The 144,179-nt window shown below is 41.5% G+C and overlaps 7 protein-coding genes and 3 long non-coding RNA genes across 14 annotated transcripts in view; 5 read left to right on the top strand and 5 right to left on the bottom strand.

The window, feature by feature from the left end:
• The window catches only part of LOC134016220 (desmoglein-2-like protein), an 8,249-nt gene extending 3,739 nt beyond the window's left edge, over positions 1 to 4,510 (bottom strand). Inside the window, exons 1-10 of the mRNA XM_062455645.1 lie at positions 4,310 to 4,510; positions 3,166 to 3,288; positions 2,541 to 2,696; positions 2,205 to 2,346; positions 1,919 to 2,082; positions 1,559 to 1,693; positions 1,252 to 1,437; positions 745 to 1,019; positions 401 to 543; positions 84 to 305 (exon numbers count right to left, since the gene is read on the bottom strand). Coding sequence (XP_062311629.1) covers positions 84 to 305; positions 401 to 543; positions 745 to 1,019; positions 1,252 to 1,437; positions 1,559 to 1,693; positions 1,919 to 2,082; positions 2,205 to 2,346; positions 2,541 to 2,696; positions 3,166 to 3,288; positions 4,310 to 4,363 — 1,600 coding nt within the window. The 5' untranslated portion in view covers positions 4,364 to 4,510. The remainder of the gene's footprint in view (positions 1 to 83; positions 306 to 400; positions 544 to 744; positions 1,020 to 1,251; positions 1,438 to 1,558; positions 1,694 to 1,918; positions 2,083 to 2,204; positions 2,347 to 2,540; positions 2,697 to 3,165; positions 3,289 to 4,309) is intronic.
• A 21,057-nt stretch (positions 4,511 to 25,567) lies between these two features.
• bin2b (bridging integrator 2b) lies at positions 25,568 to 57,834 on the top strand. Of its 3 annotated transcripts, XM_062455447.1 has the most exons (12): positions 25,570 to 25,842; positions 26,897 to 26,977; positions 33,446 to 33,500; positions 37,562 to 37,656; positions 40,722 to 40,817; positions 41,184 to 41,291; positions 41,419 to 41,504; positions 41,722 to 41,797; positions 42,033 to 42,115; positions 49,024 to 49,735; positions 56,957 to 57,043; positions 57,448 to 57,834. In XM_062455447.1, exons 1-12 carry the CDS (start codon positions 25,750 to 25,752, stop codon positions 57,550 to 57,552), a joined length of 1,677 nt encoding a protein of 558 aa, XP_062311431.1. In that variant the 5' UTR covers positions 25,570 to 25,749; the 3' UTR covers positions 57,553 to 57,834. The 3 variants fall into 3 exon arrangements, with proteins under 3 accessions (XP_062311478.1, XP_062311431.1, XP_062311535.1); XM_062455494.1 differs by lacking the exon at positions 26,897 to 26,977 and having other exon boundaries at positions 25,568 to 25,842; XM_062455551.1 differs by lacking the exons at positions 25,570 to 25,842; positions 33,446 to 33,500.
• On the top strand, positions 44,543 to 47,607 carry LOC134022339 (E3 SUMO-protein ligase ZBED1-like). Its single transcript, XM_062463827.1, has 2 exons — positions 44,543 to 44,944; positions 45,813 to 47,607. The coding sequence occupies exon 2, from the start codon at positions 46,611 to 46,613 to the stop codon at positions 47,490 to 47,492; it is 882 nt and encodes a 293-aa protein (XP_062319811.1). The 5' UTR covers positions 44,543 to 44,944; positions 45,813 to 46,610; the 3' UTR covers positions 47,493 to 47,607.
• A 17,161-nt stretch (positions 57,835 to 74,995) lies between the features above and the next one.
• On the top strand, positions 74,996 to 76,820 carry LOC134017158 (uncharacterized). Its single transcript, XM_062456517.1, has 2 exons — positions 74,996 to 76,044; positions 76,153 to 76,820. The coding sequence occupies exons 1-2, from the start codon at positions 75,480 to 75,482 to the stop codon at positions 76,563 to 76,565; spliced, it is 978 nt and encodes a 325-aa protein (XP_062312501.1). The 5' UTR covers positions 74,996 to 75,479; the 3' UTR covers positions 76,566 to 76,820.
• LOC134017236 (uncharacterized) lies at positions 76,705 to 78,422 on the bottom strand. Its single transcript, XR_009929735.1, has 3 exons — positions 78,259 to 78,422; positions 78,075 to 78,123; positions 76,705 to 76,952 (listed from the first exon to the last, which is right to left on the bottom strand). It is a non-coding gene; the product is annotated as an uncharacterized LOC134017236 (long non-coding RNA).
• A 5,601-nt stretch (positions 78,423 to 84,023) lies between these two features.
• Positions 84,024 to 84,868, bottom strand: LOC134022289 (uncharacterized). The gene is made up of 3 exons (XR_009930634.1): positions 84,493 to 84,868; positions 84,297 to 84,399; positions 84,024 to 84,107 (listed from the first exon to the last, which is right to left on the bottom strand). It is a non-coding gene; the product is annotated as an uncharacterized LOC134022289 (long non-coding RNA).
• Positions 84,869 to 88,186: 3,318 nt separating this feature from the next.
• On the top strand, positions 88,187 to 90,833 carry LOC134015548 (uncharacterized). 2 transcript variants are annotated; one of them, XM_062455200.1, is made up of 8 exons: positions 88,192 to 88,496; positions 88,752 to 88,852; positions 88,937 to 89,028; positions 89,201 to 89,318; positions 89,420 to 89,524; positions 89,633 to 89,812; positions 89,906 to 90,039; positions 90,216 to 90,831. In XM_062455200.1, exons 1-8 carry the CDS (start codon positions 88,468 to 88,470, stop codon positions 90,231 to 90,233), a joined length of 777 nt encoding a protein of 258 aa, XP_062311184.1. In that variant the 5' UTR covers positions 88,192 to 88,467; the 3' UTR covers positions 90,234 to 90,831. The 2 variants fall into 2 exon arrangements, with proteins under 2 accessions (XP_062311113.1, XP_062311184.1); XM_062455129.1 differs by having other exon boundaries at positions 88,187 to 88,496; positions 89,906 to 90,833.
• Positions 90,834 to 93,237: 2,404 nt separating this feature from the next.
• LOC134015882 (uncharacterized) lies at positions 93,238 to 96,507 on the bottom strand. Its single transcript, XR_009929320.1, has 3 exons — positions 96,125 to 96,507; positions 95,984 to 96,023; positions 93,238 to 93,679 (listed from the first exon to the last, which is right to left on the bottom strand). It is a non-coding gene; the product is annotated as an uncharacterized LOC134015882 (long non-coding RNA).
• A 223-nt stretch (positions 96,508 to 96,730) lies between these two features.
• On the bottom strand, positions 96,731 to 98,478 carry LOC134015697 (uncharacterized). Of its 2 annotated transcripts, XM_062455337.1 has the most exons (5): positions 98,142 to 98,478; positions 97,976 to 98,047; positions 97,602 to 97,808; positions 97,207 to 97,292; positions 96,731 to 96,891 (listed from the first exon to the last, which is right to left on the bottom strand). In XM_062455337.1, the coding sequence occupies exons 1-5, from the start codon at positions 98,457 to 98,459 to the stop codon at positions 96,882 to 96,884; spliced, it is 693 nt and encodes a 230-aa protein (XP_062311321.1). In that variant the 5' UTR covers positions 98,460 to 98,478; the 3' UTR covers positions 96,731 to 96,881. The 2 variants fall into 2 exon arrangements, with proteins under 2 accessions (XP_062311321.1, XP_062311266.1); XM_062455282.1 differs by lacking the exon at positions 96,731 to 96,891 and having other exon boundaries at positions 97,120 to 97,292.
• Positions 98,479 to 105,368: 6,890 nt separating this feature from the next.
• si:ch211-236h17.3 (carbohydrate sulfotransferase 11) lies at positions 105,369 to 136,362 on the top strand. The gene is made up of 3 exons (XM_062463613.1): positions 105,369 to 105,794; positions 113,097 to 113,179; positions 134,895 to 136,362. The coding sequence occupies exons 1-3, from the start codon at positions 105,683 to 105,685 to the stop codon at positions 135,729 to 135,731; spliced, it is 1,032 nt and encodes a 343-aa protein (XP_062319597.1). The 5' UTR covers positions 105,369 to 105,682; the 3' UTR covers positions 135,732 to 136,362.
• The last annotated feature ends 7,817 nt before the right edge of the window (positions 136,363 to 144,179 follow it).

The raw sequence follows: 144,179 nt of genomic DNA, 5'->3' as shown, positions 1-144,179 counted from the left end.
TTTAATGTTTTTGTATTCTATATATTTTACATTTTCACAAAAACATTTAGTCAAATATATACTTGATGCAGACTACGACCAACCATTAAGACGCTCTATGGTCCACTTCTCCTTGTTGCCTGCCTGAATCACCCGGAAGTTAAAGGGTGCTCCGTTGGGGAAGGCGTCCCCATCCTCGGCTGTGACGTAAACCATGTTGGTCCCCTGGCACATGGTCTGAGATGTGCTGGTCAGGGTAGGACAGTGGTCGTTGAAGTCCTTCACCTGGATGGCAATTGTCCCTGTGGCCGTTTTGGCGTGTACTTCTGTAAACCGACAAGAATTCATTTGGTTTAGATGTGAAAGTGACAAAGCAGATGAATGATGACGATGAGGGCCTCCATGGGCCTGTCACACTTGCCGTTTGTGATGCAGACTATCTTGGCTGTGTAGGTTCCGTTAACCACAAACTTGGACTCTCGGTCGGGCCATTTGTTTAATCTGATATCTGCCGTCTTCTCATCGATGATCAGCCAGTTGTCTATGTCATATAGTTTGGCATATCTGACCGAAAGAAAAATCAGAAAATATATCAGTATCTTAGTGTCCTTTCACACACAGCACTACAGTATACAGTTCATATTTAATGTAATCAAACACAGTCTATAGTCACTTTCCGCCATTGTGACATACAGTATATTGACGCCTGCTTGAGATGTACCTGCTGTGCAGTAAATGACATAGGATGTGAGCTTGACGTCTTACCTCACGTTGGTGGCAGTGAGCAGGGTGTCACTGTCAATGGCAGCGTAGGTGGTGATGATCTTGTTGAGGGAGACCGTGGTCTTGTCCTCGGAGATGGTCACCACCTTGATGGCAGGCTGGAAGCGCGGTCCCTCCAGCTGGTTGACCACGTTGATCTTGATGGAGTAGATCTTAGGTCGGGGGTGGGTGCTGATGACAGAGCCAAAGTTGTACTCTGCCTTGTTGGAGACACTCACCCCCAGGTTCAACACCTTCAGCTCCTCATAGTCCAAAGCCTTCATTTTTAAAAGGCACAGAGCAAGATAACGGTCAATTGAAGGTATTTAGTTAAATACATTAAGAATATTAAGCTAAATCTTGCTCTAGATTTGATTGCACGTGTGATTGACGGGACTGATGTAACTTTATTCCATCCAACTTTAACTTTAATTTCTTGCAATTTCTTGTTTTAGACTACATTGTTGCACAGTGTATAATTTACTTAGACACGCTAAAGCCCAACCGTACCTTAACGATAGTGATAATGCCCTCATTAGTCTTGGAATCAGTGGTGATGTGGAAGTAGCCTGCTTCATTGCCAGACACAATGGTGAATACAGCCAGCCAGTTGTCAGAGTACATCAAGTCCAGATCCACAGCTTTGATCCTCAGCACCTCCATGCTGATGGTGTTTTCCATCACGCTCCCCTCGTACTGCAACACAAACCACGTCACACAAGGTCCAACCCACAGCACATACCGGTTCACTCAGGGTTCATATAAGTAGGTCTGGGCTGAAAGAAGACAGTATTTGTGTTTGTTAGCTGCTCCTTACTCTTTCTTTCTCCAGCGTGGGTATGTTATCATTGATGTCCAGCAACTTAATCACCACTTGTCCTGTTCCAGACAGCCCTCCTGCGGCTCCATTCATGTCAGTACCCTTCACCGTCAAGGTAAATGTGTCTTGTGTCTGGACAATGAAAAAAATATCAACTAAGCCTTCACCCACTGGATTCCATTCAAGTATCAACACTGCTCTAGGTAGAGCACTCAAGTGTCTGAGAGGGAATTTAAATTCAGCTTCATATGACTTAAGATCATCATTTAACCCATGTGGATTGATCTGCATAGCCTCGGTCTCATTGTAATCCCAGTTTGCGTACTGTGATGATTAGTGCTGATCATGACCTCTCACCTCTCTGTCCAGACTGGTCTGGAGGACCAGGATCTCTCCAGTCTTGTGGTTCATGGAGAACATCCTGTCTGAGGAGGACTGCTCCACGATGCTGAAGCTAATCTGAGTGTGCTCAGTGCCAGGTTCATCGCCATCCGTCACGTTCACTTTCATGACAACTTGGCCTGGAATAGACCGGGTAAAGACATAAGCACCACTACAGGGGTCGTAGTTCAAAAGCACATGGCAGGAAACGTTCACTAATGAGGAGTCTGGAGCACGGGGAAATAAAGTGTGAACCACACACCTACTGCGCTGTGTTCATACACTTCTCCAATCTGCTGCATTGAAAACACAGGTGGGCAGTCGTTCCTGTCCAGGACAACAATATGCAGGTCAATGTCCGTCTCAGCACGTTTTCCATTGTTGTACTTAGCCATTCCGATGAACTGCAAAAGTCAGAACACGCCCGTGTCAGTTTCATCACCACATACACAGAGACCTTGCGTCTTCACACAGGCCTATCTCGAATATTTAGAGTTTAGAGTGTTCTCTGTGAGAGAAAGAAAAGGGAACAAGAAAGCAGATTTGATCTTGTATGCGTTCGTTTTTAGAAGATACTGGTTGTGTGGGTGAGGATTACATGGTACGAGTCCTTCTTCTCTCTGTCCAGTTTGTCGTGGATTCGGACCATGCCATTGTTTTGGTCGATGGAGAACAAGCCCACCGGATCCTGATCTACCCCAGGACCCGTCAGGGAGTAGAACACCGGTAACTCATACTGCTTATCTGATTGAATCTAGAACAGAGACGCCTATCAGTAATCATATTCAAGTTTGTATACGTCATAGGAACAATAAATGAATAAACATATGGATACATATCAGGGTTTCCTGCAGCAGTTTGCAGCTAAGGCAGCCGCCTAAGCAACAAACGCTTGCCGCCTTAACTACGTCGTCAAAAAAAAAAAAAGAACGCATTAGTCTACATTTGTCTATTGCACTGGTCTGATAGATTTATGCAAGAAAACACTCATCTTCAAAACACTATCAATGAAAGGAGGAATTAGGAAGACAAGGAAGATCTACTATATGGATTTTACTGGATCGGGCTCAACCATCTACTGAAGCAACCAAAGGTTGGTACAAATGTATTCAAACTAAATATAAGCCTATTATTCAGTGTGTCAACATGGGTACAATATGAGCTGCAACAGTGACAATCCCACACCCACCCACAATGATGCTGTTTCATTGTTAAAATCATACCTTAGCAATGAACTTTAGGCCTCGGTAATCCTCATTTTCATATAGTTTACGAGGAGCAATAATCCACTCTCTCTTTTGTCTTCTCAGTTTCTGACTGTCACCATCTGCCACCACCTGTAAAAACTATCAAGAAACTAGTCATTCAGCAGGCTGGGATGCATCATCATCAAAGTGTTTTATTTAAAATGTATATACAAATCTATCTATTTTGAAAAAAGAATCAGTGAATGATGACTCATGCTGCATGTAAAAGACTCCATTAGACTCCTTAGGACGACATAGGTTACACAAAATCTTGATTTGGTGGATGTTTCTTGGATAGTTGGATAATGGTATATAAAAACGTTTGGGATATTTGTAGATACAAACATTATCACCACTATAGTGTACTTTCCATGCCGTATTGCAGTTGTTGTCATTGCATGATAACATTAATTACTCTAGCACTGCCTTAAATTAAGCTATATACATTTACATTTAGTCATTTAGCAGACGCTCTTATCCAGAGCGACTTACAGTAAGTACAGGGACATTCCCCCGAGGCAATTAAGGTGAAGTGCCTTGCCCTAGGACACAACGTCATTTTGCACGGCCGGGAATCGAAAAGGGCGAATCGAACCAGCAGATTCCCTCACCGCTTAACCATCTGACCCCATCTGTATACATTAATCTTTTAGGTCCGTCATTTGCTTTGCCATTACAAAGTTCCATATGATTTTAAGGAAATAGGCTTAGCCTTGAACCGTTTGTCAGAGGATTACTTTGTTGTTACAAAAGTTCCTACCAGTAGCCTACAGTTTTCAACCGCGTTTCTCAAACACTGAAAAAACGTTTTATTCAACAACTGTGTCATACAACTATCTTTGTATGACTAGTTTAGCTTTTTGGCCATATTGGTAAGGGGTACGCCTTTAGGCAACAAGACATTGGAATGCAGTCAATAAACCCAAACCCAAAGGTCTAATTAAAATCTGCAAACATAGTCTATGAGTCTTTCATACCGACTAATCCGTTATAATTAGATCCATCAGTGACACCACCCATATAGCGTTCATTAGAAAGGACATTACACCATTGTCCCGTTACACGATAATTAACACCTGCACTTTTCCCGATTCGGACAAAAACCCTTATTCGTACTTACAGTTAGCATGAATGGTAACCATAAAATAACGCTGGATTTTGAAAGTCGGACCATTGTAGCTGGACAAATGTGTAATGTTTCCCTTCCCGAGGTAAATTCCGTATCGTGAGCCTAACTGTTTCTATTCAACTCGGTTATTTCGGACTTTGGCCTCTTCTACCGTGTCGAAACTTTCTCAAATACTAATGAGCCAGAGAATAGGCGGTGCCTTCCTTATACTTCTCACAGCTAGGCTGATATCGGGAATGCGAAGCTCTTCATCTCAACATTGGTGCAAATTGAATAGTTTTGCATGTTCTTTTGACAAATTTGATAACTATTCTTGTGAATTTACAATAGTCTACAATACTCAATAGTCTACTCAACGTAAATGCTCGCAATTTACTTTATGGTAGTATTACCTAAGTTTGCCTGTTTGGTTCAATATGTTCTAGGACTTTTTCTTGAGTCCCTTCTCAATAACTGCATGCTATTGCCTAACTGTCATATAGGCCTACCTTAAAATGTTTACACACACACATGCACACACAATAAACAACTACAAGCTAAATTGTCAAAATTGAAAACTATATTTCGGTTGGCTTTCGTATTGAGACAAGCAGGTCTGTGATCTGGCACTTATCTGTAAAACTTCACTTAGGGCAGTGAAATTCTTACTGTGTCTCTCCCGAGATGGACATCATTAGCCTAAAATATCTAACTAATGGTGGGGATGCTTTCTTTTCTTTTTTTATTGGGTGCAGGAAAATTTGTTGTGGCTAAAACTGAAATAATTGTGTGTGTGTGTGTGTGTAAGCCCACTCGTGTGTGTGTGTGTGTGCGCGTGTGTCTGTTAGAAATACAAAGTAAGACAGACAGAAACATAAGAATTGAAGGGGGAGTGTGTGAGAGAGACGACTGTAAATGATTCACAACTGTTGCCAAGTTACCAGTAACTGTACATTCAAATAAATGGGAGAGTCGTGTGCTTTGATCTAGGCTGATAAGACCATGCTACTTCCACCCCCAATTTAATTATATATTTTTAAAATGTCTTCATCGGATGTGTCGTAAATGTAAGTAAGACAGGTGAGGCTTCATTGGAACTTGTCAGCTGGTGAGAACCAAGAGGAGATTGTCAGGATAAAATATATTCATTGGTAATACATTACAATGGGCTTAGCAGGACTGCCTTGTCAAAACCCCAAACAAAGTCCATGTTCAAATACATTTGAGTTTCAGTTATGCAGTGCTAAACTCTATGTGACAAAGGAGGGACCGTGTGATAGAAGAAACTTCCATTACAATATCCAGATGGTGTCTAATCATTAACTAGGGCTGTATCAAAAGATATGAGCTGTACTGGGTGTGGTCGAAAACACATTCAGCACCTTTAATATAGCCTTCTGTATATTTGTGAAGCTTAAACATATTAGTATGTATTTGAACACACTATTTGAGATCTCAGATGACTGAAATGCATTGGAAATCACCCAAGTTCACCTGGGGAGTTAGGTGTTAGTGTGGGTCCACTAATAGGTCTCTCTTTAGCCAATTGACTTCCTGACACGAACACACCTATAGAGGTCACTGCAAATATAGACAGACCTTCTTTAAGAAGGAATAATAAAAAACAGGTAATATCTGACACTGTATGGCAACGTAAATAAGTGGGAATTGATTTATGTCAGCCAATCCGATCAAAAACATCTTTTGACTTTTGACGTCTTTGCATCCTCAAAATTAAAAGCATGTTCTGTAGTCTGAGACACCTTCTCCTAGTATGCTCCTATGAGAGCATACTCGAAACAGTATGTTGTTTTATCAACTCTTACGAAGACATTGATTAAACACTGATGATGTGTGTCCCACTCTCTCGCTATCTGACAGGAAACCACAGCAGTGGGAGCAGGATGAGTGAGTTGTGTGTGTGGGGCGGGCGGGCGAGTTCAGAGAAGTAGGGTGGGGCATGAGCAGATTTCTTCAGAGTGCAGATTCTGTCCATGTTGCTCAACCTAAATCACTCACTGGAAGAAGTTTTTCATGTTTAAGAAACATGTTTAATCAGTAAGATTTCTTGTGAATGTTGGTGAATTAGCATAAACGAACACTGCCTCAAGGAAAGTGAAAAAGTGTTTTTTCTGTGAAGCCTGAGAGAGGCGGGGTTTATCTGACTGTGTCTCTGCAGGGGTGTTCGCAGACTGTTTTGAATGGCCGTGTTACATTCCTCTAGCTGGAGAAGGTATGTGGCCCATGGATAGGTGTGGTCATAGTAGAACGTGTTGCTCATCTCTCAGTCAAATTCTCAGTATTTTCTCCACTATAGAATTCAACTAATAAGACTTAATAGGGGCACTATTGTAGAATTACAAATTCCCCCTGGACCCAGTCTCACTTAGTAAAGCTTTTACTTCTAGCTCTCATTGTTTATAATGTGAGAATCATGATAATCAGACATGTTATCTGCTTGTAGCTGTATAACTCCCTCAGTGCTGTTGTGGTGTCTATGGAGGCTGTGTAACTCACCAGTCTTATCAGCAGTTTGTGATGATATTGTGAGCTCAGCCTCCCCCACGTCAGCCCTCATCCAACACACATTCCTGTGGGGTTAGTCAAGAGCCCTTTTCAGCTTCACTTACCACAAGCCTTCAACCTCATACCGCATAAGATGAGCCAGAGAGGTCAAACCATGACACACCATAACAACAGACCAAAAACTGTTCACATACAGACTGTAAGAAGACCTAAATTACATCAAATACTATTAGTAGGCTACTCTAGATTAAATCTCTCTTACGTCGTACGCAATCAAGATGTGGAAGTGAACTAAAAACAATATTGTTGGTGTAAATGCCTTTGAAAGAGAATATATCATTTATAACTAATAATTTCAATAAACGGGATCTCTCAGATAGGCTACAGAAAATGAATGGTGCACTAGGTAAACTGGAGGGACGAATATGACCGAATCCAGAGATACAATGTTTCCCCCTGGCGGTAAAAGAAGTCCATTTACACCACAGTCACACGCAAAATCAGTAGCGGTTTTTGGCACGGGTGAAGCAGGCAGCCGCCCGGGGCGGCATGAAGAGAGGGGCGGCAATTTCCCAACCGCGGCACGTCATATGTCCGTGCTGTGGTTGGCGCCCTCTGCTGGCATAAAAAAAGGTAGTGCGTTCGTGTCCATTGTCGCGCAGTTTACCTGGTGGTGGTGGGGGGGAGGGGGCGGGGGTAGCCAAATGTGCTAGGACCGTCACTGCACGCAAGCCGTCCACTTTCTCACCTGTTCTTCGAAACCCACGCCCAAGAAGGGTGGAGTTGATCCAGGGACCGGGTGGGGCATTTTAGAGGTGAGTCACCCAGCGCACGTCTGTAGGACTTCATAGCCAATTGAATGCTTAGGTTGTTGCGAGGTGAGGCAAAGCGTTAAAACGTAGAAAGATATTCAGTATCTTGTACTCAAGACTCATACTACAATAATTATTATCATAATAATTATTATTGTAATTATTATATATATATATTATAATATATTGTAATTATATATATTATAATTATAGAGTATGCCTAAGAAACATTGAGAGGACATTTTGACAAACATAAGACAGCCAACTTAGGATGGCAAAATTAGCATGTGTGAAGTATACAGTACAGACAATTACCAATTACAATTGAAATATTCTCTCCAGCATCTTTTCAGCTATGTTGAGTCCTGCTCCTTCCAACGATCCCTTCAAGTATCAGTACCCCATACTATAGCTGCTGGATATGTCCTTTCTAAAGGTACTACTGTTCCTATACATGTATCCTTCTGATTTACCACGTTTCTGTGCTCGCAACCCATCATCAGTGATAATTACAGAAATGCATCGTAGTTAACAGATTCAATGTCATAGTCTATGATCCACTTATGTCTGTCTTTATTTGACAGTCACCACAATTGTTGTTGTTTCCTTTTGGTTTATTAGTTGACATGGACCGCTGCAAATGATTTCGCGCTCCAAACTCACCCATTGACGTTGCACCAGAGTATAGGTTTAGGGAAAACATGACATGGATTTCAGGACAAGTAGGTTTCAGTATTGGACTGATTTGGAAAATGGACCGGCCGGGATTTGATATTTTCGGAGCTGCAGAAAGACGTAATAGCGGTCACATCGAAATTGCCCGCATAATCATACAGTATGAGATCAAATATTGGGGAGGACGTGTCCCATAATCATACAGTATGATCAAATATTGGGGAGGATGTGTCCCATAATCATACAGTATGATAAAATATTAAGGGGGACATGTCCCATAATCATACAGTATGATAAAATATTAGGGGGAACATGTCCCATAATCATACAGTAGGCCTATGATCAAATATTGGGGGGGGACGTGTTAATATTCATAAACTGGTTTTCACAAAGAACTCATTTGAGGCACAAGCTTCTGAAATGTTATGACCATAAGAGTAAAAAAAAACAATTGTTCACTTTTTAGACATTACTTTTGTGATTAGTAATTCATTGGTTATTCTTTCTTAATTGGTCATAGTTCACAAGTAGTTCTCAATGAGGATATATTTATTTAGTAATAATCAAATACCTACCAAGGAACTACCTTTGTAGTATATTAGCTATTACTTACTGCTTAGTTAATCTTGGTTCCATATTAGTTAATAGTATTAAATTCGGTGTTAATGTAGTACTACCTATTACTTCCTGCATAGCTACTCGTTAACAACGGACCATTATTTTAAAGTGTTACCATATACACTAAGGCCAAGTAAAAAAAAAAAGTGACTCACTACAATGAAATGGCTACTTTTGAGAAAAGGATTATAAGGAATGGTTACAATTTGGCTTAGCAGTCATATCCAGTTTATGCAATTCCAAGAGTGTTTAAGGACCTCAGTATAAAGAAATATAAAAAAAAACAATTTCTAGAACAGGTAAACATTTTTTACAAAATAACACACAACTTTTTATATACACAGAGGCTCAGTCCTTGTTGCAAACTTGTCTGACCGAAGGCCATTTGCTGCATGTCATTCCCTCTCTATCTCCCACTTTAATCCATCCTATCAATAAAGGCAATAAAAGCAAAAAAAAATGCTATTTAGAAGGAAAAAACCCACAAACTTCTTAGGGTTAATAACTACAATGAAAAGACAATAAAAAAAGATTACTTACATATAACCATGGAACGGGAGTGGTGGCCAATCGTCAAGTAAATTCAAAGGCAGATGAACGAATATTTAACCCGAAGACTCGGTTGGCAGAGGAACAAATCTTTAACCCGAAGACAAATGAGGTCGGTGAGAGTCCTGGCTTATAGATCTTAAGAACCTTGCTCATGTCAAGATTGATCGCTGATATCTTCCAGCAGATTTTCAAGAAGTTCAGAGATATGAACTCCACCATTTTTCTGACGCAAGTGTTGTAGGATATTGTGTCTGTACCTATCTTAGAGCGATCAGTAAATCAGGACAAATCCACTGCTCACTTGTCATTGCCAAGTAGCACCCACCAAGGTAACTACTGTGCCAAGACTGGAGTTGTCCGCAGCAGTAGTAGCAGTGCGCACAAGTGACATGCTCAAAGGAGAACTAGAGCTGGAAAATTTTCAAGAATTCTTCTGGACAGATTTGCAAGTCGTCTTAGGATACATAAGCAACGAAGCGAGGCGTTTTCATGTCTTCGTAGCAAACCGTATTCAGCGCATGAAGGACAGTACTAAACCAACAGAAGGGATTGCTTCAGAAGACAACCCCGCCAACCACACATCTTGAGGACTCAAAGCTAAAGAGCTCATTGCCTCCATCCTTGTATCATCGTTTATCTACAACTGTGTCAAATGCAGGAAATTCAGACGTCGAACAGAAGAACAAAAAATGGCAAACCTGCCTAGCGAAAGAATGGAGACAACTCCTCCCTTTACATACTGTGGGATGGATTGTTTCGGCCCGTTCTATATTAAGGAAGGAAGAAAAGAACTAAAACGGTATGGACTGCTGTTCACATGCTTGTGCTCTTGTGCAGTACATATAGAGTTACTTGATGATTTATCAACTGACGCATTCCTCAACTCACTTCGTGCTTTCATTGCTCTACGTGGAAACTTCAGTCAACTGCGATCAGACCAAGGCACCAATTTTGTTGGAGCAAGACGTCTTGGAAGCAGTAAACAAATGGACCAAGAATGCCTGAAACAACTAGGCTGCGAGTTTGTCATGAACCCTCCCTCTGCCAGCCATATGGGTGGAGCCTGGGAAAGGCAAATCCGAACAATCAGAAAAGTGTTAACATCCATCCTGGATCAGTCATCACGAACACTTGACGGTTCATCCTTAAGAACCTACCTATATGAAGTGATGGCAATCGTAAACAGCCGACCTATGACAGCACACCTAGTAAATGATCCTGCTGGACCTCAGCCACTTACGCCCAACCTTCTCTTGACAATGAAGTAAAGCAGGACCTTTACCTTCGTAGAAGATGACGTAGAGTGCAGTACCTAGCCAACAAATGTTGGCAAAGATGGAAGAAAGAATATTTGTTGAGCCTACAACAAAGACAAAAGTGGCACAAGACAAAAATAAATGCGAAGTCAATGACAGTGATCATACAAGACGATACAACACCCAGAAACGATTGGAAGCTGGCTAAAGTCACTGCCGTGTACCCAAGTCAAGATGGATGCGTACGAAAAGTGCAGCTGCTAATCAGAGACTCAACATTAGATGACCATGGGAAGAGACAGAGTAAACCAGTTCATCTTGTAAAACCAATCCACAAGACTGTCACATTGCTGGAAGCAGATTAGTACAGTTCATAAGTTCATATTGAAAATCACAAGTGATTTGGTGGGAGTTTAGCTGCCGTCAGAGGCAACTCTCATATTTAGATTTATTTATTAGAGAATATTTCAGTTCATAATATCCATTTGGGTTAAAAGGTCAATAAATAGTTAAATGTTCAGCATAATCTTTTGAATAAATAATATATTTTCTGTTAATACATGTCAATTCATTTCCTGTTATTTAGCTAAAACCATAGAAAAAGGGGGAACCTATTTTTCTTTTAGCTTGGGAATTACTTAATTGTTGCTGTCAGGATAGTTTTTACCGGTGCACTACAATAAAAAGAGCCACACGAGGTGCTGTGCTAGTAGCATGTATGTGGCAGTTATAAGCATATACGCATATAAGAAGTGCAAATAAGTTGTCTTTTATTTTAAGAAGAAGAAGAAGAAGTTGTAACCAGAGAATGTCTAATATAGGGAGAACTGCCACTCTCGGGAAACTTCCGGGTTCTGAACTGGTTGCAGTTCCATGTGAGGGCGCTAACGAGCGAGTGCATAGTGAATGGAGGTCTATGGAGCTACACCCCTCAAAATCCACTTTTCTCAGGATATCATTTTTTGTCTAGTAATTTGAATTCTGAATTCGAAAGGGGAGGCAAAAAAAATACACACTGCTGGTTGTTAGATTTTTTTAAAAGTCGCCTTTCTGTTCTAAAAAACCTTTGAAAATGTCATTGACGTCATACACATCGTACGACCAGAGCTACTGCTTTACGGCAAGCTCTGGTCACTTCCTTTTTTCTCTCAAGGCATCGACCATAGATATATATAAAGACTAGATGTCTTACGGCGGAGTCTAGAACGTCCGCACATGGCGGCCATCTTGCTACAGTCAACTCGCTCACCCATAACATTGTGTTGGTGCTACATGTACTTTTTAAATGACCATAACTTGCTCAATTTTCAACCGATTTTTAAACGGTTTGGTTTTGGTTTCAACGTCAGAGATGTCGTTATGCCAAATCTGACTGCAGCTTTGTATGCCATATGTACTGTGTTATGGTTGTGTAACCAGGTTCTAATCAGCCTCCATAAATTACTTGCAAAAACATCTCAAGGTCTGGGATCACTACTTAACCCTTGTGTTATCTTCGGGTCATTCTGACCCATCAGTCATTGTGACCCACCGTCGTATTGCGACAGATTTACTGCATACAAAGACAAAGTGAAGCATTTTCTTTTAACAGCTAGGCTGTCTCAGACCCCCCACATTGCAAAGGTTAAAAGAAAATTATTTTAATTTGTTTTTGTATTGGGTAAAATTGGGTAAACACAACGATGGTTCGTTATGAACCTTTGGGTCATGTGACCCGAAGGCAGCAAGAGGGTTAAATACCTTTAGTAATGTCCTGGTTCGAGGGATAAAGAAAAATAATAAGAATACTAACAAAAACAATAGGTTCCCTCCTACCGCAGGAACCCTAAATACTAACAAAAACAATAGGTTTCCTCCTACCGGAGGAACCCTAATAATAATAATACTAACAAAAACAATAGGTTTCTTCCTACCGGAGGAACCCTAATAATAATAAGAATACTAACAAAAACAATAGGTTTCCTCCTACCAGAGGAACCCTAAATATGAGAACATTATTGAGACGTTTTTATACAACGAATACCATAATATGTAGCATGTTAAAAGTGTTTATGTAGTCTTGGCTCTTCCTCTTGTTGTGTCGGTCTGCTCTAAAAGTTATTTCCCAACCTTTAACCTTCGTCTTTGTCTTTCTTGCTCTGTCCTTAAACATCTAAAGATGTTTTTTCATCTCTTCACTCTATAGCCTTTATTGTACAAACTCTACAAAGGCATTGTCTACTCTCTCTTCAGCCTGAAAAAGGTCACTGACAACAGCATCTGAAGCTAGTTTTCATGATGTTATGTGACTTTCTCCCTCCAGTGTCTGGTCAAATGGGTTGATCATACATTTGATTGTTGACATGATGTTTTGAATATCCTTTTATGATTCATGCAGTTCACTGTGTTGGAGTGATGTGGTGCATCTATGCACTGCATCTTTGTTTAGGGAGAATCCTAAATCTCGGTTGTCTGTTTGCTCTATGACTTGATCACAGGCAGTGTTTGCAAAACCATACTCCTGTTGTCTCTGAGCAACAAAATCCCCAGATTGTACCTGTAGGTATATGCAAAATGTGTGTCCTCTAGACTGTTCATCTCCAGCCAGTAAGAAGAAAGGCATCTTGCATAGTTTACCTTATCGTATGAAAAAAACCCATCAGACACTCGGACGACTAGAGGGGCATGGTATTCCACATCAGATTATAGGTCTTCTTTGTCCTGCCCGTCCTCTCCTCTGCCCTGCCCGTCCTGTCTGTGCTTTCAATAAGCATGCAATGTATGTAAACTCATTTTCAAATAAAATGTGGTGCACTTAGATTGTAAAAGCAAAATAGATTTTGCAGTAGGTTATTCGTATACACTGACCCCACTGTACATCTTTCCATACAAAATACAGAATTTCATACATTACATTTACATTTAGTCATTTAGCAGACGCTCTTATCCAGAGCGACTTACAGTAAGTACAGGGACATTCCCCCGAGGCAAGTAGGGTGAAGTGCCTTGCCCAAGGACACAACGTCATTTGGCACAGCCGGGAATCGAACTGGCAACCTTCTGATTACTAGCCCGATTCCCTAACCGTTCAGCCACCTGACTCCCTGTACACACCTTCTGTTTGGAAAACCTTCTCCAGAGCTGCATTTTCACTCCTCTTACGTGCTCTAGCTATATTTGTTGTGTTGGTGAAGTTACTGTAACACCCTTGTGAAATCCAGCATTACCTAGCATATGGTTCTGAGGTGCTGAATTTAAGTTGAATCTTTCCACTGCTTTTTCTGCAAGAATGCTTTGCTTGCTGTCAAAATTTTGCAATTGCAATGGACTCTGAACAAACTTGCACCAACTAGCTTCAGTAAATGGGTAGATTAAATGTTTTGGTTTGCTACCTACATGCATACAGCATGATTGCAACTACTTGTGGCCTTGAATACACTGCTAGCAATACAATTAATTGTGCACATGCGTGTATTATGCTAATGAGGTTCCAACTTGCTAAGTGTGCAGAGATGTCAATATGTATTGATGAGTGTTACTGATGTGGTATACCTACCTACTAATTATAATTACGTATGTCATTGATTCATGTCATTATTATATGTTTAGGCGACACACACTTAAAACAATACTGTACATTTATTTGAACTATGTTCTGCACATTTCATTATCACTTAACTGTTCATTTGCTCTAATGACTTATAGCAGCGCAATAATATAACAAATATGCTTTTTTAAGTGTAATGTTTCTTTAGAGAATACCTGAATTAGCCATTTGTTTGAATTTTTCCATACATTTGAAGCCCAGTCACACTGACAATATACCGTCTCACCAAAATGCACATGTGAATGATTACTTCCTACTTTACTCGCCTTGAATATCGGAGTATACGATTGGTGGATTTTAGGAAGGTGTCATGTATATGAGCTCTTATTGGATGCGGACCATAGTTGTCCGGAAAACATGCTTGTGTCGATAAAGAAACAAAATGTTTGTTCCTTGAAAAATGTGCAAGAACTGGACATGCCAACAATTATTTTAAGGGTTGTAGAAAAGTTTTAAAGCGATAGAAAAAAATCCAGCTCCTCCATCGCCAGGGATCGTTCAAATGCACGATTTTGAGCTTCGGCCCACCACCCCCAGGCTTAGAAAGGAACGACACCAGCCCTGCGCAGCTGCCACCTAGTGGTCATTACCGCAAAGTGTTTGCCACTGCTGAAAAGTGTTGAAAATTAAAATGACTCAATTAAAGATCCTGTTAAGCAGGGGTTCTTAACCTTTTTGACCTTGAGGCCCAATTTTTATAGTACAAAGTGGCCCGGGCCCATTAAATATTAACTATGTATAGGTTTAATTGACTTCACTCTTGGTTTGATTTGTATTCAATAATAAACCAAATCCACTTATTGTTTAACAAGCAAAAACCTTGTCAAATAAAATTACATGATAAAATGGGATCATCACAAAGACTTTTATTAAACGTTTATGTAAACCTGCTGTATCCATACTGTATCAAGATACCAAACAGGCTGATAATTCATGGACCAAATCAAGCTGTGACAAGAAAAAATGTCAAGGATCAAGTCATGCTTTTTAATAATAATAAAAAGACCAATAGTAGGATTTTACTTTAAATTAATAAAAAATAAATTATATATAAATCATTCAATCAATAAAAACGGGTTGATAAAATAAATGCATTCAAATAATATAAATCTATAAATATAAATAAACTGTAAATGAAATAAAATGCAAATGAAACTATAGCCTTATAATCTGCAAAGCCATTTGAAAATTGCTTCAGCAGTCTCCATTTTTGCATGGCAGAACCAGAAGAATCTTTATATCTGTGACAAATGAACAATGACACAAATAATAACAACAATTATACAACTCCATTTTTATCTTCACCTCTTAATGAGACACTTGGGCCTGCCTCTGAGACATAATCAGATCCAGTCTGGGTGGAATGGGAGAAAGGCTCACTCTCAGAGTAGCCTCCAGTGTTGTTCTGAGTCTGTTTCGGGCTTTGGTCTTAGTTGTGGCCACAATGGAGAATCCTGATTCACACAGGTATGTAGTTGTGAATGGGATACGGAGTTTCACAGCTCTCAGTGCAAGACATGGGTACTCCTTTGAGACAGCAATCCAGAAGGAGCCCAGGTCCAGTTTGGGGTCCCCACTGCAGCTTTAAAGTGCTGTCAAGGCCGCAATACGCTTCTGCGTCTCCGTTTACGGATGGGCGGGCGCACGGATACGCACGGATACGCACGGATACGGACGGATAGACTGCGTTTATGGTTCTCCGTAGGCTGTGGGTGCTGAAAACAATTCACCGCCAGAAGAGTAGGTGGCGCAACGGTTTTTTGTAAATCGTCGTGGAGTGTTTATTTACCTAGGTTATCGAGAAGTCGGAGCAAATTTACAAATTAGCCGTTTCATCAATAAAATACGCACATTTTCAGCAACTACACTGCCCATTTCTCGTCACATTTTAATTCAGATGCTGATTTACATGTACTGTTCAGCTGAAATATGAATTGTGAAAACTTACAGCAATGGCGGTCAAAGGATTCTGTTCGTCCTGTTTATCCCGGCAACCCCGCCCCTGACGCAAGCAATTCTTAATACTGACCAATCACAGCCAAGGGGGTCTCCGTAGCTCTCCGTTGCTCAAAAAAACGCAGAAGCATATATCGGCCTTCAGTGGAAACTTCCAGAAGCTGTGATTCCAGGTGTGAGGGCAGAGCAACATCATTTGTAGTGGAATCCACTGAAAATGGGTCCAAAATCCACATGTTTCCCTCTCTGGGATCCTCAGGAAAGTAGTCACCAAATTTCTCTGCCAGTTGTGAGAGGTGTTGGGAGACTGAGTCACTGATCAGAGTTTTCCAAAATGTCAGACAAAAGTGGAAACATGTCCATCCTCTTTTCCTGGGCCCTCTTGGTCCACAAAGCAAGTTTCCTCTTGAAAGCTTCAACTTTGTCTGCAACACAAAATATGTTGCTGTTTCTTCCTTGAAGTGAGGTGTTCAGTTGGTTCAGTAAGGAAAACATGTCACAGAGGTAGGCAAGTTTTACTGTGAACATTGTGTCAGCATAGTAATGTGCAAGATGAGATTTTTTCTCAGTGAGAAAAGAGAACACCTCATTCCTCAGTTCAAACAAACGATTGAGGACCAGTCCTTTTGAGAGCCATCTCACTTCACTGTGATAAAGCAGCTGGACATGATCTGCTTCTATGTCCTCACAAAGCTTAGCAAAACATCTGGAGTTCACAGCATTGTTTTTAATAAAGTTTATGGTTTTTACACTTACATCCATCACCTGGTGGAGATCTGGTGACATCTTTTTTGCTGCAAGGCTTTCACGGTGGAGAAAACAGTGTGTCCATTTAGCTTCTGGTGCACGATCAAGTATCTGTCTAATGACACCATGATGCTTGCCAGTCATTGATGCTGCACCATCACTGCACACCCCGACACAGTTCTGCCAGTCCAGGCCGTTCTCAGTGAAGTAGTTATCCATGCAGCGAAAACATTCCTGAGCCGTAGTTCGTGTTGGTAGCTCTCCACAAAACAGTATGTCTTCGTGCAAACTACTGTCCCAGCGATAGCGAACAAAAACTAGCAGCAGTGCAGCATTTGTGACATCTGTGGACACGTCTAATTGCAAAGAAAAAAAGGGCTACTTTTTATTGTTTCTGTAAGTTGATGCTGTATGTCTGAGGCCATCTCCGCGATACGGTGACTCACAGTGTCGTTTGAGAGTGGGATGGTCAGCAGCTTTTTTGCAGCGGCCTCTCCGATTAGCTCACGGCACATATCAACAGCGGCAGGCAGAACCAACTCCTCCGCTATGGTGAATGCTTTCTTACTCTGTGCCACACGTCTGGCTACGAGGTAGCTGGCTTTCAATGCACATTTAGAGTTGCTTGTCAGTGACAGGACAGACCTTTTCTGCATCTGCAGCCCACTTTCCTTCCTCTTAAAATATTCCACAGGCTTTCCCACGAGCATCGGGTGCTTGGTCTCTAGATGCCGCTGTAGTTTTGAGGGCTTGAGGGCTTCGTTGGACAACATTAGCCCACAATCCACACACAAGTCGAGATTGTATTTCCGCAAAAACTTTGTCTTTTGGGTGGGGGTTTCGGCAGGACGTTCGTCTTCATTTTTTCTTTTTAAAAACTTCTCAATTTCTTCTCTGTGTATTGGCGCTTATTAAACAACTGATTGCTTTACCGCCTCCACATGGTCGAAAGCTGCACGCAGTCTCGCAGTCTCGCGGCCCTTGCGGCCCACAGGTGCAAAACTGAAAGTCTTTTGCGGCCCTCTAGGGGGCGCTGGCGGCCCAAGTTTGAGCCGCGGCCCTATGGTTAAGAATCACTGCTGTAAAGTACATTATATACGTGTGAAATTAGTTCCTGAAAGCATGTGCAAAGCGCGAAAACTTTGTCGCACTGAAATGTGGAGTTAGACCGTAGAACAGTTTCTCTTCCGTTTTCAGATCAGGTTTTAATGGGCGGAGCCAAAAAATTACCTATCTATGTCATTTTGACCCATCTACGTCAGATCACTGAGTGGCTCCTCCTGCTGTACTGTTATTGTGGCCTACATCAGCTAGCTAGCTAGCTTCAGGATGTCTCCCTCCACCCGCAACTGCATCTTCCCTGGATGCAAGAATTTCAGCTGCGCTGCAGCGCTATTTAATTTCCTTATTGATGAGGAAAGGAAAAATACGTGGATTGATTTTGTGAAGAGCCACGCTAATGGAAAGCTTCAGATAAATTCCAACAGCCGCCTCTGCAGTGACCATTTCACGGCGAATAATTTTAACATAGACCAGAGACAGACAGGGTTCAGGGACACACAGCTTCTCTTGCAGCGTGGAGCCGTACTACCGAGCATCGCCCTCCCGGCCGTTCCTCCTCCGGTCGCACCTGGACCATCCACCGCCGCCAGCAGTTCATCACTCAGTTCTGTGTGCATGGGCGGCGCTAGGGGAGGGGCTAGCAGGTGCTTCAGCACCCCCAAGAAAGACCAAAGCACCCCGATAGCACCCCCAAAAATATTGCAATTTTTTTAATAGTATTCAGGCCCGGAGTGGCCATCGGGAGAAAAGGGGAGAATTCCCGGTGGGCCGCTCTGCCCGCTCATAAATTGGGCCAGCAGATCGCCTGCTTTCTCTTTGTTTTTTCACACACCGAATTAAACGAGTTTGTTAAGTTACTGTGTGACTGATAAGTAAGCTAATAGGCTACATTAGGTTTTAATCTAAATGAGCGCATGATCAGACCGTGCATTAAAAAGTGCCATTTTCAGTTGTCGCGCATGCTGTCTTTCTTATTGTTGTGGAGGGAATTAGCCAGATTAAGCTGATGCGAAAAGAATAAAATGGATGGGGAAAAGATGCCAGGAGGAACTGAAAAAGCCAGGTAAAAAATGAAAGATCTCTCACTTCATAAAACTATGTTCCTGCAAGGGTATGTTTTCTCAAAAGCACAGAATCTTTCAGGTAAAAATTTGGGTTGTAATTTCCTGAAAATATAGCTCTGACAATCTGAGTCCAACGTAATGTTTATATTACATAAATCTCAAGAAACCATTTTGCACTAAAATTAATGCCAAAAATCTCGCTCGCGCGCTATGCGCGTTCGCATTAATGTGAAGTTCCGATTTCACCTCACATCAAAACCTGTAGGTCCTAGGTTCGGGTTAAAACCGAATGTTCAACGTATGGCTTGGCCCCTGGTGGATGGGCTGGTTTTGACCATTACATTCCCGGGCTGAAAATGGGTCCCACTCTGGCCCTGATAGTATTTATATATAATATATAGCCTATATATATAATTGCGCAGCTCCCCCTGTCAAAGATCTAGCACCCCCTCAGCACCTGCATAAAAAATTCTCTGGCGCCACCCCTGTCTGTGTGCTTGTTATAATTATACTAGATAACTTTTCCAGAGGTATCTCTGCTATGAGTTAGTGCAAACCGCTAACTTGATATTAGGCTACTCGGTGTAGAATGATGGTATTTTGGTGAAAGGGTAGCTAATGTGCTAGAAGTAGTTGGAGAGCTCACTGTCTGCTGTCTCTGGTGTCCATTTTTACTCCTGTGTTACAGCTCAGGGGAACATTTCATTTATATGATCACCTCCTGTCCCCTTGATCCTATCCCCTCCCCTCTCTTTCAAACCATCTCCCCCTCCATCATAACTTTTCTTCTTCATGTCATAAACTCCTCTCTTACCTCCGGCACCTTCCCCTCTGCCTTCAAACAGGCTAGAGTTACCCCTCTACTCAAAAAACACTCCCTTAACCCTGCCGTCCTCCAGAACTATAGACCGGTATCACTGTTACCCTTCTTTTCAAAAACAATTGAACGTGCTGTATCTAACCAACTGTCAAACTTTCTCAGAACAACCTGCTTGACCCCAACCAATCGGGCTTCAAGACTGGCCACTCCACAGAGACTGCCCTCCTTTCAGTCACCACTGCCCTCCAGTCTGCCAGAGCGGCTTCCAGGTCATCCGTCATCATTCTGCTGGACCTTTCTGCAGCGTTTGATACGGTTAACCAACAGATCCTGCTCTCCAGACTTTCTGAGATGGGCATCACTGGCACTGCCCTCCAGTGGATCTCATCCTACTTGTCGGGAAGATCCTACCAGGTCCAGGGGCGTCTTAATAGCACTTGGGGCACCTGGGCTATGGACTTTTTTTTTCATTTTGAGGCCCCCCACACGCTAATCGCTCAATCGCACGAGTTGCTTGTATTGTTATTTACATTCCGTTGCACGGTTTAGGCTGAAATTTTTGTGGCAAAAAGTGCCTTGTGTCAACAAAGGGAACTCAGTGCTAGCCTACGTCACAACGTCAGCACACGTTAGCAACGACGCATGGATACAACGTGCATTGCTGTTGCACAGAAAGTATCGTATCGTGCCGTGGTGTACTAGCAGCATTATACATTTAAGCAATTCAAGACTTGCATGTACAGTAAGTAATGTCACAATAAATGATGTATTTAAACTCAAGCTTGTGTGGTGCGTCCCTGTATTCAATGCCACAGCCTAAACGTTACGTCAAAAGAAACGTTTTTAATTTCTGGCGCATTCAAACAATCCCCTCAGTGAAGTTTGGCTAGCAACAGCAGCTAGGCTAGCTTGCTCGTAGCATAATTCAGCTTCTCCACGCAGGGCTCTAGACTGAGACCAAAAAGTCGCGTTTGAGGGCATATTTTCAGTTAGCAGATGGTACCGTTTGAATCGCGATTCCATCTGAAAAATACTGCCAGTGACAACGTTGTTAGAATAGCTTGTCTCAAAGGGGGTTCAGCTTGTTTCATATTAAATGGACCCATCTGCAACCGACGCAAGCACACCCTACAAATTGTACCCTCTCTAGTTTTTGTTACATTTTGTTACATTTTGTTTAGATAAGGGGGAGGGGGGGGGCTCCCTTCCCTCCACATACACCACCAGATGCCACTGTAGAGCAGAGTAATGACACCGCGAATACGGACGTTTATCATCATTATTATTTTGTATTATTATTAAGAGGCCCCTGATTGGTCGAGGCCCCGGGCTTAAGCCCAGGTAAGCCCGTGCATTAAGGCGCCACTGACCAGGTCTCCTGGGGAGGCAAACTGTCAGGCCCTCGCCAGCTCTCCACTGGTGTCCCACAGGGCTCCGTCCTTGGACCCCTCGTCTTCTCTCTGTACACCACCTCACTTGGACCAATCATCACCTCCCATGGCTTCTCCTACCACTGCTACGCTGACGACACGCAGCTGTACCTGTCGTTCCCCCCGACCGATCCGGGGATCTCAGCGAGGATTGAGGCCTGCCTCCCAGACATCTCCGCCTGGATGACCGAGCACCAAAAACAGAACTTCTCATCATCCCGGCTAAACCCTCCATCTCCCACGATCTGTCAATCACCCTGGGATCTGCGACGGTGACCCCTTCATCCTCTGCCAGGAACCTTGGGGTTACCATGGACGACGAGCTCTCCCTCACGGCCCACATTGCTGCAGTCTCCCGGTCGTGTAGATTCACCCTCTACAACATCCGGAAGATCAGGAGATACCTGTCTGAGCACTCCACCCAGCTGCTAGTCCAACCACTTGTCCTCTCCAAGTTGGACTATTGCAACTCGCTGCTCGCTGGTCTCCCAGCATGTGCAACCCGCCCTCTTCAGAGGATTCAGAACGCAGTGGCCCGCCTGGTCTACAATCTACCCAGACGCTCCCATGTTACCCCGCTCCTCATCTCTCTCCACTGGCTTCCTATCATGGCCCGTATCAGATTCAAGACCCTGGTACTGACCTTCCGAGCAGTGAACGGGACTGCACCCGTCTACATCAAGTCTCTCCTGCAGCCTTACACCCCCACCCGTCACCTACGGTCTTCTTCAGACAACAGCCTGGTGGTCCCACCGCTCAAGACCGCCCGGTCCCAACACAAGCTCTTCTCCTGTCTGGCCCCCCAGTGGTGGAATCAACTCCCCACCTCCATCAGAGACACTGACTGTCTCTCCACCTTCAAGAAAAGGCTCAAGACGCACTTGTTCCGGGAGTACAACGGTACTTAGGAATGGTTCGCTTGACCCGATGTTAGTTTCCTCAAGGATCACAATGACTCTTGCTTAGAGACTTGTTGCTCTTGTGGTTAATGGTAACTGATTTAAAATGTTTGTACTCGCTGTGATATATTGTTTTTATTATTGTTGCTTGTTTTTTTCCACAGGTACACTTGCACTTATAGCGGTTCATGTTGTTTAATTGTAACTTGTTTAACTACATGCTCTTATGGTTCTTCCCTTTGGCACTTACTTTGGTTGTTCACAATGTGTGCTTCATGTTTTGGCTACTCGCAATGTTTTTGTGGCTATCTTGTTGTTATGATCAGTGACCTATGCACTTTGTAAAGCTCCCTCTTGGAAGTCGCTTTGGATAAAAGCGTCTGCTAAATGAATAAATGTAAATGTAAATATGCATCTGTATGTTTCACTCATTGAACAAATAAATTCAAATTCTATACTGTTTTGTTCGGCTTGACGTAGCGTCCATTATCTGGGTCGTAGGTAGGTTGCGAGGGGCGGAGCTTCAGCTCCTTCAGACGACACGCCCCCCCCAGTCTCAAGCAGAGAAAAGTGCTGATTTTGTCACGATTTCAAAGCCTAATTTAAAATACTTGTCGGTGTTTTTTTTCATTTGAATTTGGATGGGTAGTTAATAACACATTCTTTTGTGGTGTAGTGAATTTAAAACTCGTTTTCAATTCCACTTTACAGGATGTTTAAGACAAAGTGACATAACCTGAGCTATTTGTGTCTGAATAGGTGCGTTCGACTTTATGCAGCGCCGGCGTCGCCTGCAGCCGCCTGCAGCCCGGCTGACTTGAAGCCAAGCCCCCACCCCTCTCCCCTCGGCTTGAAGCAACGGCCCCGGTGGATGTAGGTGGTATTGCATTTCGTGTTTGACTTCCGACTCTTCCGGTCGTTTTTATTCTATTAACTCCAGTCAACATTTACAAAACTATCTCCCCCAATAATTTTTGTTCGATTCTCGAACCTGGCTCATACTACTAGCTTTTTCATAGAAGAATTTTTCCTGATTTTTGCTAAGTTTGAAACCAATCCGAAATGGGTAAACTAGCACCCCATTTATTTGCTTACGTCAATAAAAGTTGCCTGCAAATGTGCTCGCGGATACTAACAGGGCACGATTTACCTGGAGCTGAAAGAAATGGCTTGAGTTGCCTGCCCTGTTGTAGCAAGTTTAGCAAATGGTTGTCACACATACATGAAATGTTGTTAATATAGTTGATTCCCGTTATTTTAAAATAGATTTGATTTTTCGTAAAAACGTTCATGACATGATGGCAAATATTATATTATGTTAAGCGTGAGCATAGATTGTTGACATGTCTATCTGGAGCAAAGACGAAGATTAATAGTACTTTAACTGATAACCACAATAGGAAATGATATATATATATATTTAAATAATATTAGTCTTGCCTTCAGAAGCTTTTGTTAAACACACTCATTATTCTTTTTTTGATCGTGTCAAAGCCAGACTGCTTTTGTGGGACAATGAAGGTCCTCAGTGACTCTATGTTTCACCCCCACTTTTATCTGATGGAAACGTCTTGTATATAGTTCTGTTAATATGCCCCTTTCAAAGGCACGTTCAATAAAGTAGATTATATTTTAGACACACTTCTCAATTCATTACATTATTACCAAGTATTGTTAGATCACGTTATATCCATTAATAGGCGTTTGGGTTAGGGTTAACCCAAACCAATTGGTTTTGTAGGTTGAACATATAAAACACAAGCCACATTTCTACACTGATGTTAAATTGAAGGCAGTGTGATTTTCGTGGCATTTCGTTAGAATATAAAGTTGACAGTAAGCTATGGTAAGTCTACATTATGGAAGATTTCTGTTACAAAAATAACTATTAAGCTTTCTTTGTCTGGCGAGAACAACGACGGAGCTAAGTGTTCATGTTAACAGTTTATTTAATCCGATATAATGCGTTGGAAATCATACTCAAATCACGAAGAAAAACAACAACATATGTGATGAGTTCCATCTAGAATAGCCCTATATTTAGCCCTATAGCCTATTTCTAAAAAACAAGTGAAAGGAATACTATACAGCATACATTTCCGTAAAGTTTGCATCATGTCTCTGATTCTTATCGGACTTGTACCCCATTCTGCCACTGCAATGCCTTAGCTCACACGCTCGCAACCATATAAATCTATGCTCGCGACTGGTTGTCGCAAAGTATGACGTGTACAGCTAGTTGCAAGCGTGCACGAGGTCTCGCAGCTAGGAAAAAAAGAGCCACTGTTTAAAGCTAGACCAGAAGAGTCGGAAGTGGAAAGATGGCGCGGTCCAGTTTCGTACTCTCGCTTGCCTCACTGCGCCACTGAGCACTTTTCATAGAAATGAATGGGGACGCCATCTTGGAAGACAAAAGTTACTTCCTCTAGTTATATTAACTCTATGCTTGAAGCAGCCAATGGCATTCCCAGCTTCAATGCATCCGGCTGCAGCCGGCTGTCGGCGCCGCCGGCGCTGCATGAAGTCGAACGCACATACATAAAATGTTTTGGGGGAAACTCGGTCCGTGTACCTTGTGGCCATTGGTTTTTCTATTTTGCAACCCGTGTTGACAAACGCAAAATAGGGCCGTAATATCGTTTTGTCATTTTAGTAACTCAAGCACACATTTAAGTATTACGGCTTGTTTTTGGTTGTTTCGGGTTTAAAAAAAAAATTTAATAACCATATAACACAAATGGTATAACGAGCCATTAATCGATGTTTTGATTATTCCATATCCTTTATGCTGATATCTGCAAAAGATGAAAAATGGGCTCGTAATATCGATTTGTCCATTTCGGATGTCAGAACCAGATGATGGGGAAATGCGTGGTTTCCGTTGTTTTGTTTTGGAATAACGGAATAACCATATAACACAAATGGTATTACGAGCCATTTACTCGTTTGTTTAATTATTCCATATCCTTTATGCTGGTATCTGCATAATATCGGCAAAATAAAGTATTGATTGACAGTTACCCCACCCTCTCAAAGTCTCGTAGCCTTCTAGTGCACCTGGATGTCTCTGCAAAATAACTCCCAGAAGAACCCATTCGTTTTCTAAACATTTATCGGTGACAAAAACGTAACTTTTTGTACTTATTTTTTGTTGTTGTTGCGCAAAGTAAAAGCATATGATGACGATACAGGTTAGGGCTATGCCTTAGAAAGTAGCCTGTCTACGCTCTGACAAGTTTCAGCAAGTTAGAAATGCGAACGTTTGCTGATCCGATTTCAACTTTCAGTAAGCCTAATGTGTGCATGTGCGCTTGGGCGCGTTGTCCTGCCTGCTTAATGTGTTCCTCTCCGCCCCTAAGCGTTTCAAGGAACATTGTAACATCCGAGCAGTGTTTGTTCTAAGAGGAAGCGCCTGTGAACTAGACCGTCAGAGCCGGAAAGAAGGCACAATGGCAGAGAACAAGATTGGGCCGAATATTGGTGCTGGGGCTGGAATTTTTGCTAAACGGGTACAAAAGTCATTGAATCGAGCTCAGGAAAAGGTAAGCAACTTAAGTGTTACTTATACAGTAATGCATAAACGGTTCATTCTAAACATCTTTCACTTTTGGCTTTGTGTTGAACCAACAAACAAATCTTCCATCCGTTTGCCTTTTGAGCTTTAATAAATGTGAGGTTCAGTTTTATAGTAACTTTTCTTTTGACAGACTGCTGAAACATTATTTTAACAACATTTAAGTAATCAATCCCTGTCAAATACAACTGGATAACTAGCCTATATGAACAAGCACATGAAGAGCTGTAGCTACTATTGGGGAAAGTGGGGTGTGAAGGTTGAAGCAGTACTATTTTGGAAGTCCTGTATGTATTGGCCTACTACAGATATCCAAGTTAGGCCTAGTAAAAAAATTACTAGGCCACCTGATAATTCAAACAATATTTTCTTATAAACCACAACCCAGATGTAATGGGCAATTCAAGACTGCCAAAATCAGTTATGTATTTTTCTCTAGCCAGTTATGTCATAGATTTTCTTTCTACCATTCTTGAAATGTTACGAACTTGATTGTGCAGCTGTGTGTGGACACAAAGGCTGCCACTTCCTGCCCCTGTACTGGCTTCCTCACTTTTCTTGTTTGCACACTGTTTCATCTCTGTTGGTTTGTGGTTCTCTGTCATGGGCTGGGTCCTCTTGCCTGTTCTGTATTGCTTGTTTTCCATCACAAATTAGTTGCAGTTTAGTGTGATGGATCAAAAAGATGACAGCAGTTGCACCGTATATGTTAACTGCATTTTGGTGCATTTCCCAAAAATACACTGTGTCAACATTTCACCGTCGGAGATGTGACTGGGTGAAATGTGAAATGAATAACCATGGCCAGACCAGTGATGATTCTGTCTGTTTGGCATAACCATAGAGAGTGGTAGGCAATTTGACAAAACCAAAAAAAGTATGTTTAGAGTACACTAACAGTACTAGTGGTTGTTTGCCCCATTATAAATCTCAGTAGGACACTATAGTCGTTTGTTTTTTGTTTACCTCTCTAGGAGTAGCATTTAATTGGATGCATCCCATTTGTTGTCATCCTGTCACAGGTACTACAAAAACTGGGTAAAACCATGGAGACCAGAGATGAGCAGTTTGAGCAGTGCTCCCTTAATCTTATCAAGCAACAGGTATAGTAGGTCTTGATTAGCTTTGGTAATGTTCTGTTTTCACTATATTCAGTCCTTGAATTGAGGTAAGGCAAAATAGTGATAGAAAAAGCAGCTTTGACGAAAATAAATATCTGATTGGGGGTGTTGAGGTTGAATATTGTTTGATGTATTGCACAGGATCTAAGGATGTGCAGTTCCACAAGTGATGCTGTTTGTGTTGGCAAAAATAAATAGACCTATAAATATGACCGCGTTGCACCAAGGGACACAGCCATGGATCTTGTGAACCACTCAGGTTGCGTATAGTTATTATATGCATTTAGTGCATATAATAAGATACGCAAACCGGTCATCCAAACATTCCTGCTTGAATGTAGAAATGTGGTAGGTGTATTGCTCGGATGAGCAGTTTGCATTCACGAAAATATTTTTTTTAGTCATTTAGCAGACACTCTTATCCAGAGCGACTTACAGCAAGTACAGGGACATTCCCCCCGAGGCAAGTAGGGTGAAGTGCCTTGCCCAAGGACACAGTCATTTGGCACCTTCCGGCAACCTTCTGATTAATAGCCCGATTCCCTAACTGGAATGATAAATTCCAAATATGCTTTCATCAGATTTGATCCAACAACATTTCAATTTTCCCGATAATGCAGCAAAGTGCTTTCCTATTCCAATTTATATCATGTTGAGCCCTTGTAGCCTCTTGCACTCAATAAATTACTAGGGGACTTCAAGTAAGTCTGTGGGGGTTCAGGGCTTAGGGTTTGGGGGGGACATTGGGATTCTTATGGGGCATTAGTATCATAATTCTCTGCACAAATGTGTATAAAACTGATACATTCAAGTTAAATATAATCATATTCATAGTTAAATACATTTGGCAAATATAACAATATGAGTCCAACGTAATGTTTATATTAGGCTACATAAAGCTCAAACTATTTTACGCTCAAATTAATGCAAATTATTTTTGCTTGCGTGCTCTGCCAGCTTGCATTACTTGTTGAAGTCCCTATCTACACTCACATCAAACCGACACTAGGACCTAGGTTTGGGCGAAGCCACTAATGTTTACAATGTCTGCCTCTGCCCCTGCCTACAAACACAAATAGAATCTCATTCTGTGGGAAACACTGAAGATGCTGATTGGTTCAGGCACAAACAAGTTACTTGGAGCTTGACAAGGAATCTCGTATGGTCATGATCGAAAGGTCTCCACACCCCCGGAATTAAATTAGCAAAAGTAAGTTTGCATAAGGTATTCGGTAATGTTACAGTTGTTGCTGTGTAGGCTACACATTACATTTACATGTAGTCATTTAGCAGACGCTCTTATCCAGACCGACTTGTCCAGAGCGAATCGAACCGGCAACCTTCTGATTAATAGCCCGATTCCTTAACCGCTCAGCCATCTGACCCCATCTGTTGTTTGTACACAAACAACTCACTACAGTTTAGCCTTAACTACGGGGATTGGCTTTCCATAGCTTTGCTAGGCATCATCAATGCGACTTACTTGCTGGACATCAATTCAGTTGCTAATTAGGGTTCCTCCGGTAGGAGGGGACCTATTGTTTTTGTTAGTATTCTTATTAGGGTTCCTCCGGTAGGAGGGAACCTATTGTTTTTGTTAGTATTCTTATTGGGTGTGCTTTCGAAGGCTTGAGCACACCCAATCTCTCACCTATTTGTTCTCTCACATATATATTTTTCTTATTATTATTTTTATTTCTTGTGGCAAGAAGTGCCTTGTGTCAACAAAGGGAACTCGGTGCCAACATAGATATATATAAAGGGTAGATGTCTTGTCCGCGTTGCCGGACAACGGAGTCGAACGTCCGCACATGGACGTCCGTACATGTACTTTTTAAAATGACCATAACTTGCTAAATTTTCAACCGATTTTGAAACGGTTTGGTTTGATATCAACGTCAGATGTCGTTATGCCACTGCATACTTATGAATAATTATGTTTAAAAAAATATATAGAATAGAAGTATGCAGTGGCATAACGACATCTCTGAAGTTGATATCAAACCAAACCGTTTCAAAATCGGTTGAAAATTTAGCAAGTTATGGTCATTTTAAAAAGTACATCAACACAATGTTATGGGTGAGCGAGTTGACTGTAGCAAGATGGCTGCCATGTGCGGACGTTCCAGACTCCGCCGTAAGACATCTAGGGTTTCAACGTCACAACGTCAGCACACGTTAGCAACGACGCATAGATACAACGTGCATAGATGTGCTGTTGCACAGCGAGTATCGTATCGTGCCGTGGTGTACTAGCAGCATCATACATGTACATTTAAGCAAATCAAGACTTGCATGTACAGTAAGTAATGTCACATTAAAGAATGTATTTAAACTCAAGCTTGTGTGGTGCGTCGCTGGCTTCAGTGCCACAGCCTAAACTTTATGTCAAAAGAAACGTTCTCATTTCCGGCGCTTTCAAACAAACCTCACTCAGTGAAGTTTGGCTAGCCACAGCAGCTAGCTTGCTCGTAGCAAACGTCTTTTGAATTCTCCATTATAGATGTCAAGCTTATTTACGTTTTTGGGGGAATATTTTCAGTTAACAGATACAGGTACTGTTTTGAATCGCTATTCCATCTGACATACTGCCGGTGACAACGTTGTTACAGTAGCTTGTTTCAAAGAGGGTTCTTAATGAATTATCCAATATGAGTAGGATATGGTTCGTGTACTTTGCGGCCAATGGATTTTCGTTTTGAAATAAGAAAACCAAATTCGGGAAACGAGCCGTTTCCCGACTACCATTTAGAAATAGGAAAACAAAAAACGGAAAACGACCAATTTTCTGTTTTCTGTTTTGATAATAGAAAACGGAAAATGAAAAAACGACCCGTTATCTGATTGTCTTTGATGTGCTTAAACATGGGAATTAAAATAGTGTGTGGAAATCTTCTTTCTCAATTTTGCATAGATTTTTGTGTTGTGACCCGGAAGTTGCTCCTACGAGCTTGACAGTCACATATTCAGGATGTCAGCAGAGGGCACGCTGCCATTTGTATGGAAGCAAATCAGTGACAATGTTTTGAATTTTAAAAGGCATTGAATACTTAAAGATCCTGTAAAGTAAATTCCATGTTTTGCTTACATATATAAGTACATTATATACGTGTGAAATGAGTTCCTGAAAGCATGTGCAAAGCGCGAAAACCTTGTAGCACTGAAATGTGGAATTAGACCGAAGAACAGTTTCTCTTCCGTTTTCAGATCAGGTTTTAATGGGCGGAGCCAAAAAATGCCTAGCTAATGTGCTAGAAGTAGTTGGAGAGCTCACTGTCTGCTGTCTCTGCTGTAAATGTTTACTCCTGTTACAGCTCAGGGGAATATTTCATTTATATGCATCTGTATGTTTCACTCATTGAACAAATACATTCTAATTCTATACTGTTTTGTTCGGCTTGACGTAGCGTCCATTATCTGGGTCGTAGGTATCTTACTTGAGAGAGGCAGCGCCTTTCAGTGAGGGGGCCGAGCTTCAGCTCCTTCAGGCGACATGCCCCCCCAGTCTCGAAAAGAGAAGACTGCTGATTTTCTTACGATTTCAAAGCCTAATTTAACATACTTGTCGGTGTTTTTTTTTCATTCGAATTTGGATGGGTAGTTAATAACTAGTGGTGGGCATAGATTAATTTTTAAAATCTAGATTAATCTCACTGTAATCTTGGCGTTAATCTAGATTAAAATGGCTCATTTGAATTCCGCCGAAGGCATTCAGAATATGTGTGCTACCCAAATAATGACTAAAAGTAAGTCTTTGAGAACGGGTTTCTCAAGCCAGGTGGCGCATTAGACCAGGAGCTCATCTCCTGTTTCCAAAATGCATCACAAACTGCTTGAGAAAGCTGTTCTACTATGATAATTGGTGATGAAAATAAATTATGTTCAATAAGATGTACTTGTGTTTATTAACTGTTTATTAGATTAGTTAGCTTGGCTGATAGAGCTGTGCTGACGGGCTTGCCTCGGTTGCACTCAAACATCGTAGTTTGACGACGACTCTTCCCCTGCGCTACATCAGTGCTTGGCCCGGCATCTTCCGCATTAGCTAAGGGATGCTTTGCGTTTAGGTGGTATTTGAGACTGGAAGAACTCCTACAGTAAACTAATTACGCATAGCAGAAGGTGCAAACAACCTTAGTTTTGTCAAGGTTTCCATTGGGAAGCTTCTTAAAAATACATTTTCCCTGAAGCAAACCAGGCGGCTTCATAGCTGCATCCATGTTAGCACGTCACGTTTGATGTGATAATTTCATACACAAGGCATACACACAGGTTCGAAGACTCGTTCTCGCCCCCTACAGTGCAATTCGGCTAGGTATACATCCGCGCTAAAATATCAAGGTGAAAGTCATCATTAGCTTGCGTAGTATAGACCCAGCTCCCAACCCAACTTTGAGAATAGATATACGGCGATATTTTTTTTTTAATCGCCGATAAGAGTCTCAGTGCGTTAACGCGCGTTAACGCCGATAACGGCCCACCACTATTAATAACACATTATTCTGTGGTGTGGTGAACTTGAAACTCGTTTTTAATTCCACTTTACAGGATCTTTAATATTGAAATTTAAACAACACCGAATTCACATATGAATATACATTTACATTTATTCATTTAGCAGACGCTTTTATCCAAAGCGACTTCCAAGAGAGAGCTTTACAAAGTGCATAGGTCACTGATAATAACAACAAGATAGCCACAAAAACATTGCGAGTAGCCAAAACATGAAGCACACATTGTGAACAACCAAAGTAAGTGCCAAAGGGAAGAACCATAAGAGCATGTAGTTAAACAAGTTACAATTAAACAACATGAACCGCTGTAAGTGCAAGTGTACCTGTTGAAAAAAAAAAAACAAGCAATAATAATAAAACCAATATATCACAGCGAGTACAAAAATTTCAATCAGTTACCATTAACCACAAGAGCAACAAGTCTCTAAGCAAGAGTCATTGTGATCCTTGAGGAAACTAACATCGGGTCAAGCGAACCATTCCTAAGTACCGTTGTACTCCCGGAACAAGTGCGTCTTGAGCCTTTTCTTGAAGGTGGAGAGACAGTCAGTGTCTCTGATGGAGGTGGGGAGTTGATTCCACCACTGGGGGGCCAGACAGGAGAAGAGCTTGTGTTGGGACCGGGCGGTCTTGAGCGGTGGGACCACCAGGCGGTTGTCTGAAGAAGACCGTAGGTGACGGGTGGGGGTGTAAGGCTGCAGGAGAGACTTGATGTAGACGGGTGCAGTCCCGTTCACTGCTCGGAAGGTCAGTACCAGGGTCTTGAATCTGATACGGGCCATGATAGGTAGCCAGTGGAGAGAGATGAGGAGCGGGGTAACATGGGAGCGTCTGGGTAGATTGTAGACCAGGTGGGCCGCTGCGTTCTGAATCCTCTGAAGAGGGCGGGTTGCACATGCTGGGAGACCAGCGAGCAGCGAGTTGCAGTAGTCCAACTTGGAGAGGACAAGTGCTTGGACTAGCAGCTGGGTGGAGTGCTCAGACAGGTATCTCCTGATCTTCCGGATGTTGTAGAGGGTGAATCTACACGTCCGGGAATATACATTTCAATGAAAAATAATAATCTGACCCAAAAATTCAAGACTCGGAAATTCAGGTTGCTCAAATTCGAGCCCCCCAAAAAAATTAGAGCTTAAAAATTTCGAGCCTAAAAATGTCTATCTTAACAAATTTGAGCCTTATGGAACAATAGGGTCATTGTAATCAATAGGAAATCATTGTTTAAATATGATTGGTATGAAAAGGGCATTGTGTTTGTGAATGATGTTATAGATGTCTGGTAACCTTTTGGAATATAAAGCTTTCTTCGACAAATATAATTTAAACTGTATTTAACAGTGTCAAGTGCGCCATAATCCCAGTGCGGTTTATACTCAAATTTACAAACACAAAGATCCCATTCTGGTGGGGTGCGGTTTATAGAAAATGCTGCTTATTTTCTGAAAAATACGGTACCCATCTATAATTCCATGAATTTGTGTGTGTGTCTGTCACCAAATCAACTAACCCACATCTTAATCACCGGCTGCATCATGGAATGCAAATTGTATGCAAATTACAAATTGCATCTTGTACATTTATATTTCTTGTAATATTTGTATTTTTGTATTTTTATATTGTAATTTACGGCAACTTATATTTTATTTTATTGTATATTTAATTATATTCTAATCCCACTTAGTACTGCTAGTTTATGTACCCTTAGTATAGATAGTCCACATATTTAAATTTTAGGTCCCTATATGTTTATTGTATGCACCTTCCTGCCAAAGCAAATTCCTTGTCTGTGCAAACTTTCATGGCGAATAAATCCCATTCTGATTCTGATGGGCATTGCGCTAGTCTTTTTAATTGGAAGACTGTAATAAATCTTCGATTTATACCAAAATTTAAACAACTATATATAAACAACTTTGTCTTTCTTTCCTACCAACAGACTGATGGGGGCAGGCTGCTAAAAGATGTACGGGCATACTTCACAGCTGTGAAAGGTAGGACCTGACCTCTTTATCACTCCAAAGCAGTGGTGGCTACTGACACCAAAAATTGGGGAGGGAAGAAGGAAAACCAACCCACTGCATCATGTTATTTTACACTAACTGGCTACCTATCTCTACTTTCTCATATTCATTCATTCTTTATCATATTACAACACAAATGATGAATATAAAAAAGGGCCAGATGAATGAGAAGGAAAGACATATCTAATCACTGCAGGCTCTGGATGGAAATAAATGTATGTGTGTAATGTGTCACTAGAAACCAGTCAGTCCAACAATGGGTGACGTAGCACCCAGTATGTGACAGTGGGAAATTTGAAACGCTAACAACCTCCAATTGAAAAATACAGAAAATATGGAACTACTATAAACAAAGAAAGTGTGTTATGAGTTTGGCCTGTAGTAGAGTTCCACTCACTTTACATGTTGGGAGATAAGAATTTTATCATCCATTACATTTACTTAAAATGGACACACCTAATTACACCTAAAATACATAAAATCAATTTCTGGCAGTGGTGTTCATGGGCTGCGGGGTTATTTTATTGTATCCTTGTTCAGATTGGCCACCCATTATTTTGCTAGAGACCTTGAGTCTCATGCTAGATGGCAACATCTAAAATTATGAGTTAAGGGGGTGGGTGGGATGTTTGTAGACCTGGGTTGCCTTCTTGGTAATGGACCAAGTATGAGGTTCTGGAGTTGCAGTTGCTTGTCTTGCTGCCCTGGATGACCACCTCAGTCAGCTTGTTCCTGTGTCTAACTTGGAGGTTCCCATACCAAAAGAAAGTGTTAAAAGGTGAGAACACTCTCAGTGAGTGACTTGTAGACCATGGTCAGGGTGTGTTTGCTGGCATTGCAGCTCCTCAGTTTCCTAGGGAGAGAGAGACGCTGCCTTGCCTTTTTTATGTGGTCTGAAAGGTGAGATTGTCAATGATTGTTCCTAAATATGTAAAGTGACTGACTTGCTCCACTTTCTGCCCCATCATGGTAACTGGCTTGAAGACAGGCCCTATGCCGCCTGCTCCCATCCTACCTCCCAGACACAGCTGCCTGGTCATAATGACATAAAGGTCAAGAAGTTGCCGTCTAACTAGGGTTGCAAAATTCCGGGAATATTCAAAGTTGGAAACTTTCCACGGGAATTAACAGGAATAAACTGGAAGTTTTGGGGTAATTTAACTGTATTTACCTTGTCATAAGCAGACATGCATGCAAACATTTATAATACAACTTTTGTGTGGACATACATACATCCTACTCTCACTGCTGTAAAAAGTTAGTCTACTGTATACAAATAAACTTGGTATTAAAATGAACATGGCTTCAGTTTACCAAGTAATCAATATGCTAGGTAATGACAGTGTTGGGAAAGTTCACTTTCTACATGAACTAGTTCAGTTCATAGTTATTTTTTTTAAAACTAAGTTCACAGCTCCAAAAATGTCTATGTTGCGAGCTATACTTGAAATCTCTGTCTGCAATACCGCTCTTGGCCTCTACGCAATTCGGCGCTCTCACACTTGCCAGGCATAGGGCTGAAACGTTCAGACACAACACTGACGATAAAGACGTTCAAAAACAACAGAACGTTTTACGTTTAGGTTTATGTTTCTGGCAGACAATGTTCCCAACCAGCTGCATTGAAGGTCCAGCTGAGCTAGGCGTGCATAGTCTTGTTCTCAACTACATTGAAGTTCCCTGTTATATGCGTTTGCAAAAAACTTTGGCACGTTTTTTTTTGTGTTCAGAAACAATTGATATTTCGCTAGGAACAGAAACAAAACAAGCTGTTACTGACAATCGATACTTAGCTTTCATTTACTTGTGCCTATTTTAATTGGATAGCAGGTGTACAGCAATGTTTGTATAGGGTTACAATGATTGTTTGTATAGGGTTACAATGGTTGGTTGTAACATTCATGAAAGTTTTTGCCTCTCCTGCGATGTTTTACTTGTGGCTCTGTAATACTATTTTACTTGATTGACTTGATCAGTCAAAACAGGCCAGTACCTGGAGGACAAGAATTTGTGGGAAGAAAATTGAATTGGCTGGTAAAGACATTTAGAGGTATTAATTTGTATAAAATGCAAATTCTAATCGTATTAGTGATTTGTTACACTAGTACATAGTGCCTGTGATAAAATTGGTGGCACAGGCACACAGATTCCTGGAATTATAGATAGATAGTGCAGTTCAAGTCATGCAGCTGGTGATGACATTTCTTGTCAGTGATTTTGGTACCTATATTTCTCAGATCACAATTGAAATTCTTTGTCATGACTGAAGTACTTATTCAACCTCCACATTCTAGTCAAAATTGCCAATGCTGTGGTATCCTACATTCATGCAAATTATTATGTAGCCTTCATTTGTCTGCCTTGTCCTACGTTATAAATTGCTTATGTTATGTTGATCAAAATGTACTATATTGGTTCTCTGTTAAATTGTCTTACCAGTACAAACATTTAGTTAATAAGTCATTACATGCACAATGGTTGTCATAATTGTAGACCTAAATCACCATACAGCGCTTGTACATTTGCAATGTGCTTGCAGTTTTGACATCAGTAAATTTATTTAACAATTCACTGATCTATATATCTGAAAGTATATCCACTTTACAGTGTTTACCACAGAATAAGGTTCTATGTGTGGTGGTAGGCAGGGGCGGAGCCAGATGTTAGTAAACATTAGTGGCTTAGCCCAAACCTAGGTCCTAGTGTCGGTTTGATGTGAGTGTAGTTAGGGACTTCAACAAGTAATGCGAGCTGGCAGAGCGCGCAAGCAAAACATTTTAGCATTAATTTGAGTGCAAAATATTTTTTGAGCTTTATGTAGCCTAATATAAACATTACGTTAGACTCATATTGTTATATTTAACTATATTTACATCAGGGTTGGTTGCTCCTTCCATGCTTGTTTGTTTACCGTTCTTCGTTCTTGTCTTATGACAGTGAGGTTTCAGATGCTGATTCACCTAATGCCAGATTAATACCTTAACCACCAGTATTTCCTCTGTGCGAGCTAAATGCGCACCTGTATTACAGTGCATCCGGAAAATAGGCCAAAGAGTTACATCTTTGTTTCATCACACCAGAGATTGTTGTTTCTCATTGTCTGAGAGTCCTTCAGGTGCCTTTTGGCAAACTCCTGGCAGGCTGTCATGTGCCTTTAACTGAGGAGTGGCTTCCTTCTGGCCACTCTATCATACAGGCCTAATTGGTGGAGTGCTGCAGAGATGGTTTTCCTTCTGGAAGGTTCTCCTCTCTTCACAGAGCAATGCTGGGGCTCTGTTAGTGACCATTGGGTTCTTGATCACCTTCCTGACTAAGGCCCTTCTCCTCTGATCACTCAGTTTGGCTGGGCGGCCAACTTTAGGAAGAATCCTGGTGGTTCCAAACATCTTCCATTTATGGATGATGGAGGCCACTGTGCCCATTGGGACCCTTCCATGCTGCATACATTTTTCTGTACCCTTCCCCAGATCTGTGCCTCGATACAATCCTGTCTTGGAGGTCTACAGACAATTCGTTGGACTTCATGGCTTGGTTTATGCTCTGACATGCACTGTCAACTGTAAGACCGTATATAGACAGGTGTGTGCCATTCCAAATTATGTCCACTTCACTGAATTTACCACAGGTGGACTCCAATTAAGTTGTAGAAATATCAAGGATGATCAGTGGAAACAGGAAGAACCAGAGCTCAATTTTGAGTGTCATGTCAAAGGCTGTGGATACTTACATATACATACATGTTACATGTACATGTAACAGAAATTCGCCCAAAATATTTTTTCACCTTATCATTATGGGGTATTTTGTGTAGAACTTTGAGGGAAAAAATGCATTTAATCCATTTGGGAATACGGCTGTAACATAACGTGGAAAAAGTGAAGTGCTGTGAATACTTTCCGGATGCACTGTATACTTGTAGCAAACATTTTCTTGTAGCAACAGTCATCATGTGCCATTCTAAAGCAAAAATAATTCCTTGAAAGACTTTTAAGTCTTTGATTAGCCATTTTCTCCTAATTTCTTTTCCACAGCAATGCACGAATCATCCAAGCGTCTGTCCCAGACGTTAAAGGATGTGTACGAACCAGAGTGGCAAGGAGGAGAAGACCTACCCATCATTATGGATGTAAGCTGTGGATCTCTTCTCCCTTGTTTTCTACTTCACTTGAATGTCTTTCATTCTTATACAGTTTGAAAAGCCAAATGCAAACCAAGACGTAAGGCATTTGGGGAGAAAGGCAGAAATGTAGGGGGAACCGGAAACTTGAATTGTTGTCTTTGAAGTTTTTACAGCCTTATGGTTCATGTCAGTCTCACACAGTAACGTTTGTTTATTTTTTATGTAAAATGTATTAAACATATTTGTGTGGTGTACTTTTCAACAAACAAATTACTAGGGCTGCAACTAACGATTATTTTAATAATCGATTAATCTGTTGATTCTTTTTTCGATTAACCCTTGTGTTATCTTCGGGTCATTCTGACCCATCAGTCATTGTAACCAGGGTTCTAAATTAACCTTTTTGATCACCAGCCAATTTCTGATTCTGATTTTGGCTGGTAACTTTAGAAAGTTACCAGCCAATCAGAATTTCCACTAGCCAAATTCTTTCCGGTGAAAATAAGAACAATTATGAGTTTCCCTGAATGCATTTGATCATTTTATTAACATTGTTGGCATGAAAAACACAGAAAATGAAGAAAAATGAAGCACAGAGGTATGATGCAAGGGTATGTGAAATCACCAATACGTAAGGACACGATTTATTGTAAATGGCTAAAACGTCCATTCGCGTCATGAGATTGACTCCTGCCCATGCATTTACAGAAACGTCTTGTCCTAAGCAGGCATTAATTAAACTGACCTAATATACTCTTTATTAAGAACAGTGTATTTACATTACACTAGACTGTGTCAGTAAGCAACATAATTTTTCTTATGCGTAGACTACATGCGGCAATCCTTACAAAACATGACAACATTTTCATTGTCAAACACAAGCCATTCCCGACCCGTCGGCCATTTGGCATTACATTTTCTTTTCTTCGTTTCTCTAGTGCTATCAATTCCTCATCCCCTGCCTCGTTCCTCTTCTCGCCCCCAGAAGTTTGTCCTAACCACCGCCGCATTAAGTTAACTTTTTACTTTACTTTACTACTCTAGCTCTTATTACCTCCTATGATCCGCTATGCTTCGTTTGACTTCTTCCTTGTGTTTTCTGGTGGACGCTCCGTTCGTTTCCACGGTTTCTCGCGCCGGTTTCACTTCAACTGCGCGCAGCCAATGGGCGTATAAAACGTTATCACGTAGCATTACGGCACAGTGTTCATGGGAAACTTAGGAAGTACTGCCAGGGGGATAAATGACCGAGAACCATGCCGAGAACAGAGCCTTATGTATCATTTATCTAATGCCTCATGTATCACCGGCCAAACTGGCTAGTGAGTTTTTATTAACACCCGCCAAAATGAATTTTAACCCGCATTGGCGGGTGTTAATTTAGAACCCTGATTGTAACCCACCGTCGTATTGCAACAACTTTACCGCATACAAAAACAAAGTGAAGCATTTTCTTTTAACCGTTGGGCTGTCTCAGACCCCCCACATCGCGAAGGTTAAAAGAAAATACTTTTTATTTGTTTTTGTATTGGGTAAAATTGGGTAAACACAACGATGGTTCGTTGTGAACCTTTGGGTCATTTGACCCGAAGGCAGCACAAGGGTTAATCAATAAATCAAATAAAAATTGGACTCAAGCCTTCGGCGAGCACAACCATTGTTCTCTCTCATATATATTTATTATTATTTTCCCACTGTAGGGGGTTAAATATTGGCCAAACAACCAAAACGAATTCCCCTATGGTTTAAAGGAAGATGGAAAACTGAACGGAGTATTAGCATGAACCAAATAATGCCAATACCAATGTAATTACAGTTATTCGACTCTATGGGTTAAATCAGAGCAAGAATGGTCAAAGTAAGGTTAAAATTACATATGCATTTAATAACATTGCAAATGAATGAAATCAATTACAAGGCAAACATGTTACAAAATGAAAGCTTTAAATCTTAACTACATTTACATTTATGCATTTAGCAGACGTTTTATCCAAAGCGACTTCCAAGAGAGAGCTTTACAAAAGTGCATGGGTCACTGATCATAACAACGAGATAGCCCCAAACATTGCGGGCAGCCAAAACATGAAGCATAAATTGTGAAAAAACAAATAAGTGCCAAAGGGAAGAACCATAAGAGCATGCAGTCAAACAAGTTACAATTAAACAACATGAACCTCAAAAAGTGCAAGAGTGAACCTGTAGAAAAGCAATCAACAGTAAAATATTTCACAGCGAGTACAAGAATTTAAATTTGTTACAACTAACCAACAATAGCAACAAGTCTCTCAATACGAGTCATTGTGATCCTGGAGGAAACTAACATCAGGTCCAGCCAAGCATTCCTAAGTACCGTTGTACTACCTACTCTACCATGATCATTGTAAATCAGAGAGAAAGCAAGAGGTGAGCAAGGAGTAGGACAGTAGGACAAGGGAGAGCTGAGGAGAAGGTTTCAGGAGATGAAGAAACAACAGAACAATGCAGTACAATTCCCTTTATACACAAGGACAACCCTTAATACACAAGGACAACCAATCAGTCCAAATCCTGAATGGGGTGTGAGAGCCATCAAGTTGAGACCATCCAGAAACTCCCGACTTTAGCATATGAGAGGTGGGGGCAAGTTTGACACCCAGCCTTACACCACCCCTAAGGATCCCTAAATATTTGGACTACGTAGACGACGCAAGTGTCAAAATGTTCGTCTTGGTCCCAATTGCGTTGCTTGTATAGGGATTTACATTCCGTTGTATGGTTTAGGCTGAACCGAGCCCTCAGCATTAGTACCGTAGCTAAAAGTCTAGGAGTTTTTTTTGTTGCTCTGCTCTGCGCTCAACTCTAAAAAAAGAAATAATACTCAAACATCTCCGCGACCTATTTAGTGGCTTAATAGTCGCGCAACACAACAAATCGATAATGAAATTCGTTGCCAACTCTTTTAATAAACGAATTTTATCGATTTTATCGATTCGTTGTTGCAGCCCTACAAATTACGTTTGCATCCTAAAAAGTGTCTCTGGTGATATCATGACTAATGCATTCTGGTGATACCTGACCATCATTCTGTTAAGAGTGAAGATCTTCTTTGGAACGACTATGAAGAGAAACTAGCTGACCAGATCGTGCACACCATGGAGAATTATAACAGCCAGTTTCCTGAGGTCAAGGTACATTTACATTTTACATTTAGTCATTTTAGCAGATGCTCTTATCCAGAGCAACTTACAGTAAGTACAGGGACATTCCCCCTGAGGCAAGTAGGGTGAAGTGCCTTGCCCAAGGACACAGTCATTTGTGCACGGCTGGGTATCGAACCGGCAACCTTCTGATTACTAGCCCTATTCCCTAACTGCTCAGCCACCTGACTCCCTAGGTTTATACTATACTCTTCCACTCTCCTCTCATATCTCCATTACTCAATATTATTACATCTGTTGATTACTGTATGTCCCCTGATTGACCACTAAGATAACAATACTTTTCTATAGGAATTATAATTTTTTGCATAGACTTTTTATACCTTTGTCTCTCAGGAGCGCATGGCCAAACGGGGTCGCAAGCTGGTGGATTACGACTCCTCGCGCCACCACTTGGAAGCGCTCCAGAGTGCCAAAAAAAAAGACGATGGGAAAATAGCCAAGGTATTGTAACTCCAGGGTTTTCAGTACTTGCATACATGAATAGGAATTCCTTCTGCTATTTTTTGGTGAAGCTATTTGAAAGTGTCAGTAAATAAAGTTATTTTATATTGTTTTTCTGTGTGATCAGGCAGAGGAGGAGTTCAACAAAGTACAGAGAGTCTTTGAGGAAATCAACAAAGAACTAAGAGAGGAGCTTCCAGTTCTCTATCAGAGGTAAAAGTATGCTGGTTTACAGCTAACGATCATAAAGGCTACATTCCATCAAGATCCAGGTAACCTTATGTAACATGATGTAGCCCATCATCCCTATCCAATCATCACCTAGAATGAAAAGATGTTATAAAACACACCTGTGCAAGGTTTGTATCCATCGAAATAGCAGTGCTATGAATTTAAGTTTATCTAAATATATTTTTGTGTGAAACATTAGCCGGATTGGATGCTACGTGACCGTATTTCAAAACATCTCCAACCTGAGGGACGTGTTCTACAAGGAGATGAGCGTGGTAAGAAAACCACCTTTACAATTTTATGAACATGGATCATCTCAAGATAAGCAAGATCAAGATATTTGCAATGCATATTATTTATGCATTGCATAATCTTTTCATTTACAGATATACATTTGAGTATGTACTGTATTCATATTTAGTTTATAGTGTCTTCTTTTTCAAATCACAAATCACTGCATGAAAACAGCCTATAAGCATAAAAGGTGATGCAGCATGCTTCTCTTTTCAGCTGAACCATGAGCTATACAATGTGATAAAGAAACTTGATTCTCAGCATTCAGGGAAAGCCTTTATCATCAAAGGCCTCAACAGGTAGGTCTGCCAAGTTCACACACCACCTTGTGGGTACTTCATAAACGGTTAGCTGTTAGGGCCGAAGGTTTCTTCTGGTTAACCATCTAAAATCTGCATAAAAGTTTAGAATCTAAATATGAAGTATAATTGGGTGTGCTTTGCCTTTGGCAAGGGCACAACATTTGTTCTCTTACATATATCTTATTATTATTATTTTCCCACCCCTAAGGATCAGTCAATATTTGGACTACATAGACAACGGCGGTGTCAAAATTTTCGTCTTGGTCACGATTGCGTTGCTTCTATTGGGATTTACGTTCCGTTGCACGGTTTAGGTTTTAGTTTTTGTGGCGAAAGTGAAGCTAACGGTGGCTAACTTGCTAGCCACAGTCACTAGAGTCACGAAAACACGTGTGACTACCTAAACACGTGTGACTACCTGTAGCGGAACATTAGTTTAGCAGCTCCAGAGAATGTCTAATATATTAAACAGGCTCTGAGCAGCTCGTTAACTTCTGGGAGATATAGCTAGGCTTTACCTAAAACGGCAGACAGCTGCAGAAACACCACAAGCAAAAAAGCTAGGCTGATAACTATTTACTATTTTAATTTGTGATGTGAAATGTAACGTACAATATGAGCGGATATAATTAAGAAGTACATCTACTTTCGGAAACAGTAGTCTACTATTTTACTGATGCATTAGCTAGCATCATGACATTAGCCTCTGTTGCCCGGGCGACACATACGACAGCGGTCTGTGATGCAGGGCCGGCCCAAGGCATAAGCGAACTAAGCGGCTGCTTAGGGCCCCCGTGGCCACCAGAGGGCCCCCAAGAGCACATGAAATTACAGTTTGATGTACCGTGTTTCTTCGCTGCACCAAAAATGTACATTGTGTAATAAACGCCGCCCCAGAAATACGGTAGGAGTAGCATGTCCTGAAATACCTAGTAGCAGAATGTCATTTTAATGAACATTCTCTTGTGTTGCACTAGGAGTACACTGTTAGCTAAATACGTTTCAAATATCACATCAACATACCTTACCTGGCAAATTAGTATAGCTAGCTAGAGACTAGCTGTTAAGCTGCATAGAAGGGAAGCTTATGAAAAAATTGCCAGAAAACGGAATAGCAGTCTAGCCTATTTATTGAAAGAACTGGAGAAGCACCTGTGCTCTTTTGTTAGCAAGCTTGTTTACAGGCTACAGTAGGTAGTCTAGGTGTTTTCGCTATCTAGCTGTTCTTGCAGCTAACTTCCTTGCAAATCAGCGTTAATAAAAAGCAGATGAGATAGAGCTAGCTAGTCTAACTAACATTGACATTTGCTCGTTGCTTAATCGGTGATCTAGAAGACCGTACTTTTCAAATATTTAAGAACATTTAATGTAGCTAACTAACACGTTAGCATGCTAGCGCAGCTATCCTAGAATACCGTATTTCTTCGATTAAACGCTGCCCTCAAATAAACGCCGCCCACGAATAAACGGCACAACAAAAATGGAAAAAATTATGTGTAATAAATTTAATAGAAGAAATACGGTAATTAAGAAAAAATATATATAATTGGCGATGCCGAGGGGTCCCCAAATAAATTCTGCTTAAGGCCCCATAAAGGCCTGGGCCGGCCCTGCTGTGATGCATCCGTTTTCAATCGTTAAAATAAACATTCCTCACAAATAAATTTTTGTTGTAGGATTTATTATTAATAATTTATTGATAATAATTTATTTTATATTATTAAAAGTAAATGATTTTTTGGTGAAATTATCATTACCTGTGGTTTCAAACCAATGTAGCTCACTGCAATGCTGTATGCCAGACAGTCAAGTAAAAAAAGCATCTCGGAAGCCAAACGGCGACAGAACATGTTCGGAACTCCCCTTAGTTTCCACCAGAGCCATGTTCTGTAATAAATGTCAAGCTTATTTACGTTATTTACCAGAGCCATAGGTTTCCACTAATGAAAAACTTGATTTAACTATCTGACTACCAACCTGAACTTCATTGCCACAGCCTAAACTTTGTCAATCTGTTCATAAAAAAACGTAATTTCTGCCTAAACCGTACAACGGAACGTTGAATCGAATTCAAGCAACGCAATCGCTACCAAGACGAACACAACAGTAGTCGTTAGTAGTAGTCAAGTACAATTTACCTGTGTCAGCTTCTCTACACAGGGCTATATCGCATTTTGCGTTGTTACTGACAATGATCGCTACCAGTGAGCTTTTTATGAATGAGCGATTTTCCCCTAAATAAATGTCAAGCTTATTTACGTTTTTGGGGGCATATTTTCAGTTAGCAGATGGTACTGTTTGAATCGCGATTCCATCTGAGATAGCTACTGCCGGTCACAACGTTGTTGTTAGAATAAGCTTCAAAGGGGGTTCTTTATTAATGAGTGAATGCAATATGAGTAGGGATGTCACGAGAACCGATACTTACAACACCTTTCGATGCTAAAATAACAAAACACCGACGATGCACATTTTTTTGAAGCACCGTGAGCGCCGATGCCAGATGTTAGCATCGGTGCTGCGCCTCTTCTGGAACTGATGGGGGCAGTATTCTGGACTGTTCCAGCCGACGTTTACATTCAGAAAACCAAGATGGAAACTGCAGCTGCAGAGATCGCCCCACCTCGACTCGTTGAAAAGAAAGGCACAAAAAGTTGTGTTTGGAAGTATTTTGCGTTTGAGGCAGATGACAGTGGGGTTATAATTAATCCGAAGAAGCCACTTTGTAAAACATGCTACCGTGGTCTTCAGACCAAGGGAGGTAATACTTCCAATTTAGCCAAACACCTGAAAGACCGTCATCCGGATTTGTTCAAAGAATTCAAGGTGAGTTCTGATTCATATTGACAACATCCAAAGAATGTACTTTTTCAGTTTTTTTAATCTGTCATACTGAAATACGGAATAGGGAGTCAGGTGGCTGAGCGGTGAGGGAATCGGGCTAGTAATCCGAAGGTTGCCAGTTCGATTCCCGGTCATGCCAACTGATGTTGTGTCCTTGGGCAAGGCACTTCACCCTACTTGCCTCGGGGGAATGTCCCTGTACTTACTGTAAGTCGCTCTGGATAAGAGCGTATGCTAAATGACTAAATGTAAATGTAAAATACACGTTACATGATGTTTGAGATGGTGGGCACATGTGTTATTTAAGCAATAAGGTACGAGAGGCAGTACTTTATAATGGCTTATGTTATGTAGCCTACGTAGTTTAGGTCAGCTATGCTGTTTTAACGTTAGCATAGCCTACAATTGGTTAGAAGGAGAGAAATGTATGCAGCCCTGTATCTTGCAAGAATCATGTCAAAACTAGCAAAATTCACTGAATGTCCTAGTTTAATATAGTTACAAATGAATATGCAATTGGTTTGACAAAACACGATGAGCCATTTTTTTTTTTACGATGCCATAGACTCATGTATAGCCTAAAAGACGATTTGCGAGTGACAGAATTTCGCCGCGACCACAACGAACATTGATTTATTTTGTATTTAATACATCCTTTAAGAAGCTTTAGTCTTTAGTGGTAAAGATTTTCAAATGGCTGCATCTACTAATAGGTGTGTGCGTGCGTGGGCTGGAGCCAATGTGCAGGGCAGGCAGGTGCTTGTGCATTATAGGTGCCTGTGCTCTTTCTATTGAATGAATTAATAGTGAATTCACTATATTAACTGAAATGTCAATTTTCCTTTTCCAGTTTCAGCCAGAGGATGACGTCCAGGAGACAACTCAGCCAACTCGAAGTCAGCAATCACAGCCAACCATAACCGAGGCTCTAGGGAAGCACACAAAATGAGAGAAATTCAAATGAGGCCAGGAGATTGGATAGAAGTGTAGCAGAGTTCATATGTATCGACCAAATCCCTGTCTACATTGTTGAAAAAAACGGATTTCAGCAAATGCTCCATAAATTCAATCCCAGATATCAACTTCCAAGTAGAAATTATTTCATGTACACAGAAATACCAAAAATCTACAGTGAAACAAGGGACCTGATCACACAATATCTCAAAGAAAAGCCATTCTATGCATGCACAACTGACCTGTGGACAAGCAGAGCTGCAGACACGTTCATGTCCATTACCATGCAATACATAACACAGTCATGGGAGTTGCACTCCTGGTGTTTAGGCTGTAGTGGCCTGAACTCAGACCACACAGGTGACAGTTTGAGGGAGGCATTTGACAAAGTAGTTACTGAGGAGTGGAAGTTGGACATTGCAAAACTAGCAGGCATCACAACAGACAATGCATCCAACAACCAAAAGGCTTTTAAAGATGACTACACATGGATCCCTTGTTTTGGCCACAACTTGCACCTGGCCGTTAACAAAGCCATCAACATCGACAGGGTATCTACAGCCCTGTCAAGGCTGCGCAGAACCATATCTGCCTTCACCAGGTCATCAAAGCTGTCGCGACAACTCAAAACAAAACAAAAACAGAACACAATTTGATACATGATGCACCCACCCGTTGGAATTCCTCTTATGATATGGTGGAGAGATTTGTGGAGCAGCAGCAAGCTCTGTGTGCAGTCCTGGCAGAGGACAGAAAAAAATTGCACCTGATGCCAAAAGACAATGACATCACAATCCTAGAAACACTGAAAGAAGTCCTTGAGCCACTGAGTCCTTTTACAGATGCACTCAGTGGTGAGAAGCACACTACTCTCTCCTCTGTCTTACCGCTGTTATGGAAGATGCTCTCTTGTCTCAGGGATAAGGAGGATGACACTCTACTTACTAGAGAGATGAAGAGCTTAGTAAGGGAAAGCCTCAACCAACGTTATGAGAATAGGGAGGTGCAGCTTCTGCTAAACACTGCCACCTACCTAGATCCGAGATTTAAGGCCAGTTTTGTTGCTCTGGAGGATGACGTGAAGCAAAGTCTCTTGGAGCAAGTGGGGAATACCGATGATGGAGCTGGTACATCTGAAACCACCATGGCAACAGGAGCAGAGGCCTTGAGCCAAAGCAGGCCATCTAAAAAGTCAAAGACTGATTTGAAGCATCTGCTTTCAGCAATTCAAGGCGAGAACAAGGGCAGTGATGTCACATCATCTCAAGCAGGGCTCTCCACACAAGATAAGTTAAATGGAGAGTTCCTGGTATATAGCAAAATGCCAGAACTGAGCGCAGACGAAGATCCCCTCATCTGGTGGAAAATGAATGGAGGCCCAATACCTCAACTTGCAGAATTTGCAAGGAGGTATCTCTGCATTGCAGCTTCAAGCTGTGCTTCCGAAAGGGTCTTCAGTGTCTCAGGAATCATTGTCAGTCCAAGACGTTCCCGACTTACCCAAGACAATGTTAACATGTTAGTTTTCCTCAGTAAAAACCTTGAACTAGCCAAGAAAAGTTGTGAAATGCTGTGAAAAATTATGCAATTTTGCCAAAACTCATGTTCATCTTGTTAGCTGAATGGCTTAATTGCACTTTATTATGTTGTGCTATGCTCTATTGCCCTTGTTTTGTATGTCTTATGACATTTTGCTATTTTTCAAATATTTTAATAAAGAAGTTCATGTTTCAAGTTCATGGAATCCTTTTTTTTAACCGTGGTATCGAAATTGGCATCGAGAATCGTGTTATTTTACTGGTATTGGCACCGACTACTGAATTTTTGGTATCGTGTCTGAAGGAAAAACTTAAAAGGACGTTTAAGTCAGAGGACAATTTTTCAGAGGACAATTTTTACACCGGTCTGCCAAATGTATTCGTTTTGATTCAAGTATGAGGCTGATGAAGCCGATCACCATTCCCTCTTGCAGGGGAAATGAGAAGACAACTATTTCATTCTACACTTCACTCTTAATATTTTGCATTGTAAATCAGCAAACAAATTATGCTTTTAAATCTATGTAATCTTTATAAATAATAAGTATGCATTTTTATATAAAATATAGCCTACAGAAATATCAGTTGTAAAAATGTCATTAAAAAACGGACCCCTCTGCAACAGACGCAAGCAAGCACACCCTACAATTTCCCCAGAAATTGTACCCTCTCTAGTTGGTTATGTAATGTTGGATAGAACGGTGGAACAGTCACTGTATCAACTCACATACTATTGTGCAATCAGCGTCAGTTGCTTAAAAAAAAAAAAAAATGAAAACATGTCGCGCCACAAGTTATTTGCACTCGCACAAATGCTTCTGTAAGGAGTTGGAAAAGATGGGAGGTCGGCAAACTTTTCAATTTTCGCACACAACTTTGTGCGTCGTTTATCAAGTAGGCCTACAAAAACAAAATATTTTGAACAGAAAACGTGGCTGGCTACTACCCACAACGTAGCCCAAATGTCACTGCGCCCTTAAAGGTGCAGCGTCCACTTGAACGTGTCCAGTGAATTATGTAAATGTCTGCTACACTCCCAAATATATTTTGAGGTTGCACAGATTACATTTCAGGAGCATATGCGACCAAAAGGGCCGCAATTTTAAGCCTTAAAAAATCAAATATGAGTAAGCCTCTCCATATGGTCATTTTATATAAACTATATATTCATTGAATTTAAAGAAAATGTGCCATATTGTGATATGAATTATTATTGGGATATGAAAGGATCTATATGAAGATATGAGATGTTGGTCATATAGCACCACCCTACTGTGAACTCAAAGCAGCACTTTATCAGTAATACATTTAAAATGGGGAAAATATGAACAATTGCGTGGCAAGTCGTTTTAACGTGTGCTCCACTAAATATTCTGCCTGTGCCCTTACAATCTTCAGTTAGGGGCTACAATGCTCCTAGTAAAAAAGGTTAGTCGGGAGCCCTGTAAGCAGTTTCAAAATGAGTACATGTACAAGCCGTTTAAAATGATGTGGAATGCTTTATGTGAAAATTGTGTCCCTCAGTCTTTCACTCAGATGTAAATGTGTCTTTGTCTTTTTACTTTTAAGTGGGACTAAATCAAGCAAGAAGATGAAGTCCCTGGTTATCTCTGCCCCCATTCCTTGCAACACAGCCTTCCCAACAGACCACACCTCTCTCCATACCTCCTTGGCTCCCAGTGGCAAAGATTCTGACCCCTTTGCCCATCCACAAAGTATCTTGGAGGAGTTCTCTCAGGAAGTCGATGGCAGCAGCCGGGGAAGGTCTCCTCAACTCACCACGGGCATTTCTGAAATGTCAGACTTGGAGGAGCTGAGCTACATGGGTCCTGGGATGCCCAAACGCCAGTCCATGTGCGACAGTGAGAATTCCACCCCAAGCGATGGCACCAGTGAAGGTCCCAGCCACCCAGAGAGTATGGCACAGGAGGAAGACCAGGTTAATAGCCAATCTGAGGGCTTGGAGCAGGTGTATAGCCAATCTGAGGAGACGTCAGATCCAAAGGTGACTCCATCTAAGTTTATGGAGAGTGATATGCCAGCTTCACAGCCCAAACCAGAGAACGCAAATGTGGCTGAACCTAGGCAGATTGCCAAACTGCCACCCATACCTGCTCCTCCCCTTTACTCAAATAGACACTCCCTCCCTCCTGTGGAGGACAGCCAAGTGGGGGAACAGAAGAAGGATGATAAGGGCGATGGGGTTTCTCAGCAACTCCCCTCAGACACCAAAAGCACTGGTCATGACATTTACCTAAATCCACCTGGCTTCCTTTACAAGGTAAGGCATCTTTTTTACACAAACATTTAAGGGAATGTAGAAGAGTAAAAAAGAATGAACAATGCATTGATGAGTTATAATTTGTGTCAGCATTGTTTGGTGTGAAAATGGTCTGATAACAGATAACAGAAGGCAGCTGTCCCTTAATTAACAAAACATACACTACTATTCAAATTGACCATCAATAGTGCATCATTGTTTAAGGAAGACACTACACGGTGAAAAAAATATACAAAATATAAGTCAAGTGATACAGCCTAGTGGGCTAGTTCAAATTAGTATCCTTTACAAAAAAAAACATTTTAGCATGGACGCTGCCCGCATTGTGCCAGCCAATGAAAGTCAACAAACAAGCTAGTGCAACTCCAGAGGAAGCAAACAATCGTTGGAGTAAACTGCTTTTGTTGGCAAGTGTTGGATGTCTGAAAATAACGCCAGTGGGGTCGATTTGCCGGACGAAGAAGAATTGGTTAAAAAAGTCTTCCAAACTCTTCTGTTGTTTGGAAATGGTTTGGTTTCAAGTTATCCGACATCGACCAACAAACAGTACTCTGTAAGTTGTGTCGTTGAATTGTGCAAGCCAAAGGTGGAAACACTAGCAATCTTTTTCACCACCTGAAAGCCATGCATGTGCGCGAATATGAACAATCTACTAGAATGCGTTTAACAAATCCCCTGGGCAGCGGACCAATTCCCAAAAGGTCCACAAGCCAGAGACCCACACTCGGCTATCAATCAAAGCATCATTTGTTATTGGTATTCCCTATGACAAGAAGAGCATGAGGTGGAATGAAATAACGAGTGCAACTAGAGAGGGTACAATTTCTGTGGAAATTGTAGGGTGTGCTTGCTTGCGTCTGTTGCAGGTGGGTCCGTTTATTAACTGTTATTTTTACAACTGATATTTCTGTATATTTTATATAAAAATGGCTACTTATTATTTATGAAGATTGCATAGATCTAAAAGCATACATTTGTTGCTGCTCATTTACAATTCAAAATACAAAAAGTAAAGTGTAGAATGAAACGGTTGTCTTCTCATTTCCCCTGCAAGAGGGAATAGTGATGAGCTTTAGCAGCCTCAGTTGAAAAGTTGGATCAAACGAAGATATTGGACAATCCAGTGTAAAAACGTTCCTAACCTCTATGACTTCAACGTCACCTTACGTGTTTCCCTTGTAGTGATATTTTCAAGCATTTAGCCTACTTATATTGCATTCATTCATTAAGAACCCCTTTTGAAACAAGCTGAACCCCCTTTGAAACAAGCTATTCTAACAACATTGTCTCCGGCAGTATTTCAGATGGAATTGCGATTCAAACAGTACCATGTGCTAACTGAAATGATATGCCCCCAAAAACGTAAATAAGCTTGACATTTATTTAGGGGGAAATGGCTAAAGCGCCGAAAATGAGAACTTTTCTTTTGACAAAGTTTAGGCTGTGGCATTGAAGACAGTGACGCACCACACAAGCTTGAGTTTAAATACATAATGTAATGTGACATTACTTACTGTACATGCAAGTCTTGATTTGCTTAAATCTACATGTGCTGCTAGTACACCACGACACGATACATTTACATTTATTCATTTAGCAGACTCTTTTATCCAAAGCGACTTCCAAGAGAGAGCTTTACAAAGTGCATAGGTCACTGATCATAACAACAAGATAGCCACAAAAACATTGCGAGTAGCCAAAACATGAAGCACACATTGTGAACAACCAAAGTAAGTGCCAAAGGGAAGAACCATAAGAGCATGTAGTTAAACAAGTTACAATTAAACAACATGAACCGCTATAAGTGCAAGTGTACCTGTGGAAAAAACAAGCAACAATAATAAAAACAATATATCACAGCGAGTACAACATTTTTAAATCAGTTACCACTAACCACAAGAGCAACAAGTCTCTAAGCAAGAGTCATTGTGATCCTTGAGGAAACTAACATCGGGTCAAACGAACCATTCCTAAGTACCGTTGTACTCCCGGAACAAGTGCGTCTTGAGCCTTTTCTTGAAGTTGGAGAGACAGTCAGTGTCTCTGATGGAGGTGGGGAGTTGATTCCACCACTGGGGGGCCAGACAGGAGAAGAGCTTGTGTTGGGACCGCCAGGCGGTTGTCTGAAGAAGACCGTAGGTGACGGGTGGGGGTGTAAGGCTGCAGGAGAGACTTGATGTAGACGGGTGCAGTCCCGTTCACTGCTCGGAAGGTCAGTACCAGGGTCTTGAATCTGATACGGGCCATGATAGGTAGCCAGTGGAGAGAGATGAGGAGCGGGATAACATGGGAGCGTCTGCGTTCTGAATCCTCTGAAGAGGGCGGGTTGCACATGCTGGGAGACCAGCGAGCAGCGAGTTGCAATAGTCCAACTTGGAGAGGACAAGTGCTTGGACTAGCAGCTGGGTGGAGTGCTCAGACAGGTATCTCCTGATCTTCCGGATGTTGTAGAGGGTGAATCTACACGACCGGGAGACTGCAGCAATGTGGGCCGTGAGGGAGAGCTTGTCGTCCATGGTAACCCCGAGGTTCCTGGCAGAGGACGAAGGGGTCACCGTCGCAGATCCCAGGGTGATTGAGAGATCGTGGGAGATGGAGGGTTTAGCCGGGATGATGAGAAGTTTTGGTTCTGTTTTGGCGAGGTTCAGCTGGATGTGGTGCTCGGTCATCCAGGCGGAGATGTCTGTGAGGCAGGCCTCAATCCTAGCTGAGATCCCCGGATCGGTCGGGGAGAACGACAGGTACAGCTGCGTGTCGTCAGCGTAGCAGTGGTAGGAGAAGCCATGGGAGGTGATTATTGGTCCAAGTGAGGTGGTGTACAGAGAGAAGAGGAGGGGTCCCAGGACGGAGCCCTGTGGGACACCAGTGGAGAGCTGGCGAGGGCCTGACAGTTTGCCTCGCCAGGAGACCTGGTAGGATCTTCCCGACAGGTAGGATGAGATCCAATGGAGTGCAGTGCCAGTGATGCCCATCTCAGAAAGTCTGGAGAGCAGGATCTGGTGGTTAACCGTATCAAACGCTGCAGAAAGGTCCAGCAGAATGATGACGGATGACCTGGAAGCCGCTCTGGCAGACTGGAGGGCAGTGGTGACTGAAAGGAGGGCAGTCTCTGTGGAGTGGCCAGTCTTGAAACCCGATTGGTTGGGGTCAAGCAGGTTGTTCTGAGAAAGTTTGACAGTTGGTTAGATACAGCACGTTCAATTGTTTTTTAAAAGAAGGGTAACAGTGATACCGGTCTGTAGTTCTGGAGGACAGCAGGGTTAAGGGAGGGTTTTTTGAGTAGATGGGTAACTCTAGCCTGTTTGAAGGCAGAGGGGAAGGTGCCGGAGGTAAGAGAGGAGTTTAGGACATGGAGAAGAAAAGTTATGATGGAGGGGGAGATGGTTTGAAAGAGAGGGGAGGGGATAGGATCAAGGGGACAGGAGATGGGGTGATGAGAGAGAATGAGGTCAGAGATCTCTGCCTCAGACAGGGGAGAAAAAGAGTTTAGACATTTAGTTGGGTCAGTCATGGAGGGTCAGAGGGTAGGAAAGGTGGGTTTAGGGAACCGACTGCTAATGTCGGTGACTTTTTTCTCAAAGAAGGAGGAGAAGTCGTCTGCTGTCAGGGTGGAGGGAGGGGGTGGGGGAGGTGGGTTAAGAAGGGTGGAGAAGGTAGAAAAAAGTTTGTGGGGGTTTGAAGCGGAGTTAATTTTGTTCAGAAAGTAGAGGGTTTTAGCACCAGTTATGTGAGAAGAGAAGGATTTGAGGAGATTTATTCATCTTCGTCTTTGCTACAGATAACATATCAACGTTAACCGATACAAATGCTGCTAATGCTTGCTAGGTACACCTATAATGACGCCGTAACATGCCACGATATTATAACTAATTATATTAGGCTATAATTACGTTTGTCATGCCATGAGCATAATAGCGTTCATTACAAAATGGTTAAATCTGCTTTAAAATAACGGAAATGAACTCTTCAAACAACCATCATGTATTTGTGCAACCATTTGTAAAACTTGTTAGAATAAAGGCAGACAACTGTAGATTATCAAGTACTTTCTCCTTGTTCTCATTCAGGTCAGGTAAATCAGCGATTTGCTGATGTTCCCTTTTGTGCTCGTCCCCTGTTCGTATCCGCGAGCACGTTTCCAGACAACTTTTCTTGACGTAAGCAAATAAATGGGGTGCTAGTTTACCCATTTTGGATTGGTTTCAAATTTAGCAAAAATCAGGAAAAATTATTCTATGAAAAAACTAGTAGTATGAGCCAGGTTCGAGAATCGAACAAAAATTATTGGGGGAGATAGTTTTAGATATGTTGACTGGAGTTAATAGAATAAAAACGACCGGACGAGTCGTTCGTTTTAGCCTACATCCACAGACTAAATAGAATTAATAGGCTAATCTCGGGCATTGCATTGTACACAGGATATATTTTTCTTTGTTTGACCTGGTAAACCATGAATAGGCTACATATTTCAGGCTGTTTTCGGAAGAAGCAATTTGCACCAACAAGTTAACACATAACTTGAACCATAATCGGGCCAGGTACAGTGCAATGTAGTCAGTACAAAAATACTGGGTGTCAAAACACATCTAGGATAAGTCAAGAAAGCAGGATTCTGGAATTTGATCGAGTGCGAATATTGTTTTCTTATATTTTTCTTCACTGTGGTGAAATAACCGGCACTCAACGCTTCTAATGATTAACACAAAACAATCACACCTCTCTTAAAGCGTGAAAAGGTCTAAAATCTTTGAAGCCGGATATCTGGGCTAGAGCTTTCCAAGTTTATCAACATTCAGATACGCGTGTCTTCAAATATTTTCAGTTTTCAATGTATGACACATCATTTGAAATCTTACAATCTGCACTTTAACAGTCTGTAAAAAACGATGAAATTAGTTGGCCGACAACCGCCCTTTTCACCAGAGCGTGTCACATCACCGCAGTCTGGGTTCAAAAATAGCCCAGGCCCTTTACTGCATGTCATCCCACCCCTCTCTCTCCTCCTGAGTTTCCTGTCTCCTCTACACTGTCCCTATACAAACTAAAGGCAGAAATGCCTCTAAAAATTGATTTAAAAAAATTATAGCCTACACTCCGATGTTATCCATAGTGCCACAAAAGCCAGAGAGAGGGATGCATTTATTTCCCCCCGACAGCTTCACATTTTCTTGATCTCAAACTTGTCACTCTCTTGTCATGTGTCTGATATGTTTTTAGATAAAGCGCAGGCATCTCCAACACTGCCTTTCTTCTTGAGAGAAGCATATTCCAACCTTAACTCGTGTGGGCTAAGAGCACCATTCACATCAAATGAGACGTTCCTGGTTCTGTGTTGAAGATGTGTAGATGCAGTGTTTCCCATACATTGACTTATTTGTGGCGGGCCGCCACAATAAAAATGTTGACTGCCACAAATTTGGCCGTTGGCCCACTGACAAAGAAATGATCAGTCTATAATTTTAATGGTAGGTTTATTTATAACAGTGAGAGACAGAATAACAACAAAATCGAGAAAAATGCATGTAAAAATTGTTATAAATTGATTTGCATTTTAATGTGAAATAAGTATTTGACCCCTCTGCACAACATGACTTGGTACTTGGTGGCAAAGCCCTTGTTGGCAGTCACAGAGGTCAGACGTTTCTCTTAGTTGGCCTCCAGGTTTGCACACACCTAGGAGGGATTTAGTCCCACTCCTCTTTGCAGATCTTCTCCAAATCATTAAGGTTTCGAGACTGACTTGAGCCTTCAGCTCCTTCCACAGATTTTCTATGGGATTAAGGTCTGTAGACTGGCTAGGCCACTGCAGGACCTTAATGTGCTTCTTCTTGAGCCACTCCTTTGTTGCCTTGGCCGTGTGTTCATTGTCATGCTGGAATACCCATCCACGCCCCATTTTCCATGCCCTGGCTCAGGGAAGGAGGTTCTCAGCAAAGATTTGACAGTACATGGCCCCTTCCATTGTAGCTTTGATGCGGTGAAGTTGTCCTGTCCCGTTATCAGAAAAACAAACCCAAAGCATAATGTTTCCACCTCCGTGTTTGACAGTGGGGATGGTGTTCTTGGGGTCATAGGCAGCATTCCTCCTCCTCCAAACACGGCGAGTTGAGTTGATGCCAAATAACTCGATTTTGGTCTCATCTGACCACAACACTTTCTCCTCTGAATCTTTCCGATGTTCATTGGCTAACTTCACATGTGCTTTCTTGAGCAGGGGGACCTTGCGGGCACTGCAGGATTTCAATCCTTCACAGTGTAGTGTGTTACCAATTGTTTTCTTGGTGACCATGGTCCCAGCTGCCTTGAGATCATTGACAAGATTGTCTTGTGTAGTTCTGGGCTGATCCCTCACCATTTTCATGATCATTGCAACTCCACGAGGGGAGATCTTGCATGGAGCCCCAGATTTAGGGAGATTGACAGTTCTTTTGTTTCTTCCATTTGCAAATATTTGCACCAACTGTTGTAACCTTCTCACCGAGCTGCTTGGCGATGGTCTTGTAGCCCATTCCAGCCTTGTGTAGGTCTACATCCTTGGACAGCTCTTGGTCATGGTGGAGAGTTTGGAATCTGATTGATTGATTGCTTCTGTGGACAGTTGTCTTTTATATAGGTAACAAACTGAGATTAGGAGCACTCCCTTTGAGTGTGCTCCTAATCTCAGCTCGTTACCTGTATAAAAGACACCTGGGAGCCAGAAATCCTTCTGTGAGAGGGGGTCAAATACTTATTTCATTCATTAAAATGCCAATCAATTCATAATCTTTTTTTAAATTTTCTGGATTTTTTTTGTTGATATTCTGTCTCTCACTTTTCAAATAAACCATTAACATTATAGAATTATCATTTCCTTGTCAGTGGGCAAACGTACAAAATCAGCAGAGAATTTAAAAAAATATTCCCTCACTGTATCTTATGTTAGAATGCCAATTTGTGTGGAATTTGGGATAAATCTACAGGCTGGAATAGACAAAGTATAGTAAAAACATAATAATAAATGTTTTCTAATAAACACATTATGGAAGCAAAATAGCAGAAAATCTTAAAATTGACCAGTACTGTACATGAAAAAACACTATTTTTGCCTGCCGTGTCTGGCCTAACATCATTATTTACTTTGATTTGATTAATGAAAAGCACTTTGTAAAATGCTATACAAATAAAGTGTACTTAGAGTGAAAAGCAACAAGTTCTATGTAATGTGTGTCTAATTGACAACAGGTATTGGCATTAGAGGGTTCTGGAGAAGGACAGTTGCAGTTCAGTAAGGGAGACATCATTCTGGTCCTGGCTGACACAGAGGAAAAGGTTTGCATGCTCAATTGTGTTTACAGACCCTCTGCCTACAGTGTGCCCTAGAGTACTGCTCAAGTCCATTCAAGTTTCTAAACCCTGTGTACACAGTCATCTGGTAAAATGTGTTTTTCAGCTGGTACAGCTGAGAGTTGTTGTAATATACTACCCTATTAAAAGTGACAGTTAAAAACAGACTGACACAAAATAAGTAATTTAGCTAAATATGATACTAAAATGTTTTAAATAAAAATATTGACACTTGCTTGGAGGGAGCAAGCTATGGTGACCCCAATGGAGTTGCAAATATGGAAAAGTCTGGATTGATTTCATGTTTATTTATAAAGAGTTTTAGCAGATGTCTCGTTGAATGTGACAACTTAACTTTTGCCGTCTTGTTTATCCCTTTACTTCTACAGCAGAAGGGAATGGTGAGGGGAGTGAGAGAGGAGAGCTGGATGCAATACAGGGATCTAGCAGACCACTCGGGTGCCGTCTCCAACAATCTAATTCAACCAATCTAGTCTTGAGTGAATCAACAGAAGCTTCTTGGGGCAATGACTTTGTGTGACACAAACGTTGGCAGTCAACCTTGATGTCAAGGGCTGAGAAGAGAGAAATACCCCTCCAGTGGTATTGGAGTGTGTGGGGGGGGGAGAAAGATGTTACATAGTTTTTTTAAGTTTGAACAAATCTCTGAGACCTTGTGACTTGCAGTATTTGTAAAGGTAAATAAAAAATGCTATACATTGACTCGATTTGAAAACTGAAAAGATTTGATTAATAAAGTTATCCAAATGGAAGAAGCTGGATATTATCACTGGATTATTACCGTATTTTACGGAAAATAAGCCGCGGCTTGTACTTCAATTTAATAGTTTTTTTGTGCTTGTGCGGCTTATATTTCGAAGCGGCTTATAGTCAGTTTTTAGAAGAAAAAAGTGGCTTCTCTCAAGATCTCTACTGACCGTGCAGCTAATTTTATGCTCAACACTTGAATGGGGGCTTATTACTTGAAAGAGGAATTATTTACTGTTTTCTCAGTTACACTATAAGGGCTTGGAAATACAGTGACTTGCTAAAGTAGGCAAATGGCTAGTAGAACATAACATTTCATAATAATTTCAGTTAATCAAACAGCTGCAAACCCAGTGAAATGTTATAGGCTAGGCTAGCTAGCAAAATAACGCTAGCATCGCTAACAACATTACTAATTCAACTTTGGTAGTCTAACCGAGCTCTTTATAAGTTTGTTTTAGATATAATTGAATATGATAGTGTGGACAATAAGACACGGACGCGGTCTCTTTTCATAACTTGTATTTTACCACTGCTCTTCTCAGTAGCGGAGAGAGCGTGGGTGCGGCTGCCCCAGGGCCCCGTGCCTGTCAGGGGGCCCCCAAACGCCACTGAGCTTGCGTCACTTGACGAGAAAGGAGCCCTCGCTAAGTGACATAACTCATGTGGTTGCTGAATAAGGCTACTTACGGCTAAATGATTTGCAAATCCAGCTCTTCTTATCAAACCTAACCGTCACTTAACTCATGGTTACAATGGTAAACCAGCACAATAATAACAATTACCAGGCAACAAAACACTACATTCTAAGCAGACTCATTAAAAAAACTAAATTCATGAAGTTACATTTGTATTTCGAACAAAGGCAAATTTATCAGCAAATTTTAACACAACTCTATCTACCGCCTTGCATCATGGGAATTGACCAGCTAACGACCCACGCTATTGGCTGGTCAATTTCCGTTCTATAGAAAAGAACAGAGTATACGAAAATGGAGAGAAAATATAAATCGGGCGCATTAAAAAGAAAAGAACGAGATAGTAAGAAAAGTGTGGTAACGTCGTGTGCTCCTCTCACATCATACTTTTCATCATCATCCAAGTGTCAAAATGAGGGCCTAATACTAATAGGCCTACCGTTAACGTTCCTCAGTCATCGATGCTTACCAACTGTCGTGGAAGTTTTTGAGAGAATCAATCGTTTAAGCTGAAGTCGGGTGAAGTACAGAGTTAATGTTTATTTGACGTAGATTTGAACATAATAACGTTATCAACATAACATCATCGACACACAAACATAAGACAATAACACAAAGACAATTCTATACAGCTCCATCTAGCATTCTAGAATGGAACCGGGAGAATCCAGCCCACCAGCACTACCCAGCTGATGGCCCTGAACCCCCCAGAACATTCTTCAACAGACCATTTTATAGATACAACAGTTCTCAAAAGTCATTGGTCCATCCTACAGACATGCAGCTATACCAAATCTCTTCTGTCATTGGTTAAATCCTTAGAACAATACAGTTGAATCCACATTGTCTTCAGACCAACTGTCTCTTCCCCCCAGGTGACAAGAACTCTTTCAGGTCACCCAGACTTCCTGTCTCTTAGACTTCACATCTCCTAGTTATAAAACTGCAAATGGCATCTCTACCAAATGGGTTGAATCAACTTTCATTGTATCAAGCTACTTAACCAACTGTAAACCTCTCCTAAAACACATTTATTGTACATAGGCCCAAAATTTCTTTCACACCAACGTTACTGCTAGTGCTGCTAGCCCTACTAGCCTGAAACCGGCTAACGATGAGGCTAACAGCGATCAAGCCCAGAAAAGCTCACCAGAGGGGGACGATTGTCTCCGGCAATTCGAAGTGGAGGACACCTCGTCGGTCGCGGATGCCTCCGCTTCCAGCAGCAGCAGCGCCAGCGCTGAAGGATTTATACATCTATTTGTCTATTCCAATATGTAATGATAGTATTCAATGACACAAATCTGTGTTCTAGAAAGAGTGGTCTGGAGTCGCAGAGGTCCGATAATATCAGCTTTAATGCAGCAGTTGGAAATCAACAAGTACAGAGCTCTGGGGTTGTCTACGTTTCCCTACCCGCAACAGAGTTTGGGCTGGTTCACGAAGTCCAACTGGCTATCTGTCCCTCCCCAGCATATATGTATACAGTGCAATTGAAACACAAGTATCAAAAAAAGGGTTCATCTTGTTCTCTCGTGCGTCAGGGAGTTGTTCTTGTCTACGCGTCCCACCTGCTCGGGTGCCGTCTCCACCCAGTTTCAAGGTTGTTTCTGAAAATGAAGAGATAGAGACACAAAGAACAGCCTGCTTCCCACACTCAGTGTGAGACCCAATGTTTAAGCCTGAGGACACTTCTAAGTTAATACCTTTTAATAAGCACAATGCATAACTTTAATAAGCACAATATATTCTTTAGCGCCAGCATGGGTCCTTCAGAGACGCACCGCCTAGCCAATGTCCTGTCTGAAGAGGAATATCTCACTGACCCGTACCTTTTTCGTCACCGGCCTCTCCACTGAATTTATCCGTGCGGTGGTTGGACATGGTCCTTGCCAGCCTGGTTTGAGGGACGGCTACAAAGAGTTCCCATATGACCAGGATAAGCGATGCTTCAGTCCGGCTTGGTATACGCGCCAGATGGGAGGTAAAGTTACAGTGGAGCGTCAGTGGTTGGTGTACTCACCCAGGGCAAACCGACTGTTCTGTTTCTGTTGCTGGCTTTTCGGTAAAAAGTCCAATGACAGTGCTGGTTTTTCTTCATTTAACCCTTGTGCTGCCTTCGGGTCACATGACCCAAAGGTTCATAACGAACCATCGTTGTGTTTACCCAATTTTACCCAATACAAAAACAAATAAAAATAATTTTCTTTTAACCATTGCAATGTGGGGGGTCTGAGACAGCCCGACGGTTAAAAGAAAATGCTTCACTTTGTTTTTGTATGAGGTAAATTTGTCGCAATACGACGGTGGGTCACAATGACTGATGGGTCAGAATGACCCGAAGATAACACAAGGGTTAAGGAAAGGACATTTAATTTCCAAAAGAATACCTGAGTCGATAATCCCATCAGGACTCGCTGACAGCCAAGGCTCTCCAGGACACAGCATTGTACCTCTTCTGGAAATACTATACCCTTACTCCTCCAACCACTGTAGTGCCTTAGCTTCACCCATGGTCCCATGTCGGGTTGCAGCATTCCCATGAAACCTGGGATGCACGTGTGTTTTGAGATAAGCATCCGGGCTGGTTCTAATGGGGACTTTTTTGGAGGTGCTGGCAGTTATCCTCAATGTTCTTGAGTCATGCCAGACCTGGGATGAACTCTGCTCCCGAGTTGCCTCCTCCAGCTTGTTGCCGTCAATAGCCACAAAGGTATTATAAAATAACATGCATCTAGGGCAAGAGCTGGTTCCATCGTGGTCAGCATGGGGCAGAGCAACAGGTGGATCCACAGGTGGTTCAGTGGGTGTAGCATAAATACACTTGAACAGCAGGCTGGACACCGGCAAAGCCTGATTTAGAAAGGCTGTGCTGAGCTGCTCTTGGGTGTGGAAAAGAGGGGTGGGAGGGAGAGGGTCCACTTTTGGTTTTGTGCCACTAAAAGTGTCAGACACTTTATGATGGAAGAAGAGGATATCCCTCAGAGGTTTGGGCTCAAGGTTCCTCTGGGTCCCCTTGTTCCACTGCTGCTGCTCATCAGTGCAGGCCAGTCCAGTGACCCCACTCGATACTGCATTCTCCACCTAACACAAAGCACAATGTTAAGCAGTGATAAACGCTTGACAATTATTATTATTATTTATTAAATCAAAACCAAAAAGGAAACACAGCCACAAAGAGGAGAATCGGACACACTTTATTAATCTACAAAAATTGGAGGCCTACATAACCTTACCTTATGAAACTGATCGTGATTAGACAGAATGAAAGTTGCCTGTACATGTGGTGATAATTTTTCATAGACAAACTGACCATTTATTTTCATAATTTGTTCAAACTTAAAGCAATAAAATGTACAATTTAAATATAAATTTGTTTGGCATTTTAACTGCACACTTCTTTGGGAGTTAACAGTAGGTGTATTAACTTACCTTAAATTGTTGTTTTAATGAGGGAAAATCGTCTGTGATCGGCATTATACAAGCATGCCAATAAAGGCATGCTTACTTACTTGCAGTTACTTTACTTATCTTACTCCATCGTGTCATGATGAGATTAGACAACATACTCACAAATGGGAATCAACTCAGCAGCTGTTACTGTACCCCCCAAAAAGAAAAAAAAAGTTAACATTTTCAGAAACACAAAATATCAAAACATTCAATAATATAGATTAATCATATCTATAAACATAATGTATAAGTTAACATAAATATGTAATTATTGTATCTATATCATATCTGTTATTATATGGTGTATATTTTAGCATTTGCTAAGATTAACCCACCTTCCACAGAATTGCTGCGGCATGACTGCAGGATCTCCCCAACCCAGCAATGCAGGTGCATCCCATAGTCTCCAATGCTCCGTTAGGTGTAGCCAACACCCAAGCCAAATGAGCTGGAGTGCTGGCCTGACTGGGCCACACACTGGCTTTCAGAAATACGTACTCCTTTTCCTGGTAAACTAACACACGGCCGACTTTCCCACTATGCAGGTACTGGTACGCCTCAGTACTTTTAAAATTTCGCATGGCAGACCCATCCACACCAAGTGACAAAACAAAGTAATTTAAAATGTCGCCATAGACTATCTCAGGCCACCGTCTCATGTCATCCACCCACTCAGAAATACCCCTTGGGTGAGGCAGACAAATCCCCCCTGAGCTCCTTAGTGTATGTGCAGTTTCTTCCCACATAGTTTTCTCCATTTTCTTGATGCCCTTGATGCAGCATAAATGGTCATCTGCTGTGACAGTCTCTGAAAGATCAAACTAATTAGCATCATCAGAATCATAAAGGTACATATGCAAATGTAATTTAAATATAACAGACTAATGGTGCAACATAAAGTGTGTAATAAGAGATAAACTAGCTATATTTTAGTATGTTTTAGTGTTCTCAATTTATAATAGTAGTAGATACAAGTTTATAACCAAAGTTATGGGCATGGCTGTGAGCAAAACAACTGCTGCAGTGCATCTAAATGTAATGTCAAGCTTTTGAAACAACACAGCAATCAAATTATTTAATAGATGTGTCTATCTAATTGCCATTAGATATGAGGGAAGATTACTAGTGCACACCCTATATCATGTAAGTTTTAACACGTTGCATTAAGCTTGTACCAAAGACCCTCGCTGAAAAAGTTACTATTTATTATTACAGCACAATTTGTCACTCATACATTTCCAAGCTCTTCTCCTGTCTGGCCCCCCAGTGGTGGAATCAACTCCCCACCTCCATCAGAGACACTGACTGTCTCTCCACCTTCAAGAAAAGGCTCAAGACGCACTTGTTCCGGGAGTACAACGGTACTTAGGAATGGTTCGCTTGACCCGGTGTTGGTTTCCTCAAGGATCACAATGACTCTTGCTTAGAGACTTGTTGCTCTTGTGGTTAGTGGTAACTGATTAAAAAATGTTGTACTCGCTGTGATATATTGTTTTTATTATTGTTGCTTGTTTTTTCCACAGGTACACTTGCACTTATAGCGGTTCATGTTGTTTAATTGTAACTTGTTGAACTACATGCTCTTATGGTTCTTCCCTTTGGCACTTACTTTGGTTGTTCACAATGTGTGCTTCATGTTTTGGCTACTCGCAATGTTATTGTGGCTATCTTGTTGTTAAGATCAGTGACCTATGCACTTTGTAAAGCTCTCTCTTGGAAGTCGCTTTGGATAAAAGCGTCTGCTAAATGAATAAATGTAAATGTAAATTTGCAGTTTATGGCTAATAGCAGAGACCTGATGTAAAAACTAGAACCTCAAGTAGCTAAACAAGAAGCTAACGTTCTACAGCTAACAATGTTAGCTGGTCGGTTTTGCGGGGAAATCTCAAATACATGTACTGACTGTAAAATTAATCACACGACTGAATTCTAGAGGACCTAAGCTTTCAAACAAGGTATAGCAAATGCATAATGCCCTGCAGTGAAATCGTTAGAACAACTTGTGTTTGTGGCTAATGTAACGCCTGCTTATCGCAGCACAGCAGAGCGCAGGGCAGCGATCTGACCGGCAAACGAATTATATAAACACTTAAAAGTCGTTTTCAAGCCATCCAGTGAAAGGGTGTATTGGTGACTTGTTGTGGCATACGAACATAGCACATCTGGCACAAATCCACCTAACTTATTTAATATTTTAGCAGCGGGACTTCTCGGCAGTTCTCCATTGAATTGCATGATATCCCCGGTAAAGCGGAAGTGCAAATACAACGGAAGTGCAAAAAGATGAAAAAAGTGGGCGGGGCGGAATAAGGTGAATAGACTCAAGCCGACGACCGACTTCATTACGTACTGGTTTATTCACCTCGGGTTTTCACAACTGACGTCATTCCTGAACATACGCCTTGGACTACGGTAGGCACCGTGTGACAAACAGTCACAACAGATATTACATCTCCCTTTTTCTAAAAAGTAAGGGATTGTCATCAACAGTTAACCCGTTAAGGAGTAGCGTCACACATGTGATCGTATTTCAGGAGGTAGTTGCAAGAACAAAGCAGATTAGTGCAAACAGGTAAGTGGAAACTTCATTTTTCTTTTCACAGGTCACATTTCAGGAACAGGTAAGTATTTTTTTTCTATTTTTTTCTTTTTTTTTAGGGCAGCAATCCGCCTACATAATTTACAAGTCAAGGACTTGTCTTGGTTTGATTGTGCGACCTGACCGTGTGGTGTCGCCAGTCTGGTCGTCTCTGTCTGGAGGTTCAGCAGGCTCTTGCTGATGGGCCTGTGTGTTGTAAGCAGTGTTGATCTCCTTGCTTCACGGAGGTGTCGCCGGTTGCGTCTGTAGGTTTGACCCTCTCCGGCTTGGATGTGGTAGCTCCTGTCTGTGTGTGCAGGATGCATCACTGTTGCAGGTCTCAAGGATCCATCCTCCTGCCGGAAACGGATTGGTGCGCCTGTGGGCAGCTGGGGCAGGGGTTTGGTTGACCTGTTGTAGTACGCCTGCTGACGTTGTTGGCATACCTCTCTCCTTTCGTGTACAGCCTGTTGACTGGCGATCTGTGGCTGCAGGTGCTTGGCTGTTACTGGCAGGATGGACCGCAGCCTCCTGCTCATCAGTAGCTGAGCTGGTGATTTCAGGTTGTCTACTGGCGTGTTGCGGTACTCCAGCAGGCTCAGGTATGGGTCTTTCTTCTCTGCTTTGGCTTTATCCAGGATGCATTTGGCTGTCTGGACAGTTCTTTCCACCAAACTGTTGCTCTGTGGGTAGTGGGGGCAAAGAGGCGAAACTCACCCGAGCTGTAACACGGACCATTGTCGCTGATGATGGACTCGGAGATCCCGTGTCGAGCCATTGCTGCTTTCAGTTTCATGATGACAGCTGATGAGGTGCAACTGGAGAGCTTCTCCAGCTCGAAGAACCTGGAGTAGTAGTCGACGATGACGATGAAGTCCTGTGAGTTCCATGCTCCGGCCGCTCGGGTATGGCATGACTTCATTGTCTCTTTGGGGTTTGTGTTGCGGCGCTCTTGGCATATGCTGCAGGCTGCTACAGCCTCCTCGATCTGCTTCCCCATGCCAGATGAGATCTGTGAGATTTCCTCTCTATGGTTCCAGTATTCCTGGATGCTTGGTGGGCACTGTTTCCTTGTGTCTGGCCAGCCAGTGAGTGTGGCTCTTCTTAGCGTGGCGAGCTGTGCATCTTGAGCAGTTTCATGTTTGATTTCTGTGAGCCTCGTGTCGCTCACGGGCAAGCTGTTGAGGACCATATGTACTTGGGCTTCCATCCCGTCCTGCAGGGCACGGTCCTGGTATTCTATTGACTTACGTGAAAGCGTGTCGGCCACCGGTGATGAGGTTCTTTATGTCTTGGAATGCTTTATCATGGTTTGCGTCCCATGCAAACTCGCTGTCTTGTTTCAGAAGTTGCCTGATGGGTGAGTTTACCTGTGAGAGATGTGGAGCGAATCTGGAGAGGTAGTTAATCATGCCGAGGACCGTCTCCAACTCTGCCTTTTGCTCTGCGGGGGTTGCATCTCCCTGATCGCCTTCACCTTGTGTGAATCTGGTTTGATGCCATCTTGTGAAAGTGTGTGTTCGAAGTAGGGATGTCACGAGAACCGATACTACCGATACCTTCCGGTTCTAAAATGTCAAAACACCGACGATGCCCATTTTTTTGAAGCACCGTAGGCACCGTTAGCGTCGATGTCAGTGTTAGCAGCATCGGTTCCGGAACTGATGGGGGCAGCATACGCTTCAGTGTTCCAGTATTTGTTGCACTATAAGCATTAATTGCACTTTATTATGTTGTTCTATGCTATATTGCACATGTTTTTATGTATTGTTATGACATTTTGATATTTTTCAAGTATTTTAGACGTGTGAGTTCTAAATATTTCCGACGGTCCACACAGCGCAAGTTATTTATCCGAAACGGTACAGTAGCTAGCTAGCTTTCGTTAGCTTCCTGGCTAAATTAGTTAGCATAATACTCGTAGCAATTCTACTACCATGCTAGTGTTACTTGTTAATGCCGAATTATACTTTTCCGACTCTGTTACGGACAGACGGATGGACGGAGTCGGACGGATTGGTTGAATTAGCCTTCTCGTTAGTACATTTTGAAGCCATACTAAAGCGTTTGTCGCATAGTTTTTGTCAATCGGAAAATATTCAGTTGGAATGTTCGAAATCGCATATGTGAGACCGGCATTCGAACGATCACATATGTGCGACGCTACTCCTTTACGGGTCAATAAAGAAGTTCAAGTACATGGATTCTTAAAAAAAGTTTTTTTAACGTGGTATCGAAATCAGCATCGAGAATCGTGTTATTTTACTGGTATTGGCACCGACTACTGAATTTTTGGTATCGTGACACCCCTAGTTCGAAGTAGCTTACCTCGGTCAAGCCTATGCGGCACTTGTCAGGGTTGAGCCTCACTCCTCGCTCCCGTGTGCGGTCCAGCATCGCTTTAAGGCGCTGGTCATGTTCGGCCCTGGTCTGGCCGAAGACCAGTATGTCGACCACTATGGCCGTTACACCTCCAGGCCTTCACGTTTCGTCCACACGCCTCTGGAACTCGTCTTGGGCAGACACAATTCCAAATGGGAGTCTGAGAAAACGATATCTTCTGAAAGCTGTGTTGAATGTTGTTAATAATGATGATTCAGTGCTAAGTTTAATGGCCCAATAGCCTGACTTTGCGTCTAATACCCTGAAATATTGTGCTCCTGCAAGCTTTGTGGTGGCATCCTCCAGTGTAGGGAGGGGGTAGTGAGGTCGCTGTATTGCCTTGTTGAGAGCTCTGGGGTCGAAGCATATTCTGAGTTTTCCAGTCTGTAGCGGGGTATACACGTTTAAGATTAGAAATACTTAATCTATAATAAAGTATTTAGTTGACGGATTTGTTTAAAAGGGACTGGGGAAACCTTTATTGAATAATAGCCTTGGTAATAATCAGTCTAATCTTAAATAGTGAATTCTATGAAAGTAGAGCAGATCAGATAACGTGAGTGATACGCGAGTATTATACACAATGATTTATTTAGGAAAATGTCATTAGAATGCACAAATACCAGATAAGTTATGGGTTAGTTTGGCTAGAGTAGTACAGTAGGCCTAGATTCTAATGAGGGCAAGCTACACAATGGCTGTGTAGAGCGCGTGGGGAGAGGGAAGGGAAAGAGAGAGAGAAAGAGGTAGGGCTTTATAGCAACAATGGACGCTCAGTGGCAACTGGCCTAATGATGGTTAGGTTAAATCATTTGTAAAATACAATCAAACATCAACAATTAAATCAACAACATGCCAATATGTCACAAGTAAGAAATATTGCAAATCGCTGTTACTTTTGTCGGTTTGAAGAAAGGAGTCAATGGTTCGTTATGTCCAACGAATAGAAAGCGGAATCTCTCGTCAAAGTTCCGGGCGCTCAGTAAGTTTAGCAAGTTAAGAGGAAAGTCAGAAATGACGTGTTTCACTTCAGTTATTCCTATGAACAAGCAGGGGTGATTGGACGTTTGGAGGTTTTATACTCCAAAGACCAGGGGGGTATCCATGTGAAGGTGAACTCTGTCATTGGTCAATTATTCCCCACCTGGGCGTCATCCTGAGATTTGCCTAGAGGTGTGAAGTGGCTGCTAGCTTTGAGTTCCGTTATTTCAAATGTCCATGGAATGCTTAAACTTCAGAATATAACAATACATTCATAAATGGTTTTGTTAGTATGACACAATTATTTTGGATCTAAAATTGACTAATGTAACTCTTCCTGAAGGGAAGTTATAATCAAACATCAATTAAACAACGTTCTAAGTAAATGAGAAAAGCACACATTATAACACATCAACTACTGTCATTGAAATAGTGTCCATGAGCCATGTAGTCCTTGAGAATATGTTTGTAAATCCAGAACAGAAAGTTCTTCCTTAGAAATCCTTTGTCTGATACTATGAGGCCGTGTGGCCTCTGTTCCTGACCCCATGCTGGGCCAGAAGCTTTGAAGCTCCTGCTCTGGGATATAAGGACAAAGGGGAAGACCCTTTTCCTTGTCGGGGGTAGGAAAAAGGTGTGAATGGTACCGTGGTTTGTCGGTTACTCTGCTACAAGTCTTTGGTTTTTCAATTACGACGAGTGCATTCACCCATTCCGTGGGTTCTGTTAGCTTGAATATGATGTTCTGTTTCTCCATGCTGTCGAGCTCATCCTTCAGTTTGCTGCGCAGGGCGATGGGGATCCTTCGTGGCGGGAAGACCACTGGCGTTGCGTCTGGTGCAACTCGGAAGGTGCACACGCCTGGGAATTCACCTATCCCCTGGAATACTTCCGCGTACTCCGCCGTTATGCTCTGTAAGGCAGTGTCTTTCTCCTCACTTACGGCCATCACTATTTTGACCAAGTTCAGGTCACGGCATGTTTTCATAGCCATGACTGGTGGGGCGTTTGTGTCAATCACATAAAAGTCCAAAATAAATGCAATGTCCCTGTATACGCATCTGAGCTGGCACATACCTCTCACGCTCAGTGCTCCTCCACCATACTATGTGACTCAACATTGCCTGAAACACGCTGGTGGGAATGGTGTTGGCTTGCGCCCCAGTGTCAAGCTTGAATTTCAGGTTTGTGGAGGTGTGCCTATCCCCACCTCTAGATAGGCCTGCTCGTTGCTTTTCCCATTGTTACAAAGTACAGATCTGTTTCCTCCGTGAGGTCTTTTGCGTTTTCTCCTACGGCATGCACTGTGACGCAGTAATACCTTGTCTGTGCTTTCAAGCAAAATGGTTCAGCTTCATGCATTTTATGCATTGCTTGCCTTTAGCTGGGCAGATGTTATTAGCGCCGTGCAGCCCTCCACAGTAGCTACATGCCTTAGCGGCGCTGCTAACGTAACTTTCCCACTTAAAGTTAGCGTTTGGTTGCGTATGTGCTATGTCTCGTCTAGCTGGCGTTAGCTTTCCGGCTAATTTCGTGCACAGTTTCGTGTGCTTTGCTACTCTGGCCCATAGACTTCAACTGCTGCTGGGATAATTCCTACGAACGAGCTATGTCTATGGCTCTCTCCAGTATCAGTTGGAAAAAAGTTTTTCCCTTACCCAGGGCGAGATGGTGGCGAACACAATGCGGTCCCTGACCATTTCATCACTAGCGTCGTTAGGGTATCCACAGTCTTTCACCAGTAACTTCAGCTCCGTTATAAATTGTTCAAAAGACTCACTTTATCCTTGCATCTTTTCGTGGAAACGATACCTCGCATAGATGGGGTTGGCTTTCGGTGTGATGTATTCCTTGTATCTATTATAGTACGTGTCCAGCTTCTTGGCCTGATCCTCAGTGATTGTCCAAGAGTTGTAGACATCGCACCCTTTTTTTCCTATCCACAGCAAGAGGTAGCTGCACTTCTCTTCCTTGGTCTTCCAACGCAGGGGTCCCTTGAACATTAGGTCCTGCCGAAACCGTCGCCATGCCTCAGGTAAGTTGCTAGCATCCCAATCCATCCTTGGAACTGACACGCCATATGCATCCATTTTTTGCTTGCGGTAAGTACTTTATCCTCTATTTCTGACACCATGTAATGTTTTGCCCTCTGCAGGGCCGTCGTTTAGGGGTGAAAGGTGATGACAATTCTAGGGGCCCACAGCCCAGGGGGGGCCCACAAAAACCCCAGTAGCCTATTATTTAGGCTTCCCTTTCTATGACTAAATTATTATACATAGGCCTAACTAATACTCATACTAATGCATCAGAGTTAAAACAAAGCCACAAAATCAAGCTAAATTGGAAAAAAAGTTTATATTTTCCCAGCAATAACACCCTTCTTTTAAAAAAAATGCGCGGAACGTTATAGCTCACGAAATGCAGCAGCAGCCAGCTGGTTATCAATAGAGAACTGACAATGCCAAAACAGAAACAAATCAGGACGCCAAAAAAGAGAGGAAGAAAAGAGAGGCCAGGAGCACATCAGGAGCCCAGAATATCAGCGATCTGTTATCGAAGAAAGGTGAGAGTGTTAAGCTAGTTGCACAGGCGCCCTGTGGTTCACGAGAAATAGCATAGCTCGCCTAGTCCAACGTTACGATGTTGGAGTGACTAATGTTATGAGCTAGCGCTTAGCCAGCTACTAACATTATTGCGTTAACCGAATTACACTAACGTTTAACGTTACGTGTGGTCAGCAGTGTAAAATAATCGCCTGACAAGGCTGACATTAAAACATTTTCCACTAAATATCATCCACAGAAATGATCAGTAAGGTTATAATTCTCCAAACTTTATAATACGCTGTCAAAAAAATTCCAGTAGCAGTATAGAACACAATTTTCCATTCTTACATGAGTGTTTACTAAAACTTAACTGCTATGGTAGCCTGTTGACATGAGTCTTGTTAATGTTAAGCAGGGGCTAATCTTACAGCTTGCCGTCCTCATACAATAATAAAGAGAAGCTGTTTCTCTAGAGCTTTGGCATTGATAAGCCAATTTAGATTTTTTTTAATGTTAATGCCAAGACTAGGTATGTTAGTTCTTCATCAGTTGTTCCATAAAATATAATCATAAATGTGTAAAAAAGCAATATGAAATTAAATAAAATATGAAATATTTATAAGTCTACTTAAGTCACTGACCTTGCTGTCTACAGAGCCAGACCCCACCCAAGAACTAATACCAGAAAGTAGGGCTACTACAGATACTATTGAAGGGGATAGTGAAGATGCTGATGGTGAGTGAGTGAGGTCGACACTTGTTGGCTGTTTTGACTTATTAGTGAACTGCTGTACCATACTTACTTACACATTTATTTTTACATAATAATACCCAGTGACTCTTTGTTGAGTGGTTAATTGAAAAAAATAAACAAATTGGGTGCATTGCATCAGGCACTGTCAAGAACATAGAGAAACGGAAAAATACAAAAAAAATACAAAAAAATACATATAGTCTAAGAAAAAAAGTGGTGTAAAATTGATCTTTGGCGATGAAAAGTTGGGGGGCGGGAACTAGGGGTGCTGAGGGTGCTGCAGCACCCCCTGACAGCAGGATAATTTAAAATGATATGACTTGAAAATCCACCACCACGGCACAGCCCCGCAGTAGCGACTGGCCATCGGGAGCACCGGGAGAAGAATAACGATGGAAAACCAGGCTGAGAAACAGGGCTGAAAAATTGAGGAAAAAAAGACATCACCTTCACTAGACAAGGTTTTACCAATTGAAAAACGGCTATGTTTATTTTGCATAAAGCTCAACTATTTTGCGCTCAAATAAAGGACAAAACATTTGTCTTGCGCGCTAAGGACCGAACTAGCATTACATCAAACATAGAAGGTGCATGCATTAGCAGGGCAGCTGTGGTGGCGTATACGGGGGCCGGTTCTGGTGGGCCGGTCTGGATCAAAGTCCAGGGCCTATTTTTACTCCCAGTCCCTCGGCCCCCGTCCCCCCGCACCCCCCTGATGAAATATGTTCCCGTGGCTATGGCGGGGGCCCACACCAATATTCTTTCAGGGGGCCCAGAATTCCTAGCAACGGCCCTGATTGGTAGCGCAGGTGGCTAGGTCGCCATAGCTATGCTACGTAGATACTGTTGCACGAGGTCATGTATTTGGTATTGATGTGGCCAGTTGGTACTAAATGTCAGATTTAGAATAGATTCTTGCTTTTGTTTTATAATTATTTATTGTAAATAGGAGCTTGAACATAAGTTCTGACCTTGCCCACATAAGTCACGTTTTTTGTGGAGTTCGAGTTGATCCTGGATTGGATATTCGATGGCGAGCTACAACCCAACGACCTAAACGGAGAATTGCATGCAGAAGATTGAAATACTTTCTTACTACACACAACCAGTCCACTCAGCAGTGTGGTAGGGTGTGCATATACCAGTCCCAGGTGTTCAAGATCATCAAGAAGATCTGAGATTTGTGTGTTAGCTCCATTGTTATTTAGATAATTGAAATTGATGTATTTTCTTTTCTTTGGTTACCCGGGTAACATTTAAAAGGGGTTCATTTGAAAGGGTATCATTTGAAAGAGTAATATTACTGAATAAATATGATAATAACAAATAGCTTAATAATCCATCCATCTATCATCATCTGCCGCTTTTCCGGGGGTCGGTCGCGGGGGCAGCAACCTAAGCAGGGAGGCCCAGACTTCCCCGGCCACTTCCACCAGCTCTTCCTGGGGGACCCCGAGGCGTTCCCAGGCCAGCCGAGAGACATAGTCCCTCCAGCGTGTCCTGGGTCTTCCCCGGGGCCTCTTCCCAGTGGGACGTGCCCAGAACACCTCACCGGGGACGTCAGGGCGTCCAGGAGGCATCCTTATCAGATGCCCGAGCCACCTCAACTGGCCCCTCTCGACGCGGAGGAGCAGCAGTTCTACTCTGAGCCCCTCCCGGATGAGCGAGCTTCTCACCCTATCTCTAAGGGAGAGCCCGGACACCCTGCGGAGAAAACTCATTTCGGCCGCTTGTATTCGCGATCTCGTTCTTTCGGTCACTACCCACAGTTCGTGACCATAGGTGAGGGTAGGAACGTAGATCGACTGGTAAATAGAGAGCTTCGCCTTTCGACTCAGCTCCTTCTTCACCATGACGGACCAATGCCGCCTGTCGATCTCGTGCTCCATTCTTCCCTCACTCGTGAACAAGACCCCGAGATACTTGAACTCCTCCGCTTGGGTCAAGATCTCCTCCCCGACCCGGAGATTGCACCCTTTTCTGGTCGATAACCATGGCCTCAGATTTGGAGGTGCTGATTCCCATCCCAGTCGCTTCGCATTCGGTTGCGAACCACTCCAGTGAGAGCTGAAGGTCACGGCCCGATGAAGCCATCAGGACCACATCATTCGCAAGAAGCAGCGACCCGATCTTGAGGTCACCAAACCGGAACCCCTCAACGCCCTGGCTGCGCCTAGAAATTCTGTCCATATAAGTTATGAACAGAATCGGTGACAAAGGGAAGCCCTGGCAGAGTCCAACCCTCACCGCGAACAAGTTCGACTTACTGCCGGCAATGCGGACCAAACCCCCCCCCCCCCCATCCCCCAAAAGAAAAGTTCCAGCTCAGGATTTGTTTTCACTTTAACCCCTGGAAATTGAAAATGAGTTTTATCACACCACAGAAGAATGTGTTGTTAACTACCCATCCAAATTCGAATTAAAAAAACCCACAGAAAAGTATGTTAAATTAGGCTTTGAAATCGTGAGAAAATCCGCAGTCTTCTCTTCTTGAGACTGGGGGGGCGTGTCGCCTGAGAGCTGAATCTCCGCCCCCTCAAATGTATTGAATTTAGCAACAACAGCAACACTAGCTAAATCAATTGCAGATATCAGAACAGACCTACCTGCAGTCTCTGAGTGTTTTATGTATTAATTACTTTGTCTTTGCATCGTACCAGCTGAGTAACAGAATGCATCAGTCTGTGATCTGACGTAGATAGTAGGGGTGGGCGATACTGCAAAATTTGGTATTGATCCGATAACAAGTAAATAGGGCTAGTATTGCCAATACCAATACCGATACTTTTTACTTAGAAAAGCAGCTTATCTACTTTCGTGTAGGGGAAAGCAATGCCTCATAATTTATTAAGTGAATGCATCATCAATATGCAAATGTGAATTTTCATGATCATTGAATGATTTTTCCTTTAATTAGTTGATCATGATTATGATCATAATAAAACACAGGACAAAGAGTTGTCAAAAATACTGTATGTGAAAAAAATACAACTCACAGCCTAGCAGGGGGAGCGGCAAATTGAGCTTGAGCGAAGTTAGAGGAGCACAACCACTATGATGTAAAGGGAATTGTGTACTGAATGTAGAGAAGAGAAATTGAAACTTAAGTATCGATCTGATCACGCGAGTATCGATCAATACTGATACCAACGTTGGTATCGATACTATCGATACTTTAGATAGATCCGCCCACCCCTAGTAGATAGGTCGCTGTGACGTAGATCGGTCGGGTTTTGGCTCCGCCTATACAAAACCTGAGCTGAAAACGAAAGAGAAACTGTTCAACGGTCTGACTCCACATTTCAGTGCGACAAAGTTTTCGCGCTTTGCACATGCTTTCAGCAACTCATTCCGCACGTATATAATGTACTGAGAAGCAAATCATGGAATTTGCTTTACAGGATCTTTAAACTCGGACATTCCAGCTTCTTGTGGTTTGCTGCGTTGACATCAGTTATGGCCGATCAAGCGCTGTTTGCTTACTTTATCGCTGACGAACTGCATGGTTGCGAATTTAATTGTTTTCGCATTAGAACTTGCATGAACCAGTGCACTGAAATTTGTCATTTTATGTATTGGGTTATGTTAAACTCTTTCTCCAATCAATTAAACTTAGTCTTTCTGTTAGTGAAGAGGCGGACTAAAACCCTTTCTTTAACAAATATTTAATTCAATTAAACAGTTTGGTCCGGATTTGAGCATTGGTAAAACTGTTGTTTTGAAACTGGTGTCTGACTGGTGTCAGAAAAAATACAAAACACGCGTCAAAGTTGTCGTGTGTGAGTCTCGCCAATCATGAAATAGCTGTGTCGTCATTAGAACCCGTGCAGTTGCTCTTGAGAAAATGCGCTCGGCTACACAGCCGGCTGTTCTCGAATCGATTTCACAATACTTTGATGGATACGTCACAGTGACCTAGCCTCAACGCTGTCTCAAGTCGGACAAAAAGTCTAACCAGAATTCACTGCTTCAAGTCAGCCGGCTGCAGCCGGCTACGGCGCTGCATGAAGTTGAACACACCTCTTCGTACCCAGAATGCCCCGCGGCAAGCTGAAAAGCTACTAAGTTAAGGGCATTAGCTTAGTTAAATAAGCATTGTTTGGAGTTCTATTGTTGTGTTTGTTCTGTTTTGATATGTGTAATGCTATGGTCTGTAGTTTAGATAATTTGAGTGTTCACCCTGATTGGGAATGTTGTCTAGTTAAATAGCTATCCAAGCTGTCCACTGGTGCAGTAGTGTTGGGTAATCTGGATCTTGTACATGAGCCGGGTTGTTTGGCTCAACTCACTGAAAAGAGCAAGTTTACGGAGCCCCAGACATGACATTTGTGGCCACGAAATGTTAATTTGTGGCCACGAAATGTTATTAGGGACTTTAAGCAGTGACGTTAGAGGTCCGCTAAACATTCCATGGGGTTGCCGTAGTAGTGGCACAGAGGCGCTCTGCATGCTACTAAAGAGGCTCACATACCCATGCCGTTATAGCGACATGATGCAGCGATTTGGGCAGCGACCAGTACCAGTCTTGTGCATGGCAACAAATTGCGTGCTAGATTTAATTTACAATGTTCACCATCGCAGAATTACCGAGTGGAACAACACAATTTTAAACCCAGTTGCTTTGCAAACATATGCTGACTGCATACAACAAATGGGCACACCACTGGACAACTGCTTTGGCTTCATAGACGGCACAGTACGACCTATCGCCAGACCAGGAATGAACCAGCGGGTGATGTACAATGGCCACAAAAGAGTGCATAGCTTGAAGTTCCAGGCAGTTGCCATCCCAAATGGCTTAATTGCCCACCTACATGGTCCAGTAGGTAAGTTCCCTGACTTATGTGACAAAGTGTTACAGAAAAAATAACACATTTAGGCCTACTCCTAATGCTGAGTTTGATGTAATAAATAATACTTATTTTGTTTTGCAGAGGGAAGGAAACATGATTCAGGGCTTTTAGCAGACTCTGGTTTACTACCTGTAATGGAACAGCATGCAGTGTCCCCAGCCGGCCATCCAATGTGCCTATATGGAGATCCTGCATATCCACTGCGTGTCCACCTCCAGGCCCCATTCAGAAATGTCAATCTCACTCCCCAGATGATGGCATTCAACAAATGCATGAGTGAAGTGAGAGTGTCTGTAGAGTGGATGTTTGGAGACATCGCCAATTATTTTAAGTTCATGGACTTTAAGAAAAATTTAAAAATTGGGTTGAGTAGCGTAGGCAAACTGTACATTGTATCTGCTTTATTAAGAAATGCACTCACTTGCCTGTATGGTAATCAGACATCCACATTTTTTAAATTGGATCCTCCACACATTCTGGACTATTTTTCATGAGTTATTTACTCTCTGTCGAGTGCATATGTTAACTAAGGCTAAAGCCTTAACCCACAAATCCATTGAAATAAATTACTAAATTCTATACACCTTTGACATTTTTATGGTATTAGTGTGAATATATATAATGATAATATTGTAGTATAAAATTGTATTTAATTGTTAATCAAGACATGTTATAGTAGCAAGACTATAAGATCTCACCTTAATAAAGAGCAATGTCCCGACATGCATGTATAATATTTTGTTTTATTATTAAACATCGGTCATCTCAAAATGATTTGTTTATATTATTATTTATTTTATTATTATTTATTTATTTTATTTTGTGAGTTTTTCAATTAGAGCAGGATGGCCAGACACTGAATATGCTCCAGTCCAGTTTCACTGCAAGAGAAAAAAAGAAAACACAAGTTGCCTGACATGTTTCTAAAAGTAACCAACATGATATCAAATGTCAACAAGATTTGTAAGACACCAGCCAGTGTTCACAAGTAGAATTTACAGTATACATAAAGTGTAATAACATTGCTTTCATCAAAAGCACAGCTTACAGATGCTACATATCTAGTGCTTCAGACATTACCTCTTAAATTGAATCACTGAATCACTATTTGGTTAATCTTTCAATTACAGCAAACAATGCTTGCCCTTGCTGCTGCTGCTGCTGAAGGAGCATGGCCTGGGTAGCCTGCATTTGGGCCTGCTGTTGTTGCATCATTTGTATCTATCATCTGCTGCTGCGACTGTTGTGCCCTCCTAGCTTGCTCCTCCATCTCTTGCTTTTTATATTCTAGCTCTTTCTCTCTCAGCTCTCTGTCAATTTGACTTCTCTCTCTCAAAAATGCAATTGTATCATTGCCACTTCTCCTATGCTTGTTGCTTAACTCCTCTCCATCCTCACTCAGCCTTTGTTTTGTCTGGCCTATCCTCTCCATGGCCCTCTTCCTAGCCTCCTCTGCTTTGGCCCTGTCTGCATCGATCTTCCCTCTGTCACTACATCCTCTCATTTCTTCAACTGCCTTCTCCTTTTCTGTTATTTCCTCAATTAATTGATCTAATTCTGTGATTTCAATTGATGTCCCGCTACTCCTCTCATCTTTACTATTTTTCTTCTTATATTTGTCCTGGATCAGGGCAAACCTCTCTCTCACAGACCTTTGTGAAACTTTAAATTGAAGGTCCAGGGAACTATTCAGGGCGTCTGCTATAGTAGACCAAGTCTTCCCCTTGTCCACACTCCCCTTCTTGAATCGGAAAGGCTCCGAAACTAGAATTTCTCTTGCGAGTATCACATCATGCCTCTCTGTCCACTCCATGGGGGCACTAGATACATTTGGGCAACTAGTTAACCAAGCTTCAAAATATGACCTGCTACATAGTTTTGGATATAAAGTATGCTATAGTTAAGATACCTGTCTTGATAAATAATTATAATCAAAACTGTTGAGAATAGCCAATTTGTTAGCTACAACGTTAGCCTGGCTAACTAACGGTAATGTTACTTACCAGTACTGTGGTCTAGCATCCTCTTGAGTTTTGGCAAATGATGACATGTCTATGAACAAACAGGAAAATTGGTCAAATTAGCCAGTATTTTTAACAAATATACTAATAATCCATAAAGCTACTAACGGTAGAATGGAATGTAAACGAAATGACAGTGTCAAATACGATAAAAACGTATAATCACCTGCTTGAAATCCGACGTTTTTCAGAGTACGGCAAACCAGTCGCTCTCACGTAGTAGACAGTTGGGCTACAACGGCAGGAAATTTCGAGATAGAATCGCGCATGCGCAAAGTGGATTTTAGTTTTCTCGAACGCCGTAGCCGTCCCTTCAACCGTCGCTGCTTAAAGTCCCTATTTTGGAGATAACGATGTAGCCTAACTATATTGCGGGCAGTTCTGCTATACATGTGTGGGGCACATATACCCAGAGCAAGCTAAAGGTGCAGTCATGGACAGAGATGATTTGATTGTATTGTATTTTAGGCTGGTGAATGACCGTGGTAAAGTTGGTTTGAAGTTTGATATTCAACAGATATTCTGACGCCCAGTATTGTGTTATTTTAACCGGTGTTAGCACCGCTACGACCGGCCGCTTAGCCAATGCTTTTGGCTGCCTAAACAACGTGTATGTTTAGGGACCATCAACAAATTACACGTTTCAAAAGTCAATATCTTCTCAACAACATGAACTAGGAGCGTCAAAATAATGTTAAACTGTTGAAGATGTATGCATTCATGCTGCACAGCCTTTATTTAGTTAATTTTCATCTCAAGTTATTAAAAAGGTATTCTTTATTCAAAATAAACCTCCAAACTTCAATAGCTTTTTGGTCATGTGACCTATAATCCTCAAATTCATTTCAGAGTGTTCACTGACTATGCATACATGTTGCACAGCCTTTAGGTTTTTCTTTTTTATCTCACATTATTTGAATCACATTTTTGAAAATGTCAAACCACCACCTCAGAGGCTTTTCCCCCATAGGGCTGCATATAATACAATAAAAACAAGGATTGTTCATTTCACCATGGAACTGATCTTCGGAGACTTCTTTCACATGCTCTATACTTTTATGTGTTTAGCATGCGATATGCTCAGTGTTTTTTCATGTTTGACGAGATCACCATCCTCCATTAAAGTGAAAAGTACACACGTGTTGGAACACAGGAAGATCTTCATCCATGCTTGTACTGTTCAACAAAATTGCAAAGCAATATGTGACATACTCCTTCAGTCCTTTGTCTTGCATCCTTTTCCCAAATCCCTGTGAGACAGCTTTTACAATGTGGGCAGAGCAAAGGTGTAAAATTGTGAAGTTATGAAGGTCACTGTTGATTTTCTGAATTTCTATGACAATCTGGGCTCTTTCAAGATAGGCAGATATAGTCTCCTGTTAAAGGACAGCAGCACATTATCCATCAAAGCCCAGCTGTAGTCTATATCTACCTGTCGTACTCTGCACGATGTGCACCTGGAGACTTTTCTGACTGTTTCCATCAACCAATATATTAATGTTTTCTATGGCTCTGATCGCAACAAGATACAGTTAGGTCCATAAATATTTGGACATTGACACAATTTTCATCATTTTGGCTCTGTATACCACCACAATGGATTTGAAATGAAACAATCAAGATGTGCTTTAAGTGCAGACTTTCAGCTTTAATTTCAGGGTATTTACATCCAAATCAGGTGAACGGTGTAGGAATTACAATACATGGTATTTGTGTTTGGAATCTGTTGCTGTCAACTCTCAATATGAAGTCCAAAAAGCTGTCACCATCAGTGAAGCAAGCCATCGTTAGGCTGAAAAATCAAAACAAACCTATCAGAGAGATAGCAAAAACATTAGGTGTGGCCAAATCAACTGTTTGGTACATTCTTAAAAAGAAAGAACGCACTGGTGAGCTCAGCAACACCAAAAGACCCGGAAGACCACGGAAAACAACTGTGGTGGATGACAGAAGAATTCTTTCCCTGGTGAAGAAAAACCCCTTCACAACAGTTGGCCAGATCAAGAACACTCTCCAGGAGGTAGGCGTATCTGTGTCAAAGTCAAAAATTAAGAGAAGACTTCACCAGAGTAAATACAGAGGGTTCACCACAAGATGTAAACCATTGGTGAGTCTCAAAAACAGGAAGACCAGATTAGAGTTTGCCAAAAAACATCTAAAAGACCCTGTACAGTTCTGGAACAACATCCTATGGACAGATGAGACCAAGATCAACTTGTACCTGAATGATGGGAAGAGAAGAGTATGGAGAAGGGAAAGAACTGCTCATGATCCAAAGCATGCCACCTCATCAGTGAAGCATGGTGGAGGTAGTGTTATGGCGTGGGCATGTATGGCTGCCAATGGAACTGGTTCCCTTGTATTTATCGATGATGTGACTGCTGACAAAAGCAGTAGGATGAATTCTGAAGTGTTTCGGGCAATATTATCTGCTCAGATTCAGCCAAATGCTTCAGAACTCATAGGACGGCGCTTCACAGTGCAGATGGACAATGACCCGAAGCATACTGCGAAAGCAACCAAAGAGTTTTTTAAGGCAAAGAAGTGGAATGTTCTGCAATGGCCAAGTCAATCACCTGACCTAAATCCAATTAAGCATGCATTTCACTTGCTAAAGACAAAACTGAAGGGAAAATGCCCCAAGAACAAGCAGGAACTGAAGACAGTTGCAGTAGAGGCTTGGCAGAGCATCACCAGGGACGAAACCCAGCGTCTGGTGATGTCTATGGGTTCCAGACTTCAGGCTGTCATTGACTGCAAAGGATTTGCAACCAAGTATTAAAAGTGACAATTAGATTTATGATTATGTTAGTTTGTCCAATTATTTTTGGTCCCTTAAAAAGGGGGGGGCCACATATAAAATGTGTTGTAATTCCTACACCGTTCACCTGATTTGGATGTAAATACCCTGAAATTAAAGCTGAAAGTCTGCACTTAAAGCACAATTTGATTGTTTCATTTCAAATCCATTGTGGTGGTATACAGAGCCAAAATGATGAAAATTGTGTCAATGTCCAAATACTTATGGACCTAACTGTATTTGAATGGTTTGCGAGAGGAAAGAAAACAAGGAAAACTGGCATATGTGATGATGTTTGATGAGACAATTATATAGAAAGGTATAATATTTGAAAGTATGTTCGAATAATATAGAAAGGTATAATATTTGAAAATATGTTCGAATACTAAACATTGGATAATTAAAGAAATTAAAATCATAAAATTTGAAACAAATGTACATATTCCATAGGTGTCAAGATCCAGTGTAATTTGATAAAATGAAGTAAGCAAATTAAGGAAGCTAAAATAACCTAAAGAAAGGTGGAAAATATATCAATGTGGACAGACGTGTGATGCCTGGAGTGGCCTTAAAACGTTTTCTGGGACTACAGAGAACCAATGTACTTCCTGCAGCATCAGCCTTAAGGATTGTGGCACATTTGCATATACTCTGAACTCGTTCTAGAGTTGCTTTGATGGGCTTAACTTCTGGGGCTTAACCAAAGTCAACAAAGCATTATGTCCTGATAACATCAGTAATAACAAGCTCTTGGAGACCTGCTACAAACAACAGACCCAGACTTCCCAATGACTTCTGACCTGTAGCTCTTACATCAGTGGTGATGAAGAGTTTTGAATGTCTGATACTTTTGCAACTACAAGAGACAGTCCAGAACCTGGCAGATCAACTCCAGTTTGCCTACATGAAGAGTAGAAGTCTAGATGATGCTGCCCTTACTTTGCTGCATCATGCACTCCCATCTGGAAAAACTAAAAGCACATGCTAGGCTTGTGTTTGTGGAATATCTCTAGTGCCTTAGAATGTAACCACATCTGTTGGGAATACAACTACTAAACATGAGTAAATCCTTGATTCATACTGCAATTAAATTCCACACACACACAGGGTTCTGTCTTCTCCCCGGTCAAAATACTTATGCAATGTACGTATTCTGTGATTCATTTCATTATTTTATTCTATGCTCTATTATACATAAATATCAAAGTTATCTGAGGAAATATAAGTTCAACCCCAATCTGTTATACTTCATTTTATTTCATGTCATCATCACAATTTTTTTTTTTTGTGATGTGGGATGGATGGGGCTGCGGAGGATCCACCGCTTCCTTCTCATCTGCTGCTGGTGGTGAACATCTATGGTGGATGGATGGACTGCATGAGGAGGCCTCCTTTGGTGTGGATGGGCATGCTAGGATGAACTGTTTTGTATTGGACATGACTCAAAACATTGACCACATGTCAGTGGATCATATCATCTTTCATATACCTGTAAATACTGCACATGCCTGTGTGCATACTACATTTTGTATGTGTCTGACACCACAAAGTTCTTGAAAAGTGAAGTTATATTCTATTCTATTTGCTATGGCTTTTGCAGTCATTCAATCTCAACCACAAATGTGTAATGTTAGAGAGGCAAGACACAAGGTTGACTCTCAGGGCAGATTCAAGATATACATTGTCATTGTTTGACAATTGTTCAAAATAAACAATCACCCCTCCATATCACTCCATCTAGACCTCCATATCGACCTCCATATCACTCCATACAACTTCATCCTTCAATGAGAGACAGAAGCAAGAAAAACTAATATAAAAAAACATTATGGATATTTGACCTTTCCTGACCCTTCAATATTCAAACCCCAGATTGTGAAGTCGGTAACAGCACTACTTACAAGTGCTCCCTTCTGTGCGCAATTGTTTAGATGTCCCCCTATCAAACTCCTCCACTTCACTGAAATAGTACAGACAATATTACTTCTAGGTAAGCATAAATATCAGTTACACTAACAAAGTAGTGTACATTAAGCAAGGGATAATGCCCGACGAGGTGTACAATATCACCTGATAATGGACGATGCGGAGGCGTGGGTAACCCTTCCTTTTACAGTCCCTTAAGTACTAGGTATTTACATAGAAAGTAAAGGGTATGTTATGTGTTTTATTGGGTATTACCGATTGGTACCAAGGTGGTAAATGCCTAGATAATTCTTAGTATTTACCCATTAACTAAATACTAACGTACTGGTCATTACTGGGTATATTTTCTGTATTATTGGGTATTGCCGATTGGTACCAAGGTGGTAAATACCTAGATAATTCGAAGTATTTAACTAAATACTAACGTGCTGGTCATTACTGGGTAATTTTCACTGGTCCTAATTAGGTAAACACAGAGGACAAAACTTAGTATTTACCTGGAAACTTATAAATATTACTATTTAAATACCGCTGGTAGTAAGTTGGTAACAACGGGAGATATATATGGTAAATTATAATGTGTTATTGGGTAAATACCGCTGCTACTAAGTAGGTAAACCCAGCTAACACAGTTACGTTGCCCTTACGTTGCCGCAACGTCACTCGATGACCAAACATACGTTGCCGCAACGTCGCCAAAGACGTTGCGGGACCGTGCATCTGTGGGACGCCAGAACGTAACCGCAACGTAATCTTGTGACGTTGCCAGTCCGTAACCGCGACGTCGTGGCAACGTTATTTTCCGACGTTGCCAGTCTGTAACCGCGACCTCCTAGCAACGTCATTTTCCGACGTTGCCAGTCCATAACCGCGACCTCCTAGCAACGTAATTTTCCGACGTTGCCAGTCCGTAACCGCGACCTCCTAGCAACGTCATTTTCCGACGTTGCCAGTCCGTGACTGCGACCTCCTAGCAACTTAATTTTGTGACGTTGCCAGTCCGTAACTGCAACGTTAACTAAGTAACCTATATTTCTCAATTCCACTGCTTATATTGGGGCCGCTCATATGCAGACCTCATTTGCCCAAAATGCTACTTGTTCTTGTATAATAGGCTACATGGTAGCCAACTTTAGGAGGACTATGTTTGTGTGATGTGTAGCCTAACTCCAGCTAATCATAAACAAGGCAGCATTTCCATGTAACATTGTCATTTTATTTCAAACAAAGTGCCAAACAGTGAATTAAAATCTTCTGCCAGTCCCCGCTACAGGTCCTGTCTGTTGGCCCTGACAATGAAGCACAAAATAAGTTAGTGTTCTATCAACATAATTGCACGTGTAAAAAGGCGCTATACAAGTCATAAAAAAATCACATCTAAAATAATATACATCATCAAAAAAACATGTGATTCTAGATTTTTGTCACATAGCCATGTGAAAGGTTGGATATGGAAGCTGCAATCATGATTCATTCACCTGGCTTGTTTTGAATGGGCTGCCGGGGTGTGTTTGAGTGTCTCCTCTATGAGGAGCTCCACAGCTTTCTCTCCCAGTCCCGTCTTCCACTTCATCACAGCGTCTGGAATTAGAAGTCATGAACTTATTGTCAGCACCAATGTGAACGTTGAACGCTGCGTGTAAGCCATAGTTCATGGCATCTCCAAACACTTACCATTCTCTTTCGCAACTCCAGCACCTTAAGGCGCTCCTCAAGGTCTTGGAGTTCAGCCTGTGTTTGGGCCACCTGTAGGTCCATCACTGGCACCTCTTCAGTGTGTCTGCCCTGTAGTCGCCTGAATAGGAGAGCCTCTCGCTGGTTCTCCTCCACTGTCTCCATCTTCCGGAGCATAACCTGTAATGTGTCTGTCATTAAAGACAAGTAAAACAAGTTTACAAGAGTTAGCATGATTGGCATACACTGTGGTTCTTCTAGATTAGCTGTAACATTGATGTAAATAACAAATGTTACCTTGAATGGTTGTATACAAAGCATATATTTTTTTGAGTGTCTTATATTTGCACTTGCCTGGCTGCCAGCTGTTTTCCTGGGCCCCCAATTGGTTCACCTCCACCAGACCAGAGTTGACATCTAGGGGTATGGAATCTGGTGATGCAAAAGTTTTAAGTCATGCTTTTGCTTCAAAACATAGCCTTTAGGTTGCCATGGCTCATACAATTATTGTCACTGTTTTAAACGGTCATTCATTACTTTACCATCATTTCCCAGGGACACAGTGCTAGGCCGTGTGACGGTGATAGGATAATCTGTACAGAAATGAAAATGGAATGTAGTTTATGTACATAGTTATAGCATATTGATATTAAAGGAGTAGCATTGCACATATGTGATCGTTCGAAAGCAGGGCCCCACATCGTAGCGTCGCACATGTGTGATTCTGAACATTCCAACCGACTGTTTTCCGATAGACAAAAACTATATGACAAACGCTATAGTATGGCTTCAAAATTTACAATTAGTAGGCTAACAAGTAACACTAGCAGGTAGTAGCATTGCTACGAGTATTATGCTAGGTTGCTAGGTAACGGAAGCTAATTAAAGCTACCTAGCTGCCGTTTTGGAAAAATAACTGGTGGAAGCGTCGGAAATATTTAAAACTCTCTATTTAAAACGCATCTAAAAGGTTAAAACGAATAAACTTATCCAAAAAAAGATGTCATGTACAAATTGGAACGCCATTGCTGTGATTAAAACGTGATCAGCCACGCTACAGTAGCTCCACAGTCTTTGAAAATTCCGGGCTAAATAAACTATTTTGGGACAAGGTTTTTTAACAGTTCTGAACGTTTATTTTCACTGATTCTTTTGTGGGTGATTTGTGAGACGCTAAACTTTGATAACTTGTAGGCCTATGCATTTTCAGTATTTCAACATAACTTTCTGGAGGGTTTAACCTCTACTGTACTGTAGCTATCGAAATCCTAACGTAAACAATGTGAATCTGATAGCACATAAACAGGCTAAATGGCCTAAATTTCAAATATATACGTATTAGCGTGTGAAGGATTCAAAGTCTTTGTGTCTATTCCAATATGTAATGATGGTATCCAATGACACAAATCTGTGTTCTAGAAAGAGTGGTCTGGAGTCGCAGAGGTCCGATAATATCAGCTTTAATGCAGCAGTTGGAAATCAACAAGTACAGAGCTCTGGGGTTGTCTAAGTTTCCCTACCCGCAACAGAGTTTGGGCTGGTTCACGAAGTCCAACTGGCTATCTGTCCCTCCCCAGCATATATTTATACAGTGCAATTGAAACACACAAGTATTAAAAAGGGTTGAGCTTGTTCTCTCGTGCATCAGGGAGTTGTTCTTGCCTACGCCTCCCACCTGCTCGGGTGCCGTCTCCACCCGGTTTCAAGGTTGTTTCTGAAAATGAAGAGATAGATACACAAAGAACAGCCTGCTTCCCACGCCCAGTGTGAGACCCAATGTTTAAGCCACAGCACACTTTTAAGTTCATAACTTTAATAAGCACAATGCATAACTTTAATAAACACAACATATTCTTTACGTGGCCCATCAAATTTCTTAAAATATGTTTATATATTTCTGTAAAGAAACTCACCTTTGAAGTAGCTAATTTCCAGTTGAAATCCAATGCGTACAAGACGGTGTTGAACCGAGCGATGCGTTGAAATGGGCATGCGCAAAGTTGTTGCTCAGGGGCAGACTGAGGGGCAGGTTTGCTAAGGAAGAATTGTAATATTCTGTGATGACTTGTCTTTGGAAATGAAACTCTTAAGAGTCGCTTACCTTTTGGTCACATTTAACAATTTTGTATCACAAAAATTATTGGAGCACAAATTTGCATTGTGTGTCATACAGCTTTGGTGTGCTATACAAAGAATGTTTGCTTAATCATGTTACACATCACACATTGATTGCTTTTGTACATGTTTATAGTAAAGAATGAAAGACTAAATTATATTCCAAATTCAGTCTTTTATTTATTAAAGCTATGTTTCTGCATATGAGAAAATTGATGACCAATGACATGCTGGGGCTGAGCTGCACATGAATTACATGCATTGTCTACATTTATACGTGCTGGGTGCAACATTTAATATTGTGTGTGATTGAAATTCATGTAGACTATGGCTACATTGCAAAAGTGTCAGAACTGAGAGCAGTCCAGTGTGATCTCTCCATCTCTGGATAAACCACTATATGCACTCGAGATCCGTTGTCCTGCGACCAAAGAGCGACTTAGCCGCAACTTAACCCATGGTACCAAAATTAATGTATCCAGCCGACCAAGGTACAACGTCACGGCAAAGTTGTCCACGGGACCAAAAAATAACGTAACCAGCCGACCAAGGTACGACGTCGCGGCAACGTTGTCCACGGGTCTAAAAATCAGGTAATTAGCCGACCAATGTACAACGTCGCGGCAACGTTGTCCATGGGACCAAAAAATAACGTAACCAGCCGACCAAGGTACGACGTCGCGGCAACGTTGCCCACGGGTCTAAAAATAACGTAACCAGCCGACCAAGGTACGACGTCGCGGCAACGTTGTCCAGGGGACCAAAAAATAACGTAACCAGCCGACCAAGGTACGACGTCGCGGCAACTTTGTCCACGGGTCTAAAAATAACGTAACCAGCCGACCAAGGTACGACGTCGTGGCAACGTTGTCCATGGGACCAACTGGCAACATTCCCTTTATAACGTTGCTACGACGTTGCCACGACGTTGCCAGAAGGTAACGTCGCGGGTTACCAACTGAGCACTTACTGGCAACGTTGCCGCAACATCATGTGTTAGCTGGGAAGACGGCCAAGCTTGAGCAGAATTACGAACAAAATACTCTACTATTACCCTGCAGTTACATAAGGTTTATGTCGGTAACAGTCCACGTCTAATGAGAAGATAAGATAGTACTTTACAATAAAATACCTTTTCAGATACATTTATCGATGATGGCCTCATTTACTTGGCTGGTATAGCTACCTACCTCCGCGGGAAGAGTTTTCCTCTACTGTCACGGTAAATCTTCTTGGATACTGGGTATGTTCTTGCGCATGTTTGGACTATTTACTCAGTAAGTAATATGAAACTGGACTGTAAAAGGAAGCCGTGTTTGTTTCCATGGTGTTACCAGGCTCTTACCATACCCTTTGTAAGCGAATACCACTTTGTCAACGTTACCCCTTAGTATGAACTTGTACTATACGTTCCAAGGCGATACCAGGTAAAACATGGCTATTTACTCAGTAAGTAATATGAAACTGGACTGTAAAAGGAAGCCATGTTTGTTTCCATGGTGTTACCAGGCTCTTACCATACCCTTTGTCACACAATGGCACACATTGCTGTGTGTAGACATGGATTTCTTCTCACAGGTTGGTATGGGTCTGATTAAGTAGTAGTAAAAAGATAAATAATATATATTTATATTATGATCTAATGCCTCTTTCATGTGCATTGTGCTTTTTGTAAAGGTCTGAATATGTATAGAGGAGAAATCTTTGCATATCCAATGTTTCTCCAAAAAGAGTTCCAGAGTGCTACATTTTTGGCCATGGATGTGACCTGCCGATATGTGCCACACTTGACAAAAGTGTCAGAGGCCCTGACTCATCTTCAACCCCTTCAGGAAATGAGGCATTGCTTGTCTGTGATGCATGCCAAAGCCCACAATACAAAATGCGAGGTGATTCTTTTAGCTACTTGACCTTTACATTTTAGAGTATGATGTGGCAAACTGAGTGTAAAATGCCATAATAAATGACAATAGTCATACCACAGTGGTCTGGACTGACCCATACAATAACCTAGGAGTGCGTTTAAAGTTTTTCTGTAGCCCCTAAGTGCTGCCCTCTAAAGTTGGTAATCTCAGGATATGCTTTAATATCGTGTGTCCACACCGCTTTACACATTATCTTCTTCTGATTCTGTGGACTGCAAGGAACCAGGAGGGTGCCGGCACCACTCTCGGTGAAGAAGTTGAGCAAGTGAATAGTTTTCTCTCCAGATGTGCCCTTACCACCAAGTATATGGCCAAGTCAGGTTTGTAAGCTTATTTCCCCCTGCCAGCCTGCAAATGTACATGTTTTACAAAATTGTATTTTGATTTTGTTTTGTTTTTCACAGTAAGAACTGACATGCTGACTGTCCATGCTATGGGGTGGAATGAACGGAAAGAGAATGGCCTCCATATAGCCTTGTCTTCCAGATTCAAGAAGGTATGTTCACGTACTGAAGATGATTAACTATTTAAAGCAGTTACATTTAAACATAACTTTTACTTATTATACCCAAAATGCATCACGTTGTTATAGTACCCCCTAGTAGACATTGTAGTGGTACAGGACCTCTGGTAGTTTAAAAGACTGCCTTCTGTATTGCTGTTTTCAGACAGTAGAGAAGACTGTGGATGTAGCTGAGAGCCTGAAGACAATGCAGGAGCAGTTGCATTGCTGTGATGACATGCTGAAACAATGGGTTGTTGATGTCAAGCAGTGGGCCAGTAGCAGTAAGAAAAATACTTAATATATAAACACTCTCAGTCACTTGGTTGTAATGCATATCTGTAGCTTAAATGTTAAAAGTTTATTTATTTTATCTTTAATCAAGGAAGTGCAGCACCTGGTCCTGTTTGTGCTCAAAGTTTGCAGATCACAATCGAAGCACTCTTTGTGAGCATTTGTCAGAAAAAGCACTACCTTTACAGACAGAATGGTATGTATAGTGTAAACATAACTAATGCAGATAAATCTTAGGCTATACTGATATCTTCATTACCATGGCAGCTCTTTTTACGTACTATTGTTTTTACTGTATTTGCAGATCGCAACAAAAGGCGACAGAAAATAACTCAAAAGATAGCCCAGGAAAAGAAACGGTTGCTGGAAGACATCCAGAGATACAACCAACCTTGTGACCTTGTGGACACAGACTTAGTTGTGCAGAAACTCTCTAACAAAGCTGCAGAGAGCATGATCTGGCCTTGGCAGGAACAGAACACAGGTGTTGCATCAAGATTTAACTTTAAGTATGCATATAAAATGTCAATTAATAGTAATTTGTTTATTAATGTCAAATGTTTTTATTCCTTTACAGACGGTGTGGACATCCTCACAAAGAAGAAGCTCTTTGACCACGTAATTCTTGCCTCACGACTAAAAGAGGAAAAGCAGATCCTTGTGAAGGAGATGCTGCAGCACTGCCAGTACCTCAAGGACTCAGTGGCAAAGGTCCAGACACTGATGGGCACTGTTTTAGTGAGCACACAGACAGGAATTAAGTGTAAATCAAATGATCTGGCTACATGCACTTTCAAATTTATAGGTCAAACTATTTAAGTGGAAACCAATCCTGCTAGTATAGTCTTTGGTAAATTAATTTCAACATCAATTAACAACATTTCCAGGCTTGCCAAATGGATTAACCGAGGAGGGGTCCAAGGGCCTCATCAGTGCACTAAAGAGAAGACTGCAAGACCTGAGACTCCAACAGCAGACCATAGCAGGCACCTACAGATGCACTCTCAAACCAAGTAACAGACTGGTGGAAGAGGAGGACAGGGAAATGGAGGAAGACATGGACTGGCAACGTGGCAACAGCTCGGATGATGATGATAGTGATGAGGAGGAGGATGCAGAGAATTTAACTCAAGTCACTTGGATTTGAATCACTCAGTCACAGCTGTAATCGCCTGAGACCTAACTTGATATACTGTGATGTATACTATGTGTTCTCTCCCTTTGATCTCTACCTGTAATGGCCCAGACGAGTCAATTGCAACAGAGGCTGCCTCCAGAGCATGACTGCAGCAGAGCACAAAGCATTATTTGTAAATGAGTGGTAGAACATAACACTTAACTTATAACATGGGTGAGTTGGTGACCTAGCTTTCGTTATCGGGTTTTTGTTTTAGATTCACTGTTAGGTAAGGGAGCGCGCTGGCTCTGCCTTCCCATTGCGGGGAGGGCCAGCGGCTACCAGGTTTTGGTTTTATTTTCACTAACTCAGTCTTGTTTTTCTGTTCAATAAACTTTTGTATTATTTTTTACATACATTGACATGCGTCGTTGGACTCACCTTATGTTGGCTGGCTGATTGGGCAATTGGGAAATTATGGGGATAAATTATTCATTTATTATTCATCATATATTTATTCATCATATATTTAAATTATCCAGATTGTTTTTGAAAAATTCGGATTTAACTCTGTATAACTCGAGACAACTATCATCTCAATATTTAGGCTACCACACACGTTAATATTGATTAGTGACCATTAGTGAAAATCCGAGTCTGGATGAGGATCAAGTTCTGTGTGTAATATATGGTGCGTTCGACTTCAGGCAGCGCCGGCGTCGCCTGCAGCCCGGCTGACTTGAAGCAACCAATGGTATTCTCAGATTCAAGGCAGCCGGCTGTCGGCGCTGCCGGCGCTGCATGAAGTCGAATACACCTAAAGTCTCATGGGTAGGCTAATCCCTCGATGCGTCATGTCATTTAGAATACTACTCCATTACCAACTAGGGCATTTAATGCTAATATTGATTACCTCTTCAACACCTCCATTATATTATAATCTATTCATACATACTTTGTATGTGATATATAAATCGTTAAGATGTTTTCAAACCCTAAACTTGTAAACTTTGAAACATGTAGTTGAACTACAAATATGGCATCGTTCAACATCTCGATTTACTGTTTAATGGAATACGTTTGTAGTTCTTTTAGTAATTTGTGTTTTACACCAATATCATCTCAAATTTTATATCAGATTGATCAGAAATTTACATTTAAAATGTACATGTATTATAGATCAATAAGCATTATATATAATCAGCACTACAAAAGTAAACTTTGGCATGTATTTTTTTCATACTTTTTATTTTATATTATATTCAAGTTTTGAATGTTTTTGTCACACTCTGCATGGAATGTCTCAATGGAGCAACATGCACATTTTCAGCCCGGTAGCAGCATACATTGGAGTACAAGACACATTTTAGATTTGGAAAATGAACATTTCAAGGTGGCGCTGATGAGCCTCCATCTGGCTTAGAGGTAAGCCACGAACATGTACCACCAAGGACAACAAACCCCTAACCCTAGCACGGTCTGTTTAGACCATGTCTTACGCAGAGCAACTAATCATCTTTTAATTTTGGGGATAAACAAATGCACAAGTGGGTCTGTACCCTGATATTGTTTGTGCTAAACCAGGACTATGTGCCACCGAAACATAATTTGACTTTGACCACTGATGGTAGTCTATTTAGATTATGAATGGTCTTGGAATCTATACTTGGAAAGATACCTCACTGCAATGGCAGATTTGGATTTTATAAAGACTTTGTCGTATAACAAAATCAAACCCATTTTTGGAAAGGTCTTAGCTTGCAGGTTCATTTATGTAAGTTTGACACATTCCTGTAAACCCTTATCTGATATATTGACCTTTGAACCCTTGCCAGGGGTCACCTTAAAGCCCTATATTTAGTAACCATAATTAGGGTAATTAGGGTTAGGGTTCCTTTCATGGCACACAGTTCTGGCTAGGTACAGTGAATAATTGGGGTTAGATAAACTGTGTCTTTCAGTTTCATAACCCTAGCCCCTACAGGGGATCAACAGCGCCACCTAGAAAAGGTAATTTCCTAAAATTCAATTCAATTTCAGCTGAGGCTAGGATCAGCCTGGGATTTTGTATTTAGACCAATATTGACCCTCTTCAAATCATACTGGAACCATGTTTGAAGATTATGATGTAAAATAATGTTAAGTAAAGGTTACATATAAAGACATTTAAATGTTGACTTTTCGAGTACTGATACATTTTGTCTTTCATGAAAGACCAATGAATGTATATTTGTCATATTAAGTGATTTAAATGTAACTGAGGACAAAGATCTTCTCAAAAAAATAGTTTTTAAATTGAAAGTAAAAAGAACTACATTTCCCAGAACCAATATGTTTTAACGCTAATATGCGCCATATTTGTAGTCCATGTAAGTTCACTATGGTTATAATTTTAGTTAAGTGTAGCGCACATTATATAAAGACCTATTCAATTACTTTAAAAACTTGTATAAGTCTTACCACGTGTTCAACACGCTAAAAATGAGAATATATAATTTATAATTCATATAGCCTACCTTCATGCCATAACCTTTGTAAAGGCATGGATTATTCTGAATGCGACGTCATCGCGCCGCACTCCCAGTACAGATTATTCATATTCAGCCACAAGGAATCCATCATTTAACATTGTATGCAATGTGGTGTTAATAGGATAACACATTTACATCTGCTTGTAATGGCCTAACTTTTAATCTAAGTCTTCTCTTCTTATGTAGTCTACTCTTACCTCCACCAAGCAAAGGATCAGACGGTTGCTTGTAGGCTTACATAAGTGAGTCCAACCATGCAAGTCAATGTTTATAAAAATAATACCAAAGTTTATTGAACAGAAAAACAAGACTGAGTTAGTGAAAATAAAACCAAAACCTGGTAGCCGCTGGCCCTCCCCGCAATGGGAAGGCGGAGCCAGCGCGCTCCCTTACCTAACAGTGAATCTAAAACAAAAACCCGAAAACGAAATCTAGGTCACCAACTCACCCATGTTATAAGTTAAGTGTTATGGAGGCAGTCAAGTTGAACCACAATCGATGCCCAGAACCCAGGAAGTTGATAACAAACAAAACATGAACAGAGAAAAAGACAGTGGCCGTAACAGTATCACAACAAGCTCATAAAATGTTACAGTGTATATCAATAACAAATACAGAACTGGGAACTCTTAAAACAATAACCAGGCAGCTAGGCACAGACATATTAACAGCAGGCTTCCAGGTATCCTCCCATTCTTTTACACTGTGAAAAGAAATACACATCAGAATCAGAATATGGTTTATTCACCATGTATGTGAACAAACACAGAATTTACTGTGGCAGGGAGGGGCAAACAATAAACATACAGATCTTAAATTAAGTAAAAGTGCAAAAGTTTAACTATTTCTAAGAACTAAAATCTAAGAATAAAACTATTTAAATATAAAATATATATAAAAATACGAATAAGACTAAGTAAGTACAATTTTGATAACATAGTTGTTACTTTATCAAAAGTTAGTGAAATAGAGTGATCAATGTAAACTTGTTTTACAATTTCACCATGAGATTATGTGACTTAAGTTAAAGGTCCCCATGGCATGCTGTTTTTGGATGCTTTTATATAGGCCTTAGTGGTCCCCTAATACTGTATCTGAAGTCTCCTCCCGAAATTCAGCCTTCGTGCAGAATTACAGCCACTACGAGCAGTCCCACAATGAGCTTTCCTCAGGATGTGCCATTTCTGTGTCTGTAGTTTTAAATGCTATGAGGAGGAGAGAGGCGGGGCTAACTGCCATGCTTCGGTCGTTTGCAAGCCTTGATGTCTCTCGAGGAAAAACCAATATCGTGCTTGCACGGTCGTAGCTCATTTTATCATTGGCGGGCCAAATTCTTTGGACGGGCAAAGCAGAGAAAGGGGAGGTAACCTTTCCCCTTATGACGACATAAGAGGAAAATTCCAGATTGGCCCATCTGAGCTTTAATTTTCTCAAAGGCGGAGCAGGATATCCATGGGCTTGGTTTACACCTATTGCAATTTCTAGCCACTGGGGGACCATAGGTAGGATAGGGGAACTCATATTAACGTTAAATAACCTCCTAAAGTGAAGTTTTCATGTCATGGGACCTTTAACACTAATATAAGTAAAGGTTTGGAGAAGCACATTTCGTCATATTGTCTTAAATAAAATTCAAATCCTAATAGTAATCAAATCAAATGCTTGGACAGTAATATGAATCTGGTATCTGTGGCCGTTACAGGACTATAATTAACACAAAGAATAACGAATCCTTATTGGATACTGCAGTTCTTTAGTAGAGTAGAAGTTAATCTCTCTGATTAAAGTTGGTGATAGTGTAGTGAATGACGGGGGTAGTTAGGGGAGCGGTCAAGCGCTGCGCTGACAATTAGGCAAGTGGCTGCACCTGTTGAAGGGAGTGTCGAGAGGGATATAAAAGGGAGAAGATCGGTAGGGTGTTGCGTTGGTCTGGGAGCCGTTGTGGTGGATATCGCGGAAATAGAAATACACGGTACGCAATGGGGGAGTGGCGGCGTGAAGACAGCGAGGGGGGACAGGGCGAGGTTCCTGGCGGGTTAGGGTGACCTAGATAGCGGGGCTATAGGCGTACCCTTGTCCGCTCCCAGCCGGTGGAGGAGGCTCTCCTGCTGTCTTTGGAGCGGCCTCACAAAGCGCAGACCCCAGGGGAGGGTCTCGAACCCCCGGAGAGTTCAGTATATAGGCCTAGTGTTTTTAAACTCTATCCCGTTTTTAAACTCTATCCCTTGTAACCGCTTAGGACCAGTTTTAGGGAGGTCGCATTTTAGTCATAGGGCGGCAAGCTAGTGTACCGCGGGAAGCAACGGCGCTCCCGTACAGTAGAGAGACCCCACCAGCGGTCCCGAGACACGTGTGACGTTGCGGTGAAGTGTGGGTGTGATAGCACCGTGTGGCCATTGCTTGCCGTGCCCTAAGGGGATTGTAGCGTGGGTGTGTAGGGTGAGACACGTTTGCCGTGCCCCGTGGGGGTGTTTAAATTAGAGGGGCTGTCTAAGTGACAGACACCTATGTTGGACCGGTGGGGGGTTTCTGTGTGCGGGGCTCTGACTACTGCCGGAAGATCTGTGTGCCTGGCTCAATGCTCTCTTCTATGAATTCAAATAAAGTAACCTTTTTGTATCTTGAGTGTTCCCTCTCCTATGTCCAGCGGTGTACTCGCACTAGCCATTGACTATCTACGCTCCATAGCGGAGGCAAGGTTTATTACAATAGTTTATCCACAGAGGCAGTGTATGTTTAATGATGTTCAACTTTTACAACAAGAACTATAGGCTTTTCACAAGTTGCTTGTGTTGAAAAATTGCTGTTGGCTACATTTCATATAGAGGGAGGAACTTGAGATATAGCCAGTTTGAGAGTACAGTCTCTTAGAGTTCGATGGGCCTAAATGTTAACCTGACACGTCAGATAGTTTGTTGCACAGAACCATCTGGGGAAGTCATCCTTGGAAACTGTTAGGAAAAGGGCAGGCACTTTTACCCCAAAAATTGGATGCATCTGAGCTTACCTGCTTTGAACGTCCCTCTTTTTAAACAGGAAATTGCAGCCTGAAAATATATAAACAGAGGAATAACAAATAAGATGATTTGCCTGATGTTTTTGGGTCATTACAACAAATGTTCATGATGCATAAGCCTATGACCCTTACATAAGACAACCTTTACGTTAAATTATTTTTCTTTTTCCGGGGTACTGAATTTTGGGAAGACCTTTTTGAGGAGAAGAGATGAGGGAAGGAGTAGAAAGTGGGTAACATAGAGAGAGGGTTGGTGAAGGAGGGAAAGAGAGCGAGGGACTGGGGAAAGGAGGTGCAGAGAAAGAATGGGAGGGAAGAGCAGGAGAAGAGAAAGAGTGGGAGGGAAGAGGAGGTGAAGAGAGAGAGGGAGTCATAGGATGTGAAGAGAGAGAGGGAGTAGGAAGAGTAGATGAAGAGAGAGTTTGAGAGAAGAGGAGGTGAAGAGAGAGAGGGAGTCATAGGAGGTGAGGAGAGAGAGTTGGGGGGAAGAGGAGGTGAAGAGAGAGAGTTCGAGGGAAGAGGAGGTGGAGAGAGTTCGAGGGAAGAGGAGGTGAAGAGAGAGAGGGAGTAGGAAGAGTAGATGGAGAGAGGGAGTCATAGGAGGTGAGGAGAGAGAGTTGGGGGGAAGAGGAGGTGAAGAGAGAGAGTTCGAGGGAAGAGGAGGTGGAGAGAGTTCGAGGGAAGAGGAGGTGAAGAGAGAGAGGGAATAGGAAGAGTAGATGAAGAGAGGGAGGGAGTAGGAAGAGTAGATGAAGAGAGAGAGGGAGTCATAGGAGGTGTGTGGGGGACCGGCACAAGGTTAAGGGTGAAGGTTTGATCCTGAGTGGAGGCAGGGGATGTTGCTTCTGGTGTTTCTTCTGGTGTTTCTTCACCAGCTGTGGCAAGAAGGCTATTGTGGTCTGAGAGATAAAGACAAATAAGTAAATGTAGACGTAACATTATTTGAATCAAAGTATAACAGCCCCACAAATGAGGTTAATTTAAACAGAAATAGGCTCTAATCTGGGAATATTTACTCATCAACAATATTCTATTAGTATATTCTATGTTACAAAAAGTATTTAGAAACTAAATGTAAATGAAAGTTATAAAAAAGCATGTCCCAATGCAAAATATGTGTTCTTACATTTAAGATAGTATTCATAAAGGGTGGTCATTTTTTTAATGATCTCCCTCACAGGCCCCTCTGGTATGAAGCCTATGCCTGCAATGACCTCTGCTGTAAACCCCCCCCCCCCCCTCTCTTCTCTTTCCCCATGAAGAGCAGGGGCTTTAAGTCCAGTTCATGCAGCTTATTGACCTAAAAAAGAGACATTAACAAGTTATCAGGCTTTGTCCTCTGTATCAGCTCTCTTGCCATCTGATCAACTACTTTTGAAATGGTATCATACTTCTTCCTTCTTTTCTTCGTATCTACTATACTTCTTTTCAAATTAACAAAGCTAGGGGTCCTGACAGGAAGACTATAAGATGTGATGCTATTGATGCTATTTATTGATTAAATGATATGGCCTGATGCCAATGAAAACTGGCATTTATATCAAGTTCTGACCAGTATAGTATGGATCTGAATGGAACAGTAACCTAAGACCTCTACATTCTCACTCACAGATATGCGGGCTGAATCTATCACTCTGCCTGCGTTGCGGTGCTTCTTTACATTCTCCCCCCAGTCCCCAACATGCAAACTCTCCTCCTTGGACTTAACCCTCTCTTTTGTTGAGAGGCTTGTAAAACATGAAAGGCATGTTTTGCGGTTGGCTGTGTTTATGACCTGGCAGTAAGGGCAAGGCCTGCTTTTGGGTTTGGTCATTTTCTGCAAACATAAACACATTGACATGTTATAAGCATTACAAGTAGGAATATGAGTAACACACATTAAATAATTCTTAATCTTACATTTCATTCCTATGGCTTATGGGTATTGTAGTAAAGCATAAACTTCGGCACAATGGAAAGAAGTAATATATATATTTGTCTCACAAACACCGAGAGGCAGGTAGCAAGCAGAGCGGGTAGGCAGGCAGATGGAGAGTTGGGGTGAGTGGGATGTTTCTTTGGGACACAAGAAAGTGCAATATTAGAACACTTTGAATACAAATAGTAGATAATAGACTCGGAAGTACAAGGAGGCCGGGAACGTAGCTACCAGGTTGTAAAAACAACGATCTGGCGGTGAGTGGAGGGCAAACCAGGGTATGTCACCGCAAGTTATTGGGAAACTGGACCGCAGGTGTGGATCTTGTGCAGGTAGGATGGACTGGATCACTGGAGCCTGGAGATGCACACAAACACAGACAAACAGAAAGACAGAAACAGAAAGACAGGCAGAGCCTGTGGAGGGCGTAATACAGGTGACAGAGATAGGTGGACACAGGTATACACAGGTACGTCCTGATAAATTATGAAATAGGCTACTGTAAGGCAAGGATATGGTGAGGTAATAAGGATATTCCAGAAAATGCATGACTTGAGCTGCAAGTAAGAAAAGATAAAAAATACAATACAATAAATGTCATACCTAGCAAGCTATGAGATGTAAAAAGGACCACGCCAGCAAAGATAAACATTGGTCCAATGAATGTGCACCGGTTCATGACCTTGCATGACATAACGTTAGACTAGCTAGCTAGCTAGCACAGTGTATTAGCCTATTTTTGCAGATTACAAAGTCAATTAATTTATATTGGTGATGCAAAGCACCGGGCAATGTACGTCAAACATAATAACATTAAACCAACCTAAAAAACAATTTTAAAAAACTGTATAGGATAGTATCTTAAATATACGTTTACCTCATCGATAATAGCTTACCTTTTCAGAACGAGAGAGCGGAGGTTTGGTTGACAAGAAGTAGTTCCAGCCAGATCTTGAGCGTCAAACTTTTCAGCGACTTGTGTGTAATAATAAAATTACAATAATGTTGGATAATTTATAGGTTTTGCTGTCAGTGCATTTGACATGCTTGCTTCCATGCGCTTAAAATTATGATTAAAATAAAATGATATTCCTCCCCCGCCAAATTTTTATTTAATTGTTTTTATTTTATGCATATAGACTACGTTTTTAGATCAGTTTATTTTGTATCAGTACATTTTATAAATAACTTTTATGTCCTTAAATAAGGTTTATGTCATTTATAACGTTTATGTCTTGGATATAACAAAAAAAATCACGTTGAAAGCACATCGGCCGGATTTTTACGAAATCACCCGACTTATTTTGGGGACAAAATACAATGCAAAAACGAAAGCACTCAAACCAAAAACGCTGCAAATACATAAACGCGTTGCAATAACGAAAGCACGCAAACCAAAAACGCTGCATCCAGGGAGCGCTAAATGGAACAGCTTTATTTTCGGCCCCACGGAGCGAGAGAGAGAGAGCATATGAGAAGTTTGGACAAACATCGAAGTAAAGAGGCGACATAAAAAGGTTATTTTCATTTTTACATGCGGCCCTCTCTTCAGTTTTTCAAAAGAGCAACTTCAATTTTGGTCCCATTTCCAAAAGAAACTTCTCATATGTCTCTCTCTCTCGCTCCGTGGGGCCGAAAATCAAGCTGTTCCACTTAGCGCTCCCCCTAGAGGCCTGGACAACTTTCGTTGTGAAAACTGGATGCAGCGTTTTTGGTTTGCGTGCTTTCGTTATTGCAACGCGTTTATGTATTTGCAGCGTTTTTGGTTTGAGTGCTTTAGTTTTTGCAACGCGTTTATGTATTTGCAGCGTTTTTGGTTTGCGTGCTTTCGTTTTTGCAATGCGTTTATTTATTTGCAGCGTTTTTGGTTTGCGTGCTTTCGTTTATCATGGAAACAAACACTTCCTTTTACAGTCCAGTTTCATATTACTTACTGAGTAAATAGCCATGTTTTACCTGGTATCGCCTTGGAACGTATATTACAAGTTCTTACTAAGGGTAACGTTGACAAAGTGGTATTCACTTACAAAGGGTATGGTAAGAGCCTGGTAACACCATGGAAACAAACACGGATTCCTTTTACAGTCCAGTTTCATATTACTTACTGAGTAAATAGCCATGTTTACCTGGTATCGCCTTGGAACGTATAGTACACGTTCTTACTAAGGGTAACGTTGACAAAGTGGTATTCGCTTACAAAGGGTATGGTAAGAGCCTGGTAACACCATGGAAACAAACACGGCTTCCTTTTACAGTCCAGTTTCATATTACTTACTGAGTAAATAGCCATGTTTTACCTGGTATCGCCTTGGAACGTATAGTACAAGTTCATACTAAGGGGTAACGTTGACAAAGTGGTATTCACTTACAAAGGGTATGGTAAGAGCCTGGTAACACCATGGAAACAAACACGGCTTCCTTTTACAGTCCAGTTTCAGATTACTTACTGAGTAAATAGTCCAAACATGAGCAAGAACATACCCAGTATCCAAGAAGATTTACCGTGACAGTAGAGGAAAACTCTTCCCGCGGAGGTAGGTATCTATACCAGCCAAGTAAATGAGGCCATCATCAATAAATGTATCTGAAAAGGTATTTTATTGTAAAGTACTATCTTATCTTCTCATTAGACGTGGACTGTTACCGACATAAACCTTACGTAACTGCAGGGTAATAGTAGAGTATTTTGTTCGTAATTCTGCTGGAGCTTGGCCGTCTTTACCTAGTAGCAGCGGTATTTACTCAATAACACATTATAATTTACCATATATATCTCGTTGTTACCAACTTACTACCAGCGGTATTTAAATAGTAATATTTATAAGTTTCCAGGTAAATACTAAGTTTTGTCCTCTGTCTTTACCTAATTAGGACCAGTGAAAATTACCCAGTAATGACCAGCACGTTAGTATTTAGTTAATTGGTAAATACTTCGAATTATCTAGGTATTTACCACCTTGGTACCAATCGGTAATACCCAATAATACAGAACATATACCCAGTAATGACCAGCACGTTAGTATTTAGTTAATGGGTAAATACTTCGAATTATCTAGGTATTTACCACCTTGGTACCAATCGATAATACCCAATAATACAGAAAATATACCCAGTAATGACCAGTACGTTAGTATTTAGTTAATGGGTAAATACTTCGAATTATCTAGGTATTTACCACCTTGATACCAATTGGTAATACCCAATAAAACACATAACATACCCTTTACTTTCTATGTAAATACCTAGTACTTAAGGGACTGTAAAAGGAAGGGTTACCGAGGCGTGAACCGCAGGAGCAGGGCGGGTCCTGGCAACACAGTGTGAATGAGATCCATACGTCACGTTAGCGTTGTCGGTGAAAGCATGGAGCGCAAATTCATGAAGCCTGGGGATGATGTCCTACCCATAGATAAATGACTCAAAAATAAATGGCGCTGGGCGTGGATAGAAGAAGGTAGAGACGGCGAGCCTCTTGGCAGTTGGTGCAAGAAACTGAGAGAGCCTGGTGCTTGTTTCTGCATGTTTTGCTCGAGGAAGCTACTATATATACTATATGTAAGAAAGTGCTTGCTCGTCATGTCATAGAGCCGCCGCTGCCCGTGCACTCAAACTTACCACGACTTTGCCGGGAGCAACTGTTACAGCTGACACACCGTTGTCTATGACTGACCGTGTCTGCGACTTAAAAATACGTTTGTGCATATCTATTGCGGAACATGACTTGTCATTCACAATTTCTTAGCCACTGGGCCCTGTGTAGAAAACTAGCAGAAGACAAAAAAGCGTTTCCCTCCAACCCCCCCCCCCCCCCCTCCCTCAAAAAAGTTCAGGCTCAGGATTTTTTTTCACTTTAACCCCTGTGCATGGGCTTAGGTGTTGACAAGTTACAGAGAAACACAAAGAAAATACTGATTTACAAAGACAATTTATTGCACTACAAGTCTGTAAAGTGAGGGATGGGTGAGGGCACAGTACTTTCACCACATTCCCCCCAAGTCTCCTCACTTCTTGGTCTGTACTTCATCTGTACCTGTGCATGCGAGGGCGATGCATACAATGGTTGGCTCGGGTGACTCTGGTGGGATGGCTGGGATGTCTGATCCCATGGCCTCATTAGACCAGGGCCCTGCATCTGCGCCTGCCGGTGCCCTTGGTCCAGGTCATCAACATCCTGGAGACTTTCTAACAGGGCAATTTTTGCCCAGCCACTTAATTTTTTCAACAATGGCACCAGACTGAGGGCAAAATGTAACATCTCATCCTCTTCCTGTGGCACACGATGAAACATCGGTTGTGGAGGCTCCTGGACCATAGCCAGCAGCCTATCCTCCAATGACACTGCAGCTGCTGAGGCCCTCTTGTGCGTGGCAGGTCTGTTGTAGGGCTGCTTGATTATGGAAAATAAATGATAATCACGATTATTTTAATCAACATTGAAATTGAAATGTTGATTAAAAATGAAAATGTTGATCTGATTGGGACTGTTGGTCGTTTTCATCCCACACATCCTCTCCATGGCTCAGGTCCCATGCCTCCCAATCTTCAACATCAACCTGGTCTAGGCTGCTTCTAGAGCTAAACAATAAATTAAATGCACAATCATTTATAGTCTAGGTAAATGTATGCTGATTCTTGAAATGAGAAAAACATTTCAGTTCTTTAGAACTTGTGCCATATGTAAAATAGTGTGCTGGGTATCAGTGAGCCATCACTGCCTTTCAGTGTTTGCACTGTACCTCCTGGGTTGAAGGTGGGGAACAAGGAAAGAAAGGGCTTGGGAGTATTTCCACTCCTTTTGGGGTCCTGCTGCCGTACAGTCTGTGGTTGAACTTTTTTTTTTTATTCCGTACCCTGGCAGCAACCTTTCAAGGCCAAAGAATAACTTTAATTACAGGCTATCAAGGGCAAGAATGACTGTGGAGTGCGTTTGGCATTCTTGCTGCCAGATGGAGGGTGTTCCACACGAGGATATGCATGTTGCCGTGTCATGTGGACATGATAGTCATGGCAGCATGTGTGCTCCACAACTATTTACTCAACCCTAGGGACAGAGAAAGTAGTCTACAGTGTCAGACACATGAGGGGCAATAGAGGACCCAGGGAAGCCCTTCACACTCGGGAGTTGCTCTGTGAATTCTTTAACTCCCCAGAAGGAAGTGTAAATAGTGTACATAATGTGTAAATAATTTTGTTTAATAAGTTTGGATGAAATGCTGAACATTGTACATATATTTTTGCTAAATATATTATTTATTTACTTGTGGCTCAATCACATTTCATGTTTAGGAAATACTGTGTTTTTGTTATATTTGTATTTAGGAGATGTGTTTTTGTTATAGTAGTTCGATATATGAATGTTGTCAGGACTTAAGAAATGAGACTTTGCCAGCATGCTGTCTACCAACCAAATGTAAGATAACCATTGTGTGCTAGTCTTTCGTTTGTACTACAAACAGAGGTTAAAGTACTGAACTCAGAATTATCTAATTTGATAGAGGAATGGAAATTCATATTTTGTTTGAAAAACTGAGGATATTATAACTTATGTATTTTGCTTTATTTTTGATACTATATATGTATTGTATTTCAAGAATGGCATTGGAACACAAAAGAAAACTGTTATATTGTTCATATTGGCAAATAAATCCTGAATATTATTATAATATCCTGAGTGAAATTGATAAGAAGCACCTGTCGTCTGGTCTCAATTATTTTCCTGTTTTTCAGGATATTCTTATATGTCTATGGGTCCTCTACCTTGGACGTGTAACACAAGCACACCTCACAATTTCCCCAGAAATTGTACCTTCTTTAGTTGTAGTTAACCTTATCCCTTAAATACAAGGTGTTGCGTGAGAGTGATAAATGGCTGAAATGCCAAGTGCGTGAGACTTGAGAGCCCTGCGTAAGACCTCACTTCATTACGCTTGTAACAAACTGTCCACCATGTGTTTACCCTGATAAAAACTATCCGATCAATTTTAAAAGATTTAACATTTTAAAATAAAAAACTCTGATGATGGTGATGGCTGTTCAGCCAACATATTAGTCAGTTGTTTCTAAACATTAGACGTATATTATCCTGTTAACAATCATGTCAAATTCGCCTAAACAAGCCATACCCAAAATAAATTGAAAGCTGTTCTTGAACAATTTGTAGTACATGCATGTTTGTGGTCTCATTTGAAAGGTGACAAACTGAAGGTGTTTCCCCTGTTGTCAGAATCTCTGTAAGTGCTACTGTTTTTGAGTTGTAGAAGCTTGAACACATTAAAATATAATATATTTCCACCTGAATTTAGTTTTGCATACAGATGCCTGGAGATGACAATAAGTGGGAGATAGCTGGGAGATAATGGGACCACAACATGAAACCTTACCTAGTCCAAGTCCAAGTTGATAATTATAGTACCACAAAAAATGAATATTTTACAAGTTTTTCTAATGTGATCCAAAGACTGGTACCCGAAAGAAGGAACGAATCGTTCACCCCCCGACCGTGTCTTCGGATCAATGTTTCGTTCTTCTGCCAACCGAGTCTTCGGATCAATGATTTGTTCACCTCCCGACTGTGTCTTCGGGTCAATGTGTCGTTCTTCTGCCAACCGAGTCTTCGGATCAATGATTTGTTCATCTGCCGACCGTGTGTTCGGGTACCAGTCTTTGGATAATTTTTCCCGTGACCTGCATAGGCTCAGAAGAGGAAACAGAAAAGATTTGTTTACCTCATTCACATTCGTGTGACTGCTAGTATTAGTACTAGTGTTAGTATAGTAAGACGTGAATCACAAGTGATAAGTACAGGTTTTGTTATTTTTTACTTTTATTTTAAATCTCAGCCACAAGAAAATGAACAAATCACTCTCTGAGACTACTCGTTACTCCCGAGTCATACAAATGATTCGTTCAAAATTAACGTTCACAAACGACACATCACTGCAGCCAGTGTGTTCCTGGCGTTAGTTGGCCACCCGAGGGAGCTGTAGCCTTAGATTACTTACTGTAAATCGCTCTGGGCAGGATTTCCCAGATTCGTTAAGAAGCTCTTAACGCTAAGAGCTTCTTAGGAACGTTCTAAGAACGCTCTAGAACGCTCTTAGAACGCTCCTAAGAAGCTCTCTTAGAACGTTCCTAAGAAGCTCTTAGCGTTAAGAGCTTCTTAACGAATCTGGGAAACCCGGCCCTGGATAAGAGCGTCTGCTAAATGACTAAATGGAGATTGTAATGCTGTCTGGTAGCTCAATCGAAGTATTTCAAAACATTCAGATATTTATTTCTAAGGGCTGTCTGAAGGAGCAGGTGACATTTTTTTAAGCACTTATACTTCTATTTCAATTAGGGTTTTTAAATGTGCTACCTTATTGTGCAAGTTTTTTTTAAGTAGCCTAAACAGTTAACTGCTAAACAAACATTGAAAAAGACATCCGAAGGGCATATTGGCTATGCTTCGGATCTCCATACTATGTGGTTTCGTCTCGTTTTGACAAAAAAACTTCGGTTCGCGCATGTTAAGTTGTGTCTGAAACTGATATATTTAGCAGTCCTGTGTCTATTTCGGGAGATACCTGTTACTTCTTGCAGACAGCGGGACATACACGGGTGCATATCAAAATGACAAATGTTTTCCAATAACAACCACAAATTTCATGCTATAAGGAGACAGTATCTGAAGCCTACATGAGTGATGTCTTTGATTCCCCGAGCCCTACGGCCAACTAACGGTGTCGAACTGTGCTTTTTCGAATGAAAGGATTTTGTCGGCTTTGACATTCATGTCCCAAAGATTTAGGATGAGAAAACCTAAAGTTAAGCGAATGGTTCTCGCCATGTGCCTGAGTTGTTTCATAATGGTCATAATCTATTTTCAAAGCAACCTGAAACCAGGTAAGTTTGAGAAATACAATTTAAAATTGGCTAATTTGCTACTCATATAGCTTGACGTTAAGTTAACTTAGGTTATAAACATTGAAAATGCATTCATCCACACTGTAGAAATACTCCAGACTTGTGTTGATGAAAAGTTGAACTTAATACGTCCCCTGTCCATATAAAATTATCCAACAGACCTGAAACTGCAACATGCTAGCCACAACATTGGCAAAACATTTGTGTTGGGCGTTTTGTGACTAAATGTAATAAGAGCGTCTGCTAAATGACTAAATGTAAACGTTGCGTACGCACACAACGTGCGTACGCCACTTCCCACGCAAAGGTTGTGATTTATAAAAAACAAACTTGACGGGAGAATGTGCGGTCCTCTACGCAAACTCTGACCCATGCTTATGCACATTTTGGAGACAGTGGGAATGGGCGACGCAGATGGTGAGGTGGTGTACTGTCGAAAGACTGCAGAAAGTAAATGTGGGAAGAACGATTACTCGTAATATTGATATATTTTGTTTTCCTCACACACATTTTTTTCACTCCATATCATCATTATCATGAAGATTAAATCCAGCAGTGTTATTTGTGCTTGTACTGAGTGATAATTGTTCCATAAACACTTTGTAAATTCCAACTTACATCTTAAATCAAAATTCAGCGCCATCTCACCATCACATTGTCCACTATGGGAGTACAGGAGGAGGAGATGGCCCGACAGCATGGAATAGTACAGGATAACATCACATATCCTACCTTTAGATAACTGCAGAACACAGTGACTAAATATATTTCTTTAATACTATGCATATATCATCATGTCAAAAACTGGAAATACAGCGGTTTAAGGGGCGATTGATTGCAAAACCGATTTTACCTTGTCATAGTTGAAAAATGACAGTTTGGTGTGTAAAATAGACATACAGTGAACCTCAAAGTCCATTGAAACCTCTTTCCTATCAAAATTTCACAACGTCACAACTTGCACTGTTTCGACTGTTTCGACCCTCATTTATTCATTTGATCTAACCATTTCACCAAAGACAGTTTTGAATGAAAACCTTGGACAATTTAAAGAAGGATTTGCTAAGCCGCTGTTGCTGAAAAGAAGTGCTGTTCCAACCGTATGCTCATCACAAACGCAAACTGTAAGTAACTAACAGTAGCATATTAGCAATGCTAACGTCTCGCATATGTAGAATGCTAAATATCGGAACGCACCTCTTTTACAGCTTCATAGCAAATCCTGCTTTACACTGTCCCAGGTTTTCAAAACCGTCCTTGGTGAAATGGTTCACGCAAATGTGTCGAGGGTCGAACTGCACAGGGATCTTCTACACTAGACAAACATCAGCCATGCCCGTCTAGTCAATGTTAGCTAGACTCTAGCTCCTCTGCTTTTTATTAACGCTGATTTGCAAGGAATGCAAGAACAGCTAGATAGCGAAAACACCTAAACTGTAGGCATGTAAAGTAGTTTAGCTTGCTAACGCAAGAGCATAGGTAGAATGTGTGATTATTTAGCCTAGTTTATTGGGGCTTATTTATATGGGGCTAACGTTATTTCATGTTCCTGACTGTGTTTCATTCAAATAAATAACCTGTGTTGTTATGTAAGTCTACAATTCAAGATGCATGTTTGTCCAGATCGATTTTTCAGCAAGATAGCTAGAGCTAACTGAAGCTGAGTTGAATCATGATAGTTTGTTTGCTAAGCTGTAGTGCTAACGTTACCCACCTAAGGCGATCTTGTTTTCTTCGACAACAGAAGTGGAAACAACTAACGTAATCATTTCAAATGATATCTAGTCAATCTGTTGAAAACAGTGTTGTGTAGACACAATAGATGTATTTGTTCGTTTTTATTTCAAGTCTCCACCTTTGTTGTTTCAGTGAGTGCTGTTGGCCTTGTTGCATCTTTGCTCCGCAGTTTCACTCGTTGTAAACCAACCAATCAGCGCGCAGCTCATCTATATATTCATGAGCATACCATAAAAGGAGAAAACCTAGCGTTTTTTTCCCGGGAAAATTTCACTGGATGTATCAGGGGGCATAGAACAGCACCCGAGCCATTTTCAGCCCAACCAATGTTACATACCCTATTCGGAGACCTTAAGGAACAGTGTGAAATACCCCCAAAAAACAGTCAATCACTCCTTTAAGCTCCTGCGCAATCGCTACACTCTACGTCCTCGTTATCTATCCAAACTTTAATACTGTTCATAACAAAACCGGCATTAAGAATAATGTGGTTTTTCGGGCCTCCACCTCGCCTACAAGTATTTCAATGTCAGTGTCTGAGAAGTTGCGCCTTTTCGTTCTTTTCCCACCTGTCGCCATGATTCACCGTAACGTAAGAACAATCGCATGCCAGGGTCAATAATATACTGGATCAGCATTCATGAGGTGCTTTGCATTGTCTATTTATGGTAAAGAAATGGGCGTGTTCAGGGCAGGATAAGATGCTGAATTACGTACGCACACTTGTGGGTAATCTGTGATTTATAAAGGGAACATTGCTTACAGGTGTGCGTACGAACGGTTTTATAAGTCAGATTTTTGGGGGGAGTACGCCATTTTAGGCTTTTGGACGTACGTACACTTTTAGTATGAATTCTATTCACAGTTTTATAAATGAGACCCCTGGTTATTCTCTTGTTCGCAAACAATTCGTTCTTACATTCGTTCAGTGAGTCCTCCCTGCAGCCGAAGTTTGTGTGTGGAATACCAACTACACTAAAACATTATTCTTTATCAGAAATAAGATAAGATTTTAAAAGTAATTGAGTTACAAAATGGACCAATGCCTTGAAAAGTGAGTGTGAAAATATTTTTTATTGCCCAACCAACCAGAAAGAAGCAGTAAGGTAAGTCAATAGTATGGATACATTTGATTTGACAGTCGACTATGTTTGCTATGTAGGCTGTTCCAGGCGGGAATATAATGTTAGACATTTCACAATATTTTTTAATTAACCAAAGGGACCAGTTTTCCCTACTTATGATGCGGATAGCTGGTCAGATTACACTGTCTTCAGATCTTCTTGCATAGAGAAATGGTAAGTTCGGAAAATGAACTTTCCTTCGTAAATCTATCATTGATTTCCGTGTCATACAGTGTTTATTGGGTGTGCTTTGCCTTCGGCATGGGCACAACCTTTGTTCTCTCACATATATATTCTTATTCTTTCTTTTCCCACCCCTAAGCCTCAGTCAATATTTGGACTACATAGACAGCGTAGGTGTCAAAAGTTTTGTCTTGGTAGCGATTGAGTTGCTTGTATTTTTATTTACGTTCCATTGCATGGTTTAAGTTTAAATTACGTTTTTGTGGAAAAAAGTGCCTTATGTCAACGGAGGGTACTCAGTGCTAGCCTACGTCACAATGTTGGCACACGTTAGCAACGACGTGCATAGAGACTGTTGCACAGCAAGTATCGTGCCGTGGTGTACTAGCAGCATTATACATTTAAGCAATTCAAGACTTCCATGTACAGTAAGTAATGTCACATTAAAGAATGTATTTAAACTCAAGCTTGTGTGGTGCGTCGCTGTCTTCAATGCCACAGCCTAAACTTTATGTAAAAAGAAAGTTTTTAATTTCCGTCGCATTCAAACAATCCCCTCAGTGTAGTTTGGCTAGCAACAGCAGCTAGGTTACAGTAACTTGCTCGTAGCACAATTCAGCTTCTACAGGCAGGGCTCTAGACTGAGACCAAAAAGTCGCTTTTGGCTTTGTTACTGGTAATGATCGCTTCCAGCAAACTTTTTTTGAATTAGCCATTCCCCCTAAATAAATATCAAGCTTATTTAAGTGTTTGGGGGCATATTTTCAGTCAGCAGATGGTACTAGTACTGTTTGAATCGCGATTCCATCTGAAAAATACTGCCGGTGACAACGTGGTTAGAATAGCTTGTTTCAAAGGGGGTTCAGCTTGTTTATTAAATGGACCCATCTGCAACCGACGCAAGCAAGCACACCCTACAATTTCCCCAGAAATTGTATCCTCTCTAGTTTTATTTAAACTTTTGTTGTATAGGCCTTCAATTTTTCAGCAAAATGTAGTTTACTATAAAGGACGTCATACACGTTGCGAGTTAGACTGCAGTTGGTAGGCTATTATACGTAAGACAGTATCAACCAAGTTCCCTCACTGATTCGTTGTCGTTCGCTAACGAGATCCAGTGATTCTCTTGTAGGCCGCAAGGTGAACCACGAAAAGTCTTTTAGAAAATGATTCCCGCTCCACAGTCTGGCATCTACACAATCTTTAGCTCATAAAAAAGAACAAGTCGTGCTAAGCTACCAAAAAAAAGTTTGTCGCTGAAATTCCAGTCGATTATCGCTGCGTCTATGTTTTATGCAGAACTAGTTTCTTCAGAACGTAATAGGATGTTGGTGGCACGGTTCGACACGTGATCGTTCTACACCAATAAGGTAGCTGCTTTTTGTCAACATGGATGGATATGTTTGGCAAATAGAGGATGGGACCTTGCACGTAACAGAAATTCGGCCCCTGACAGTGTTTTGCATGTGATACACTGCGGCTGCAAAAGTGCGTGTGAGACAGGCAGATGTTCATGTTTTTCTGCAGGACTGTGTTGCACAGACTTATGTCGTTGTTGTAATTGTGCCAACACAAAAGAAACTGAGGAACTGGAAGATAACTGTCCTGACACTGACAGTGAGGACTGAGTGTCCTTAATCTGTTATTCCTTATTCTGTTTTGTACAGTTTTATATATCATATTTCATATTTTTCATTACGATTGTTTTTATGGTTGATCAGTGTTTCCATTTGTGGAATAATGAATCAATGAATGTTACAACAACGACATAAGTCTGTCTGTCTCCCCCCCCCAGGTTAATGTAATAGCCTAGTTTAATAACTAATGTAATATTGCACATATTTTCGTACTATTTCCCCTAAAGCAATAAGGTTAGGCTACTTAGAGACCTTCCACTCATAAAGTGTTCTAAATAGCATAAATGCTGCCAATTATTAATTGACGTATTAATAATTGACGTTGGTCAGTAGCCTATCCTATCGATTAAGGTACTCGAAAGCATGTACACTGTCTGCTTCATTTGAGCTTGATAGGCTAAGCATTCTGTAGCAAATCATAACAATAAACCCACTATTTATTAATTAAAACTACTTATGCATAGTTGCACCGAAAATACAAACGTAAGCAAAGGCAGCAATCGCTATCGAATCAACAGACGTGCAATTTAGCTAGCAGGGGAATAATACAAACAACGAAGATCACCAGTTAACTTAATTTAAATTAGCAAGAATATAGACTAATACAATAACAGGCTTAAATTAACTGACAAGTTAGCTATACGACTTCTCAAAGACGCACAATCTCAACTGCGGTGTGAAGCGCGACATGCTATTCTCCGACATGCACTCTCAACAATCACATAGACGTCCTAAAATTTTGTACAGCCCTATTTCTGATACCATGGCGGCAGAAATTTAGTTGTGGCGGGCCGCCACGGCAAAATAAACATAGAGAAAACAAACGTGCAAGGTCCCATCCTCTATTTGACAACCATATCCATCCATGTTGACAAAAAGCAGCTACCTTATTGGTGTAGAAGGATCACGTGTCGAACCGTGCCACCAAAATCCTATTACGCTCTGAAGAAACTAGTTCTGCATAAAACATAGACGCATCGACAATCGACTGGAATTTCAGCGATTAACTTTTTTTTGGTAGCTTAGCAGGACTCATTCTTTTTTATGAGCTAAAGATTGCGTAGATGCCAGACTGTGGAGCGGGTTGAAACGATAACAGGGTTCACCTTACAGCCTATTGTTCTTGTTTGCAAACGAGAATGACTGAACAAATCACTGAACGATTCCCCTGAACGGATCACTGAACAATTTTCTCATTCTGGTTCGCGAAAGACATCCGGTGATTCTCTCGTTCGCAAACGAGATTCACTGAACAAGTCACTCAACGATTCTCTCGTTCCGGTTCGGGAACGACATCCGCTGATTGTGTCGTTTGCGAAGAAAAGTGAACTGAACCGAACAAACCTGAAGAACGGACGGAAACAGTTCTAAACTTTCTTTTCTTTTCTTGTTCTAAACTTGCTCCTTCAATTTGCCAACTGGGCAAATTCAACAGCGCAACTGGGTTGTAGGTTGCCAGGTTGAGGTCACAAATGGGTTAAAACATTTATGATATGTATTGTGTGAGTAGGATGCATTTCATACAAGATATGGCAACTGGACAACCTTGGAATAATATATTGATGTGATTATTCCTATAACGAGGTTTGGGGGCCATACAAATTACACGAGTTTCACAGGAGAAATAACAAAACGGGAGGGGGGCAGGAGACGGGTGTGAAATACGGGCTCCCGGGGAAAACGGGAGTGTTGACAGGTATGCCATAAAATAATGAATGAATTTCTAGGTGTGCTTCTCAGGAGTAAATCTTAGTATGTAACTGAGATGAGTATCTTAAAATAATAACAACGACTAGCCGACTTATCATCCAGTGCAATAGGCTACAGAACATAAGGTTGTTAAAAAAGACACACACACACAATAATATTAACAACAATAAACTAAAATGTAAACGACCGTCCAAACAAGTGAATGCTTCTGAAGAACTAGGCATTGTCAGTTCTAATTGGGATACATTACTGTAAATTACAGTAGGCTATTTCTCAGCGTGAGAAATGTGAGAAATACAAGGTGTTGCGTGAGAGCGTGTGAACTGGTTGAAATGCGTGAGACTTGAGAGCCCTAATTGAGAGCCATTAGCTGCTCTGAAAACAGCAAAAGCTAGAATACATTGTATACCTTAAAGCCTGTATGTGATTGCAAGTTAACTAACAGCAACATGAAATGTACCTAATTCTGAAAGAAAGTAGGTAAACTATAAGCTAACACACGCGATGATACAAATCACATACAGCTTAACCTAGCAACAGGAGAAAACATCATCGTTTTGCATGGAAGGGGGAACAGGGGAACTGAATACTCCAAACACAGGCCACATGTAGCAGGGCACGGGAGTGACACGCAGGTCCGCTTTTCTTGAAGACACAGTAGCCTACAGCTTTTATCGCTGCTTTTTCTTAATGCCAGTATTGTATCATTCCTAAAAACAGTACCCTTGGTACGGTACCAGTAGCAGTATACCATGCAACACTAGTTGTTACACTACCTTGTAAATTATATTTTATTCAACAGTATAAGCCTTGAATTGTATGTTTAGTGGTGCGCAAATCACAGGAAGTACGTATGTTATTTCTAAGTATGCACTTTTATGTTTGCTCAGCCTCTGTGCAGGTCAATGGGAGGAGCAGCAGACAGGGCAAGTCTAGGAGAAGTCCACTGCAGACTCACTACGACAGTGACCAGGTGAGTCTATCTTTCTGTCGTGTATCCATCTGCACTGAGGGGATCTTAGTTGGAGAAATACCTTCAATAAGTCATGACCTTTACAAAAATGATAATGACCTTTAATGTGAGTTGAATGAAGACCGTTAGATCAAATTATAGTACTTGATATAGAAAGTAGACTTGATGCACAATAAATGCTTAATTCATCAATTTCAGCTGGTAAGTACATTTACATTTAGTCATTTAGCAGATGCTCTTATCCAGAGCGACTTACAGTAAGTACAGGGACATTCTCCCTGAGGCAAGTAGGGTGAAGTGCCTTGTCCAAGGACACAACATCATTTGGCACAGCCGGGGAATCGAACTGGCAACCTTCAGATTACTAGCCCGACTCCCTCACCGCTCAGCCACCTGACTCCCTCACCGCTCAGCCACCTGACTCCCTAAGTAGTAACTAGAGAGGGTACAATTTCTGGGGAAATTGTAGGGTGTGCTTGCTTGCGTCGGTTGCAGATGGGTCAGTTTATTAACTGTAATTTTTACAACTGATATTTCTGTATATTGTATATAAAAATGCGTACTTATTATTTAAGAAGATTGCATAGATTAAAAAAATACATTTGTTGCTGCTCATTTACAATTCAAAATACAAAAAGTGAAGTGTAGAATGAAACGGTTGTCTTCTAATTTCCCCTGCAAGAGGGAATAGTGTAATAGTGATAAGCTGTAGCAGCCTCAGTTGAAAAGTTGGATCAAACGAAGATATTGGGCAATCCAGTGTAAAAACGGTTCTAACCTAAGTTAGTCACAAGTTTTTCCCTTCTAGTGATAGCCTACTCATATTGCATTAATTCATTAAGAACCCCCTTTGAAACAAGCTGAACCCCCTTGAAACAAGCTGTCACCGGCAGGATTTCAGATGGAATCGCGATTCAAACAGTATCATCTGCTAACTGAAAATATGCCCCCAAAAAACGTAAATAAGCTTGACATTTATTTAGGGGGAAATGGCTAATTCAAAATAAGTTTGCCGGAAGCGATCATTGTCAGTAACAATGCCAAATGCAACCATTTGATCTCAGTCTAGAGCCCTGCACAGTGGAGAAGCTGACCCCGGTAAATTGTGCTACGAGCAAGCTAGCCTAGCTGCTGTTGCTACTGTAGCCAAACTTCACTGGGGATTGTTTGAATGCGCCGGAAATGAAAAACGCTTCTTTTGACATAAAGTATAGGCTGTGTCATTGAAGACAACGACGCACCACACAAGCTTGAGTTTAAATACATTATTTAATGTGACATTACTTACTGTACATGCAAGTCTTGAATTGCTTAAATGTATGATGCTGCTGCACGTTGTATACATGCGTCATTGCTAACGTGTGCTGACGTTGTGACGTAGCTAGCACTGAGTTCCCTTTGTTGACACAAGGCACTTTTTGCCACAAAAACTTAATTTCAGCCTAAACCGTGCAACGGGACGTAAATAAAAATACAAGCAACTCAATCGCTACCCAGACGAAACTTTTGACACCGACGTTGTCTATGTAGTCCAAATATTGACGGATCCTTAGGGGGGAAATAAATAATAATACTAAATATAGCTGAAAGCAGCAATGGCGGATTCCTCCAAACATTGCGAACCATAAAAAAATGTATATTCTTCACAAATTGTCACTGTATAGAAAAATCCATGCTGCAGACTTACCAATGGGATACCAAATCTGAAATGCAATACCATCAAGATCCACAAGGGCGTTTGCTTCAAGCCAAGGAATGAGTGGGGGCTTGGTCAGCCCACAATCTCCTGAAATGTTGTGTGTGCGTCTTGCCAAACTCGCACGTGTGTCAAAGGCCTCTGGCCTTGTGTGTGTGTGAGAATTTGGAGCATGCGCGGTGAGGAGCAGAGGGAGAGAGTATTTGGGGAAAAAGCCCTAGCAATTAGCCAAGCATGCATGTTTCAAATATTCACAAAAAATCTTCTTTTCATCTTACAGTCAACTTTTTATCAGATTTGTGTACTAAACATTCTCAAGAGTCTTCATATGAACTTGTGATTAAATCAGAGTATCACTTTTTGACCGGCGGATGTGTAAAGCATTATTTTATTATATAAAACGTGTTTCCTTAATCTTTATTGTACAGAAAAATCCAATATGGCGGCCGTTATACCTTCTAGAGTCTTTTTTGTTCCTCATGAGAAATAAAGCATATGTAATGAATTTCAGAATTTTGGGACTTATGGCCTGCAAATGGCATCACTTTGAAAATTGACATATTGGGGCGTGGCCTGTAGCGCCACCTATTGTCTCACATGGCCCATGTTTGGTATGGTAGTTACTAATGGTCTGCAGTTTCAACATGCCAAATTTCACAACTTTTTACCATTGTGGTCTAGGGGTTGCCATTGACTCCCATGGGTAAAACATAATAATAAATATAGCTGCAAGCAGCGATGCGGGTTTCTCTGCAAAATGGCAAAATATTATAAACATGTACACTGTAGAAGATCGAGACTTGGACAACATAAGAGCAAAACTACTTAATGTTTGGCCAACAACAATAGGCTGAATGGGGATTTGAACTCATGAGCATAAGGTTACAAGTCAGTCTCTCTACCCTCTCTGCTACACACCAACTGTTGAGATTTTATGAATAGAAAGGGTAGAGTATTAGCTTTTTATGGGATATTTAAACTCTTCTTGAGTTGATCTCTTTCCAGAATATCAGTCAATGCACAATTAACAATAGTGATGTAGGCAACAGGGCTAGGCAGAGATTATGTTCAGCTGCTTGCGAGAATAGCTTGGGACAGTACAGCTGCTGATTCTCTGGTCCCATTAAACTACACAACATGCACAATCAGGGTGACCAACAAGATTATATTAACTAACAAACAATAACATTACAAACATCTAACTGAACGAACACAACAACTGAAATCCCTCGCACGGCTGTTGTAACCAAACTATTTTCCACAAGTCTTTGCGTTTTTTGACATGCCGCACTGCATGCTGGGTACCCAAGGGTGCTGACACTGATTATCTATCTGTGCTCCGACTGTGTGATATGAGTATTAGCTTTGGTCAGCTTTGGGACAAAGGTTAAGAAACGGTTGACATTTCAAGGTAAAATTGCATGAAATTGCGCAGGGTATTTCAGAATGATGTCATCCTGCAGCACTGGGTCACTCTGACCATACCATGGTCCATCTGATTCCTGCATACAGGCAGAAATTAAAGCTCTGTAAACCTGTTGTGAGGACATCAAAACAGTGGACCAGTGTGGCTATGGAGGATCTGCGGGCGTGCTTGGACTGTACTGACTGGGATATGTTCACGACTGCTACCAATAGTCTGGATGAACTCACAGAGGCTGTGACATCATACATCAGCTTCTGTGAGGACTGCTGTATTCCAACACGCACCAGGGTGAACTTCAACAACGACAAGCCCTGGTTCTCAGCAGAGCTCAGAAGGTTGAGGTCAGAGAAGGAGGAAGCATTTCGGAGTGGGGATAGAGACAGATTCAAGGAGTCGAAGAACAGGTTTAGCAAGGCGGTGAGAGAGGCTAAACGACTGTAGTCAGAGAGACTGAAGCGTCAGTTCTCTGCTAACGACTGCTTCTGTCTGGAGAGGGCTCAGGCAGATTACCGACTACAAGCCCAGAGCCCCCCACTCCACTAACGACTCCCGCCTGGCCAACGACCTGAATGAGTTCTACTGTAGATTTGAAAGACAAATGGACTGTCCTGAACTACCCCTCCCCACCCACGAGGCCTCCTCCCCCACCCCCTCTACAGTGACAACTCTCTCCATTCAGGAGGGTGAAGTTAACAGACTTTTCAAGAGGCAGAACCCCCGCATAGCAGCTGGGCTGGACTCTGTCTCTCCTGCCACCCTCAAGCACTGCGCTGACCAGCTGTCTCCGGTGTTCACCTACATCTTTAACACCTCCCTGGAGACATGTGCCAGCCTGTCTCAAGTCCTCCACCATCATCCCTGTGCCCAAAAAGCCAAGGCCAACAGGACATAATGACTACAGACCCGTCGCTCTGACCTCTGTGGTAATGAAGTCTTTCGAGCGCCTGGTGCTGGCACACCTTAAATCCATCACAGACCCTCTACTGGACCCCCTGCAGTTTGCCTACAGAGCCAACAGGTCTGTGGACGATGCAGTTAACATGGCCCTCCACTTCACCCTACAGCACCTGGACTCCCCAGCATCCTATGCCAGGATCCTGTTTGTGGACTTCAGCTCTGCCTTCAATACATCATCCCCGCCCTGCTTCAGGACAAGCTCTCCCAGCTGAACGTGCCTGATTCCACCTGCAGGTGGATCACAGACTTCCTGTCTGACAGGAAGCAGTGCGTTAAGCTGGGAACACAAGTCTCTGACTCCCGGTCTATCAGCACCCCTCTGCTCTTCTCCCTGTACACCAACAGCTGCACCTCCAGTCATCCGTCTGTCAAACTTCTGAAGTTTGCGGACGACAACACCCTCATTGGACTCATCTCTGACGGGGATGAGTCTGACTATAGGTGGGAAGCTGACAACCTGGTGACCTGGTGCAGCCAGAAAAACTTGGAGCTCAATGCTCTTAAGACAGTGGAGATGGTTGTGGACTTCAGGAAGAACACAGCCCCACTCACCCCCATCACCCTGTGCGACTCCCCAGTCAACACTGTGGAGTCCTTCCGCTTCCTGGGCACCATCCTCTCCCAGGACCTCAAGTGGGAACTGAACATCAGCTCCCTCACCAAAAAAGCACAACAGAGGATGTACTTCCTACGGCAGCTGAAGAAATTCAACCTGCCAAAGACAATGATGGTGCACTTCTACACAGCCATCATTGAGTCCATCCTCACCTCTTCCATCACCATCTGGTACGCTGCTGCCACTGCCAAGGACAAGAGCAGACTGCAGCGTATCATCCGCACTGCTGAGAAGGTGATCGGCTGCAATCTGCCTACCCTCGAGGACCTGCACACCTCGAGGACCCTGAGGCGTGCGAGGAAGATTGTGGCCGACCCCTCCCACCCTGGTCACTCCCTGTTCCAGCTACTCCCCTCTGGCAGAAGGCTGCGGTCCATCAGGACCAAAACCTCACGCCATAAGAACAGTTTATTTCCATCTGCTACTGGCCTCTTCAACAAGGCCAAGGACTCCCATTGACATTCATTCACTTATTTAACTATTATAAGTCAATCTAATGGCAATTCAGTATGCATAAGCCACTTATCTCAGTATCCGATTGCACTATGTTGACCATTCACGCTGCTCATTCTATTCTTATTTTTATATATATTTTATTTTATATTTAAATTGTTGTATTCTTAGATTGTTTAGTTCTTAGAAATAGTTAAACTTTTGTACTTTTACTTAATTTAAGATCTGTATATGTTTAGTGTTTTGCACCTCCCTGCCACAGTAAATTCCGTGTTTGTATAACATACATGGCGAATAAATCGAATTCTGATTCTGTTTAGCTAAACAGATAATCAAAATTATGAGAGGCCAAAAGATAATGGCTGAATTCCAACCTACTACCTTATACTTTACAGGTCACCATCCCAGCCCATTGAGCTATTCTCAGTGTTGAATATTGGCATGTTCAGTTACTGTATAAAAAAGTAAGCCGTTTCTCCTGTGGTAAGAGTTGTTAGATTCAGCCAACGTTGAAACTGCTTGTACATTTCCTATAAAAACGGGACAACGGGATGACTGGGTTGCTATTGTAAAGAATAACTTACTCATAGTTTAAAAAAAAGGTTGTTTGGAGTGCCATAACTTGTCACGGAAGGGAATTTCAAATCATGCCTAGCATCAGTGGGGATGTGTCCTGGCTTAGGTTACTGAAATGAATTTGTGCAACAGGCAAGGGATCCACCTGAACAATCAATTTACTTAATTAGAGAAAACCATTAGAGTTATCTCTACGTTGCGTAGACTACAAGTAGCTAGCTACTGTGGTGAACCTGGATTGTTTTGCAGTGGTTTACACAGTCTCGCTAAACAGATGATCGGAGTGTTGTGATGGGCTCAAATACACACGCATTGCTATGTTTTACAACCGGAGGATTGATCGGAAGACTAGAAACCGTTTTGTCAGAATAAAAAATAAAAACGATGTCTCTGACTGGTTTTGAACCTACAAACCTTTGCTTACCAGCACAACATCTCAGCCAATTGAGCCATTCCCAGACATGGATTACACAAAGTTCAGTAACTGGATAATAAAAAAAGCAGTTTCTCCAATGGCGAGCATTGTCAGATTTGGTCCAAGTTCAAACAGCTGTAATTCATTCATATTTTGACATATCAAGGTGAAACTTTGCATGGTACTTCAGGGGGTGTTACCTTAAAGCCTATTATGTTTAAAAAACCATCATTCAAAAATACATTTGATTTAGTGACACAAACATATTGAGGCAATGTGGACATTTACATGAATACACCCCTTTCAGCCATTTTGTATTTGATTCAATTGTCTTAAGTAAGGTTTTTAAATATGTCAATGATACATATCTGTACAAAATGTCAAGTCAATTAGAGCTTTGGTTGAAGAGAAGAGGAATTTTAAAGGTTTTCCAAAATTATCACTGTACAGGAAAATCCATCAAGGCGGACCTTATGGGTCCTTGAGGCTTTTTTGTTCCTCATGAAAAATGAGGCATGCGCACCAAGTTTCAGAAGAATTGGAGCAATGGGGTGGAAATGCCATCACTTTGAAAATTTGACTTTTGGGCGTGGCCTGTGGCGCCCCCCTTTGGTCCGATGTGGCCCATATTTGGTGTGGGGGTACCCACTTCTATGTAGTATCAATGTGCCAAATTAGAAAATGTACGACCAGGGACTTTTTGAGATATTGGGGCGCAAGGAGAAGAAAAATAAGAAGAAGAAGAATACTAACAAAAGCAATAGGTTCCCTCCTACCGGAGGAACCCTAATAATAATAATAAGAATACTAACAAAAACAATAGGTTCCCTCCTACCGGAGGAACCCTAATAATAAGAATAAGAATACTAACAAAAACAATAGGTTCCCTCCTACCGGAGGAACCTTAAATATAGCTGCAAGCAGCGATGCAGGTTCCTCCGCAAAATGGCAAAATATTATAAAATCTACAATGTAGAAGGTCAAGAGTTGGACAACAAGAGAGCAAAACAACTTCATGTTTGGCCAACAACAATAGGCTGAATGGGGATTTGAACTCAGGAGCATAAGGTTATAAGTCAGTCTCTCTAGCCTCTCTCCTACACACCAACTGTTGAGATTTTACGAATAGAAATGGCAGAGTATTACCTTTGGGACAAAGGTTAAGAAACGGTTGTGATGAAGAAAGTGTTTTGTCCGTCTCTTCATAAACGGAGTGACTAAGTTCAGTTGAGTTCTGGATTTTAATAAGTATTATCAATCTGCAGATTGGGAGAGAAAACCAGACCTCTGACAATAAATGACAACACAACACCAGGCTTAGGTCTCAATCATGTCTCTCTCAGCTCTGAAAGCCGGAGGACCATCTTTTATAGGGCACAGGAATGTAAACATAGATAGTGACAGTCAGGCAGTAATGACGTTACAACAGTCTCAGAGGAAGAGATTCACAGCTCCCAACACATGACCACTCAGACTAGAGAGATCATAGTTCGCGCCCTCCTTGTAGTCATGACAAAGGACGTTTACCCAGTACTTTCTCCTGATCACGAACATCTATTAACCCTGACACATAGACACAATCTACTCTTATTAATAGCAAGCTTACATGAGAACATACTAACTAGTATCCAATGATTAGTGAATAATGTAAGCACACCGGAAATCGCTTCTTTTCTTCCACAGTTGACATTTCAATGTCAAATTGCATAAAATTGCACATGGTACTACTTCAGAATGATGTCATCTCGAAGCCAATAAGGTTTTAAAAACCATCAGTCAAAATGATATTTGATTTATTGACAGAAAGAAGGCAATGTGGACATTTACGTAAATACACCCCTTTCAGCCATTTTGTATTGCATTTCTTATGCCATTTCACCCTATATAAAGACACATCTGCCCACACACAACTTCCATCCATGCTGTTTCCCTCTCTCCCAGCGCAGGTCATGCCAAGGCAGAAATGCTGCGGCGGCCGCATGAGGTTAAGAGTTAGTCCAAAAACATGCCTCCCACAATTGACAAATTTTAACCACAGTATTCTTTTCAAACTTTCCCCAAGATGGCTGAAAAACCACAGATATTGTGCATGGTATATCAGAATGATGGTATCCTGTTTAAATAAACAGATAATCAAAATTATGACAGGCCAAAAGACTGTGGCTGGATTTGAACCTGTGACCTTGCTCCTTGCAGTGCACTGTCTTAGCCTACTGAGCTATTCTCAGTGTTGAGAACAAGGGAGCAAGGGGTCTGTGTTGATCTCAACATCCTCTGTAGCATCCTCTGTTGTTGCTCTCAGCATGCTCTGTTGTTGCTCTCAGCATGCTCTGTTGCACTCTGTTGAGCAGGCCTCTGCATGACCTGTAAACGTGAAGAAAAGGTCCATGTCAGTGGTGAAAAATGAAGCTTTTTCCATCTACACTTGATACAGACTTCAGTTTTGACTGTGAAATGCAGTGGCACTACTTGAACTTGAATCCAAATGTGTTGGAGACCCATGCAATGTCACTCAAAACACTGGTTCGATTCCAGGCTCTAGCAAGAGTATTTAGCTCTAAACTGGTCAATATACACATCTGACCAAAGACCAGCTCGACCTTTGCCTGTAAACAGTGATTCTGACTGTCAGAGACCTTAAAATAGCTTGACCTAGTGAAATTGGCAAAACTAGCCTAGCTAACGTAGGTCGTTTTCTCAGGGCATATGACGAATGAAACAGGCTCGCCTTGAAACATCCGAGATACTGGCTATCTTTAGCAGGCTCTTGTCTACAAAAAACAGTCCTCCCTGATGTTTTTGGAGTAGAATTGAGTGAAATACTAAATTGTTTACACACTGCCAGTGGGCGAGCCGAGACTGACTCTGAGGCAAACGTCAAAACAATGTACCCCGTCTCACTGAACAGAGGGAGTGGCTGTCGTGCGCTAGTTTGTGTTGTAGTTCCGTAATGGCGGCGGAGAAAAATGCGAGCGAAGCCATTCGGTTTTGCTGAGTTTTGCTGAGGTGAACGCTAGCGATTGGTTATGGCAGATCAGAGTGGCTCTGGGCAGATTCAATAGTTTTAAACTTCAACAGAGTACCCGCCTACAAGGAAGTCAACGCTTGTCAATGGAGCGAGGCCAGACTCTCTGTACAAATGAAATGTACGAGAGTCTGGTTAGGACCAGGCTAGCCCCCTCCACCTTCTTGGTATAGAATTCGCCGAGATTCAAAATGATTCACTAATTATAAACAGAGGGAAAAAGATAGCTACTTTTCGAGTTCGGTTTTCCGTCACTTCAAGCTCACAATCTAAAAGGTCTAAGAGTGCTCAAACCTTCACCATCATTCAAGAGTAGTGTACTTTCACAAACCCAATCATTGGGCCTCATTCACCAAATGTTCTTAAGAACAAATTTGCTTTTAAACCCCACTTACGCATTTTTCACGAAGATTCTGGCATTCACCAATGTTTTCTTATTTGGGATTTGTTCTTGGGTAAGAACAGAATGTACGCACACCCAAGAACACTCTTACGCACAATTGAGAGCTGACATGTTTAAGTGTTATTTAGTGGTTTTTTAGTGGTTTAGTGGTATAACTACTTATGTAAAATAAGTAGTTATACCGTTTTCGTCAGTTCTAATTTAAAATGGAATATTTTGTCTCCTTTATAATCTTGCAACTATTATTTTTTATTATTTTACACATAATTAAATGTTTGTTTGTTTTAATAAATACACACTACACTTACACTTCTGCTCATTTGTAAAGCACTTTGAATTGCCATGGTGTATGAATTGTGCTAGGCCTATTTAAATTAACGATCAAAATCAAAATGTTCGTCTTGGTCTCGATTGCGTTGCTTGTATTTTTATTTAGGTTCCGTTGCATGGTTTAGGAGGTTACAAAGTTTTTGTGGCAAAAAGTGCCTTTAGTCAACGAAGGGTACTCAGTGCTAGCTACGTCACCACGTCAGCACACGTTAGCAACAACGCATGGATTGATGTGCTGTTGCACAGCGAGTATCGTATTGTGCCGTGGTGTACTACTACTAGCAGCATCATACATGTACATTTAAGCAAATCAAGACTTGCATGTACAGTAAGTAATGTCACATTAAAGAATGTATGTAAAGTTTGAAATCAAGCTTGTGTGGTGCGTCTCTGGCTTCAGTGCCACAGCCTAAACTTTATGTCAAAACAAACGTTCTCATTTCCGGCGCTTTCAAACAATCCCCTCACTCAGTGAAGTTTGGCTAGCCACCGCAACTAGCTTGCTCGTAGCAAACTTCTTTTGAATTAGCAATTTCTCCCTAAATAGATGTAAAGCTTATTTACGTTGTTGGGGGCATATTTTCAGTTAGCAGATGGTACTGTTTGAATCGCGATTCCATCTGAAATACTGCCGGTGACAACGTTGTTACGTTAGCAACGACGCATGGATACAACGTGCATAGATGTGCTGTTGCACAGCGAGTATCGTATAGTGCCGTGGTGTACTAGCAGCATCATACATGTACATTTAAGCAAATCAAGACTTGCATGTACAGTAAGTAATGTCACATTAAAGAATGTATTTAAACTCAAGCTTGTGTGGTGCGTCGCTGGCTTCTGTGCCACAGCCTAAACTTTATGTCAAAAGAAACGTTCTCATTTCTGGCGCTTAAAAACAATCCCCTCACTCAGTGAAGTTTGCCTAGCCTTCTTTTGAATTAGCCATTTCTCCCTAAATAGATGTAAAGCTTATTTACGTTTTTGGGGGCATATTTTCAGTTAGCAGATGGTACTGAATTGCGATTCCATCTGAAATACTGCCGGTGACAACGTTGTTACAGTAGCTTGTTTCAAAGGGGGTTCGCTTGTTTCAAAGGGGGATCTTGAGTAGGCTAAATGCTTGAAAATATCACTAGATTGGAAAAAACTTAAGGGGACGGACCCACCTGCAAGCGAGCACACCCTACAATTTCCCCAGAAATTGTACCCTCTCTAGTTATTATTATTATTCTTTTTGCCCCCCTAAAACTCAGTCAATATTTGGACTACATAGACAACCTAGGTGTCAAAAGTTTTGTCTTGGTAGCGATTGAGTTGCTTGTATTTGTATTTACGTTCCGTTGCACGGTTTAAGTAGAAATTAAGTTTTTGTGGCGAAAAGTGAAGCTAACGGTGGCTAACTTGCTAGCCACAGTCACTGACGCTACTAACGTCACTAACGTCACGAAAACTCGCGTGACTATCTCTAGCAGAACATTAGTTTAGCAGCTCGTTAACATCTGGGAGATGGCTAGGCTAACTGCTTTACTGCAAGGCAGCTGCAGAAACACCACAAGCAAAGAGGCCTGGGTGATAACAATTTGCTAATTTTACTTTGTGATATGACACACAATTGTGATGTGTAACGTACAATATAAGCTGATATTATTAAGGAAGTACATCTACTTTCGGAAACAGTAGTCTACTATTTCACTGAAGCATTAGCATCATGACATTAGCCTCTGTTGCCCGGGCAACACATACTGCAGCGGTCTATGATACATCTGTTTTCAATCGTTAAAATAAACATTCCTCACAAATACATTTTCGTTGTAGGATTTATTATGACATTAGATTACAAGTAAATGATTTGTGGGTGAAATTATCATTACCTGTGGTTTCAAACCTACGGAGCCCCAGACATGACATCCAAAAAAATAAAAGAATTTGTTCCACGAAATGCTAATTCGTTCCCACGAAATGCTAATTCGTTCCCACGAAATGCTAATTCGTTCCCACAAAATGCTAATTCGTGGCCACGAAATGCTATTTTGGGGATAATGATGTAGCCTAACTATATTGCGGGCAGTGTGGGGCACATATACCCAGAGCACGCTAAAGGTGCAGTCATGGACAGAGCTGATTTTATTGAAAAAAAAGCATAACCATCAAAGCGCTGAGATTAGGAGAAGTCACTCGTGCAAAAAAGGAAAGAAAATGTCGGTATGCGAGCTTCCCGAGAAGAGGTAAAATTGCCAGATCGATCCACAAAGGTGTGAGCAACTACAACTATCAGCAGCTCAGGAAGACTCCAAAAGACGAACTATATGGTGGTAATATCGTCAGGAGTCTTACAAAAGATGTTCTGAAAATTATTTCCTCTGAAGTGCAAAAAACTATGAGACTCCATAATGATGTCCTGCTGGAGCTGATGCTCACACAGACAATTATGAAGGAGTGCAGCGGCAATGTTTCTTTTGGTGGTCATATTCAGCACCTGCAGGTGGACCCATTTGGAGTCCATATGTACATGGATGTAGGAATAAATATAATGGTAGAGCATCTTAAACAACCCACACCAGTTACTCTCCATCTTGACACTACTGGTGGTGTTGTGTCAAAGATCTCAAATCAAAACAAAATGGTTCTGTACTATGCCCTTGTACTGCTAGGTATGGGCAAAGATAAGCCACCTGTCCCCATCTCTGAGCTTATCACCAATGAACATCCTATACCAACATTAACATATTGGTTGATGGAAACAGTCAGAAAAGTCTCCAGGTGCACATCGTGCAGAGTACGACAGGTAGAGATAGACTACAGATGGGCTCTGATGGATAGTGTGCTGCTGCCCTTTAACAGGATACTAAATCTGCCTATCTTGAAAGAGCCCATATTGTCATAGAAATTCAGAAAATCAACAGTGACGGTGGTGATCTTGTCAAACATGAAAAAACACTGAGCATATCGCATGATAAACACATAAAAGTATAGAGCATGTGAAAGAAGACTCCGAAGAGCAGTTCCATGGTGAAATGAACTAGAGCCCGACCGATAAAGGATTTTTAAGGTCGATACCGATACAAATATTTGGTGATTTACAAAATACGATATTCCGATATAAAAAATAGTTTTAAAAATCCAGAAACGCGTAACAAAACAAACTGATTTCCCTAACATTAGTTATTTGTAGTTTGCATTTAGTCATTTTTAGCAGACGCGCTTATCCAGAGCGACTTACAGTAAGTACAGGGACATTCACAGACGCTAGTAGGGTGAAGTGCCTTGCTCAAGAACACAACGTCATTTGACACTGCCGGAAATTGAACTGGCAACCTTCTGATTAATAGCCCGATTCCTTAACCACTCAGCCATCTGTTATTATGTCCTCAGTAAAATAATATGATAATGCAGTTTAAAAATAAACTTGTTTGTTTTATTGTCACATCAGAACAGAGGAACATCAAAATATATTAAAGTTCTGATAAATAAAATGTATAAAAATACAAACTTAAGATATGAAACTTAAAGTTCTTTGAACAAAAACACAATAATTGAAAAACAAAAAACTTTAATATTCATTTATCGGCCATTATAAATGCCGATACCGATAGTTTGGAAAATGCCTAATATCGACCGATAATATCGGCCCGCCGATATATCGGTCGGGCTCTAAAATGAACAATCCTTGTTTTTATTGAATTATATGCAGGCAAAATCCCTATGGGGGAAAGGCCTCTGAGGTGGTGGTTTTACATTTTCAAAAATGTGCTTCAAATAATGTGAGATAGAAATGAAAAACCTAAAGGCTGTGCAACCTGTATGCATAGTCAGTGAACACTGAAATGAACTTGAGGATTATAGGTCACATGACAAAAAAGCTATTGAAGTTTGGAGGTTTATTTTGAATAAAGAATACATTTTTTTAATAACTTGAGATGAAAATGAACAAAATAAAGGCTGTGCAGCATGAATGCATACATCTTCAACAGTTTAACATTATTTTGACGCTCCTAGTTCATGTTGTTGAGAAGCTATTGACTTTTGAAACGTGTAATTTGTTGATGGTCCCTAAACATACGCGTTGTTTAGGCAGCCAAAAGCATTGGCTAATCGGCCGGTCGTAGCAGTGCTAACACCGGTTAAAATAACACAATACTGCGCGTCAGAATATCTGTTGAATATCGAACTTCAAACCAACTTTACCACCGTCATTCACCAGCCTAAAATACAATACAATCAAATCATCTCTGTCCATGACACTGCACCTTTAGCTTGCTCTGGGTATATGTGCCCCACACTGCCCGCAATATAGTTAGGCTACATCGTTATCCCCAAAATAGCATTTCGTGGCCACAAATTAGTATTTCGTGGGAACAAATTCATTTTTTTTCAGATGTCATGTCTGGGGCTCCGTACAAACCAGTGTAGCTCACTGCAACGCTGTAGCCTACCCGAGACACTAGTGAGTAGCTAACATCTCCACAGCTGTTTAGGAAGTCAACGGCGACAGAACATGTTCGGCACTCCCCTTACTCAAAAGTCTTTCAATAAGTGAAACTATCTGACTAATAACCTGAACTTCATTGCCACAGCCTAAACTTTGTCAATCTGTTCATGAAAATAATTGTTTTCAGCCTAAACCGTACAACGGAACGTTAAATCCAATTCAACCAACGCAATCACTACCAAGACGAACACAGCAGTAGTCTAGTACTGTACTGTAGTAGTACAATTTACCGGGCCAGCTTCTCCACACAGGGCTATATCGCATTTTGCGTTGTTACTGACAATGATCGCTACCAGTGAGCTTTTTATGAATGAGGGATTTTCCCCTTAATAAATGTCAAGCTTATTTACGTTTTTGGGGGCATATTTTCAGTTAGCAGATGGTACTGTTTGAATCGCGATTCCATCTTCTACTGCCGGTAACGTCGTAGAATAATCTTCAAAGGGGGTTCTTTATTAATGAATGAATGCAATATGAGTAGACTAAATGCCTGAAAATATCACGAGAAGGGAAAAACTTTACTCAAACTTTACACATCAACTTGATGTGTTGAATTCTTAAAATACACATTACTGTTTTAACAAATGCTCATAATAAATCATAGCATATTGCCTAAAACCTAAGGTAAGCACAAAAATAATCAGTGATACATTTGCGACCCATTAAAAATTACGGTCACAATGGCATTTCAAAAGGTCGCAAATTGTTTGTTTGTTTGTTTGTTTATTAGCATTTATACAATGATTAAAACAATATAAAGATACAAAAGAAGAGAAAAAAAACATGCAGGTGGGGCCAGAAACCTATGTGGTTTTTCGTGGGCCCCACCCCAACAACTTAATAGTCAATATTATACATTAATCAAACTAAACAACATTTTCCAAGATAAACAAATAAAATAAGTCGAAATTTTACCATAAATTATCTATATGAATTATAAGATAATTTCACGTGAAACAAAATGAAAACAAAGAGAATCGTTTAAATTTTAACAGAAAATACATAATGAGAAAATACATAATGAAACTCATTTTATATCATTGAACATAATAAATACGTGATCGATACTAAATATATTTAACAAATTGCAAAAGAAATGAGTCGAAATGATGCATAGAAGTGTTTACATGTATATCAGGTTGTCAAATATCAAAGAAATGCAAATGCAACCATTTCGGTCGCAGTGTAGTGCCCTGGGTTAGACTGCAGTTGGTCTAAATGTGTAGGCCGACATTTACATTTATTCATTTAGCATATGCTTTTATCCAAAGTGACTTCCAAGAGAGAGCTTTACAAAAAGTGCATAGGTCAATGATCATAAACAACGAGATAGCTCCAGACATTGCGGGTAGCCAAAACATGAAGCATACATTGTGAAAAAGCAAATAAGTACCAGAAGAGCATGTAGTTAAACAAATTACAATTAAACAACATGATCCTTGAAAGTTCTACAGTGTACCTGGAGGAAAGCAAGCAACAATAATATAATTCACAGCGAGCACAAATGGTTAAATCAGTTACAACTAACCAACAAGAGCAACAAGTCCCTCAATAATTGTCATTGTGTTCCTGGAGGAAATAAGCTAACATCTGATCCAACAAATCTTTAGCCTTTTCTTGAAGGTGGAGAGACAGTTACTATCTCTGATGAAGGTGGGGAGATGATTCCACCATTGGGGGGCCAGACAGGGAGAAGAGCTTGGGTTGGGAGCGGGCACTCTTGAGAGGTGGGGCCACCAGACGGTTGTCAGAAGAAGATCGTAGGTGGGGGTGTAAGGCTGGATGAGTGGACATCAAAATTGTGACCATGTAAGAATTTTAACGCTGACTCATTGCATTCTTGTCCACAGTCAAAAGTATAAACACACAGGGACATCATAAACATACAATGGTCTAATTAGATCCAGTTATCCTGGCAAAACATGTTGTGTTCTTCATTTATTGTCAGGACACGGTCCAAGTATTGCAAAAAATAGAGCCAAGTGTAGTTAGTTTGGAAATTCTAGGCTATAGGCTTACTTGATGTTACATGTTGATGCTTAGCCTATTCAATTCAACAACTTTTGGAATGACAAAAGTCAAGGTTGCCCTTTGTCCCCACTACTATTTACGTTAGGGTTAGGGAACCATTAGCCATGGCCGTAAGAACACATACGGGAATATCAGGCATCACAATTGGTGAGATAGGAACATCGTATTTCTTTATATGCGGATGACATCATATTTTTCCTGACCAATTTGAAAGACAGTATTCCTAATTTAATGAGATTAATTGAACATTTTGGGGAGTTCTCTGGTTACAAAATCAATGATTCCAATTCAACATTAAAGGTCCCATGACATGAAATGTTCACTTTAGGAAGTTATTTAACATTAATATGAGTTCCCCTAGCCTGCCTTTGGTCCCCCAGTGGCTAGAAATTTCGATAGGTGTAAACCAAGCCCTGGGTATTCTTCTCCGCCTTTGAGAAAATGAAAGCTGAAACGCTCGGTTTTGAAAATGTTGGTTTTATGACGTCATAAGAGCAAAGGTTACCTCCCCTTTCTCTGCTTTACCCGCACAGAGAATTTGGCCCACCAATGAGAAAATGAACTACGACTGTGCGAGCGCGATATTGTTTTTTCTCGAGACATCAACACAACACAAACAACACGTCCTGAGGAAAGCTCATTGTGGGACTGCTCGTAGGGGCTGTAATTCTGCACCAAGGCTGAATTTCTGGAAAGAAACTTCAGATACAGTATATACAAGGCCTATATAAAAGCATCAAAAAACAGCATGTCATGGGATCTTTAATGTTTCGTGTATATCGATGTCTCCAAAGCATTTACATTTAGTCATTTAGCAGACGCTCTTATCCAGAGCGACTTACAGTAAGTACGGGACATTCCCCCCGAGGCAAGTAGGGTGAAGTGCCTTGCCCAAGGACACAACGTCAGTTGGCATGACCGGGAATCGAACTGGCAACCTTTGGATTACTAGCCCGATTCCCTCACCGCTCAGCCAGCTAGTGTTATGCACTAGTTATGCACTAGTGTTATGCACTGATGTCAAATGAAATTCGCTGCTAATGGAGTTAAAACTGTAGACATGCATGGAGTCCATTCAAGGCTAGTCAGAGAAATGCGGGACTGTTGTGCTAATCAGCAATGTAACTTTGTCGTCGTCATCTGCCGCTTATCCGGGGGTCGGGTCGCAGGGGCACCAACCTAAGCAGGGAGGCCCAGACTTCCCTCTCCCCGGCCACTTCCACCAGCTCTTCCTGGGGGACCCCGAGGCGTTCCCAGGCCAGCCGAGAGACATAGTCCCTCCAGCGTGTTCTGGGTGTTCTTCATTCAATGTAACGTTAGCGTAGCAAACTAGCGATTTTTAAAAACGTTTTAATTAAGAACATGGTTGCAAATATATATGTACAGGACTGTGTCGAGCACAAAACAAGACTGTCGTAATTTTTTAATAAATTATTTAAGACAAAATAATTACATTTATGGGACTCTCTGGATGATCTGGCCGCCATTGTTGCTGGTTGTGCAGTATCACATACCCCTTGGTTTCAAGTAAGCTCCCGAAAACACTTGGTTTTAAGGGGTATGTACCCCTTAGCCCTACCCCTCGATCAAAACGAGTATTGGGATAGCCCTTACTCTCACGTGAACGCGCAAAACTAAGGGGTAGGGGTAAGACAGAGAATTGGGATTTGGCCTAACTGAAGCATTGAATCAATGGTCCAATTTGCCCATATCTGTGGTCAGTCGAATAAATATAATAAAAATGACTATTCTACCCAAATTCCTATATTATTTTCAAGCACTCCCACTGCCGCTACCAAACATGTTTTACAACAACCTCAACAAATTATTCGGCCAATTCATTTGGAATGGCAGGAAAGCTAGACTTCGCCTTAAGCTACTATATCTGCCATATGAAAGGGTGGGGGCTCCACCTTCCCAATCTCAGATGGTACTATTTGGCTGCCCAACTGACCTCAGCAACATATTATTTCTGTATGACAACGCTCCCAGCCTGGGTGGGCATTGAGCAAGAGTCCATTCCAGATCTACCATTAAGTATGTATCTATACTTTTTGAATATTAAGTCATTGAAGAAACATACAACAAATCGTTTTCTTAAAAATACAATATCAGTCTGGTATGCCGCACACAAGCATATCAGAATCAGAATGGGTTTTTATTCGCCATGAAAGTTTGCACAGACAAGGAATTTACTTTGGCCGAAAGATACCGACCGAGGCAGCCATTATCGGCGCCCCCTTGAAAACTTCAGCAGAAACATGAGGAGAGGAGAGAAAGTTAACCCCCAGACTATGCTCCTATAGGAGTACAGTGTGGGAACAGGAAAAAACACCTCAGCACATACATTGTACAACATTACAGAACTCATGACATGCAAAGGGGGTGGGAAGCCAGCGCAAACAAGCAGCATCTGGACCTGCGGCCGTAAAAGGCGCTGGTCACAGACCCGCCTGCCACACTGGGGGAACAAAGCAGGCGAAGGTGTTGGATGGGGGTGGGGGGGGGGGGGTGATGGCATATCTGTAGTAGGTGAAAGTTAGTGTATGATTAGGCCTGGGCTGACGCCTTCGCCTAGGCCACAATCAGTCAGATTCACAGTTCGCAGATTGTATTGCCATGGAGACATCCTTGGTCGTGACCCAGACAGAGACCGCAATCCACAGGTGTTTGTGGGAGGGGGGAAGGGAAGAGACTACAAGAGAGTCTCACTGCAGCACTCTCCAGGGGAGTTGTTGTTCCAGCAACAGCCTTGACCAAGGCCTGTGCTGGTTACGGGGCCGAAAGCAGATAATATTGGGGTTGTTGTTTGGTCGAGTAGCCACATTCAATTTCCACGTCTACACAATATGGTCTCCAAATCGGTCCACTCTCCTTTGCAGAGCCGCTAACTTCTCCATGATGTTAACCATATTGCGTTGTAAAGTCACAGTCTGAGCGCCAACAGCTCTGCCCATCGCATCAATCATGTCGGGCAGCCTTAGGGGGCTTTTGACAGCTGTAGCCGTTTCATCAATTTTCCGATATACCAGGGCAGCGCCCAATACAATCAGCAGACAGCCTGTAATCATGGTTCCGAATTGGTGATAGATGTCTTCCACCTCCTCCACGGAAAGCACCGCTAGGCACACGACACGCCACTTCTCCCACGCGTCCATTGAGTAGCCAGCTGCGAACGTCCCGTCAGGACAGTTAGGTTCCCCCGAACATATAGGGGATATGCCTGTATTATCCCAATTTACTCCTATTTGGGGTAATGAACAGTTTACACCTGGTACAAAAGATGGAGGATTTAAGTCTTGGAATACAAAAGGTATCTGTAAACTGATGGAGAGTTGTACTTTTTTTTATCAACTATGTCAGAGATATAACATTCCTAAGAAACACTTCTTTAAATATTTACAGCTAAAAAGTTATGTCATCAAAGTATGACCAGATAGCGTGTATCCCTCCTTTATTCAATCCTTTATCCCCTGAAAAAATTCTCAGGGGGTCAATTTTTCTGATAATGATTAAGGTGACCCATTCAATGGGTACATTAAGTAAGACAATATTAAATATAGCTGCAAGCAGCAATGGGGTGGCCAAACAGGTCAGATGACCCGGAAGAAACTTTAGACATCCTCAGAAGAGGGTTACAAGTACACGCAGCAAGTTTGGTGTGAATCCATCAAAGATTTGCTGAGATACGACACAACTTTCTGTTTGGCGGCTCTGCCACCGATTTCGATTGGCTGTACCGGACAAACGGTTTCGAAAATCTAAAATCATTTTGATAGTTTGTGTGAGGATTGCTTTGGCTATATACAGCTAGACTAAAGGTAGCTAGCGACTGCGTTGTACCAGGCTTAGCTTGCAGTGGCTTACAGTCTCGCCAAACAGATAATCAGTGACATGACAGTCTCATTGGCTTTGGCTGGATTCGAACCTCTTACGTTGCCCTTGCCAGGACACCAACTTATCCTAGTGAGCTATTCTCAGTGCTGGCAACCACTGTTTTCAGTTACTGTGTAAAAATATAAGCTGTTTTTCCTGTGGCAAGCAGTTTTAGCCTTTAAAGTTTAAACAGCTGTAATTCAGTCTTATTTGAACAAGTCAAGGTGATTGTGGTCTGAAGATAATCTGTGCCAAATTTGGTGAATATTGGATACATTTTGTAGGGAAAAAAACGTTTATTAATTTGGCTGGAATCACAAGCTGTAACCGTCTGGTCAAGAATGCTGGTCCGTTTGGGTGACCGGGAAAAAAAAGTTGCAATCCCACTCAGATCGGAAAAGAAGATTTTCACTTTTTGATGCGAGAAGTAGCTTGCTGCATGATCAAATTCAGCTGATGGTAATTCAGCTTACCATAAGCTACTCATAAGCTTGCGCAATGAGTTTGACTTTCTCGTCGTCGGCAAAAAGACTGTTCGGTCTCTCCAAAATCACACTGGCAATTGAGATTGAGGTTGATTCCGAGATGAGAAGAAACTCAAAAGCATTCCTGCGTGAGTTTTTTTTTTTTACTTTATGGATGTACCTCAGCACAAGCACCGTCTGTGTAGAAACATCCGTGGTCTCGTCAGCTTGGATGGCTACACAGTTCGCGGACTTCACCTCCTCCACAATATGTTCCCTCACAATCACTAGCATACACTCCAGTAGCTCGTTTGGAACTGTCTTTGATGTGCCTTGAAAACTAACCATTTTTAAGATGCTCATCAAACACCTCATCTAATTGTGCCATAAAGTTGACCAGTCCAAGAAAAATACCAGGGTTGGTGGAGCCCTCAGTTTCATCTTTGCCTCGCAAAGCTAACTCAAACATCCGCAAAACTTCACACACTGGATTAGCCGGTTGAGGATGTGGCGGTTCTTGCTCACCTCATCGTTGTGGCGACGGACAGCCAGCCTTTATCCCTCATCCAGTTGAGTGGCAATGTTCACTCTCCCCAAAGCAGACAATCTCAAACAGCTATCCATGTGGGTCTTTGACAGCTCATGCTTCTTGATCTTTTCTGAGAGATGATGCATGTCTGTTACACCAGTCGCTGTCCCAGCAGTGCTGTACAGTTTTACTAATTACCAAGAATTACTCCATTCTTGGACAGATTATGGCTATTATACTGTAGATCATCTACTAGACATAGAAAACCTAGGATTACATAAATCTTTTGGCTCCCCCTCAGTTTTTTATGTGCTAGACACAAAAATGGAAAGAATATATTGTGGTTGACTGTTTAGTTTGTTTAATCATGTCCTGTTGTCACTCTTTTCCCTCCATCCACCTCCCTCTCCTCACCCATTGTTGGAGAAGTTGGTCGTGCAGGTGACCCACCAGGGCCGTCGGGAGCTCATGGAGGAGGCATGTCGCTTGTACACCCGCAAGCACCATGTGCTCATCCCAGGGGATCTCAAGCACGTCATCGTGGATGACCAAAACGGCCTGCTCTACTGCTACGTGCCCAAGGTGGCTTGCACAAACTGGAAGCGCATCCTAATGGTTCTGACGGGGGCTGTGAGCCCCCGTGACCCACTCGCCATTCCTGCCAACGAAGCCCACGTGTCCGGCAACCTGCGCACGCTGTCGGAGTACTCGACCTCCCAGATCAACCAACGCCTAAGTTCTTACCTGAAGTTTGTCTTTGTGCGCGAACCTTTCGAGAGGCTTGTCTCAGCCTACCGCAACAAGTTTACGCGGAGCTACAACACAGCCTTCCACAAGCGCTATGGTACGAAGATTGTTCGTAGACACCGGATGGACCCCCAGCCGGAAGCCCTGGAAAGGGGCAACAATGTCTCTTTTGAGGAGTTTGTGTACTACCTGGTGGACCCAGCTACACAGCGCGAAGAGCCCTTTAATGAGCACTGGGAGCGTGTGCACTCGCTCTGCCACCCTTGCCTGATCCACTACAACGTGGTGGGGAAGTACGAAACACTGGAGCAGGACTCCCGCTATGTGCTTCAGTTGGCTGGGGTGGACAGCCAGGTCAACTTTCCGTCCTCAGCCAAGAGCACCAGGACTACGGAAGACATGGCCGCCCAGTTCTTCCACAACATCAGCCCTTTTTACCAGAAGAAGCTGTACAACCTTTACCGCATGGATTTCCTTCTCTTCAACTATTCCATGCCAGAGTACTTGAAGTTTCGATGAAGTGAATGTGCTTGCTTGGACATTCTTTGTTGGTAAGGTTCACAAAAATGCAGTCAGAAACTCAACTATATGTTGTATGAAGAGGATATTTTATGACAATGGAAATCAGTTTTCTGACAATAAGTAACTTATGTTATTAACTTTTAACAGCTGGTATGGCATGTGTCTGACAATATTATGTAGGCCATATTACCCAAGATAGAATCTCAAAAGCATGATTATACATTGTTTGAGGCATTTGTCTCAGTCCTTTTACCTAATTAGATAGATTTTTCATCAAGATACAGTATGTCATTACAACATGGAGAATACATGTTTGACAAAGATAATTAAGCCAATAGAGTTGGAACTATTGCCTTCACCACAAGTCAAAGATGCAGTGCACCAACAACGTTTCTGAATGTGAAATTATCAAATTGTGTGCCCACCACTGAACACAATATTTTGAGTTTGGGCTGTCAAGAGATTTACATTATTTACGTCATCAACATTATTTACAACAAGAGGATGTGCACAATGAAAGTGTTTATCACATAGGGACAATGTCTGTTTCATTACAGAGCCTCTGATTGGGTGCCTCAAAGGCATATAGAATGTCATCTACTTGGAAATGTGATTGTTATTGTCTTCTTGACAGAACTGTAAAAAAAAAACATTGTAAAAAAACAGGAACAATCTGGCAGCTGGGACGCCAGATTAAACCCATTAAATTACAGTAAAAATAAATAAATCATTAACATAAATTAACTGTAAAATAATTTTCCTGTACCAAATTTACAAGATATATCTGTAATATTACATTACAGGCTGTTCTTTGCCGGTAAATATGACTTTTATTAATTGAACTTCTCTGTAAAAATAAATAAATAAAAATATTAAATAAAGCCAAAACAATATATAACGATTTAACATTTTCAAAACAAGTCGTGTGCAGCATCCAGATATTACAGATATTACCAGCGCTAGCTGTGCGAATTGGAGAGGAATATTGCTCGCTGCACGTTAAGCTTACAAGAAAGGTTTAATCGCCATCTAACTGGACAACATTCACACTCAGGGTGAACACTTAATGTATCCAAACTACAGACCATCACATTACACATATCAAAACAGAACGAACACAACAACAAAACTCCAAACAGTGCTTATCTAACTAGGCTTAAACCTTTAACTCTGTAGCTTTTCAGATTGCCGCAGGGCATTCTGGGTAACAGGAGCGTTGCCGCTACACAACTATCTAATCAACTTTCCTTCGTCCTACTCTGGAGTTTTTACATTTATTCATTTAGCAGCCGCTTTTATTCCAAGCGACTTCCAAGAGAGAGCTTTACTAAAAGTGCATTGGTCAATGATCATAAACAACGAGATAGCCCCAAAAAGGCTTTTGCAGGCTTTTGTAGTCTTTGATTTTGACTGGTGCATGCTGGGATTTCATGACGACAACTACCCAAGCTCAGTTCACAATTCAAGGTTCCTATGTCTAAACCAAAAATTGTTATTTGTCCGTGGGACAAAAATGGAAAGTAAATATCTGCAAAATAACTGTTAAATTAGCTAGTTTTGATAAAGTGAAACTAGAGAGGGTACAATTTCTGGGGAAATTGTAGGGTGTGCTCGCTTGCGTCGGTTGCAGGTGGGTCTGTCCCCTTAAGTTTTTTCCCCATCTAGTGATATTTTCAAGCATTTAGCCTACTCAAGAACCCCCTTTGAAACAAGCGAACCCCCTTTGAAACAAGCTACTGAAACAACGTTGTCACCGGCAGTATTTCAGATGGAATCGCGATTCAAACAGTACCATCTGCTAACTGAAAATATGCCCCCAACAACGTAAATAAGCTTTACATCTATTTAGGGAGAAATGGCTAATTCAAAAGAAGTTTGCTACGAGCAAGCTAGTTGCGGTGGATAGCCAAACTTCACTGAGTGAGGGGATTGTTTGAAAGCGCCGGAAATGAGAACGTTTGTTTTGACATAAAGTTTAGGCTGTGGCACTGAAGCCAGCGACGCACCACACAAGCTTGATTTCAAACTTTACATACATTCTTTAATGTGACATTACTTACTGTACATGCAAGTCTTGATTTGCTTAAATGTACATGTATGATGCTGCTAGTAGTAGTACACCACGGCACAATACGATACTCGCTGTGCAACAGCACATCAATCCATGCGTTGTTGCTAACGTGTGCTGACGTGGTGACGTAGATAGCACTGAGTACCCTTCGTTGACTAAAGGCACTTTTTGCCACAAAAACTTTGTAACCTCCTAAACCATGCAACGGAACCTAAATAAAAATACAAGCAACACAATCGAGACCAAGACAAACATTTTGACACAGGCATTGTCTATGTAGTCCAAATATTGACTGATCCTTAGGGGGGCGAAAATAAACAATAATAATAATAATAATATATATGTGAGAGAACAATGGTTGTGCTCGCCGAAGACGTGAGCACACCCAATAATATATGTGAGAGAACAAAGGTTGCACACCCAAATATATGTTCTGTTATATATATATATATATATATATATATAGGTATAGAATTACACAAAATGTTCATTTGTATGTCTGATGTGTATATGTGACACGCTCTGGTGAAAAGGGGCGGTTGTCGGCCAACATAATTTTCATTGTGAAAGTGCATATTGTAAGCTTTCAAATGATTTCATACATTAAAATCTGAAAATAGTTGAAGATACGCATATGTGAATGTTGATAAACCTGGATACCTCTAGCCCAGATATTCGGCTTTGAAGATTTTAGACCTTTTCACGCCTAAAGAGAGGTGTGATTGTTTTGTGTTAATCATTAGAATGTCAAGCGCCGGTTATTTCACCGCAGTGAAGAAAAGAAAAACAAAACAATATTCAAATTCCAGGATCCTGATTTCTTGACTTATCCTAGATATGTGTTTTAACACCCAGTATTTTTGTACTGACTACATTGCACTGTACCTGGCCTGATTATAGTTCAAGTTACAAATCACATCACGCATGATGCGCCCACAACTCAACTGGAAGCTTAGGTATACAAAAACAAATTAAAACAAAAAAACTAAAGTATTTAGTGATCCTAAACATGTTGTTTGTTATATTGAGTGGCTTCTTCAACACAATACCAAACGCAATTTCACCTTGATATGTCAATATATGATTGAATTCAATTGAATGGCTCCACAGCGCGCGCACACTCATCCTGCCCCTTGACACACGAGCGAGCTTGGCGACACACACACACACACACACACACACACACACACACACACACACACACACACACACACACACACACACACACACACACACACACACACACACACACACACACACACACACACACACACACACACACACACGCTTTCTGGAAATTGTGTGCTGACCAAGCCCCCACCCTCGGTTTTTAGCTCCTGTTTCATTTTGCTTCCAATCGCAGCTCGCCATTACGAATATAAATTCTTTTTCGGCAGCCATTGTTGTTTTCAACTGGAGTCGCCTGATAGCCGTGTTGGAGGCAGCCACGTTCGGTAAGTCCTATTTTTACACATTTTAAGATAGAATCAATGGGCCTCATTCACCAATATCTTCCTAAGTTATTTCTTAAATTTGTTCTTAAGAAAGTTCCTAAGAGAAATCTACGTGTGATTCATGACATGTTCTTAAACAGCTGAATTGTTCGCAGGTGTGTTCTTAGAATGATGAATCCCAATATTTCGTAAGTAGAAAGCTCATGCCCCGTTGCTCCTATTTAGCATAGGTAAACGCCCCGTTAATTCCCATAAAAGGGCATGATATGGCAGGGCCGTGTGCATGTCAAAACGACGTGGTAAAGACGGTGGAGGCCTCAACAAAAGACAGAAAAACTTCAATAATTCTGAAGTGGAGGTACAGCTGCAAGAAGTTAGCGACAAACAACACATCATATTTAATAGCGTCAGCTGTGGATACAAAGCAGTAAATAAAACTGATGCATGGAATGCAATTACTCATGCAGTGAACGCTGTATCTGGAGAAGTGCGCAGAACTGATGAAGTGAAATGAAATGGTTTAACTTTAATCTGAATTCAGAAGCAAAAAAACATATTTCAAAACATAGCCTAGAAGACAGTTGACTGTTACAAAATATCCATGAGGACTGCTCTTGGTAGCCTAAAGCGTCCCAACAGGTACTCGTCACTCTCTGCAAATAAATCGGTATGGTCACGGACGATGCGTTCCCTCCTCAGGGGACGATCTGCAAAATGTTGCAGCAGCAATAAACACGCCATTGTGTGATGTTGTCTTAGTGTGCGGAATAAGACTACTTTGGGCCTATAAATATCGTGATAGGTCACTTATTATTGGATGGCAAGGTTCCCCGTTACCATAATTGATGTGAATTGAAGGCAAAGCAAGGCTAGTTAATTTAAATAGGCCTAGCACAATTCATACACCATGGCAATTCAAAGTGCTTTACAAATGAGCAGAAGTGTAAGTGTAGTGTGTATTTATTAAAACAAACAAACATTTAATTATGTGTAAAATAATAAAAAATAATAGTTGCAAGATTATAAAGGAGACAAAATATTCCATTTTAAATTAGAACTGACGAAAACGGTATAACTACTTATTTTGCGCAAACATGTCAGCTCTCAATTGTGCGTAAGAGTGTTCTTGGGTGTGCGTACATTCTGTTCTTACCCAAGAACAAATCCCAAATAAGAAAACATTGGTGAATGCCAGAATCTTCGTGAAAAATGCGTAAGTGGGGTTTAAAAGCAAATTTGTTCTTAAGAACATTTGGTGAATGAGGCCCAATGATTGGGTTTGTGAAAGTACACTACTCTTGAATGATGGTGAAGGTTTGAGCACTCTTAGACCTTTTAGATTGTGAGCTTGAAGTGACGGAAAACCGAACTCGAAAAGTAGCTATCTTTTTCCCTCTGTTTATAATTAGTGAATCATTTTGAATCTCGGCGAATTCTATACCAAGAAGGTGGAGGGGGCTAGCCTGGTCCTAACCAGACTTTCGTACATTTCATTTGTACAGAGAGTCTGGCCTCGCTCCATTGACAAGCGTTGACTTCCTTGTAGGCGGGTACTCTGTTGAAGTTTAAAACTATTGAATCTGCCCAGAGCCACTCTGATCTGCCATAACCAATCGCTAGCGTTCGCCTCAGCAAAACTCAGCAAAACCGAATGGCTTCGCTCGCATTTTTCTCCGCCGCCATTACGGAACTACAACACAAACTAGCGCACGACAGCCACTCCCTCTGTTCAGTGAGACGGGGTACATTGTTTTGACGTTTGCCTCAGAGTCAGTCTCGGCTCGCCCACTGGCAGTGTGTAAACAATTTAGTATTTCACTCAATTCTACTCCAAAAACATCAGGGAGGACTGTTTTTTGTAGACAAGAGCCTGCTAAAGATAGCCAGTATCTCGGATGTTTCAAGGCGAGCCTGTTTCATTCGTCATATGCCCTGAGAAAACGACCTACGTTAGCTAGGCTAGTTTTGCCAATTTCACTAGGTCAAGCTATTTTAAGGTCTCTGACAGTCAGAATCACTGTTTACAGGCAAAGGTCGAGCTGGTCTTTGGTCAGATGTGTATATTGACCAGTTTAGAGCTAAATAGAAATAGCTAGAGCCTGGAATCGAACCAGTGTTTTGAGTGACATTGCATGGGTCTCCAACACATTTGGATTCAAGTTCAAGTAGTGCCACTGCATTTCACAGTCAAAACTGAAGTCTGTATCAAGTGTAGATGGAAAAAGCTTCATTTTTCACCACTGACATGGACCTTTTCTTCACGTTTACAGGTCATGCAGAGGCCTGCTCAACAGAGTGCAACAGAGCATGCTGAGAGCAACAACAGAGCATGCTGAGAGCAACAACAGAGGATGCTACAGAGGATGTTGAGATCAACACAGACCCCTTGCTCCCTTGTTCTCAACACTGAGAATAGCTCAGTAGGCTAAGACAGTGCACTGCAAGGAGCAAGGTCACAGGTTCAAATCCAGCCACAGTCTTTTGGCCTGTCATAATTTTGATTATCTGTTTATTTAAACAGGATACCATCATTCTGATATACCATGCACAATATCTGTGGTTTTTCAGCCATCTTGGGGAAAGTTTGAAAAGAATACTGTGGTTAAAATTTGTCAATTGTGGGAGGCATGTTTTTGGACTAACTCTTAACCTCATGCGGCCGCCGCAGCATTTCTGCCTTGGCATGACCTGCGCTGGGAGAGAGGGAAACAGCATGGATGGAAGTTGTGTGTGGGCAGATGTGTCTTTATATAGGGTGAAATGGCATAAGAAATGCAATACAAAATGGCTGAAAGGGGTGTATTTACGTAAATGTCCACATTGCCTTCTTTCTGTCAATAAATCAAATATCATTTTGACTGATGGTTTTTAAAACCTTATTGGCTTCGAGATGACATCATTCTGAAGTAGTACCATGTGCAATTTTATGCAATTTGACATTGAAATGTCAACTGTGGAAGAAAAGAAGCGATTTCCGGTGTGCTTACATTATTCACTAATCATTGGATACTAGTTAGTATGTTCTCATGTAAGCTTGCTATTAATAAGAGTAGATTGTGTCTATGTGTCAGGGTTAATAGATGTTCGTGATCAGGAGAAAGTACTGGGTAAACGTCCTTTGTCATGACTACAAGGAGGGCGCGAACTATGATCTCTCTAGTCTGAGTGGTCATGTGTTGGGAGCTGTGAATCTCTTCCTCTGAGACTGTTGTAACGTCATTACTGCCTGACTGTCACTATCTATGTTTACATTCCTGTGCCCTATAAAAGATGGTCCTCCGGCTTTCAGAGCTGAGAGAGACATGATTGAGACCTAAGCCTGGTGTTGTGTTGTCATTTATTGTCAGAGGTCTGGTTTTCTCTCCCAATCTGCAGATTGATAATACTTATTAAAATCCAGAACTCAACTGAACTTAGTCACTCCGTTTATGAAGAGACGGACAAAACACTTTCTTCATCACAACCGTTTCTTAACCTTTGTCCCAAAGGTAATACTCTGCCATTTCTATTCGTAAAATCTCAACAGTTGGTGTGTAGGAGAGAGGCTAGAGAGACTGACTTATAACCTTATGCTCCTGAGTTCAAATCCCCATTCAGCCTATTGTTGTTGGCCAAACATGAAGTTGTTTTGCTCTCTTGTTGTCCAACTCTTGACCTTCTACATTGTAGATTTTATAATATTTTGCCATTTTGCGGAGGAACCTGCATCGCTGCTTGCAGCTATATTTAAGGTTCCTCCGGTAGGAGGGAACCTATTGTTTTTGTTAGTATTCTTATTCTTATTATTAGGGTTCCTCCGGTAGGAGGGAACCTATTGTTTTTGTTAGTATTCTTATTATTATTATTAGGGTTCCTCCGGTAGGAGGGAACCTATTGCTTTTGTTAGTATTCTTCTTCTTATTTTTCTTCTCCTTGCGCCCCAATATCTCAAAAAGTCCCTGGTCGTACATTTTCTAATTTGGCACATTGATACTACATAGAAGTGGGTACCCCCACACCAAATATGGGCCACATCGGACCAAAGGGGGGCGCCACAGGCCACGCCCAAAAGTCAAATTTTCAAAGTGATGGCATTTCCACCCCATTGCTCCAATTCTTCTGAAACTTGGTGCGCATGCCTCATTTTTCATGAGGAACAAAAAAGCCTCAAGGACCCATAAGGTCCGCCTTGATGGATTTTCCTGTACAGTGATAATTTTGGAAAACCTTTAAAATTCCTCTTCTCTTCAACCAAAGCTCTAATTGACTTGACATTTTGTACAGATATGTATCATTGACATATTTAAAAACCTTACTTAAGACAATTGAATCAAATACAAAATGGCTGAAAGGGGTGTATTCATGTAAATGTCCACATTGCCTCAATATGTTTGTGTCACTAAATCAAATGTATTTTTGAATGATGGTTTTTTAAACATAATAGGCTTTAAGGTAACACCCCCTGAAGTACCATGCAAAGTTTCACCTTGATATGTCAAAATATGAATGAATTACAGCTGTTTGAACTTGGACCAAATCTGACAATGCTCGCCATTGGAGAAACTGCTTTTTTTATTATCCAGTTACTGAACTTTGTGTAATCCATGTCTGGGAATGGCTCAATTGGCTGAGATGTTGTGCTGGTAAGCAAAGGTTTGTAGGTTCAAAACCAGTCAGAGACATCGTTTTTATTTTTTATTCTGACAAAACGGTTTCTAGTCTTCCGATCAATCCTCCGGTTGTAAAACATAGCAATGCGTGTGTATTTGAGCCCATCACAACACTCCGATCATCTGTTTAGCGAGACTGTGTAAACCACTGCAAAACAATCCAGGTTCACCACAGTAGCTAGCTACTTGTAGTCTACGCAACGTAGAGATAACTCTAATGGTTTTCTCTAATTAAGTAAATTGATTGTTCAGGTGGATCCCTTGCCTGTTG

Source organism: Osmerus eperlanus, chromosome 1 (genome assembly GCF_963692335.1).
Source record: "Osmerus eperlanus chromosome 1, fOsmEpe2.1, whole genome shotgun sequence".
Taxonomy (NCBI): Eukaryota; Metazoa; Chordata; class Actinopteri; order Osmeriformes; family Osmeridae; genus Osmerus; species Osmerus eperlanus.
The sequence above is the reverse complement of the archived record's forward strand: the minus strand, read 5'-3'. Positions and strand labels throughout refer to the sequence as shown.

Excerpts from the sequence above, each read along its gene's own strand:
- bin2b (XM_062455447.1), top strand. The coding sequence starts at position 25,750 with ATGGCAGAGAACAAGATTGGGCCGAATATTGGTGCTGGGGCTGGAATT. Across the intron at positions 26,978-33,445 it reads TTAATCTTATCAAGCAACAG|ACTGATGGGGGCAGGCTGCT; the intron begins GTATAGTAGGTC and ends TCCTACCAACAG. Across the intron at positions 49,736-56,956 it reads CACCTGGCTTCCTTTACAAG|GTATTGGCATTAGAGGGTTC; the intron begins GTAAGGCATCTT and ends AATTGACAACAG.
- LOC134022339 (XM_062463827.1), top strand. The coding sequence starts at position 46,611 with ATGGTGGAGAGATTTGTGGAGCAGCAGCAAGCTCTGTGTGCAGTCCTG.
- LOC134017158 (XM_062456517.1), top strand. The coding sequence starts at position 75,480 with ATGAGCCGGGTTGTTTGGCTCAACTCACTGAAAAGAGCAAGTTTACGG. Across the intron at positions 76,045-76,152 it reads CCACCTACATGGTCCAGTAG|AGGGAAGGAAACATGATTCA; the intron begins GTAAGTTCCCTG and ends TTTGTTTTGCAG.
- LOC134015548 (XM_062455129.1), top strand. The coding sequence starts at position 88,468 with ATGCCAAAGCCCACAATACAAAATGCGAG. Across the intron at positions 88,853-88,936 it reads CAAGTATATGGCCAAGTCAG|TAAGAACTGACATGCTGACT; the intron begins GTTTGTAAGCTT and ends TGTTTTTCACAG. Across the intron at positions 89,029-89,200 it reads TGTCTTCCAGATTCAAGAAG|ACAGTAGAGAAGACTGTGGA; the intron begins GTATGTTCACGT and ends TGCTGTTTTCAG.
- LOC134015697 (XM_062455282.1), bottom strand. The coding sequence starts at position 98,459 with ATGCATTTTCTGGAATATCCTTATTACCTCACCATATCCTTGCCTTAC. Across the intron at positions 97,809-97,975 it reads CTACCTGCCTCTCGGTGTTT|AAAATGACCAAACCCAAAAG; the intron begins GTGAGACAAATA and ends TTATGTTTGCAG. Across the intron at positions 97,293-97,601 it reads TAGATTCAGCCCGCATATCT|GTCAATAAGCTGCATGAACT; the intron begins GTGAGTGAGAAT and ends TCTCTTTTTTAG.
- si:ch211-236h17.3 (XM_062463613.1), top strand. The coding sequence starts at position 105,683 with ATGTCCCAAAGATTTAGGATGAGAAAACCTAAAGTTAAGCGAATGGTT. Across the intron at positions 105,795-113,096 it reads TCAAAGCAACCTGAAACCAG|CCTCTGTGCAGGTCAATGGG; the intron begins GTAAGTTTGAGA and ends ATGTTTGCTCAG. Across the intron at positions 113,180-134,894 it reads CTCACTACGACAGTGACCAG|TTGGTCGTGCAGGTGACCCA; the intron begins GTGAGTCTATCT and ends TTGTTGGAGAAG.